The sequence below is a fragment of the Homalodisca vitripennis genome, chromosome 6 (genome assembly GCF_021130785.1).
Source record: "Homalodisca vitripennis isolate AUS2020 chromosome 6, UT_GWSS_2.1, whole genome shotgun sequence".
In the NCBI taxonomy this organism is placed as follows: Eukaryota; Metazoa; Arthropoda; class Insecta; order Hemiptera; family Cicadellidae; genus Homalodisca; species Homalodisca vitripennis.
In genome coordinates this window covers 110,215,958-110,360,136 of record NC_060212.1, presented here as the reverse complement: position 1 = coordinate 110,360,136, position 144,179 = coordinate 110,215,958, and the positions used below count along the sequence as shown (strand labels likewise).

At 34.0% G+C, this 144,179-nt stretch overlaps 3 protein-coding genes across 6 annotated transcripts; 1 reads left to right on the top strand and 2 right to left on the bottom strand.

Annotated features, from left to right (window-relative positions):
* Positions 1-10,069: 10,069 nt before the first annotated feature.
* LOC124364720 lies at positions 10,070-40,245 on the bottom strand. Its single transcript, XM_046820413.1, has 3 exons — positions 39,622-40,245; positions 24,578-24,746; positions 10,070-10,355 (listed from the first exon to the last, which is right to left on the bottom strand). Exons 1-3 carry the CDS (start codon positions 40,113-40,115, stop codon positions 10,113-10,115), a joined length of 906 nt encoding a protein of 301 aa, XP_046676369.1. The 5' UTR covers positions 40,116-40,245; the 3' UTR covers positions 10,070-10,112.
* A 26,752-nt stretch (positions 40,246-66,997) lies between these two features.
* Positions 66,998-101,469, bottom strand: LOC124364718 (sequestosome-1-like). 2 transcript variants are annotated; one of them, XM_046820411.1, is made up of 9 exons: positions 101,320-101,469; positions 92,254-92,488; positions 87,369-87,485; positions 81,865-82,049; positions 80,676-81,072; positions 77,151-77,780; positions 74,884-75,243; positions 73,812-73,940; positions 66,998-67,455 (listed from the first exon to the last, which is right to left on the bottom strand). In XM_046820411.1, exons 2-9 carry the CDS (start codon positions 92,459-92,461, stop codon positions 67,310-67,312), a joined length of 2,172 nt encoding a protein of 723 aa, XP_046676367.1. In that variant the 5' UTR covers positions 92,462-92,488; positions 101,320-101,469; the 3' UTR covers positions 66,998-67,309. The 2 variants fall into 2 exon arrangements, with proteins under 2 accessions (XP_046676367.1, XP_046676368.1); XM_046820412.1 differs by lacking the exon at positions 77,151-77,780 and having other exon boundaries at positions 101,320-101,468.
* Positions 101,470-105,412: 3,943 nt separating this feature from the next.
* On the top strand, positions 105,413-138,749 carry LOC124364717 (transcription factor GAGA-like). 3 transcript variants are annotated; one of them, XM_046820409.1, is made up of 7 exons: positions 105,423-105,692; positions 115,897-116,093; positions 117,950-118,132; positions 122,055-122,364; positions 126,935-127,044; positions 129,963-130,434; positions 135,971-138,749. In XM_046820409.1, the coding sequence occupies exons 2-6, from the start codon at positions 115,908-115,910 to the stop codon at positions 130,368-130,370; spliced, it is 1,197 nt and encodes a 398-aa protein (XP_046676365.1). In that variant the 5' UTR covers positions 105,423-105,692; positions 115,897-115,907; the 3' UTR covers positions 130,371-130,434; positions 135,971-138,749. The 3 variants fall into 3 exon arrangements, with proteins under 3 accessions (XP_046676366.1, XP_046676365.1, XP_046676364.1); XM_046820408.1 differs by having other exon boundaries at positions 105,425-105,692; positions 129,963-130,424; XM_046820410.1 differs by lacking the exon at positions 117,950-118,132 and having other exon boundaries at positions 105,413-105,692; positions 129,963-130,424.
* Positions 138,750-144,179: the final 5,430 nt, after the last annotated feature.

Below are 144,179 nucleotides of genomic sequence, written 5' to 3'. Positions count from 1 at the left end.
AAATTGGTTAGTATCTCACCAAAGCACACTTCCACAAGCAAACATCAAGTTGTGTTATTAATTCCCAAAATGTCTGCCACTTCATAGCAGATATTATCTTGTTCATAAGTGTATGAACAAGCAGAGGTATTGATGCTCTATTTGATTAGCATGAGAAACATCAATTTCCTAAGGTGTGTAAATTAAACCGTTAGAACATGACATAACGTAAACATACGACAATAAACAACGCCAAATTAACGCTTACTCCTATCAAATACACTAAACAGTCGATCTAATTATTATATACGGAATTTGTGTGTTGAATGGAATATATAGGCTATGCTTCGCTAAGGTTGCATGCAAAACTCCAAGTCTATGGAATGGACTAAACCATACTTCATTCATGCGGACAATCATACAAAAATTAAATTTTTACATTCCCCCAGCATACAAAAGAGAAATTGTGCAAGCCTACTGAGTAGTAGACTTCAGTGAAGCTCAGCCGAAACCCATGGATTATACTCATTCTATAGCTCAGAAAATCAGCTTCATACAAAATAAGTCAGTTCGCGCTCGAGATATCTTGAGGACAGACGGGCAGACAAACAAATAACATGTTTCCATCCCCTGGAGTGACAACCTTCGCTGCCACTCAACTAATTGTTTTCTAGCTCAGATTAGATTCAAAGTTTTGTTATGTCATTAGCTTCGCTCATCATATACAGACTGGAGAATATTTATTTTGGCAGAAGTGGCGTTATAATAATTAGCATAAAAGTTTTTGATATTAATAATACCACGAGAAGATGTAGTAAAGTAATAATTTATTTTTCTTAACGGAAATTACTACAATTTTTGGCGTGCATTCATGAATTAAACGAAGGTTTAAAGTTCTATGTGTTGAAGTAGAAGGTATAATAAAGGATTTTTTAAAGGTTTTTAAGGTATAGTTCCAATGTAACTACTGTAATAGAGGTAAACGTTACAAAACGTTTTTGAAGGGAAATGGTTCAGCATATGTTATATGCTTTTAAGTTAAGTTTTTTACTTATACTTACAAAACAATAACAAAGTCTGCCTCCTAATTTCGATTGGAGATAGAAAAAGACATTTTACACCATTCCTTCGTCAAATGTATCGACATTTACATATTTGAATACGCATCATGCCTTCAGACATCTGATATCGTAATATATGACACACAATCCGGCAAAAATACGATTCGAAATTTGATACCTGTATTCTTCATCACGTGTCAAAACAATTTTAATGCATACTTTATCTCTTATCCACAATACCTTTGTCTATCCATCGCTATATTTGGTCGATTTGTTGTTTTTCGTGCATACGTAAACTTCAATGTGTTATAAGAAAAGAACATATATCAACTGTTAGAACATAGTAGCGGTTTTCGTAACATATAGCGATGGAAAATGATCGAAATCCTAATTTATTTTTCAGTCATTATCTGTCACAATCTGTATCTAAAACGTTTTGGATATATTGAGTGCATGTAAATACAATTAATTAGAGTTGCAGTTCCTAGAAGAAGAAGAATAATTAATTACAATTAATCAGTTGTGTGTGTAACATCCTCGCACAGGTGAGTGAAGCAGGGGACGGACAAAATAAGGCTAGAAAGGGCATCGGACTCTTCTTATTTTCATAAAAGTTCTGTTTCTTCTAAAGATCACATTTACATTTTGTTGGAAAATTACTTTCTAATTTATGCATTCTCGACATTTATCATTAGGCAACTATGTACACTACTAACTAAAAAACGTATCCTCTTCATTTTCAGTCATCTTCCTGAGTTAATCTTAAGAGTAATATTATTATTCGAATAATTGAAATTATTAAATTCTCCTCAGACCAAATAATATGTAAGCATAGAGAGTATTTACACTCGTATCCTCATGCCAAGCATGTGTCAATTTCAGGACTTTTATACTGTATTTAGTTGTTGATAAAATAAGAATTTGTACTCCTGATTAAAAACATTAACAACACTTAGAGGAGAAATGCTTGAGTGGCTGAGCGCTAGCGAAGCTTATTAATCGAAAGGTTAGAAAAAATGTTGTTTCTGCTTGTTTACATGTCTGTCCGCAAAACATCTTGAGAACGAACTGACGTATAAAGTTGCCTTTTTGCATGAAGCTTCATTTCTATATAAGCAAACATGGAGTTCGATTATGGTTCATATTACCCCACGGGATGGAGCTGAGCGTCAGCGAACATTTTTATATTGGCCTTATAAATAATTATGATGACAACGCCGAATAAATAGGTTTGTAAAACAACTGAGTACAATGATATAATATGTAATATGTCGCAAAACCCTAGTAGCATATTTGGCTTAATGAAATGAGCTTTAGAGTTGAAATTTGGCATCCAACCTCAGCGAACCCTGATATTGCTATTTTGTAAATATTTAAATTCAGGTTCTTATAATGAGTACTACTTTCAACAATGAGTACTTAATGAAAAAAATAGCACCAATTAAAGATCATTGGAACTAGCTTTGTTAAATATTGACTCTATAATCTCTCTTTCAATTTCCATTTAAAACCCTAAAAGAGTTTGCTGAAATAATCACAATACATTCTGTTCATTTCCCCAATATTTTGCAGTACCATCAAAACTATAGAAATAATTTTAATCGTATTACAAAAACATGACATTTTAATTACTAATGATGTTTGCTTATATTGCCCTTATTAGTTTCACTAACGAGCTGAAGGCAGTAATGATGAACTGCTATTAACTCACAACGCTCTCCCCAAAACCCTACACTTTGTTCTTTCATCTAATTGGGTAGAGGTTGAAAAGTTTTAATAACGTTAGCGGGACGAATCCTTTAAAAGCCTTTTGAAGTATTACCACTACCACAAAACAAAGTAACCCTGACGTTTTATGAAAGAACTACAATGTAACCTCTACAATGTAATAATAATAGTAGTCGATGAGGTATTTGGGGGGGGGGGGGGGTGGGGGGGGGGGGGGGTGGGGGGGGGGGGGGGTGGGGGGGGGGGGGGGTGGGGGGGGGGGGGGGTGGGGGGGGGGGGGGGTGGACTTCGATGAGAACACTGTGAAATACCACCAACCGAATCTACCCTTTTTCCAACCAATGAGTACCATATCGATGTCAGTCAATAGGGGGATCAGTGCGACTTTTGTAATTTTCAGCATTGCGTTCCAAGCCAACCCAGGTGCTTTCATGGTGAGAATACCATGCAGGATCTAATTTGTATGTATTGAGACATACCATCCCTGAAGTTTTTCCATAACTCTGCAAGTAGCAAGACGATCGGTTGTCGTTAAATAGCATTGTGTTATTTCTTTCATGTTCGGACATGCTTTAAAGGCGGTCCATACATCACACGCATGTTTTGTAAATCTTCAATTTGTTATGTGTTGTTTATCTCATCTATTGTGACAAAATTCTTCTTGACTAGGTAGTGATGTTTCACTATATTTATTCTATACTGTCCATGTAGTCCGTAAGGGTACAAAACTCCTATTTTTCGTAGCAATAAATTGAGGATCCTATACCATTGTAATATGTTGAGATGTATTTGAATTGAGATCTAGTCAGAATTTCTTTGCCAACCTATATCGAGACTTTGTGACATGAACTTGAATGAATCGATGAATCGTAGTTCAATATCCACCCTTCCACACTGACCGTAAAGGAAATGTACCGCTCCTCCCCCCCCCCCTCCCCCCCCCCCACCCCCAAAAACCCCCCCCCGGACCCCCCCCCCCCCCCCCCGTTGTTGGGTATCAAGTGATATGCGATTTTCGAACTTACCAAACTCTTTAATTGAATAGGATGAGTGTCCGTAACCTGCTAAAATTATGAATGAAAACAGGAATGAACCTAGGTTTTTTTTTGAACTTGATGTTACACTTGTTTGTGAGCTGCACTCCTCTAAACAAAACCCGTCAATTGGTTATGGTTTCCTTCTAACACGATCATCACCAAGATAATTTCCACAGATATGACATGTAGTAGTAGATTCAAACATTTCCTGTTGCTCTTTTGTCATCAACTGCATGGGGACTATTGCTTCACTCTTGTAAAGTCCATTAATCCTTATCGACTCCTCAATCAATGATTTTACAAATACATGTGCAGCATCGTCTCCAAAGTATTTAAATCGGTGGTTTGGAAAAGCCGTCCTCTGACACCCCATACATACAGAAGGAAATGGCATTATGTTTCTGATATTTAATAGTGAACGACTGATGATTACCATTACAATCCACTTTACACGGTTGACATGTTGAAATAGGTGCTAGACAGCATTCAAAGTCTGCGTAATACACAAAGGGCACTCTAATTGAGCAATTGAAATCTTTAAATCTAATTACAGTTCCTGGCTCTGGTAGTTCCAATTTCACAGCATCGTGTGTGTTACAGTCTTCTCTATGCCTGATGAGTAAATCCTCTCTCGTAAAGTGTTGCAAACACCTATTGCATATCCACATCTTATGTCCATTTCGTGAGATCTGTGAACTAACCAAACGGGACATATCTTTGATCCAACAGTAGTGAGTGTTTGTTTTTTCTCTGATAAACAGTAGATTAAACATGTTTTTCCATCTCGTTATCAGTTATTCTCAGCGGAATATATCGAACTTGTCATCATAAGCATAGACATTAACAGAAATTCCACTACGTCTTTCAAACTTTGCTATATCATCAAGTTTCATGGGGCATTCGCAAGTTGCTAGTGCATGAAGCAGCTCTCGTTTGAAAGGTTCGTAATTGCTGATTCTTTCTGGATGATGAACCTTAACTGGATGTAAAGCTGCCAGAATAGACCACATAAAACATTTCTGATCTTCGTTTTTTACATTAATAACAGCCTTTTTGGATTGAATCTGTTTTTGGTAGAACCACATAGCTGGATCCGTGAAAAGGAACGTATCGGTTGACTCTGATCTCCAAGTCTTTCAAACTTTTTAGTGACCATTGAGACACCGTTTGCCTCAAACTCCTCCATCTCAACCAACATCTTAAGTTTTGCTGAGTTTATAATAGTCAGACAGAGACGTTGTCGAGTAAAGAATTTCATTTTTTGTTTTTAAAGTTCATGAACTTGAGTCACCTCCACATCGTTTATTATTTTCTTGAATTCAGCATGATAAACCATGTTTACCTTAAGATTTTTTTCATTTACAGCTTTCTGAAGTTTTCAACAACGAGTGGTTTGCATGTCTCAAGAAACATTTTTGGATCTTTGATCCCACGTTTGTTCATAATCACATACGTTTTCAATCTTCCCGTGAATGCCGACTGGACTTCTGATATTTCATCAAGTATTGTCTGTGACTCCTCTGGAGTACGTACCGGAACCAGATGAGGTGTTGAAGGTGATTCTGTTTCAGACAGAAGCTGTCTCTCTTCCATGATAGGGCTAATAGAATTCTCACTATTAATTGTACTAGTCGGTGTCTCACTAATAATCTTTTCACACTTGTAGGAATCTTTTTGTGGTCTAGTCGGTTTTTCGGATCATCGCTTCAAGAGCTATGTCGTTTGTATTGACCTTCGGTACTTGTTTGACTTCCCTTGGTCGTTTTGGGTATTTCTTTACCAGCATGTTGATGTCTGGAGTAGGTGCCGGCAGTCTTGTGTCAGACTCGTAATGGGTAATATTTCACTCCTGTATCGAGGACCTTCATGAAGTGCTGACAAACGGATATGGCGTTTCGATTGTTTGTGACGGTTCCAGTTGGATGACTCTATTGGTGTTTCACAAATCCAACACATTTTACTTTTAGGAGCTTGGTTTGATTTCCATCTTTTTCAGACGTTCGTTATGTGTCATACCACGCTGGTTGCTGGCACATTTCTGAGATTTTTGGTGCCGAGCCATGTTGGAAACCGTTATTTCCTTACTGCATTTTGGACATGGTTTCTTCTGGGGTTTTATTTGAGCACGTACATCGGTCGGACTAAGCACGTTGTATGTTGGACTCTCTGGGATATGTAGTGGTGAATGGTATACAGGACTATATGGTATATGCAGTGAATAGTCTGACTTATCCGGAACTTCAAATGGTGGTGGACCAAGTATCGATTTAATTTTCAATGAATCGGGGTGTATCCTTTTTACTGGTGGTTCAAACTTTGGAGCGTCAGCTGTAGATGGACCAATTATAGTTCTAATTTTGGAATAGAAATCTGGAGTGTCTAACTTAGACAAATCAAAATCAGCAATCGCGTCTTGTTCTTCAGGTCTGAGATTTGAATAGGACTCTGGCAACATAGACATATCAAAATCAGCAATCGCGTCTTGTTCTTCAGGTCTGAGATTTGAATAGGACTCTGGCAACATAGACATATCAAAATCAGCAATCACGTTCTGGAATTGATTGTCACTCACAGCATCAGCGTAGTTTTCCAACATAGACATATCAAAATCCGGAGTTTGTCTGTCTAACGTGGACATGCATTTCTTTGTTTTTTTATGGCGGGACATGGAGGAGTTCCTGACTTCAGCACCACACCTTGAACATACTTGTTTCAACGAAGGAGGTTTTTCATTGAATCCGTTGGAAGAAGCATAAGCTGGTGGATTTGACGCTGACATACACTTCTTTGTTTTTTGGTGGTGGGATAGGTTAGATGCAGTAACCTCTGCTCCACAATTCGGACATTTCTTGACTGATGATCTTCGAAGACCGTCCGTAGCATTGAGAAATGCTGTTTGCTTGCTAGCAGGAGAAAACGCCATTATTATAGAGCTGGCTACTCTCTTACTGTATGGGCAATTGACGATGGAAAAGGATGAGGTATGGATGCACTTCTTTGTTTTTTGGTGGCGGGATAGGTTAGATGCAGTAACCTCTTCTCCACAATTCGGACATTTCTTGACTGATGATCTTAGAAGACCATCCGTAGCATTGAGAAATGCTGTTTGCTTGCTAGCAGGAGAAAACGCCATTATTATAGAGCTGGCTACTCTCTTATTGTATGGGCGATTGACGATGGAAAAGGATGAGGTATGGATGGATGAGAATAGGAAGAGGAGTAGGAAGAGGGTGGGTGTGTGGGATGAGTGGAAGGAAGGATGAGAGCATTATTAATATATTTGACTCTGAACTAGAACATAGTTTTTTGTAACTCTTTTTCATAAAACGATCCTATTATTTCCTCACCAGACTGGTCTGCGATTTTGTAGGTAACGGGGCAAGTTTTGTTGACAGCCACAATCCGAAAAATTTCTCTTGTCCAATTTCTGCGGTATTTATTTCCAAATACATCTTTCTTTATAGTAATTCTTACACGGTCTCCAACCGAAAGTCTGGGTCTGAATACTAGACATCGTCCAGTGTTTGCGTACATGTTTCTTAAAGTTTGTTCATTGCTTGAATTCACTTCTGATGGGCTCATCTTTATAGTGCTATGAAATTTACTGTTATATTGACGTAGAAGCTTCTGTAAATGTGACACCCATCTAAACGAGTTTTGAATTTCAAAGTGCACTTTCATTTTTTCATTGAGAGTTCTATGGAAACGCTCTATAATGGCACTTTTTTCCTCATTTTCAGTATGGTATAACTTTATTTGATTTTTGTGTAAAAACTCTCTAAATTCCTTATTAACAAATTCTCGTCCTTTATCCGTGTGAAGAAGGTTCGGGGGTTTGTGACCAACCAATTTCGCTCTTCTTAATATTTTACCAAACGATTTAGTAACCTCTTGTGAGCTTTTAGTTTTTAATGGTTCTGACCACGCATATTTTGAAAACGTATCAATTACATTAAGTATGTATCTGAATCCATCATTTTCCTTTGAAAACCTAATCATTACAACAAGGTCTGCAGCCCACAAATCATCAATACCCAAAGTTACAATTTTTTCTCTTAGGGAATCGCTTAACCACAGGTTTATGAACCTCTAATGCTCGAAGCAGGATTTATTTCCGACTTTTCTGCTTCATTAATTCCTGATACTATCCACAATACACTTACAGTATACCAAACTAGTAATTTATAAGGTGCGGTGTCTCGCGGGCGCGCGGCGGTGACTGGATAGTGACGAGGCGCGTAACGATTGTTTGTATACTTATAGAAACAACACGCGGTGTCTCACACAGCGCGGTGGTGGTGACAGTTCAGCAGTTGCGCGGCGCGCGGTGATGACAAGGCGCGTGCCAATTGCTTGGGGGTGACGGTTCAGCAGTCGCGCGGCGCGGTGCTGACGAGGCGTGTGCCGATTGCTTGCATACTTACAGTAACAACGCGTGGTGTCTGCGCGGTGGCGGGACAGCGATGACATGCGTGGTGATTCGCGCGGCGCGGTTCTGACCACCCGTACTCACACTCTTAGTCGCTCTCTAAAAAATTCTGTCCCAGATTCGGTCTCACACGGTTTTGTCCCAGATCCGGTCTCGGGTGCGTTGTCCCAGGAACGGCCAAAGTATACTACTAACATTGTTTTGTCACAAACATTGACACAGAGTCCACATTGACAGCAATGCAGGATTGTTGATGAGAATTCAAATACAGATCTACTGCATATTTCAGGTAACAAATCACAAGATGTCAAGTTAAATATTAATAAAAATACACCAGTATATTTGCATTGCAGCACTGCCATGGCACAGCCATTACACCACCTTGTAATAATATTGTGACACACCATAGACATGTTACATATCAACCACCATAAGTGGAACACATCAGTGTATAATAAGATATTATAAAACTGGAAAATTAAAAGTAAAATAAACTGTGAAAATGTCTTATACTGCTTCTATTGCTGTCACTGTATTGTTTGCAAATATATTTTTTTAGTACATTACAGGATTTATAAAAAGCTGACACAAATTAGAAAAAAAGAAAATTATGCAGTAGTGTTCTACAACTTAATTCTTATTCAAATAGTTTTCTACTACTATACGCAGCTGTATAAGATTAGAAATGCCTGTGTATACCAAGACACTGTATTACAACATATATGCAGTCAAGTGTGACCGACAGACAGAACCTAGCTCAGTTCTAAAAACTGGCATACAGAGCCCTACTACATGTAGAACTCAGCTCAGTTTATGGTCTATAATAACACCTAAATAAATAGCTAAACAAGCCTATTCTCATATTAATACAACAGCCACAGGCTTTAGACTGTGGATCAATACACTAGTCAATACATAAACACATAACACATTTTTTTGAGATACTGACAGTAATTTGAGTATTATAATGAAGCAAATTTTCATTAGATCCTAAGATGTCGGGTTGAATATCTCATCCGTCCCCAGTACACAATATGGCATCTCAACTGTCATCCGTCCATGAAAAGAATTTCTTTACTTTTAATGTTGATCTTCTTGAAAACTTCTCATATTAGGAGAGAAAATACCAATTAACAGAGCTATATTTAATAAGACTACATTTTGAAATCCTTTCCTCAGGTGGAAGACTAATCCAACACATAACTACAATCTAGGTCAAAATAAACAAATCATACCAGATTGTTGTGACATGTCAAGGATCACAACAACCATGTTGTGTGTCAACTCCATGCACACTACCTCGAAAACATACACTTAATAAACACAAAACACTAATCACTACAACTGGATTAAAGAATATAGATCACAACAGATCTACACTGAACTACCAACCACAAAGAACTAACCAGAGGTCAATCGTAAAAGACTGTCACAGCAAAAAAGGAAACGGGAGTGAGTCTTTTTTCATTATTAGTTCATTCTAGATGAACCTCTCAAAACCATACCGTGGAAGGAAAATCATTTCTTCCATATGTTAATAACAGATCAATTTTGCACTATCTGATTGAATTAAATTTTATTTGAACTCGTGGACTTAACTGCACTCTGAGAATAACACAGAGAGCCGATGGCCGAACAGTCTGTTGTTGGACTTTGAGTCTGAGTTAGAGATAACGGAGGTTCAAATCCTGCCTGTCACTGTAGCATTTGTTATCAGTACCATTGACATTGTACTGTATTGACAATCCTTCTTGTTCCGTTTGATAAGATCCTTGCACAGGCAAGTGGCCCATGAGGATGGACAGAATAAGGCTTAAAAGGGTATCGGCCTTTCCTTTTATGTATAAAAAAAAAATCAATAAATGATTTTGATTATAATCAACTCACCCTAGACAGTATGTCAAGGACATCTCCCGCTACTGCGAGGTTAGGTGTGCCTACGCCATCCATGGAGTACTTGATTACATCAATAACATTGAACATGAGGCCCACAAATTCTAGGAGCAGACTGGCGGTGAACAGCCGAGTGACTGGGTGGCGCTGTCTTGTCACTGCGTACATTTGCAGTGGTACCAACACGAGGTAACACATGAAGAATAACAGATACAACAGCAGCGTGTTCTGAAACATTGAACCAAGATCTTAAATTGGTTTCCTTCAAATTCAAAACTTCTTTATTCATAAGACAGTACAGGTATTGTACATAGAATAGTGTCAAAATTATTGTGTCACATAATGTACAGATTTATAGAATAATACAAAATATAGTGTCAGTTATCTAATATAAAAGTAGTCTTAATATATGGTAATAATGTATTAACTGTAGATAATGCATTTTTAAATTGTTAGTTAGCTTTTTATTTGGTTAATATTGTCTTATTTATTTATATGTTAAGTGTATCAAAATATCAAAGTTGTTTATTTTTAGCTAGTGTAACTATATTAAATGTGACTAATTAAGTTAAAGAAAGTTAAGTAAGTATTATACATGGCTCAAAAAACTCTTCCAGGCTATAGAGGGATATTTTCCTATTCCAGGCTCTTTTTATTAGATAATGCTTCAGAAGGCCTTTAAATTTATTTAGATGTGGCTCTGATTGAATACTAGAAGGCAGATTATTATAAAATTTTGGACCCATGTATGAGGGTTTTTTGCAATAAAATTGTATATTATGTTTGTCTAAGCACAACTTGTTTTTGTTTCTTGTTGAATATTGATGATGGTGTCCTAGTTTTAAATGGTTATGAAATGTTTCTTTTATGCTTACAACAGTTTCAAAAACGTAAAGACTATACACAGTTAGTATTCCTAATGTAGAAAAATGCTGTTAACTGAATAACTATGACCCAATCTTAAAATGATTCTTAATCATTTTGCGTAGGGCATACAAACCAAATGATATTCTTGGCAATATCATTGTTATATGATAGGTCCAACTTAGGTGTTGGTCTATTACCAGACCTAAAAAGTTTGAGCCACTGACCTGTGATATGGTTTGGTCATCTAATTTTATTATTGGGTTATATGATTTTCCTTGTTGAGTAGAGAAAGTGATAAAATTAGTTTTATTTGTGTTAATATGAAGATTGTTCTTTTTAAAGTAACTATTCATGGTGGAAATATTTAAACTAGATAGAATTTCAATTTCTTCTTTGGAGCTGGCCGATATTTTTAAATTTGCATCATCTGCATAGAAAACCACTTGACTGTTTCCCTCTAGTTGTGGTACACCTTTAAGGTAACAGATGGTAAAAAAATTGGACCCAAGATTGAGCCCTGGGGCACACCAAATTTAGTAGTCTTGACTGTTGAATTATGTATACTTTTGAAGTTCTTTTTATTTAAATGTGTAATTTGAACAAATTGTTTCCTATTTAGCAGATATGATTCAAACCAATTATACGCAACATTTTTTACTCCCAAATTATGAAGACATTTTAGCAGTATTTCATGTGAAATGCTGTCAAATGCTTTGCTAAGATCCAAAAATATCCCAAGAGCTTTTTCTGAATTATCAATGGAATCTATTACTGATTCTATGAAAAGAGTCCAGTAACTGGTTTTTCAAGGTAATCAAGTAATGGATCTGACATACCGCATTCATAAATTTTTGAAAATGCTGGCAGTAAGGCAATTGGACAGAATAGAAAAAAGGAAAAATGTACAACGCATGAAATGTTGTAAACAACACAATTTATAAATGATAAAAAAGTTTTAGGATATTTGTACACCTCTTGTCGGACATGACCAATGAGTTATTTGAAGGATCTATTTTCTGTATTCTTTAAATCTTAAATTGAAAGCCCCTTTCCAAGAAAAGGCAGTGCAGATAGTAAAAAGTACTGACTTTTCCACTATTTATATTATCCCTAAAAAAACATTACTGATAACTCAAACAGAATTTATAGTTGTTTCATAAATAGCAATTTGTTCTTTAACAGGAATTTTAGTTTCCAGGAAAACTTTAACCACTATAAATATTGACAGTGAAAGGGTTCATTTAATTATTACTAAAATGTATCAACATCACACTTACTGTAACAAATTAAATGAATCAAAATTCAGCAAAACATAATGAAACCCTCCAATTATAATTAGAATGTAAGTGACACAATCAAAAATATCATATTTAAAAAAGAGGTGATAATCAAACAACAATATTCTGATTCAATATATCTTTATCTGATCTTTATGTACAAAACATTGCATAGCAATAGAATCAAACGACTTGGTAAACCTTCCTGATACCTAACTCAACCTAATTGTATTGATTATGATTGATAACTCCCTCTTGAGTTAACAATAAAGCTTTGTTCTTATGTATTTATAACTTCTGATTAGAATAAGTGTGTTATATTATAAAATTCTTAACCATGTTAACCAATTTTTATTTTAAATCGGGTATTATAATTATGGCTTTTTTAGGTATTAAAGGTATAGTCAATAGGATAGCATGGTTTGTAATTTCAATATATAGAAATTATATACAGTAAAAATTCTTGTTTCTAATTCTAACCTTAACTTTACTGATTTCGAAAATACTAATAATCATTTAGTAATTAGATGTGTAAGTACTTTAGAAATTCAAAGCAGAGTCCTTAAATTTACTGGTTGAAATATAACCATAGCCTCATGAAAATTCTATTTAAACTTACATAACAATTTTCTTAGCTAATGTCCATTTAACTGGTTCAAAAGAACTCTACATGTAAACTTAAACAGTAAAGAAAAAATCCAAGATTAGAATTAAATATTAATATCAAATTTTAATTTAGATTCAATAAGTTAGTAATTGTATCAAAAAAAATTTACTGCTTTTGATATAATGATTGTATTTCTTAAAACTATGCCGAACTTCAAATAAAATGTTCTCTTTTTCTAAATATAAAATAAATCTTTATTCATAAACTTGAGATTGTAGGTAAAAGGGTAATTAACCAATAGTTGCAAACTAATACATCATTGACTTTATACAGTGATATGACTTTTACAGTTTTTAAGTGATAAGTAAATTACCATTATGCATTATTGAGATTTGACACCATTTTACTAATTTGCTGATAAACTCTCTATTAGGTAGTATAAGATTATCAATGGGTGTAACAGTGAAACTATTGAGAATGTTACTAAGATCCACAGGATTAGATAAGACATCACCTCTAGTTAACAACAGATATAATACAAATACTGGAATTTGGCTGATTATTTTACTATTTTATATATATAAAGGATTTAAGCTGCAATCGCATTTATATTTCGTGAAAAATGCCGAGAAAATGCGACGCTGTTGAAGAAAAGCTCTTGCAGAATTGCGATGAAAGCGAGAGAGAACAACTAACTGCGAAAAGTTTATCATATTCTGAGAATAAGTTTACAGCATTGAAATATTATTTTTCAATGATACTATAAGATCATATATTTTGTCATCACATTTAATTTCATATATAAAAATCTAAGACACCATGCCGTACCACCAGCCGAAGAACTGTCTGGTTGGAAATCGCCTACCTACACTCAGATTATAAAGTATAGATACTCAAATTTGAACATTAACTACAAAATAACTAATAGAGCTAAAATTTCGGGTGTTTTTTTCATTCTTAGAGATACAAAACTTGGTTATTGTTTGTTAATAATTTGCTTGATAAGTCTAGATGCAAAAATAAACAAACTATTTTTAATGTAACTACTGTAGTTTTCGTTCAATTAGTTAATTTGTGGTTAACACATTCAAACTAGGTTATCTATACTTTTTGATGTGAGAGTAGTATCCAATGAATGGCCATGCTTGTTGCTATGACAGCAATGCTGATGCGCCATGGCTGACAAACATACAAACTAAAACGAATGTTGTACACTTCTAAACATCTTGTCTTGGCGTCAGTAACTAATACTGGAGATTTTTAAGTTATGTTATAGTCAGATTTTATTTTGAAATGACAGACATTCGTAAAAGGTATAACGGATTTAAGCAATTTGTAAATGATTTCTATTGAAGGTATTAATAGAAAAGACTCCATTTCAATGAGGTTTAAACGTTGATGTTTACAAAACAAAGAAGGCTACAGATTTAACGATGTTGGTAGGGCCTAATTAGTTTTATTTTAACCCTCCATCGGGCGCGCTAAACGGAGTTTTCCTCCGTGTATGTTTTATTATTAAAAGTAGTACTACTTTTCTGATGTCGGCAGTCGTTTCCCGCAGTGTACTTCACGAGCATCTTTCGGGGAAACGAAACAATAGCCTCCCGCTTTTATTTATCAAAATGTGTCAGTATGAGGTCTACTTCCGTGCGTGACTGGACGATTCCTCCGTGAGCGCCCGATGGTGTGTTTGTAGTGCTTGGACGAAATCACCGTGAGCGCCTTATTGTGTTTAGTTTTTATGTTGTAATAATCCGTGTGCGCCTAAATGTGTGACCTGTGATGGTTTCTTTTTAAATTTTACTATATATTTTATTTGAATTTTGTGAAATGGAGAATGAAGACGAGAGACTTGTTAGTACAGTACCAGTGTGCTAGGGAACATTTCAGTAATGATTATGAAGTGAACATTGTCGCTATAACAACCAGAAGGAAAATGTTTTGAAATTTTGTGCAGTGTGTAAAAAAATTTTTAGTAAAGAATAAATTTTTATTTCAGAGCAATAATTGACATTACAATTGTATAATATCTCAAGAATTGAAGTAAGTTGTTTTTGTAAGAAGTTAAAAACTAAGTTAATTTCCATACATATTTACAGTAGGTTAAACATTTTTACAATTAATTGCATTATTCCTTAAAATTAATCATGTTGTTATTATACAATAACATTTTTTAAGATTTTGAATTTCTTATTTGGAAAATTCATTACATAAGAGTGTAATTTTTATTAAATTTCTAAAAATGAATATATTACATTGTAATTAAATCAGTATGAATATTTAAACAAATAAAAACAGTTTAAACGACTATGATATCCATTATTCGCCAACCTGGAGGAAACCTCCGTGAGCGCCTGATGGTGTTTCTAATTTTAAGCGCCCGATGGAGGGTTAACAAACTGTTGATAAAAGTAACTTGTTTTATAAAAATTAAAATCACTGTACTATTTAATTTAATTTTGTATTGTTTATTGAGAGAATGCTTTTAATTTTTGTTGTTTATTTTTACAATAAATTTATAATTTTATTTTCTAACTAAACGGTTTTTTAATCAAATCTCGTCACAAACATCTGTTCATTATTGAAGTTTTAAATATTTGGACAACAATTTATTTATTAATGTAAATACTGGTTCTAGGTTTTAGAAAAAACTATAAAAGAACTCACTTCCAAATCGGAGTCAATAAAATCAGTAATCCCTCAAGCTACCAATCGGGACGTTGGTATTCAAACATGCTCACATACAGGAGAGACTCTCTTACCATTGATAACAATTACCGAATTGACTGCCCTTAAAAGAAGGCAATATGAAACTGAGTGTGAAATACAAAAATTAAAAGAACAAGTTGGGAAAACTTGCTCTCAAACCCCAAATCCCCAACAAAATGACATCACATCTAAGTCAGAAAAATAACTGCTCTAAATTTAATGTATCAAAAAAAAAAAATCTCCAAAAACAAAAAGATGACTCAGTACAGTGTAGCATTGCCAAGTTGCCAAATGCAAGGAGGCTGCAACACTCCAAGGACAGGACTCAAGAAAACAACCAGGGCGACAAGCCTCTGAAAGGAGTCCTCTGACGACACCAAACATCAGCAATGCCTGGCCTTAAAATAATTTCAGCTTCCACATCTTCCCATAAGATCTCAAGATCACCACCAGCTTTAGCAAAAATCAGAAAAAGAAGGAGAAAGTATCGAGGAGTTCTTCAACCGTCACATTGATGAGTACAAGGACAATATTAACATTTATAAAGACAAGGTAAAAAAAATACGGCAAACCCTCTGCATTATGTGAAACTGCCACCTCATATATGCCTAACCAGTCTCCTACACAACCAGGACCTCAGACTCAAACCTCTTCACAGGATGCGACCCACCAACTTGACACTTTTTTAGACAAAACCAAAATCAAGTCCACAAGGACATAGCTGAGAGCCGAAATTAGCAACAGCACAAGAACCAAAAATAAATCAAAATCCCCAAAATATAAATTCTTCCAAACCTAGAAATAAGCACCAGAAACTTATGATTGCACACCAAAAATATTGACGGCCTTCAGAAACAAAACCGACAGACTTGCTCATTTTCTCCACAACAACAAACCAGACTTACTAATACTTACTGAGCATGGCTTAAACAACGAAAAGCTGGAGAGCACTAGAATCCTTGGCTACAGACTTATAGGCCAGCTTTAATAGACAACAACACAGAAAAGGTGGAGTGGCTGTCTTTGCAAACTTAAACCTTAAAAATAAAATTACAGTAATATCCTTATCAGGAACCACATCAGAACTTATATGTGAAACCATCCTTCTAAAAATTGAGATGAAACAAGGATTCTTGCACCTTTTAGGTTTTATACAGGCCACCTAAGTAGCAACTTGGAAGAAGCATTAGATATTTTATCATCTGAATTGGACAAAATAACATCTTTTAAAAACCCGGTACTCGTAATAGGGGATGTCAATGTAGACAACCTGGTGGCAAGCAACGACAGAAGAAACTTGGACGATATGATTCACGGCTATGGACTGAGCAGACTTCACCTACCCCCTACAAGAATAACCAGTCACAGCAAGACTTCTATAGATTTCATATGCACCAACATTAACGAAACTGAAATATCAACCAGAGTGCTAAAAACAGGCCTCTAAGATCACACTGCCCAGTTATGCTTTATCTCTACAAACATGACAAGCCCCACGCAGACACAATCATACAGAAGACAATTTAACACAAGAACCGTAGAAGAACTGAGGTATAATCTACAAGCACAGGACTGGTCACAAGTTATGCTCACAGACAATGTGGATGCTGCTTATAAAGCGTTTCATGGGATTCCTCCAATCTGCAATGAACATAGCCTGCCCTCTCAAAATAGTAAAACATAAAAGAAATCCCACCAAGAATATATGGGATGATGAAAAGCCAGGCGCTAAAAAACGCATACTTAGAGGCACTAAATCGAGAACACATTACGGGCCATCCTGACGACAAAAAAAGAAACAGCCCAAAGGAAAAAATCCTACGACTTAAAACTAAAAACCCTAAGAAAACAGCTTAACTCCTCCTACAATTGAAAGATCTGACAACAAATCAAAAGCCATGTGAAAGTGATTAATAATGAAAGAAAAGAGAGATTAGAAAAAACTCAACTTGAACGCTTAAACATACAGGACTATACGCATCAGACTCTCCAATAGACATTGCCAATTACTTAAATAGCTTCTTTGCTACAATTGCTGACAGAACACTTGATACCAAAGGAAATGAACAACGAACAACACACACAATAGAACCAAATTACATACCCCAAATACCAAGACTAATTTTCCAGGAGACAAATGAAATAGAAGTCGGAAACATCATAGACACCTTAAAATCAAAAACATTCAACAGGAGACGATGAAATATCTTCTAAATTGGTCAAACAATGCAAACATGAAATTATCACTCCACTAACAACTATTATAAACAAATCACTTTTACATAGGGACTTTTTCCCCAGCGGGTTGAAACTCGCAAAAATTTATCCAAAATATAAGACTGGAGCAACTGACAAGCCACCAGTTATCGGCCAATCTCACTTATCTCCACTTTTTTTTCCAAAATCCTGGAGCGAGTAGTGCTAACTAGACTACTACTGGACCATCTCAAACAGCACCACCTTCTTACTCCGAGACAACATGGTTTTGTAAAAGACAGATCTACAGCAACAGCACTGGTCCAACTAATTGAAACCATCATTGATAAATTGGAAGCAGGATATATAGCCACAAGTATACTTTTGGACTTTACCAAGGCCTTCGATTGTCTAGACCACAAGCTCATTACAAAAAAACTGCAAACTCTGGGAATCATTGACAAAGAAATAGACTGGTTCAAGAGCTACCTCAGCAATAGGACACAGATTGTGGAAATTACTTACACTACACACAACACGGTCAAAAAAGTAAAATCTGAACCACTACCAGTAAGCAGAGGAGTGCCGCAAGGCTCTGTTCTTGGACCCGTCTTGTATATCCTTCTGACTAGCGACTTTCCAGAATACCTTCAAAACCATTGTGAAATGGTAATGTACGCCGATGATACAGCCCTTTTATTGTAGCAAACAAAAACAAAGATCAACTAGACATTGACTCCTTTGTAGCTTTTAATATGGCTAAACAATATTGCAACCTAAATGATTTGGTTTTAAATGAATCAAAAACCCAACAACTAATTTTTACAGCTACTCAAAATAACTATCATGGTCTCCCAGAAGTAACTACAATAGAATTCGGAAAATATTTAGACTCACCTTGGACCGAAATTTATCTTGGGAACCACACATCAACCAGCTCTGTCAAAAACTAAATAGCAGTCTTTACGCAATAAGGAGAATTGCACAAATCAGCAACACTGATGTAGCTATGACAGCATACTACTCGTTGTTTGAATCTCACTTGAGATACGGCCTGATAGCCTGGGGAGGCACGACAATCTCAAATCTCCAAAGGGTACTGGTTCTACAAAAAAGGACAATTAGAGCTCTAAAAGGACTAGGACCACTTGACACATGCCGAACAGCCTTCAAAGAACTGAGAATTCTGACTGTAGTAGGACTCTACATCCAAGAGACAATCCTCTATACAATCAAATCAGGGCAAGCAAGGACTGGAGACGGACACTCCTATAACACCAGACACAGGAGCAACTTTCTCCTAAATCAACATCATCTCAGCTTATTTGAGAGGAAACCTTCTTATCGAGGAGCAATGTTCTTCAACATTCTACCTGAATCCCTAAGAAGACTGCCAGAAAAGAACTTCAAAGCCTCCTTGAGAAACTGGCTACTGGAGCGACCAATTTACACAATCCAAGAATTTGTTCAATGTAGAACACACAATTTTTGACAAACACTAACTTATACACCAATTGTAACATAAACATGACTTTTGCCCTGTTCTCCAAGAATATGTGCAATAAAGAATATTCTATTCTATTCTATTCTATTCTAGAGGCTGTATATGAGGGCTATCCAGAAAGTAACATATGTTTTAAATAAAAAATATTTGTCCTGAAGTACTTTCTTAAAGTGTGTAAAGCTACACTCCTAGGCTATTTTTCAATGTAATCTCTGTTCAAATTGAGACATTTATCTTAATGTGAAACAAGTTTTTTGATTCCAGTTTTGTAGAAATCTTAATCTTACAGCCTGAGATCTTAATCACTGGTTAACGCCAGCGTGAAGTTCAGCATCACTATCGAAGCGCTGCATTTAGAGCCAGGTCTTCATTGCTGAAAAGAGATGGTAGTCGCTTGGTGCCAGATCTGGGATATAGGGCGGATGATCAAACACTTCCCAAAGAAAACCATTCAAGACTTGTCTTGTACAAATGGCTGTATGGGGACGTGCATTGTTGTGGAAAAACAAAATTTGTTATCTCAATTTTCCCCAGTGCTTGTTTTGTATTGCTCGCCATAGCTTCTGCAATATTTCACAGTACCTCTCTGCATTGATTGTTGATCCTTGTTCAAGGAAATAAAAAAACACACCCTTAGCATCCCAAAAAACAACTTTGGAGACATTTTCTTTGTTTGTTTTTTTCGAGAATGTGTGTGCTCCCATTCCATAGGCTGCAGTTTTGTTTCACAATTGATATGCTTCACCCATGTTTCATCACCAGGAACGATACGATCGAGAAGTTTGTTGTCATGTTTGTCGTATTCATCAAGGGAAGTTAACAATGTAGCAAATCTTTGATTTTTGTGATCTTCCGTAAGGATTTTTGTGCCACAAAATTTGTCATATCCAAGCTTCCCTATAAAAAATTCGTGAAATTTGTGGGAAATGTTCCGAGAGTTCAGTCATTGTGAACCGGCGATTTTCACGAACTTTGTCATCGATTTTCAACATCCAATCTTCAATCACTAGGCTAGGCCGACCGCTATGACTATCGTCGTGAACATTGGTGCGACCATTTTTAAAGTCAATACACCATTGCCTTACTCTGCTTTCACTTATTATTCTATTTCCATAAACTTCACACGCTGATAGACTTCAATAGGTTTATGGTTGTTTGCCAACAAAAACCTCATCATTGAACGCATTTCACAAGTGGCAGGATTTAAAATTGCAGCATTCATTTTAACTAGTCACAGTGAGAAAAGTAAAAGAGATAAAGACCGTGCACGACTACAGCTCGATGCTTACTGAATAGAGCTGTTTTGACACCAAGATGGAGGATATAGCCCTGCCCACTGCTGCACCATTAAAAAATGTCTGTTACTTCTGGATAGACTTTTGTGTATATAAGTTACCTTTTCAACAACATACAAGAGATAATACTTGAATTATAATTTCTTTTTAAGGAAATATAAATAGATAGAGAAGTGGCAAACTATACAAAATAGGACTACATGATATATCACATTTCTTGTATATTTTGGACTAAGAAATTGTATGATGAAGTTTGAGTGAGTACTTCTGGACAGTGATTCAGTTCCCTTTTTTCTGATGCAAGAGGGAAAAATCTCTTTAGATGCCGAACTAATGATCTCTTGATGAAAAAACATCTTTACTGTGTTTTGCACTAAAAACATATTTTCCCTCACCATCTCAAACTGAACTACAACTACAAATGCTGTATTATATTTGCTCAGCGAGGAACTCTAGCAAATGTATCTTCCATATTCTATTTTTATTTTTCTTATAACTTCTTTTTTTCTCATCTTGGTATTAAAGAAGATATGACCACCCACTTGCTTTCATGCATTGCAGATACAATATAGTCACTTGACCTACTTCTGCTTTAATCTTGACACACTTCTTTTTTTCTATTTAATGACAAACACTACATTTAAAATTAAAAATATTGTCACACTGTTACCACAAAGTAAAATATTAGTCTATAACTTGCATATTGCAGAAAACATTATTACTTTAAATGACACGTGAAAATATATATTATAACTCATTAATCAGAATTATTGTGATATACAGTGTTTCAAAACTCTTGGCCTACATTTTATAACATTGTATTATGAATTTTTAAAGAAGTTGTTTAAACAAGATCATATAACTTGTGAAAAATTCATCATTTGCATTTTAACTTTTTCGTAACTCTCTTGTTTTAACCCAACAAAAGTTGGCATGACTAATAAATAATATTCTTTTATAGGAAAAATTTCTTTGTAGATTTCATCTTAAAAAGGTTGTGTTCCATAAAGTCTGACCTCCCTGATAATATGTAATATCAACATAATATTAGAGAGTATTGGAGGAATTGGAATAGTAAAAACAATGTTGAAGTTTGTGTTTGCTGTGTTGTGTTTGTTTACTTTATATTCAAAAGACTATTGACTAAATTTTAAATTGATGTACTGTAAAGTAGCACATAACTCTTTGTCAGTACCATGCAAATGATGTTAAATAGCAATAAAATATTATTGATTCTTTGTATGCATTAAGTAAAATGTATATTCCTAAGACATAAAAATGGCAATGAGTTACAAAGATAGTCTCAGACACTCCCTGGGATGACTCATGAATGACATAATGTGTAACAGCACAACGAGGTTTAGTGTTATACCGTATCACTTGCCTACTTACATACAGAAGCCAGCAAGTAAATATACTGACACGACACAAGAGTAACTCGGGTAATTGGTTTGTGATAAATCAGAAACATACTTTAAAAAAACATGAAAAAAATACATTTCTTTACAATTCTTCTTTGTTAAATGAATATACATTTTAAAATGAATACAAAATTGTTTCAAGACTATTGTAACAAACAACCTGTACCTTATCTAACATTACATTAATATTATCTATTATAAAAATAAATAAACACCTTATAAATACAAATTGTGTTACCTTACTCTTTAAATATTCATCCAAAGTAGATTATTATATTTACTAAATATTGATTGCAATTTTTTCAAATACTGTTACATTATAATTGTTTTCAAGTTAAAAGTTCAATCTGAACATTTTCCAATTGAGATATGTTTCCATTATCAGGTCATATGGCTTCAGTATCTTGCAAAATAATTACAGTTTGTTCCTAATTTTGGCAAAAGAAGCGTCTTTCACAGTTCTAACAAAAATTTCTTAATTTGGGAAATTCTTTTACAGAATCTGTTAATTTAGCTGTTTTATGGTTTTTGTAATGTTTTTATAACAATTGAGTTTTCAGTTTTATTTATTGGTTTCTCCATACAAAACAATTTCAAATAATACCCTATGTCAAAATGAATGTGAGCATGACAAATTAGTTTTAAATTTGAGGTAAAACAAATAAATTTTAGCACATTCATAAAGTGTAGAATGTTTATTCCTTAATATACATTTTGAATGTGACAGGCTCAAAAGAAGTTTTAATTTTTAAACCTTAAACTTAATTATATCTTAAGATTGTATTGTTTTTACTGTCAATTGAAATCATCTGTTATGTGTTACTTGTTTAAGTTTAGTGTGGGAAAAAATATAATCAATTGATTGAGATTGAGTACTAAGATCTTTCTATTAATAAACCTGGATCTGCCAATTGAAAAGTCCTATAACAAATAATTGGATAAAGGTGGTTTGGGTTCTGTGTGCTGTGGTTGGAGAAAATGCAAAAAAATCTCCTGAAATTTGTTCACCCATCATAAAGGTGATTGCAATAGGCAGATTTCTATGATATCTACCTAAAAAGATTGACATATTTTTTTAATTAGTAAAAAGAGTAGTACAATTCAAATAAATAAGCAACTTATTACTTGCTAGAATATCACTAATTTGTCTTTAAAACAAAAATGAAATAAACCTGTATAGATGAGTAATTACAATAAAATAACAATTTCCAAGTGAGTTCACTGACAACTATTTCAATATACAAACACAAAAAAAGAATATGACAGCACATCATTTTCATTTTCACATCCACTCTCACTCCAAGTTTTAAACCACAAAGTAAAAAAATCATGTATTTTATATTCCTATATTCAGTGGTGTTGGAATCATTGATTTTTGTACAGAAAATTTTAAAAACTAAGCTCATTGAGAAGTGTACTGAATATATAGTAACAATTAAAAATATGTACATTATATGAAATGGTTATAAATCACATAGAATCTAATTATTTTATTTCAAACTAAAAGTTATTCATTATGGAAATAAGCATATGAAAAATAAAAAACATTAATATATCAACAAAAATAGAAAATCCATTTTAAATCAGTGATAGTTCACAATTCCTAAGATTCGAGGAATGTATGAAATTCTCAAGATATGAGCAGTCCATCATTGGCCCAGTTGAAAGTCAGTTCATCAGACTGTGAGGAAAATTGTCCTCTTGAGCAATTTTGTATTAATGCTGCTTAACCCTTTGAGTGCCAAGTATTTTTTGAGTGGGTATACTGAAAAGTGCCAGGTATTTTTCTAGTGGGTGTACCTAAAAGTGCCAGCCCTTTTTCAGACATTTTGCAAGGTTTTAGTAAAAAATTCACAGTTCGATTATTTAATAAGCTATCAACATGATTCTTTTTTTTATTTTTCTCTGAAAACTCTGTTTAATTAACATAAAATAACAAAGTTACCATAACACTAAATTTAGGAATACCAAAAATGGACTTATCTAAAAAAAATTCAAAAATATTTTTTAATTTCATTTTTCAACCAAATTACTATGACCAAAAAATTCATATCCTTTTCTTACTCCATATCACTGAAAAGTGTATGCAATTGTCTGTAAATCTTGAAAAATTTATATTATTATCTTCAATAATGAATAAGTTATACAACTTTTAAGAAACTATTGTCACATTGTTTCTTGTAGCTATGGCAACCAAAAATGTTTATATGTGAGTTTCATAATAATTTAAAGTTTGACCGGAAGTGTACTATAACAATTTATTTTGAAAAGAACGATTCTTCACAAACATTTCAATATGATATTATTTAAAAATATTAAAGGTTACAATTTTTAGTGACTTTTTCCCGAACGTCAGGTAAAATCGGACGTCGGCACTTTTCGGCCAACTTTTGACGTCCGGTAAAATCGGACGTTGGCACTTTTCGGCCAACTTTTGTCGTCCGGTAAAATCGGACGTTGGCACTCAAAGGGTTAATGCTTGTAACACTTAATGAAACCACTGTAGTTTGTAGTTACTATTGTATTGTAATTAATCATAGAGTTGTAAACCATGATCATCAAGTTATTCCTCACCTGCCTGTCGAAAGAGAATTGGTAGACAAGAGGGTTGAAACTGGTGGCATTGGGGTTACCATTAACCAACCAGATGTCATACTCCAGCTCTGCTTCCTCGGTGATGTGGTGGAAGTCACAGTCCACTGAATTGTTACGATAACATGCCACCAGACTCACGTACCAGAACCTGTGTTAATACAAGTCCGTTATGTGTCAAATTCTTAAACTGAGAGCTAAATACATTTAGTTGGACTCTGATGTAGGTGAAACATATTAAAATAGGTAAATTGTTATAAGTTTTCTAGTTTATGTAATCGTGATTACCTCTAATAAAAGGTAGGAGTACACCACACCACATGTTGCGTACCAGGCTTCCTCGAGATTGTGTGCAAAATTTCAAGTCTATTGCTCTTTAATTAGGTCACATGTTATGTCATATGATCGTACTCAGTTTGGTAACATTTATTCTGTGTTTTTATCGTTATCATCACAGATACGAATAAATAAATGTATGAATGAATGTTCGCTAACGCTAAACCAAATCCCATGGAATGACATGAATTGATGTTGTTTACAATGAAGCTTCAAACAAAATTTCAAGTCCATACATCAAATCATTTTCAATATATCATGCGGACAAACAGAAAAGTTTTTTCCAGTCCCTTGAGTGATAAGCTTCGTTAACACTCAGCCAATGATAGCCTGCATCCTACATAATGTAGTGTAAAGTGAAGCAAAGATGTCTTATTTACCAGGCAAAGTTAGGGCTAAGAAGCCCTCTCTAACACTTAACCTGGGGACCAATGGCTTAAAGGTTATTTCCGAACCATCACCAACGGCCGAGGAGGATGGGTGCTTGCAAGGACAGGTTTGCTCAGTGGTCACCCATCCAAGCCATGCTTGACTTTGCTTGATCCGGTTATCTTGCGATAACCGTTGTACCAGCTGAGTGTTTAGTTTGTTTCAAGCTAGAAATTTATACTGCAAATATATATGACAAAATCAGATTCACATGACACGAGAAATCTGGACTGAGAAAAATTAGAATAAAAAAACTTTTTCTTATACAATGTAGATAATTGTAGGGTAATACAAGTTTGCAAGAGAATGATTGAAGATGGAACAAGATGTAAAATGTTAGATCTGAGAGTTCTAAAAATAGTTTGAAAACCACAAAATAAATACAATGAAAGTGTCAAAAATACTGTTTGATTAAGAGACATATCTTTTTGGAAAGTATTTGAATGGAAACTGCTAATGAAATTGAAAGTATAACTGGAGGTAAGTTTAATGTTTTCGGCTATGTAAGAGCTAATACAACTCTTGGTCAAGTGGTTGATTCGGCAATGACTCAAGAAAAATATCCAGTTGTAATCACTGGTGGAAGTAATAACAGTCTTCAGGGTAACTGTTCCGAGATATACAAGGATTTGGAGTCTAAACTCAGTCAACAACTTAGTAAATCTAGGCCTGCCTTTATAACAACAATCCCAACCAGATACGACTACCCTCTTAAGCACCCAGTAAACATTCGACTGAGAGAAGTAAACAACTACATTGCTGAACTAGCTTACAGAGTAGAGAATGCACATTTGTTATGTCTGGATGACTTCAAGAGAATCCATTTCACAAAACAAGGTCTCCACCTCAACCAACAAGGAAAAGTGAAGTTGGCACATCTCATCATTCGTACAATTTGTATCTGGCATGGTAAACTTAAAGTATACCAGGACTCTAGCCCAAAACGAACAGTTAAGAGCCCTTCAATCGAATCAAACAAATATGGAGTGTATAATTGAAGAACACTACAAGGACCAGAGAGTTGGATTTGCACACAGCATTTCGTCAGATTTTGAAAACCCTAGACAGATGAGTGCTGGCGTAGCGGTGGTTTTCAGAAGACACTTTGGGAGACCTGCAACGGTTCATCGTGTGGAAGACCATCTCGCTCAGCAGAAAGCAACCGATGGAGCTACAATCTTCAGTTTGATTACAAAGGACCACTTCTTCGATAAACCTACGGTCACCAACTATAACAAGGCTTTTCAACTTATGACAAAATACTTTTTGGCCAACAATTTGAAAAAACTCATTTGCTCCCCAATAGGATGTGTGAGGGACAGGATTCAGCTAGAACACTTTGCAAAGAACCTTCTTGAGTTCCGAAAGCAAACTGGAGCTCAAATAATCATTTCATCCTACTTTCAAAAATCTTACAGGGTACTAAGGAACGGTTTAAGTCATGATGAGTTCAACATCAAGCTAAAAGAGTTAATATCTAGTAAAAAGGACCCATCTCTGGAATCAGAGGAACATAGAAAATCGGCTAGTGATCTTTGCGGCCAAACACAAGCCAAAACAATGCCAGGGGAGGACAGCTATGCTGAAGCCACAAAAAATCAGAAAAGTCCAGCTGTGGATGCAAACAAACGGACTCAAGCACCTCCTTCACCCTCCAGCCAAAATCTTTTTTTAGAGGAACACCATTAAGCCATGTAAACAATGAAGTTAACTTTCAAGACCATGTCAAAACTGTTAGCTTAGAAATTAGTTCTAGTAATGGTGGACCCATATGTATGGAGGATCCATATGTAGAAATCTGTGAAAGCATTGTGCACAATGCTTCATTTAATGATAATTTCAATAGTAGGGATGTTACTAGGGTAATGAATAATGTTGAGAACACTCCTATTGGTATAACAATATTTCACCAAAACATAAATTCTTCAATTCCCAAAATTGATTCATTAGAAATTACAATTGACGAAATAAAACCAAACATTACAGAAAGATGTCATTACATTCTGTTATTACAGAACACAAAATGAAAATAGATGAAATTAACAGACTTAATGTCCTTAACTATAACATTTATGCTCACTATTCTAGAGATAGTATGACGGGAGGAGGTGTAATTATTTTAGCAAAAAACATTATGAAGGTAAAAAAAATTATGTTTCCGGCTATTAAATCCCTTTTAAATGATCAAATCTTTGAATTGTGTCTGGCTGAAATTCAGTTTGGAAAAATAAAAATATTGTTGGGGGGAATTTATAGGTCTCCAATCAGTGCAAACATAAATATATTTATGGAAAAGTTGAACTACCTCTTAAGCATCCTAATTAATAAGTATAAATACATAATAATATCTGGAGACATTAATATCAATACCTTAGAAAAAAATAATTCTCAGAAAAAATTTGGAGCAAATTCTAAAACAGTATGATATGAAATACTTGGTTGACTTTCCCACCAGGATCACCAGAAATACACAATCAACTATTGACAATGTATTAACAAATTTTAAACAATCACAGATACAAGTCGAGTGCTTGAATACGTTGTTGTCGGATCACGATGGTCAGCTCATTAGGGTATACGATCATACCTTTAGTATAAAAAAGCCACCAAACTATGAATTCAAATACTCTACGATTTTCTCTGATGAAAATATGAAAAATTTTAAACATGCATTAAGCTTAGAGAAATGGTTACAACTATATACAGCTAATGATAATTTGAAATATGACATATTTATTTGTATATTTTTACAATATTTTAATATTTTTTTTCCAATAGTAAAAGTTCGTAAACACTTAGATAAAAAAAAACCCTGGTTTACTGAAGATTTAAAAATAGAAAAAAGGAATTTAATCCATGAAAGTAATCTGGCCAGAACAAATAAATCACAAAGAAATATTGAGCTCATCAAACATAAATACAACCTTTTTAAAAAGAAAATTATACAGGAAAAACAAAGTTACTATGATACAAGAATTAAAAAAATCCAAGAATTGTCAAAAGGATACCTGGAAAATTATTAATTCTGAAATTGGTCAGCCTAAATTAAACATAAAAAACATACAATTAAGGCACAACAATATTACAATAACACATCCTAAAAAGTTTGTGAAGTTTTTAACGAGTATTATATTAACATAATTAGGGACAAAGTAAATTTAAACATTAATTTAACCACTTCAAGCTTTAATATACAAGAATAAACAAATCAGTTCAAATGTAGATTACTTGATAGAAAAGATATGGTAAAAATTATTAGCAGTTTAAATAACAGTTATAGCACTGGATATGATGATTTACCAGTACCTGTAATTATAAGTGTAATGGAATTTCTAATTGATCCCTTACTTCATATAGTTAATTCTTCCTTATTATCTGGAATTTTTCCAGAAAAACTTAAAATAACAAAAATTAAACCTCTTTTCAAAAAAGGCGATCAGATGGATGCTGCAAATTATCGGCCACTTGCTTTGCTACCAGTTATATCAAAAATATTTGAGCGGGCAATTGCTGATCAGTTATCTAGAAGAAAATGATTTAATTGATAACATACAACACGGCTTCAGAAAAAGGAAATCTGTTGTCACAGCTGCCACTGAGTTTCTAGAAGGCGTGATTGATTCTATTGATAGAGGAGATAAAGTGATAGGAGTGTTCATGGACTTACATAAGGCTTTTGATAGTGTTTGTCACACCACATTACTGTCTAAATTAGCATTACTAGGTATTAAAGAGAATGAATACAATTGGTTTAAATCATACTTACAAAATAGGCAACAATTTGTGGAAATAGCTCACCAAAACACTAAAAATAATTTTAGTATCAACTACAAATCAAATTTAAAACAATCATTTTTGGGGTTCCTCAAGGTTCCATATTGGGACCTCTGCTATTTCTCTGCTACCTAAAAGGTCTTCCTGAATTGGAAAAATTGTGTTTGTATGCTGATGATGCCACTCTGCGAATAAGCGCACCATCTAAGTATGACATTGAAATGGATGCGTTTCTTAGTCTATCCAATTTAAATCAATTTTTCCAAGAAAATAATTTAATTCTAAATCCAACCAAAATAAACTATATTGAATTTAATACTAATCGGTGTAGAAACAAAATTAATCCTAGTACGAGGGGGTACCCAAAAGTAACCGGAATTTTATTGCTGGCAGCCGGCAGCGTGTAGTACACATTCCTGCCGCTAGGCGTGTGTCGCGCAACCCATTGCGAGCTCAGTGACCCCAGTTCCGTTGTCCTAGTGCATTCTGTTCGTTCGTAGTGACTGTTTTCACTAACCCTGTTTTGTTCTTGTTTCGTTTTTTGTCATGGCAAGTTTAAGTGAACAACGTGCAGCTGTGAAATTTTGTTTTTTACTTGGTAAAAATGCTGCAGAATCTATTTTAATGTTGAATACAGCTTACAAAGATGATGCTATGGGGAAAACTCAGGTCTACGAGTGGTTCGCTCGATTTAAAAATGGCGACATGTCGATTGAAGACAAACCTCGTTCTGGACGTCCATCAACCTCTCGAACAGACGAAAATGTTGAGAAAATTCGTGAACTTGTGCTCACCGACCGTCGACAGACTATTGAGGAACTATCAGAGAGCAGTGGGTTAACTTGGAGCTCGGTTCCGCGAATTTTAATAGGAGATTTAGGACTGAAAAGGGTTGCTGCCAAATTTGTTCCTCGACTTCTGACTGACCATCAAAAGGCACATCGAGTTGAAACTTGCCGCCTTCTGAAAGAACATCTCGAAAATGATCCCGATTTTCTGGAAAAGGTAATTACTGGTGATGAGTCATGGTGCTATGGTTATGACCCAGAAACGAAGCAACAGTCAAGCCAATGGAAGTCGCCATCTTCACCTCGTCCAAAAAAATATCGGCAAGTCAAATCAAACATCAAAACCATGTTGATTTGCTTTTTTGATGCTAAAGGCATTGTTCATTCTGAGTTTGTTCCTCCAGGTCAGACTGTCAACCAAACATTTTATTTGGAGATTTTAAGAAGATTGCGCAACAGTGTTCACCAGAAAAGACCCGATTTGTGGCAGACTGGAGACTGGTTCTTCCACCATGACAACGCACCGGCACACACAGCCATCTCAGTTAGGCAGTTTTTAGCCAAAAACGGCATGGTTCCGCTGCCCCACGCACCTTACTCACCTGACCTCGCTCCATGCGACTTTTTTTTATTTCCACACATGAAAAGAGGCTTGAAAGGTCAACGATTTGACAGCGTTGAAGAGGTTAAGAAAAAAACGAAGCTCGAGCTTGCAGCCATTTCTAAAGATGACTACAAAAAATGTTTTGATCAATGGGAATACCGTTGGGGACAAGTGTATTAGTTGTAATGGAGATTATTTTGAAGGAGATAAGGTCGTATTGTAAAAAATTTGATAATATATAATTTTTATAAAATAATTCCGGTTTTTTTTTGGGTACCCCCTCGTATACGAATGGATCAAATTTCTATAGCAAAAGTCGAGGAGGTAAAATTTCTGGGATTAACATTGGATGGCTCATTGTCATGGAATAAACACATAGACAATGTACTTTCAAAAATGGGTTCTGGTCTTTATGCTCTTCGAAGAATATCAAAATTATGTACAAACTACTTTGAAGTCAGTATACTTTTCTCATATTCATTCACATATTGTTTTTGGTATTGCCCTATATGGATCAACTTTAATTAGAAATTTAAATTCAATCCTAACTGTACAAAAAAAGGCAATTCGTATTATGCTCGGCTTACAATGGAATGAATCCGTAAAAAACCACTTTCCTCAATTAGAAATCATGACTGTCTATAGTGCATACATATATGACACTATACTGTCAGTGAAAAATCGAATAAATGATATTGAAATATGTGGTGAAAACCACTCATATAATACAAGAAATAGAAATAATATCGCAGTTATCCGACATAATTTGGAATTTTTTTGTAAAAAACCAAAATACATGGGAGCTAAATTCTTCAACTTGTTGCCAAACTACATTAAATTACTGGAAAATAATAATTTATTCAATGTTAAACTAAAAAAAATTTTTTAACTAACCTTCCCCTGTATTCGTTTTCTGAATTTTTTGAAATCCATGGTGGAAAACATGGATAAAAACAGTTTTATTAAATTTTTTTTCTTTAACTTTAATTTTTAAATTTTCATTTGTAATTTTAGTATGAAGCTATTGTATTATATAATGAATTGTGACCTGTTACTATTGTTAACAATGATGTTAATGTTAATAATGTTATTATTATAGTATTATATTGGATTGACACCATTCTTATGTACACCATGTGTATTAATATGAATAAAGATGTTTCTGATTCTGATTCTGATTGTAACTAAAGCAGATTGTAGTTTGGTGACCAGTGGCGTAGCGAAGGGGGGGATCCAGGGGGTCCGGATCCCCCCCCCCAACTTTTTAGACATATTAAAAAATAAAGCACGGAGCAGGAGAAAAAAGGACGGTTATCATTAATCTTGTCTAAAAACATTAAATTGATTGATTTAATTGATTGAAGTGACCGTTGTTAAAAATATAATTGTCCTTTCGTTTAAATCATAAAGTATCAAACGATACTTTTGGGCTCGGCCTTTCGGATAGTGTAGTGTAATCACGGTATTTCTATAAGGCGCGGTCACGTGACGTCGCAAAGTAACCTGAACCGTAACACGGTGAACAGTTTAAATTAGCGACCACTTAAAAAATTTAAAAAATCACTTTTGGTCGGACTTAAAATACTTCGTTCAAATTCGTCTTTGGGACGTAAAATGACTGCTTAGAATTAAGTTACGACGTTGATTTTAGGTGTCATTAAACTGTAAACGTGTATATAATTAGCGAAAAAAATCACTTTTGGTCGGAAAATACACTTGAAAAACTCTACTGATTAGAACTTCAACTAATTTGGACTTCAGTGATTGAGGTAAACGTGGTGTTTTCGATTGACTTAGGACGACGATTTTGTTATCATTAAACTGTACACTGTACCTATATAATTATTGAGAAAAAAATAACTTCCGGTCAGTAAATACCGAAGAAAAAGCTCTCTACAGATTCAAGTTTTGACGATTTTGGATTTCATTGGTTGAGGTAAAAGTGGTACTTAGGATTATGTTAGGACGGTGATTTTAGGTATTAATTTAACGCCGACTAATACATATATAAGTTTTAATTATCGAGAAAAAAACATTTAAATCACTTCCGGTCGGAAAATACCGAGGAAAAGCTCTACTGATTCAGATTTTGACGATTTTGGATTTCACTGGTTGAGCCGTTGAGATAAAAGTGGTACATAGAATTATGTTAGAACATTGTTTTTAGGTATCAATTGAACGCCGACTAATAACTATATAATTATAAAAGAATAATTGAACAAATCACTTCCGGTCGGATAATACACCGGAAAAACTGTACTGATAAGAAGTTCCGACTACTTTGGATTTCACTGACTAAGGTATTATTTCATTTTCCTTAGTATACTCCGATCGGAAGTGATTATTTTTGTTTTTTTTTTCTCAATAATTATATATTTATTAGTAGGCATTGAATTAATCTCTAAAATCAATCTCCTAACATAATTATAAGTACTACTTTTACCTCAACCACTCAACCAATGAAATCCAAAATCGTCGAAATGAATCAGTAGAGAACTTTTCTTCGGTATTTACCGACAGGAAGTGATTTTTTTCTCGATTTAATTATATAGGTAGTCGAGTAAAGTTTAATGATAACAAAAAATCGTCGTCCTAACTCAATCAAAAATACCACGTTTACCTCAATAACCGAAGTCCGAAGTAGTTGAAGTTCTAATCATTAGAGTTTTTCAAGTGTATTTTCCGACCGAAAGTGATTTTTTTCGATAATTATATACACGTTTACAGTTTAATGACACCTAAAATCAATGTCGTAACTTAATTCTAAGCAGTCATTTTACGTCCCAAAGACGAATTTGAACGAAGTATTTTAAGTCCGACCAAAAGTGATTTTTTTAATTTTTCCGATAATTATATACTTGTCTACAGTGTAATGATACAAAAAATCGTCATTATAACTCATTCATAAATACCTCAATCAGTGAAATCCATAGTAACCGAACTTCTAATCAGTAGAGTTTTTCCGGTGCATTTTCCGACCGTTAGTTTGATCTGTACCCGAGCAACGCTCGAAAATTGCCCTCCTTTTCTAAAGGGTTTTCGGCCGTCAGTGGCCCAATGTCCCCGAAGGGGTATTTCATTTTCTCCACAGAATATAGTTGTGTCAATTATACACTTGAGTGAAGCTCTGTTTTATTCTTTTTCTTTCTTATCCAGTGAATCCAACATCACTTTGGTGCCTTCTACTCGGCCAGAATCGAACTTCGTAAAGTTTCTGTCGCTATACAAGAAAATTTGTGGTACTAGAGTTGCTGTGAGAGTTGAATTTGCCTATTACATCTTTCCACTTTCTATAAGGCGTAGTTACTAAATCTCCATATTTTTGGTATTTACCTTTTACCAGTGAATTCATAGGCAAATAACTCAAAAAACGTCCCCCGGATCCCCCGGTTTCGGACACCCCCCCCTCGAACGAAATTTCTGGCTACGCTACTGTTGGTGACTAAAGCATAAACAACTTGACTGTGAAAATTAAATTGTGATTGTTCTAAGTGCTGTAATTAGCAATGCAATGCATCAAGAGACTAAAATGATATAACTTTATGTTGTGCCACTAAATGCAACATGGAGAGAGTCCTCAAACAGCAAAAGCGAGCAATAAGATGCCTAGCAGGACTCCAGTTTCAAGAAAGCTGCCGTGTAGCATTCAAATAACTGAAGATCCTCACCATAGTAAACCTCTATATTCAAGAAGTGATCCTGCATGCTGTCAACTCAGGACAAACCAGAAACAGAGACTTCCACCAGCATCATACTTGTAATGCTTTAAACTTAACTCTTCCAGTCTACCACCTGAGTCTCTCTGAAAAGAAGCTGTCATACAAAGGAGCTCTTTACTTAAATAAACTTCCAGAACCTCTAAGAAAAGAACCACCTTAAAAATGCACTGACTAACTGGTTACAAGAAGTACATTTGACAACAGAATAAAGTGTATGTTAAAAATTCAATTAAATTGAACAGATTACCCCAATTTTTTGTTGAATTCTATATAAATTACACAATGCCCAAAACACTAAACTGTGTCATTGGTGATAACTTCAAACATACAACTAACACAAGGCGAATTATCCTATACGTTACAATCCCAGAAACTCGTACCATACTTGCATTAAGTACTTCAAAAATCCAAATTTTAAGTCATATTAATTATTGGAAGATAAACCTATTAGAGTTGTTACTTGTGGACTGCATCCATCAGTAGCTACCATGAAGCTCTAGCAGATGAAATAAAAGGTCATCAAGTCAAGATTCATTACAAATGCATTCCATGAACCAAGAATTTACCTTCGTTTTTCTTTGATCTTGAAATCGTCAAAAATAATGTACAGTGTCGCTAGAAAGTTTAGGGACACCTGTCTGAAAGAGAAATGTTACAGTTGGCCCTAAACTAACTAATTTCTCAATGCTATTGATTGTTGGCTGTTTTAAGGACATCAATTCAAGTTTTTATTCAAAATTTCAATATTTTATCTCCAAAAATGTGGAAGAAGCATGCATTAATGTATTTTAAGGAACTGCCAAAAAAAACCTTGTTTTTTAGATATTTTATTTTTATAACTTCTTAACGGCTTGCCATATTGTAATGAAACTTGCACAGTACTTTTATTATAATATGATGATCATTTAAAAAAATATGTCATGTTACAAATAAATTTTGTACTCAACTGGTCAGGGTACAAATAAAATTTTATTTTCGAACATTTTATAACAAAAAATGTGAGTTTTAATTTCGCTTCTACAAGTAGACGCCTTCATTTACAGACATGCGGTCTGCACGTCATTGTTCCTCTGGCGGTTGTTTTGTGAAACAAGCCTGCGCGCGCGCATTCCACACTGCCATTGTGACAGTTGTACTGCAATCTTCTTTGTGATTTGTTTATTTCGCTGTTTTGTGAAAGTTAAAGCTGTGATTATGGGCCGCTCATCTGTGTCCGAGGACATTAAATGGCAAGTTATCGGTATGTATAAAACCGGTAGTTCATACCGAACAATTGCATCCAAGTTACATGTGTCTAAAACATGTGTTGAAAATACAGTGCGACGTTTTAACCTAGCCGGTACCGTGATGATGATGCCCCGCGGAGTGGTAGGCCACGTAAAACCACGCCTCGGCAGGATCGTAAGCTACTCGTGATGAGCAAAAAGGACCGAAATGCAAGTGCACCTGATTTACTAAGCAGCATGAAACAAGATGATGATCGTTACAATGTGAGTGTAACAACTGTGAGTTCCAGACTTAGAGATGCAGGTATGAAATCATTTTACGCTATCCGCAAACCTTTGTTAAATGACAAGGCCAAAAAGACACGCCAAGTTTGGTGCAAGGCTCGATTAGGGTGGACAAAAGAAGCTTGGCGGCGTGTTTTGTTTTCTGATGAAAGCCGTTTTGAACTATTTCCAAGGCGCAGAGTTAGGGTACGACGTACCAATACTGAAAAATTTCTACTACCAGCATGTGTAGCGCCTGCAGTTCAGGCCGGTGGCGAAGCAGTAATGATATGGGGTTGCATTTCAAGTGAGGGTCCTGGGGAGCTTCAGTTCGTTGAAGGCACAATGAACAGTATTAAATATTGTCAAACTCTAGAAGAATTCATGTTACCATCTGCCAATAAATTGCTTGGTGAAAATTACATCTTTCAACAAGACAATGCACCGTGCCACAAATCAAGACACACACAAGAATGGTTCAGTAATCATGATGTTGAGGTTCTGAAGTGGCCACCACGAAGCCCGGATCTTAATCCGATAGAAAATTTATGGAATACCATGGCCAGTCGTCTAGCGAAGAACAAACCCAAGAACAAAGCTGAACTGAAGTTCATGTTGGCACAGATATGGCGGAGTATCAAGAAGGAAGACTGTCTGACACTCATTGATTCGATGCCAAAACGGATCAAAGAATGTTATAAAGCTAATGGAGGACCTATTGATTACTGATTTGTATGTATTCATGTCCATTTTACTATTTTGTATAATTTAAATATTTGTTTCCATTAAAAACAAACTTTTGTCAGAAATTTGTGTTTTTTTTAAGCCTGTCCCTAAACTTTTTAGCGACACTGTAGATAAATTTTATTTAAAAACATTAATGTTAAATACAAAGCTCCTATTCCACAAAAATAAATAATTTTAACAATAGGTTTCCTTATTACTTTCAAATGAAAATGGATAACTTAAATATTTAGGTAAACTAGAGTATACATTACATTCAAACACATTGGCATCACCCTAATGACACAAACTCATCTAAAACATACAGTTTTCAAATATACAAGTTGTAGTGTTATTAACAGTAGCCAAGAAGTTCTGCTGTACTTGTCAAATTCGCTATCCAGTACCATGTTAGCACTATATTATCCTCCCTTCAAATTATATCCAAATGGCAGGAATTACAATTTACATGTTATTGTAGGTATATTAGTTTAGTGTCCTCAAAGGTTAAGCCTTACCCATCACAAATTTAACATACTTTTCTCATCTTTTGTAGTTGGAGGTGATTATAACGGAAACACATCAGTCGGAATCTGGAAGTTGACAAACATTATCACTAACACCACAGATCACTCACCTGTTTTGTCCCCTCAAATTTCCCCAACCATCTCTTTTTAAATCTAACTAGACCATACATTTAATTATTAGGGTCTTTTTCTGAGAAATTAAAAAATAACCTATTGGTAAAATATTGGGCTTAAGGACATCCCCTCTAAAACCACCTTTGTAACAATTCCTAACTAAGTAAATTGTCCTTGAATGTATTAAGGAAAGAATGAAAAAGTACTAAAAAAACAATAATAGTAACCCGAATTCAACGTAATACCTACTAAAAATAAACAAACTAATAGAATCAGATTCTGGGTGTGTATTTAAAGGATAGGAGAAGAAGAGATATCAGGATGACCAACATGAAAGGGCTACTAACAAACAAACAAAATCACCTAACCTAACTGCATGGCTGTAGGACCTACTGGAGGATCAACCATCTTACCCATTCAAGCCAACCTGTCTACCCGAGCCAACCGCATAACTTTCAATCATGTTTAATCACCCTACATGTTTACATGTTCCACATTAGTACACATTAAAGCATTAGTACACATTAAAGAAGAGTTCTATAACACTTCTTTAAGTGTTAAAAATAGGTAACCTACAACTACGACTACACACACTAGAATTCCTGAAAAAATTGAAGTGCAAAATATTGGGTAACCCTAAACTGAATAGATATCAAAATATTAACATATAATTGCTCCTAAAAGTTGACAACTACTCGATTGGCTGGGTAGAAAGTTTTAAATATTTGGGTGTAACAGTAAACAGCAAAAACGTGGAGGATATAGAGATACAAAGCAAATTAGCTAATGCAAATAGGTGTCTTGGGGCGTGTACAAAACTCTTTACGTCAAGAGTGTTGTCACAATGCTCCAAAATAAGAATTTATAAAACAATCATTCAACCAGTCCTAATGTATGGAAGTGAAACATGGACATTAACGAAGAAAAATGAGGGGCGGTTGATTGTTTTTGAGAATAAAGTTCTCCGAAAAATATTTGGACCAATATGTGATGAAGGGGTGTGGCGAATAAGGAAAAATAGAGAATTACGCAATGTATACCAAGATCCTGATATTGTGGCTTTGGTGAAGGCAAAGAGAATTAGCTGGCTAGGACATGTACATCGGAGACAGGAGGGCACAAGGTTAAAAGAGGTCTACCAGGCGCGGTACCGGCAGGAAGGCGCCCTTTGGGTAGGCCAAAGATAAGATGGTGCGATCAAGTGGTCGAAGATGTGACCCGGTGTGGAGGGTCTGTGGATCTGGTGGAAGACAGGGGAGGCGTGGAAGAGGCTCATAGACGAGGCAAAGAATCGACTGAGATTTGTTACGCCCCGGCAGTAAGTAAGTAATTGCTCCTAAAATCTCCTTCAGATATAAAACACTTTTCCACTGTCATTCATTGAGCAGCTTGACAATCATTATAACTTACAAAACTGTTTTAATTAATTATTATCTCATACTCATCACTGGGATCTCTTATCTCCCTGTTACAGAAAGATTAAGAGAAACAAAGAAAAAAAAACTAGTGAAACCGTTGTCAAGAGATGACAAACAAGTTCTAAATTGACTATAGAACAGACTAAAAAAGAAATAAGCCAGCATATAAAAGGTAAGTACTATAGATACTTACAAATTTACCTAAGGCCTACTGGTCTATCTAAAAGCATTTTTTTATAATTTCAATTTTGTTATTTGAGGTTTAAACTAATTGAAACTTACTACCTGAACTGCTGAATTTACTAGAGGTCAAACCACCACAATCGCCTTTATGATTCCTCACTGTGATGGTTTCTTTTCTGCATGAGTACACTTATAGTACGACTTCTGAACATTTCTTTGTGTAAAAAATAGGTAACCCAAAAACAAATACAATTTTAGTATATAACTAGATAAACTTAGCTTTTAAATATGTACTCAACTTACTTTAAAAAATAAAATGGTATGATGAAGAGAAAACTTTTTATTATGTGATGAGTGTAACTTACATTAATATTTGTTTGCATACCTGAGTAATAGGTGGCCTACACTCATTATTCAATGTTATTATCAAACGATTTTATATATATATATATATATATATATATATTATCCCGTATGCAACAAGAATCATACATAAACAAGAATTTTTAATAAAATAAATTTAACAATAACATTACAAAATAACAAAACCTACTATCGCCTAGACCTACAAATAAAAAAACCACTACAACATTTATAGCTTGCTTGCTAGCAGTGAGCAACCGCTTTTGTGAAATGGTGGAAAGGATTCTCTGTATGGCTTACTAGAAGCAGAACCTATATGTATGATATATCTAGAAATATCTCACATTATCACCTCAATTTATAAACTCTCAAAACATTTGTTACTTCTTGACGTTTATTGTTAACATTGAAAATAGCTGGAACTAAGTTAATAAGTTGGAAACATATGTTAAGTTAAATAAATTGTAACATTGAATTATTTATTTGGATAAAACAATGAAATCATTCGATAAAAATAACGGATTAAAGAGTGTAGGCGGCTTGATAAGCATACCTTACCTGGGTTCTTTAAGATCTTCAACTTTATAAGTAAACTGTGAGCCTTTAACACCTTTGTAAGATTTATCTTCATCATAACAGAGTTCATATTTTGGGCATGGTACTTTCCTCAAAAAATCTTCACGTTTACCATCAACAGTTTCACACACAGGATCATATGTTATGCTCTTAATTTTATTAAACATCCTTCTACAAGCTTCTTCTTTATCCTCAACTGTTCTGTTACCATAATATTCCAAAAAATATGCTCTATCCAACACTGCTAGAGTAGCTTCGTGTTTAAAATTACTCTTCAGGGTAATATTTCCAAAAATGTATCCCAAAGTATCCTCCTTAAAACGAAGGTCTGTTTTTTGAACTCCAAATTTCACTAAAAATTTGAAAAACTCGCTGGTTTTCCATGTTCCAGTGATGTGAGTACAATCTGAGTAAACGAATAAAAGTGAATAAAACACATAAGCAAAAGTCACAAACATTACATATTTTCTACCCATATTATCCTCTCAGAGACAATCAATTACTTAGCTAGGAACATAACCTACAATATTAAACAAAGCTTCACGTCACAAGAACAACGTTAAAATGCATAAGCAGACAGGACACTAAATTTCTGCTACTACAAAGTACCACTACCAAAGCTATGCAGCTGTTTCTTGTCAATTTGGAATGTCACATCACACACAGCCTCTACAATAATATTCGGTGACTAAAAAACAACTCGAATACAAAATTATAGTACATAATCGGTTTGTAATATTTATTTATTTATTTACATACGGTATACACCATTTCACAAATATTCTTGGAAACATAAGTAAAACATAATAAGAAATAATTTATGTTTTTAATTTTGTTACCGATACTTCGTATTATAATACATTCTATTGTGCAACCGTTCAAATTATAAATAAATATATATCAAAGTCTAGTACAGTGAAAATAATCGTTTCATTAATTATCAAAGTTTATAAACAAAAACCCTCAAACCAATATAACCTTTGCAATAAAAAACATTGAATTACTCGTATAATATAGCCTATACTATATATAAATACTATTTCTCGTCGGATTTTGCGATCCAATTTTTCAACCATTACGGTAACTAGAGACAGAACCTCATGAAATGGATCACCTAAACTCACTGATATCTGAGCTGAGTAGAAGGGTTTCGGGTAGCGAAGAGAACCTAACAATTATATTTATTAATAAAGTTCCCGGAAAGGCTCTGTGCCTTCTTTCAAGATATAAAAAAACGTGTAACTTCCAACAGTACACAAAGGAAACTTTATTGTTATTTTCAAAATGTAAATGGTATTATAAACAAGTTGGTGAAGTTGAGTAAGGCATTGGCCACGTCTTCATGTCATGTTATTGCCCTGGCGAAAACTAACTTAAATCCTGAGTTCCGGATCATTCTAAATTGGGTTTCGTAAACCACAAGATATTCAGATGCGATAGATTCCCGCTGACAAGTAGCAAGTATATAATGGTTGCAGAGTGCTTGTTGCCGTACACAATTCTTTACAATGCTAGAGGAGGTTGTCTGGAGATTGCAACACCAAAAATGTTTTTGTTAAATGTTCCTCATCTATACATCGTACACAAACTGGCTGTGAGTGTATCCTGCCAAATGAGGCTGCTCCTACATACTTGAATTTCTGCACGGCCGTTGACGAGATTCTTAGTTCTGGAGTAGTAATTATCTTGTGATGGGTCACTTCAACCTACCTGATGTTGGTTGGCATGACGATTCCGGATATATTGATAGGTCCTCGCGAAAAATCATGAATATGACTGCCCTCCATGATCTGACACAATTTAATTGCTTAAGAAATCAGCGAGAGGTTGTTTAGGATATGGGTTTTCATCTCTTCTTTCTACGGAAGTCACCCATGCTATAGAGGTTCTTCTTCCTGAAGATTCGCATCATCCTGCATTGGATATCACCCACTCGTTGGAATCGCACCCGTTATGTTCCAACACTAGATTAGTCCCAGATTACAGGAATTATAATGTTGATAATTTCTTCTACCAATTAATTGCAAGCTCTTAGTATTCACTTTATTGATGCGGAACACCACTTTACATTGTTTAATCAGATTATTTCGTCAATCATCAAGCAGAACACTCCCTCGAGGAGAATTATGGTTTCTAATTTCCTAAAATGTTCAAGAGTACTTATAAACCTGAAAAGACTACATAAGAGAATTAAAACTACTGGGAACTGCTAATACTGTTATACCTTCGTGAGACATAGGCGGGATTGTAAGGTATCACAATTGGTCTCTTGGCCTCATACTGTTACAGGAACTACATTGCAAAAGAGGACAGTTTTCTACACAATATTAAATCCTTCTGGTCGCATATTAACAACCTGAAAAGCAACTCTTCCCTTCCAATTTAAATGACATTGGATGGATCTGTGGCTGATGACTTTCTGGGTATATGTAAACTGTTTGATAGGCATTTGCTTTATTCTTCTCGAACTCTGCTTTGGATATCCCTTTATTTGATATTGGATGGAGTGAATTCTTTTCACGGATAACATTATCTGCTACTGATGTTTAGAAGAAACTTGAGGTTCTTGATCACAACAATAGTGTGGGTGCTAATGAGATTCCTCCGGCCATACTAAGGTACTGCGTACCTATACTTGTTGCACACTTGTCAATATTATTTAACTAACTTAGGACTGATGGGATTTTCCCTGCCTGTGTGAAGAGTGGATATGTAGTCCCAACTTTTACGAAGGGTGACCGTTCTGTCATAAGTAATTACAGACCTTTAGTCATTCAGTATGCATCGGCAAAGATCTGTAAGGCATTGGTTCTTGGGCAACTTTACTTTTACCTGAAACACTCTTTACACGAGAGAGAACATTTTTGCTGGTTACGAAGCTTGCCGGATGTGGGGTGAGTGATGGACAGCTATGGTCAGGACTGATGAGCTACCTTGGCGACCTTACATTATCTGTAAAGTGTAATGGTTCTGTTTCTTCACCTTTGCCAGTTCTATCTGGCGTTCCTCTGGGTTCTCACAAAGTTCCCATATTGTTTATCATATTTATCAATGATATTTTAACAATTATTCCAATTAACTTTCTTCTGTTCGCAGATGATACGAATATCTATACTAGAATCCTCTCATCATCTGACCATGAGAATCTTCAGTGGTCGCGCTCCAATATTGTGGAGTGGTGTGAGGCAAATGCTATGGTCCTTAACATATCAAAACGTCAAATGATCTCTTTTTCACGTGCTGTTCTATGTTTCAACTTCAACTACCATGGTGGAGGTGAGATCCTTGATAGAGTTGGTCGGTTAAGGGATCTTGGAGCTGTTATGACCAGTACTCTAAGTCCTGCTGATCATATTGCTATTATCACCTCCAAGGCATATTCTCTGTTGGGTTTTATTGGTAGATCAATAAGGGGTTTTAGATCACAGCATGCCTTGCTTGTCTTGTACAGATCATTAGTGCGCCCATTGCTCGAATATGGCAGTATGATGTGGTCTCCTTACCAAGTGGGCCACATATATAGTTGAACTGAGTATAGGCTTGCTTTACGATGATGCTTAGTATTCGTCTGGGTTTCACCTACTTAGAAACACCAATACCACATCTGAAACAGCTTTACTCTTTACAACCTCTCCATCATCAACGTGTTATTTTTAATATAATATTTCTCTTCAAGCTAATTAATGGAGTGGTGGATTGCTCTGATCTCCTACAGTTGATAGATTTGAGTGTACCGAGATCCGAGTCAGTCTTCGGTCGGATATTCATCCTTGGATTTATTCCTACAACTGTGGAGTGGCAAGGCTTCAAAGGCTTGGTGGCAAAATGTCTGTGAGTGTTAACTTTGTCCGTGGCTCTGTGCCTTCTCTCAAGCCGAGTGTTATGAAGCTTGTTAATCAGTTATTATATATATATATATATATATATATATATATATATATATATATATATATATATATATATATATATACATATATATAATTTTTATTTTCTGTTGTCTATCTTTTCTTATATTATTGTTTTGTTATTAAATTATTATTAATACTATTTATTTTTATTGTTACAATTTACAATTCTATAGGTTTACTTACTTTTATTGTTTGTTGCTATTATTGCAGTTTGTTATCGTACTTTGTTGTGGCTTGTTACTTGTTAATTTTGTTACTTTAATTAATTTAGCTTTTTACGAGCTTACTGTTTACTACTGATGCATATGTACTATCTACACTTCGCCATCTAACTTGAAACTCATTGTAAAAGATGTTCTGTACCGTCTGATTAAATAAATAAAATAAAAATAAACTATTTACAGAAGAAAAAACTAAGAACATTAAATTTGACAAAACACAACTATACTTTTCTGCATACTTAGTTATAGTAATATTGCGCTTGTGCAGGTTACGGTAATCCTGTAACTCAGCTAATAAAGAATACCATAGACTGGCATTTGGTAATCGTTGAAAAGTGTTGAGGATTTAGAAAATGCACTAGATTACTTTATTGATAGTTTGCAATGTTCTGCCAAAGAATCTACACCCTTACACCGTTATTCAAAGGTTGACAAGATAGGATTATATTACCCTAACTACATCAAAAGAAAAGAAGATTAAGAAGAATATGGCAAAACAGTAGAAATCCAAATGATAAGGCAAATTTTAGCAGGGCAGCTCATCATCTGAAACATTATTGTTTAATATTAAAAACCAGTGATTTGAAGAGGGTACCCAGTCTCTCTCAACAACCGAAGCTACCGAATATTCGTTATGGAAAGTAACTAAAAGAAGTAAGCAGCCTAACATATCCATTTCTCCTATTTTAAAAACTGATGGAAACTGGGCGGAAAGTAATATTGAAATATCTACGGCATTTGCAAAGATATTTCACAAATGTTTTAAAATCAAAGACGTCCTTGGACACAACGAAGAGGAAATACACGAGTATTTAAATTCCCCACTTCAACTCGATTTCCCGTTACGAAAATTCAAAACATCCGTAGTTCGCTCAGTTGTAACGTCTCAAGTCTCCTGGCTATGACTCTATTACTGGAAAAATACTGAAAGAACGTCCAAGAAAAACGAATATATTCTTGACGGGTTTATTTAACGACATACTGAGACTAGAATACATACCCGTCCAGTTTAAAAGTGCCCACCTACATGAAAATCCCACATTTGGACAAAGAGACAACAGCTAAATTTCAAAACAAATAAAATGAATTGGCTACTCGGATCTAAATCAAAACTCAGTTTGAAGAACAAGATACTATTATATAAAACTATCCTAAAACCTGTAAGGATGGTGTGCATTTATGGGGTACAGCAAGTAACTCTAATCTGAAGACACTCCAACGGTATCAATTGAAATTGTTAAGAACAATTACAAAAGTGCCATGGTATGTAACCAATAAAACGTTAGTTCAACATTTGAACATCCCAACAGTCAAAAAATAAATTACTAAATTCAGTCGCAATTATCTTTCAAGATTAGAAGATCACACAAACTTCCTTGCGGTATATCTACTGGATAATTCTAAAAATGTGTACATATTCCACCGAACTGCTATCCTGGATCTACCTTTTAGACTCTTTTATTTATTTATTATTATTTCAACGGCATCCGCCAATATACAATAATTTCACAACATTTTCATGCAACTTAAATATAACATCAACAAAATAAATAACAACTAATTAAATTACAGAAAGTAGTGATTATGCAGTGGAATAATAAATAAGTATTAAGATTTGTGAAATAATGAAATAACTCTTGAATTAATTATGTTAGAGTTAACAATGTTTAACATATAACTCAATTTTAAATTGTTAATGTTGTTTCCGTATATAATATTTACTTATTGCTCTTCTCAAACTGAACCGATTGTAAATAAATAAAATGTTGTTAAAAAAAGTAAATTTACACAAATAAACATTTGAAGATTGCGTTTTATTTCTAATTTTATCTTTAATTTTAAATATTAAACTCATCGTGATTCCGTGATCATTCGTGATTTCAAGCCCATGCTGTTACAACACATGAATAAAAGTAATTAAAAAAAGACAGTTATATGTATAATGAGGGATTAATGTTATTCATTATTGTTTACTCTTTGGAAAATTTGTAAAATGTCAACACCGGTGTAGCCAAGCCAACTATTGCATTCTTCAAGTCATATGTTAATGTTGTGTTGTTCGTTATCCTATTGTTAAGGTGCATACATTGGCGAAGTGATCACAGTTAGGTTATGTTATGATTAGGAAGGTTAATTTAATTTTGTTGTTTCCGTTACTTATTTTTAAAAATTATTGGTGTCTATATTTTACATGATTTTCAATTCTTTGTAGAATCTGTAGATATGTCAAGTATAACAGAATCTCCCCAAAATCAGCTTGTTGATTTTGACTGGCGTATCAAGGTAAGAATGTTTTTGTGGTAGCATAAATGTAACCTAAAATGTGTCATAAATAACATACATCGCCATTGTACTTGTGACCATACTAAAATATCATGAAAATGATTTTACTATGTTTGAATTAATTTCAAACAATAATGTTATTCAATAAATTATAAGGAATTAGTGATAATTAATTGTAAATAACTATAGCCTAACTAGAATATCTTTTGTATTCAAAATTTTAAATATATTTAATTGATAATTTGGTACCCTGATTGATTGTTGTGGCTGCTTACTATACTGCAGCCAAAAGTAAGTTTATACCTCTTTGTTTGTTACATTTAATTAATATACGTTGATAGTTTTGGGTAGGGTACGATAAGCGGACCCGGTTTTTTATATCGAAATTTACAACCGATATTAGATATTACTTAATCATAACCATCGATATAATCAATCGATACTGATTCATTATTTTGAACAATTAACTTAATAATCTATATCAACAGCTGTAAACACTTTCAAATAATACAGTAAAGTAATATTTCAATTTTAGATAAGTTAAGTAACATTTTTGATTATTAAAAATGGCAGTCAATTTTAGAAAACTACACGAAGTTGCTTTGAAAGATAAGACATGTGTTTCGTGGCTTCAACATGTTGAACTCGTACTGAAAACCCCATTATGTGAAATTGTGGGAAGGAAACAACTGTAACTGTGAGAGGAGCAAATATGGTCGTCTTCAGTTTTCCTAACTTTGGTTATAATAATTTGTTCGATCACTGTAAATATTAAATTCAGGTACTTTGGGATTATACCGACCACACCCAGACATGAATCGTTATTTCACATTTCGTTTCTACTGATTACTAGATTAGCGTAGAACAATATTTCGTCAATATAAAACAGGAATTGTCTTATCGCAAACACCTCCCCATCCTCAGACAGAGGTCAAAGTCGAGCGTCTAGTAGATAACGTGATTGCAGAGTCTCGCCGCCCGTTCAGCTGGTGCATCGCTTTGTTGTACTTCCGTGTTTTACCTCTACATTTCTCCAAACACAAAAATTCAACAAAAACAAACATTTACCAAACTAAACTTTTTATTAAAAAAACACTCAAAACTTGTTTTTATTCTTGATCACATTCCGCCACCCAAAATGCGAGTGCCTCCGGCCATCAGCGCGGGCTTCGGCAGCACCTTTGGTGCTGCCGAAGCCCGCGCTGATGTCGACGAAAGAAAAACATCCCTCGAGATAGTACCTATCAGTAAAATATCAAATTCTAGAGGGGCTAATCAGAAATATAAATTGAATTGTAATGGAAAGGCAATGATGTACCGTGCAAATCACGTGATGCCGCGCGGCCTGCCGTAATTAGGATTCTCGAGAAAGATAAGATAACAGCGATCACAATACCTGGAAATGCTTGTAAGTTTGTAATTTTGTAATTGAAGAGTTGTTTTTTCGTTCTATCATGTTTGTTTCTATAAATTTATATTTTTGTGTTCTTCATACTAGTGTGGTCGGTATAATCCCAAAGTACCTAAATTCATATTTTAATTTAAAACATATGATTGCTATTGAGGACTATATACTTTTATATCGGTTGATAGTCTAGGATTTGAGATGCGTATATTAGGTATCGATGATTACATTCTTCGATATAAATAACCGGGTCCGCTTATCGTACCCTACCCATAGTTTTTAACATAATTACTTTTTAGATACGATACAAACATACCTGAACTATAGCATAATATGAAATACCTGTACTGTAATTTAGTTTGTAACTTTGCTTTGTTATTGTGTGGAGGTTTAGATAAGAAATATTGATTGTCGTGGTCCCTGCTTATAATATTACAGCTCTTATTTTACTTCCTTAGATCATTGAAGGTCGTGACCTGTGCCGGTTGCTGGCCAATTTTCCTCTCAAGTATTATCTCAATTAATCAGTGAAACTTTAAATTTGTACAAAGATTTTTGCATCAAAATCATTTTATAATAGTTTTGTCTTCAAGTAATTTCAAAGAATTAGTAAAATTTTGTTTTTTGCATACATGAAAACGTGTCCCCAAAATATTGAGGTTACTATGTCGATCTGATTCATTTAGGCTAACGTTTTCTATTATCTAGAAGAAACAACATAGAAAACATCAACTTAAACTTCAGGAACGACCATCAACAGCGGAAACTTCGAAAACTGCCCTCCTATTTATGTAAATCTGTAACAATTAACCAATACACATCCCACAGCACCAGCACCCGAATCAACCTAGCCTGGAGCTCATTTTTTCCAAATTAAAAACGTAATTGGTCAGGAAAACCTCAAAACTATTTAATAATAAAATTGCATCACATTCAAAAGAAACGTTTAAAATTTTGGTAATTCTAAGCAATATATGGGTCAACCTCGATTTTTTCTCATATTGCAATATAATGTTCCAATACTCAATTAGAAAATGAAATGACTAGAATTTCTTGCCGGAAAGCAGTTATAGGGAGCAGGCAACCGCCAGACGGTCATATATTGCTTAGAGTTACCTATTAGTGATCAGGGACACTGACGTGATCTGGGCTTCAAATTTGGAACTACTCGAGTTAATCTTTTTTCCAAAAGAGCAAGCAGCGCGAATCGCTGCGCAGCGGGCAGGCATCGTGCGTGATCCTTTTTTTATTATTAAAAATTTCTGATAAATTGTTATTACATATTACAATATAATGTAGGTAATGTATGTAAAACAATTTTAAACACATAATTACATGCTGGAAAGCAAAGTAAACCAATATAATCCGCCCAATACAAAATCTCCGTAAAAATCTGGTAAAGGAATCTGTATCATTCCTTTGGCCTGAATCAATTCAGTATATACGAAGATCACGCACGATGCTTGCCCGCTGCGCAGCGCTTCGCGCTGCTTGCTCTTTTAGAAAAAAAATTAACTCGAGTAGTTCCAAATTTGAAGCCCAGATCACGTCAGTGCCCCTGATCACTAATAGGTAATTCTCGCGGTTGCCTGCTCCCTATAACTGCTTTCCAGGAAGAAATTCTAGCCATTTCCTTTTCTAATTGACTATTGTAACATTATATTGTAATATGAGTTGCCTGCTCCCTATAACTGCTTTCCGGCAAGAAATTCTAGTCATTTCCTTTTCTAATTGACTATTGGGACATTATATTGTAATATGAGAAAAATCTAGGTTGACCCATATATTGCTTAGAATTACCAAAATTTTATCTCATTCTTGAATCTTTCTTTTTTAGACTATTCATGACCAATGTTTTAGGCTATGCATGACAAATGTACTAGGCTAGACATAGCATTTTACTTTTAGTAAGTAGTGACTAAGCTTCAATAAGTAGCTGTTTTTATTTTATTTTTTGAACTGCTGTACAAATTAGGCAGCAACTCAAAATGATAGTTGAAAAATGTTGAAAGTGTGATGAGACAATAGATGATAAAAATAAAACTCCATTGTATGCTATATTTGTTGTAAATGGTTTCATGCGGCTAAACCTTGTAGCAATCTCAAAAAAACACTTTTCGCTAACATTAAGAGCTAATGATCAATGGGCTTGTCCCCTGTGTATTGAGTATTACCATAGTTTAAGTAGTAAAAATGTTGACTCACTTCTAAACAAGTATAAGGAGAAAATTAAGGATTTAACGGCTCAAAATGAAATCTTGTGTTTAAAAAATCAGGACTTAATGGAAATTGTAAAAAAGACTGAGAATGAGTTGGCTAGCTTAAGAGTGTCGATCACGGACTTAACGATGGATGGGGCCAGGGATGGTAATGTTGACTGGAGGGTTGTGAGGGGGCGTGGTGGCAGTGGGGTTCGCCGTCGTGCAGGTGGGGGAGTGGGGCGCTCGCTACCTCAAACTCTTTTGAGGTTCTTGATGAGAGGCTGAATGTGAGGAGCCTAAAGGACTTCCCCCCTCTTACTGGTAAGATGAAGGGAAGTCCTAATGTAAATGTGAAGGGGGGATGCGTGTGTGGCGGGGGTTCGGCGTGTGGTGGGGGGGGGGGTGCGTGCTGAGGATGGTGTCGGACAGTCATGGTAGAGGTTGGGGGGTCAGACTGAGAGGGTCGGAGGTGGGGAAAAGTCTTTTAATTGAGGATCTGATGAAGTCTGGTGATCCTTTTATGTCCATGATTGACAGAGCAGGGGTGGTGGCCAACAGGGCTGAAACCTCAGATTTTCTTTTGGTGGTGGGAGGGACAAATTGTGTCATGGAAGATAGCAATGATAGGCTGGGCCCTAGGCTTGATGCGTTGGCGAAGGGGATTGCAGGGAGAGTTATCTGGGTGGAAACACCATACAGATATGATAAACCAAACGAGAATATTTTTGTAAAGAAACAGAGTGAAGTGTTGAAAGAGAAGTGCAAAAAGCACAAGTGGGCTTTTTTAGGTTTAAACTCCTTATTGGATAGGTCATGCTACACAGCACATGGCATACACTTGAACTGGAGAGGCAAGGACGTCCTTTGTAGCTTAATAACTAACTACATAGCATGTACCGACTCGGTTTTGTTTGACAAAATAGTAGCAGCATCTACGGAAAGGGAGCCCTCTATTGAAAAAAACTTAAAGGTAAGCACAAAAAAGACCTGACCTAATTGAAAATGATATAAGGACTCAAAAAACAAACAAGTCTATCACTAGTAGAGGGAGGGTTAGGAATGAAATTGCCAGTTTCACAGTTATTCGTCTAAATGTCAGAGGACTTTGTAGTAAAATACCTCAGTTAAAAAATATTTTTAAGTGAAGAAAAACCGGACTTTTTTTTAGTTTCAGAACACGGACTTGAAAATGATAAACTTCAAATGATTAAAATTCAAAATTACACACTCTTAAATAGTTTTTGCAGACAGGGCATGAAAATGGGTGGTGTTGCTATATTAAAAAAAAAAATCAAACCAATGTAGAAGTTCTTAAAATATTGAAAAATAATGATAAATTATAAGAAAATAAAAAATTTGAGTTTTGCAGAATCAAAACACTTGTGGATGGCAAAACCATTATTATAGGGGCCCTGTACAGAAGTCCGGATGGAGACATGGAAATTTTCCAAAGCAATCTCAGTAACTTTTTAAGAGACCTAAATCTGGAGAGCGGTAAAATTAATGTCATCATGGGTGGTGACTTGAATATAAACCTACTGGAGCCAAATAATAACACAATTGAATTAAATAATATCATAAAAAGTTTTGGCTTGAGTACCAAAATATCTGAGGCTATTAGAGAAACTGAATACTCAGCAACATGTATTGATAATTTTATCACTGACCTTGATAGCTGCAAATGTACTGTTATTGAACCATTAATATTTGACCATCACGCAATTATTTAAAAAAAATGAATGTTAACGATCAAAAAATATAAAAAATCAGAAAGACTATTAGGAAGCTTGATCAAAACAATTTATTGGAACCAAAAGCCAGACAAAGGGAAACAGTCCCGGTACCCAACCGAGTGTTACTCTGTTATTCATTGCCAGCTCTGCTAGAGCATTCTTACTTTCTCAGACCGCTTTCGAATCAAACGAACAGGTATCAAGTGCCTTCAATGCAGCCTGACTATCAGAAAGTATTAGGTATTTTAATCCTTTTGTCTTCATTTGTATATGAGTCTTCTGGAACATGAGTCTATTGCCATGACCTCCGCCTGAAAAACGGTGGCATGTCTTCCTAGGGACACAGCCATGTCGACTCCTGGTCCGTGTATTCCGTATCCTGCCCTAGAGTCAAGGCGTGAACCATCTGTGTAAAACTTCAGGACTCCTTTTGTAGGGTAGGCCTTCTTTTTAATCCATTTCTCCCTATTTCCAATAGAGACCATATATGGGTTGTCAAAGGAGTATTTCTTAACCATTGCGTCTGGCACTTTGGTTAGAATTTCAGCTTCAGGAAATACTTGCAATATGTGGCCTTCTAAGGAGGTAGCATTTATTACCTTTGTTCCTAGAAGCTTCATTGCACTTAGAGCGCCTGTTCTCACCACCTCCTGCCCCAGAGAAGTGTATCCAACTTACTTGCTGTTATTTGTTCCATTGTTGAACTGTTATCTTACAGCGAAGAAAACAGTCCGGATATTCACGGTTGGATTAAAACTTACAATAAGTCAGTTATTTGTTATAAGATTTTTAAGGGTAAAGTTTTATAAGCGACCACGATATTCTGTTGTTTTTATTGAATGGGTCGATGTTTTTATCCGAAGGAATAATCCGATATTACAATTTATTTAACTTAGCATATGACTTCAACTTATTAGTTATAGTAATTTTAATGTAAACAATAAACAGCAAGGAGTAATTAATATTTTGAGACTTTGAAAGTGACGAGATTTGTTTAAGTGGCTTCAACATTGTGAGTTTGGCTCCTGGTAACCCATGGAGAGAATTATTTCCTCCATTTCACAAAAGCTGTTACTCATTGATATCAAGTTGGGCAAGTTATAAATATTGTAAGGTTTCTTTGTTATTTAAGTCTAGGCCATAGTTGGTTTTGTTGTTTTGTAATGTTAGTATTAAATTTGTTATTAAAATTGTAATGAACGATTTTTCTTGTTTCAGTAATTCATTATAACTCTTATCGTATACGATTTTTACATATCGAAGTCGGGTAATATATAGAATTTTTTGATAAAAACAACCGAATAACAAGTGTAGGCTGCTTATTAAAGTCTCCCTGATTCTAAACCCAAAAATGCAATTCTATTTGTTATAAAATTTTTGACTAAAAGTTTGTCTATAGCTTTTAGGAAATTGTGAGGTTTTTTTGAAAGTAAGTTGCTTTAACACATTCAACATTACATGTAGCTTTTAACAGTTTTTTTCAATTATATACATTTCTAAGAACAACTATTAAACTATTTTTCAACATAGTTGATATTTACATTTAAGCACATAAATCGTATCTAGATACAAGGTTTTCAGTACCTATTAAATAAAATTCTGCTACCTACATATGTAACCGATCGTTGCAGTTTTCACAGAGATAAAGTGTGACCCCACTCCATTAAATGTCAATTTTTTTGGAAATTGACATAAGAGACTCATTCATCACCAGAATGAAGAGATTTCTCACTTTCCGACTGATTTCTTACATAAAAGTAGAATAATAAGGCTTACTTACTTACTTACTTGATACTTGTAGTTCCGCAGGAGTTGGCCCAGTAGTGGGCTTCTGCAGGTCAAACAGGGAAGGGTCAGGATTGGTTTAATTTGGTTGGGAGCTTGAACAATATAAAGTTAATAACAATATAAAGATAATATAACAATAATGACTATACCAGTATATTTGAACAAATATCTAAAAAATAAAAAGAATAACATTGCCGAAATCATATTATGCATACTTTTAATAGAACTCAAAATAAGTATTTAAAACTTATTAATAATCAATGAATATATTAAATTAGATATCTCAGGATATGTATCAATTGTGATGAGTCCTATAAATTCATTGTTTTAATACATTTTTGTACTTAATTAGCGATCTACACAATTTTTAAAGTTGGTATTTCATTAAATATTTTCGCAAAAAAAATAAAAGATTTCCTTTGTTTGAAGGTTATTTTTGACGATAGAAGGATTGTGAAGGAAACAGAATTTTTCTGGACATTTGCCATTGTTCAGTTAAACAAGAAATCAGTAACACAGTAAAAGATCTCGTCGTTAAGGATTTTGAAACTTTTGGTTTTCTTAATAAATTGGCTGATTTACTGCGTGTATCATGGTTGTGCATTATGAGCTTGGTTTCATTATTTCCACTACGAATAAAGGAAATTTGGAAAACTTTGAACATACGTAGGGGAGGGCTTTTGAAATGAGCAAAATATAAACACGATAAATTTTTAATATTATTGCACCTGTGGCTTGCTAACAATTGTAGTTAGACAGTGCGCAAGTGTGGGACACAGCAATGCTGCAGCTGTGGTATTTCAAAACGGTACTTAATTTAAAAAACACACCACCTCCTACTTACCTCCATCCAAATTTTGTAGTGTGGCTACTTATGTATGTTTTGATGTTAGAAGAAAACACAGAAAACATTTTTAAATTGATAGGCCTATCATGTTGTAATGGTTACAAGAACCACACTAGGTTAATATTCATGGCAGAAGTCAGTAGTCAACTGGATGAAAGAGATCTCATCTGCTATCACTGATAAGCAACTGATTGTGGGTCAGGAAGCTTCAATTTGTGCTGGAGGGAAGTGTCCAATAAACAGTTGTAACTGTTCTCGAGCTTTTCATTGAGAACATTGTTTTCATGTCTTCATTTAAGAATAATTTTAAAATTTAGAATTCCTCCAATGTATAAAGTTCATTGTCATTATGACATGTACGCTACATCCAGGCCATTTTTAAAGTCGTTTAAATTGTGACAATTGTCAACTAGGTATTAAGCAAAGGTCAATTTTTGCTTATCAGATTAAAGAAGTTGAAACAGTAAGTATAGAAAATTACAGACAATTTCAAGGATTTTGGCAACTGTGCCGTATAATGGATGGTGCAGTAGACTGAATTGGCCAAATAACTGTTGTATCTGGTGAAAAAATTGTGTTTCAAGACAATATTAATAAAACAATAACTTTCGTTTTTCCTTCTTGAGGGAAAAGGACAGTTTGTCCGCGCTTAGTCCTTTACGCCTCCCTTACTTTAATTTTGTGTCCTCAAAGTCCGAGGCTTTTGCAAAAACCAATCAGATTTGAGGGCTCCTTCTCTGATATCCTTGGGGCTGAGGAGATTTGCTCCCAGGTATCTTTTCCGATTTTCTAAGATGGCAGAACAATCTAACCAAATGTGTTCTGCTGATTCCTCCTCTTCTCCACAGAGTCTACCTTCATAAGATGCTTCCTTAGGTGGTCATGTCCTGTCAACATTCCTAATATTAGTTTTATATCCTCCTCATTCTGATCTAAGAGAGCTGTCCACCCTTTAACGTAAGGAGAGGTAAACAATTTGGATAGTCTTATATGTTGGAGAAGGCTATCCCGCAACCTGGCTCAGGTCCCACCATTGTGGAATCCGTAATGGTATTTCTAAAGTATTTCTGGTGCTATATTTTAATTTGCTTTATTATCCCGATCAAGAAAGTATATAAATATGTAGGCTTTTTGGTCAAAAAGCATCTCGCTTGTCGGAACTTCTGGTATTGTTATCTACTTTTGGTATAAGGAAAAGAGTGGAAGCCCTTACTAAGTTCATGCATGATGTCAATGTAATAATTTATAATAGGTTTTGCATGATAAAAATACTGTTGTTTATCAAACTATCCTAGGAAAGAATGGTTCAGTGAGATATGTTATTTTCCATTAGCTTTATCACTTAGCAAAACATTTAGCAATTCATTTTTATTTATAAAATGCTAATGATATGAGCTTAATAGTCACTGTAAAAAATCAGCAAGAGCTTGAAATCAACCCATTAATTAATTTGGCTATGATGAACCAATTTCTTTGGAACATGATCTTATGTCAACCCTAAGAAAACAAATTTTCATAGTTTTATTACAAAACAGCACATGACATCAAAACTTTAAACTCTAACAATACACACAACTTCTAGATTTATTAATTGATACAAATTTCAACTGATATTTTCATGTACAGTTTGTGGATTGTTTATTTTCATGTACAGTTTGTGGATTATTTTTGTTCTATTTTATCGTTTCCAAATGTTTAAATCAATTTGATAACCATCAATTTGATTGATGACCATGACGGTTTGATAATAAGTGTGCCCATTAAAACCAGGAATAACTCCAGGCTGGAGCAACCAACTAATGCTGGTTTAACCCCACAGTTGGTTCTTACGGACAAAAGTGTCCAGTTGCTCGAGGAACACTTAGCCACATACGATTGGGAGCTATATCTCAGTAATAACTTAAATGCTTGTCAAAACTTTAAAGTATTTTTTGAAATCTTTTTAGACAGTTTAAATAGTAGCCTTAAAATAAAAAACAGTAAACAAAGAAATACAAAAAATCAAAATAAACATCAGTGGTACACGGGTGAACTGGCCTCGATGAAAAATAAACTGTTATTCTATAACAGCCTTATTAAAAATAGTCTAAGTCCTAATGATGATTTGGTAAACCAAATGAAAAATCTTAAATACCAATATCGAACAGCTCTTAAGAGTGCAAAATTAGCATCGAATGCTCAGTATATTGAAAATAGTAGCAACAAGTGCAAAGCTGCCTGGAATTTGATTAAACAGAATAACAATTCAACTCCCAGTCATTCCAAGTCTAATCTCTCACCAGATGATTTTAATAACTTTTTTATTGAATCTGTTAATGGTATTCAGAGAAAACTTGTTAAGACTCCCGTGACATTCGATGATCTTCTAAGTAGGAAACAAATAAGTAAAGCTAACTTTAATTGGAACTACATTACCCCCCAAGATATTATAAAAAAGCAGCAAAGAGACTTAACAACTCCAACAGTAAAGACATTTATAACCTTTCTAACAGCGTTTTAAAAAAGATAATTCAGACAGTTTCCGTTCCTCTAGCATTCTGCATAAACAAATTATTGGAAGAAGGTGTATTTCCTTACCAGCTCAAAATATCTCGGATATGTCCAATATACAAAAAAGGGCCAGTAAGTACACCACAAAGTTACCGCCCTGTATCAATACTACCAATAATATCCAAAATTGTTGAAATAATAGTATATGACCAGCTTAGTATGCATCTTGAAGTAAATAACTACCTTAATGTAACACAATTCGGTTTTAGAAGGGGGATGTCAACTGTAGATGCAATAGATAAATTAGTACAAGAAGCCTTTCAGGCATTTGAAAACAAGGCCTATGCTCAGGCCACACTCTGTGACCTGAGCAAGGCCTTTGATTGTGTCAATCATGACTACCTCTTAAATAAACTTAAGTTTTATGGTGTAGAAAACTCCCCCTTTAAGTTTTTTGAATCATACTTACAAAATAGAAGTCAAAAAGTTCTAATTGATGGTATTTGGTCCCAAGAACTAAAAGTCAACTTCGGTGTACCTCAGGGATCAGTCCTAGGACCTCTCCTCTTTTTAATATCAATAAATGACCTCCCTGATTTTATAAAAGCCAGAACTATATTATATGCTGACGACACAACTCTGGTGAATTCCACTGCAGACATTAATGCTTTGGAAGAATTAACTGAAAACGCTCTTCAGGGTGCCACCACATGGTTCAATGCCAATGGATTTCTTCTAAATCAAGATAAAACCCAAAAAATTATATTTAGTTTAAAAAATAATATCCCTGAGAATCCTGATTACCTTAATGCAGTCAAGTTTTTGGGAGTGTTTATTGATAACCATTTAACATGGAGCCAACACATTGACTCGATTAATCCAAGACTAAATAGAATCATTTATCTCTTGAGGAGTCTCACTAATAAAATCCCGGAATCGTATAACAGAACAGCATATTTTGCATATTTTCAGTCAATAATGCGTTATGGGCTCATACTCTGGGGAAATTGTAGCAGAATAGGAGAAATATTAATACTCCAAAAAAGAGCCTTAAGGGCTTTAACAAATTCACAAGAATATGAACATTGTCAACCCTTATTTATTAAAATGAAAATACAAACAGTAATTAATCTCTATATTTATGACTTAACCCTATATGCAATTAAAAATTAAAGTAGTTATAAATATAATTATGATATTCATAACTATAATACAAGGAATAAGGATAGAGCCCTCATAGCGTTTTCTAGACTGAGTAAATGCCAAAGTAGCCATACCATTATATCTATGAAAATTTACAATAAATTAAAGGTACTTATGGATAAATATCCAATCCTGCAATTTAAAAACAAGTTTTATAACTGGCTATTAGATCATCCCCTTTATAAACTAGATGACTTTTTTGTCATTGATCCAATAGACTTTTAGAACTTTGCACGAGGCCTGTTACAAATCATCATTTTTGTTAATCATGTTTTGCTGGTCCTTGCTTGAAGGATGTATACTTAGCTGATGCGGAGAGAGGCTGTTGTTGACGGAGTATTTGATGGGTACTGTTTGGTATTTATATTGGATAGTATCAGTTAAATGGAGGGTTATTATGTTAAAATCATTATGTTGATTTATGCAGGGAATTTTATGATTTGGATTTTCACAAGGTGTAATCTTACATTGTATTAGTTATGTAAATATTTTTAGGTTGTAGTTAACATATAATATTTGTAATTTGTAATCCTTTTTAATATTGTGTTTGATTGATTATAAAATACTGATTGACCATGTTTGAATATGTGATGGACTCATGACTAAGCTTACTTAGCAGCTAAATGACATTGTCAATGATCTTTTGTGATTCTTATGGCAAATAAATATTATTATTATTAATTAATGCAGTCTCATACCAGTTTGGGATTTATATATCTAATTAAAGCCACTTTCAAATTTAACCTTGACAAAATACTTTTAAAAAAGGCCTGCCATTTACCAATTATTTCAAAATGTAACACTATCTATAATGGAATGTGAAATTGGATGCATTGTACTTGATGGTGTATTGATTTAATCTTGTGATAGATTATAATATTAGTATGTAATCCTCTGGCTATCTCTGTAAATTACTGTTATATCCAGGTATCAATTAACCTGTATGAAACAAAATAAGTCTATTTCAAATTTTAGATATAAAAACATTTGTATGATTGTATTATTTTGAGTCAGCACATAAAGTGGAATTTAATTCTTTAAATATATGTATAAAAGTTTAGTAAATATAAAGAAAAAGATTTTAAATTAATGGCACATAAATTTTTACTCTCATGCCAATTATTTTTATGAAAATATAATTGAGCCGAGACTTGAATGTTGGTGATAGGTAGGAGGTAACCTCAAGTGTGAACCATATTTATTAGTTATTATCGCATATCCTATTAATGTTTCAAACCATTTGTTGGGGTTAAATTATGACTTACTTGTAGTCTACCTGTGAAATATAATGTTCTCTGTTTCAGGCAATATTTGGTACCAGCAGTATTGTTGCCCATCCTCCTCCTCCTGTAGTAGAGATCGATTTTCATCTCTGTAACAAGTCTGTGTTTGATGAGAAGCTTGGAAATGTTACAGAAATAATGAAATTAGAAATGAACAGTCAAGAATTGAAACTTCTTACAAACGCTTTAGAGAAAAGTGGCAATGTCTCATAACTACAGTGAAGTGTAACTTTTTATTGTTGTCAATGAAAATGTGCTTTTTTATAATATACATTTGTATTCCTTGTGTTATTGCTTTATTTGTTGAATAAAGAATACCTTTTATGTATAATAAAGTGGAGGTACATATATAAATATATCTAGTAAACAAGGCCCATCATGATCTACTAGCATAAATAGTTTCAATTTCAAAGGTCAAGAGTTTGAGTCTGGCCTGTAGCAATCTCAGATAAACCATGGTTTGGTAGCCATATTACAAAGGTTGGTCCACTTATTTTACTAAATCAGAATGGGTATTGCTTTTATAGCCCAGTCAATGAATGGTTCTAGGAAGAAAATCAATAAGTGGAAAAAACTAACATCCAAGTGATGGGGTGTTGTTCAAGGTACTTGGTAGTATAAAATCCCAAAAGTTTTCAACCCTAGGGATGATGGAAGAGGGAGAAGGTGATTTCAAAAGTCCCCTTTTATGTTTTTCGCCTATATTTCAATAGGTGTTGGTCCTACAGAAAATTTACACATATACAAAATGAAAGCTGATAAATTTTCAAAGTCTTTTGTCCTTATAGTTTTATTTTGTCTGTTACCCTTAATGACATATAAACTCTCATAAATTGGCAATTAAAAAAAAAAAACTTCTTATGGCAACACATGTTTTGCCAAACATCTCTCTCCAGTGTTTTAAATCTTCATTCCACATAAAATTTGTCAATCCCTATTTATTGTCAACTCCCCTGAGCCGTAGAGAATTAAATTTAAATTTATTTAAACATGACTTATTGTTTTATCATATTATATGCATTTAATCGAAGGATAGAGAGTTTAGGATGTTTTGGGCAGGAGGTACTTTGTTCTGAATCTCGTGGGTATCCCATTTGGTTGTATTTCTTTGCTATCTTCATCAAGCACATCTTGGCTGTGCTTTTAATGCTTAGTTTGTCCAATATGTAATATGAGTTCATGGGCTCAGGCAATCAAATGCCTTGCTCAGTTCTAGGATGAGACATGTAACCAGTTTTCCTTCTTCTAGATTGTCAATTATGTAGTCTGCAAAGTCAAATCAGGGCTGTTGTGGTTAATGTTTTCCATGGCGAAACTACGTTGTCTGACATTTAATAAACTGAACTTCAATGATGGTCCAAAAGCCTTCTCAGAACAATCGTTTCCAGGAATTTAGAGATAGTTGACATTATTGATATTTGTCTATAGTTATAAACTACTGTTTTACTGTCTTTTATATTTTGGGTAAATTTTTGCAAGTTTTTAAAGGTTGTGGGAAATTAGCCTTGACTGAATGATTTGCTAATAGGGATGTCTGTTGCTGCAGAAGTTTCTTGTTTGATATTTTTAATAATATGCATTTCTATTTGGTTTGTGTATTGGAAATGGTGTAAAATATGACGTGTAGGTTTAGGGTTGTTAAGGTGTTCTTTCAGCGATACTGGTGAAGAAGTGATTCATATAATTTGAAATCCTGAATGTGTCCATCAATTTATTTATTGCATACTATACATGTTTGCCAGTCTTTCATAATTTATTCTCTTCCACAGGGCTTTAGATTAATTTTCTGCTCTATTTATGACATTGCCTGAACCTTCTTGTCCTAATTTTCTAAGCCTCGTGTTCTGTTGTTTTTTCCGTCTTAAAAGTATCTGAAGGAAACTTTTTTTGAACAGACTTGCTTTATAGTCTATAAAATGTTCATTTTTTTACCTCTTTTTTGTTTTCATTTGCTTTATAAAGGGCAAGCTTGATCAAGGGCCATGGTAATTATTGAGATCACTTGGTATAGGCTTCTTCTACAGTATTGGCATTATGTACTTTATTCCAATTTTCCTGTACTAGTAAGATATTTAGAGCACTAAGGTTGTTCTGGTAGTAATTTCAGTTCATTCCCTTCTTGTGTGTAGTGATTTCCTGACGAATTTGTATCTGTGACGTACAGAGTTTTGTAGTAATGTTAGACAGGCAACTGTGAAATGCTTGTATGTGATTGTAAGCAAGATTTATACAAATGAAGTCAATTGAGGAGCTTAGATTCGGAGTAATCCTAGTTGGAGGTAAACTTAATCTATGCACGTTGTGACTAATCAAAATGTTGTTTGTTAATTTCATTGTCAGTCTTTAAACAGTCAACACAAATAGGATAAGGTGATTTCTGCTTTTGTGTCTTTATCATATCTGAGGTTAAACTAAGTGCTTGAGGAACACTGCTAGATGGAAGTCTATAAATTCATGCGATTTATAACTGTTATGGCAGTATTTTGTAACAGGGATTGTCTGTCATGTGGATAAAGTTTTCTTCAACATATATTGCAACTCTGCCTTTAGTATGGTTAGTTCTACTAAAGTAAGAGGCCAGTATGTAGCCATAAATTTTGATATTTTTTAACATTTCTCCTTCAAGTCCATGCTATGTAAGTAGAACTATCTTTGGCTATACTTCTTCAAGAAGGTGGGTTAGTCTGTTTAATTCTTTCCTGGGTCCCTGGATATTTTGATTTAGAAGAGTTATTTTTAGGTTAGCCTGTTTGTGGGATAAAGGGAGTTTACAAAGTTTCTGGTTTTGAATTTCTGTATTGTCCTTCGGTGTTTGACTAAAATATGAACTTCAGGATGAATATGGTTAGCAATTTTTTGTCTTGGTGGCAAATAATTATCCTTGTGATTCCACCTTGAGTACTGTAGAGTTTAGTTTTTGTAACAGGATTTCCCACTCTTAGTGTAGGCTGGTCAGTTATCGTGACAGGACCCTGTGTCACAAGAGAGCAGGTCGTTTTTGTGACAATACCTTTACATAATCTTGTCACTTCTACAAAAGTTTGACACTAAAATTAATTTCGCTTATCTGAAATATAAGTTTAGTGTATGATTATTATGTAAATATGGTAAAGCAATATTTAAATAGAGACAACTTGCAATACTTTAATAGATTTATTTTGGTTTCATTATAAAATGGCAGTTAACACGGCTTCACATGCAATTTTATGTTTTGTACCGTATGAGCACTTCTGGTTCGAATGAATTATATTTCCAATGCTTAAGTTAAATTTGCTTCCTTTCCATGATCAAGAAAATATTTTAAAAAGTGAATGTTTATGGTTATTGTAATTTACTATGTAGTATTTTTTGTTCTATAGCTGATTTTGCCTCTTTACCGATCAAGAAAATATTTTTCACATACACAGCTCTGAGAAGCCTACTTTTGTCAAAATACAACTAAGATACATTTCATAAGTCTTTAAATATATAGAAAAATTTAGACTGCATTGTCTCATACTCCGCTATATCTTCAGCTATAATCAATAAATTCAGAATAAATTTTGATTTTAGTACTTGAACTTGAATAAGACGAAGCATAGCTACTGGCCATTCCTACTAGCTGCAAATCTGAGGTTCTGCTTTTAGCATGGGGATATAACGCAACACAGTTTTAAAGTTAATAACGGCGTTATAAATAGAAATGAATTTCAAATCCTTTACACAATAGATTTTTCTATAAAAATCTATATTAAATATACATTACATTAGCATTAATAGATAATCACATTTAACTTACCTTGAGAAACTATAATCTTAAGTTTATGAAGTGAAGATTTACGATGAACTTCATAATGGTGAAGATTTCCATGTTAAAATTGGAACCTTAGATATTGCTGTCTCTCAAATGTGTAAATTAATATTTCTGAACACATATTGCACCTCTTTTAAGAATCATTATTTCTTAAGTCTCACTGTTTACTGGTGTCTTATGAAGGATCTTCAATTTTACCCCAGAAAAACGTTTAATCTTAATCACTCTTGCACCCTCTCATTTTTTATCTTGAAACTATGGTAAAGTCTCATTTTAAACAGCATGCATCTAAACACAATTTTATTGTAAAATTTAATTGGTTGAATTTTTTCAGAATAACAAATAAAAACATGCAAAAGAGTTTGGTTGAATAATAATCACCTAAAAAAATTTCCAATAATACTACAACTAAAGATAAGGTTTTAAAAGTTGTTTTATGGTTCCAGTTATGAATTCCAGCCAAAGCCTGAAATTTTATTCTTAACTGAGCATAAATGCTCTGAAAGTGATTTTGCTTACCTAAAAATTCCAAATTATGAAATAAGCAGCTATTAATGTAGAAAAACCACAGTTGGTGGGGGAACAATGATACCAACTCGTAGTAACAGTAATATTAAAGTAAAACCAATAATGTACCCTCAAATTAAGTCTCTGCTTAAAGACAAAGAATTTGAATGTTGTCTTTCTCAACTCTTTTTTGGTGATGACTCCTACTTACTAGTATGTATTTATAGATCTCCATGCAAAAAGTATGATGATTCCTTCCTAACTAAGTTTGATTCTCTCTTAGGCACAGTAGCAAAAAGACATGGTAAAAGTAATATTGTAGTGGGAGGCGATTTCAATATAAATGTATTAGAGCATAGCAACACATATATAGAATTTGTAAATATTCTGAAAGCTTTTAACCTTTATTATTTAGTTGACTTTCCTACTCGAGTTACTGATCACTCCAGAACTGCCATTGACAATTTTGTAACAAATATAGATAAAAAACTTACATAGTAACTGGCATAGTAACTGAAATTTCTGACCATGATGGACAATTGTTGGAATTACACAATGTAAAAACAAAAAGTACATCCAATAGCTTTTATAAATTTAGTTGAAACATTTCTGAAAGCAGTGTTAATGGATTTGTGAAAGTTTTGGAGAGAGAAAACTGGTTGGATATGTATTGTGCTCCTGTGGAAGAAAAATTCAATTCAATGTTTTTTATACCACATTTATGTATCATTTTAATGTACATTTCCCTTTAACCAAAGTCAAAATTAATGCAAATTGTAAATCTTGGATAACTGACAGTATTAGGAATAAAAAGGCTACATTAGTTAATTTAAGTGCACAGGCTAGGAGTACTAAAGATAGTGATACCAAAGAAATGTTAAAACACATAAGGAAAGAACTAAAACAGAATGTCATTTTAGAAAATAAAAAGTTTTTTGACAGAAAGATTGAATGCTCTTCTAACTTGATAAAATCAACCTGGCAAATAATTAATAATGAATTGGGTAGAAAGTTAACTGGTTGTAACTCAGAATTACTTCTGAATGTAGATGGTAGACAAATTTCTGATCCTTTATGTATAGCCGAAAGTTTTAATAGTTTTTTTCTCATCAACTGTAGAAAATTTAATTTTACCAAACTTGCCTAATAACCTTGTTCTAAATGAGAATTCCCAAACTATAAATGTTCAAATGAATAAGTCCTTTTACTTTCAACCAGTAAATTCAGATGTAGTTAGCACCATAATTGCCTCTCTCAATAATAAATTCTCATCAGGCCATGATGATGTGTCTGTGGCTGTCTTAAAACAATGTGGCAGAGTTATCAGTGGCCCTCTGGCTCATCTCATTAATTCCTCTTTCGTCACAGGTATATTTCCTGATCAAATGAAAATTGCCAAAGTTGTCCCAGTTTTCAAGAAGGGTGACCCTCATGATGTATCTTGCTACCGTCCTATTTCTCAGTTATCATGTTTTTCAAAAGTCTATGAGCGAGTAGTGTACAACCAATTTGCCTCTTATCTAGAATCTAATAGTTTATTTGACAAGGAACAGCATGGTTTCCGATCTGGCAAGTCTGTGATTACAGCTGCAACTGATTTTGTGCAGTCAATAATTGAAAATATTGATAAAAAGAAAAAAGTGGCTGCCATTTTCCTTGACCTGAGCCGAGCATTTGACAGTGTCTCACATCCTAAATTACTACAGATTTTGGAAAACCTCAATATTGATAGAAAAACAGCTGCTTGGTTCAAATCTTATTTAACAAACCGCAGGCAATATGTTGAGATAACAAAGCAAAATGGAAAACAAATCAACAAAATTCAATCAAGACAACAGTTCATAAAATATGGCGTCCCCCAAGGTTCCATTTTAGGCCCTTTGCTGTTTGTATGCTATTTGAAGGGATTGCCCAGTGTGGTCATGGGAAAGGGAAAATTTGTTTATATGCAGATGACACTAATCTTCTTGTAACAGAGGACAATATAAAACAGCTTGAATTCATCTTTTCTTAATATTTCCAATCTTATTCAAAATATGGCCCAAAAAAAATTTATTAGTCAAAATTATGAAAAAACACACCTTCATAATTTGGCGTTCACAAAACAAGGTTCCATTTTAGGCCAACCTTAAAATGCTAATAGAGAATCATGAACTGGATCAAACAGACAGAAAAATTTGTTTATATGCAGATGACACTAATCTTCTTGTAACAGAGGACAATATAAATAGAATTTCATCCAAAATATCATCTGGATTATTTGCTCTGAGAAGAATTTCAATCAATCTCAAAACATATGGCCCAAAAAAATTTATTAGTCAATTATGAAAAAACACACCTTATGCAATTTTTCACAAAACAAAATTCAAATAAAGAGACCAACCTTAAAATCCTAATAGAGAATCATGAACTGGATCAAACAGACAGCACAAAATTTCTAGGGTTGACGATTGACAAAAATTTAGACTGGACAAACCACATAAATAGAATTTCATCCAAAATATCATCTGGATTATTTGCTCTGAGAAGAATGTCAAAGCTGAGCAATCTCAAAACATTGAAAACAATCTAATAGTTTATTTGACAAGGAACAGCATGGTTTCCGATCTGGCAAGTCTGTGATTACAGCTGCAACTGATTTTGTGCAGTCAATAATTGAAAATATTGATAAAAAGAAAAAAGTGGCTGCCATTTTCCTTGACCTGAGCCGAGCATTTGACAGTGTCTCACATCCTAAATTACTACAGATTTTGGAAAAACCTCAATATTGATAGAAAAACAGCTGCTTGGTTCAAATCTTATTTAACAAACCGCAGGCAATATGTTGAGATAACAAAGCAAAATGGAAAACAAATCACTCATTCTCATTATTATTCACTCATTCATTCTCACATCAACTTTGGAATTAGCCTATACGGGGGGACAGTCAAAGCAAATCTCAATAGAATTCTGAAATTACAAAAACAGGCTGTCAGGATCATGTTAAATCTTAGATGGAGAGACTCAGTTAAAATTTATTTTGCTCAGCTACAAATTCCAACAGTATTTGCCTTATATATTACTGCCACAATCTTAACTGCAAAAGAATGTATTGAAATATCAGATTATCCTACTCAAAAATACAATACCAGGAATTCCAGATATAGAATAATTGGGCATCATAATCTTGAGTTCTATAAAAAAAGCCCAACCTACGTGGGACTAAAATTTCTTCAAAGATTACCTTGCCACATTAGATCGGAACAAACCTTGCCAAAATTTAAGAAAAAATTAACAAGTTACCTGACAGCAAAGGCACTTTACTCAATAGAGGAATTTTATTAATCAGATGGCCCATTAGTTAGTTCATTAATTTGAAGCTTATTTTTAATAATTTAAAGTTCTCTTTAATTTATAATATGAACTTGCAGAAATATAATGTTTATAGATTAACCATTATATATTATGTATGGCTATTTTAAATTGGAAAATATACCCAGAATTCTAATTTGTTAATGTAAAGATTAGTCAACTATATTGTATATACAATGCTGACACTATTCATGTATAAAATGTATACAACTATGAATAAAGAGATTCTTATCTTATCTTATCTTATCTTATGGGCTATACAATAGACACTAATACAGCTTGCTTTTAAAAAGTTACTTTTTAATCAATTCAAAATTGGAAAGGGTAAATGATAGTAACAAGACATTGGTTTACAACATTATTATATTTGTAAATATCATAAAATTAACACTATCTCAATGATGAAAATCTATAGCCAATAAGGCAGCTAATGATAAGAAATAAAATAACTATGTAAGGAAATCAAAACTCAAATTGATATTCACAGCACATCAAGAAGGTCAAAAGTAAGTAGGAATCCACAAAAAAGTATATATATTCTAAAACTATTTCTACTATTTTTCACAGTACTTGATATATCACCACATATAAAATAGGAGTAAAAATAAGGAGAAACAATAACCAGAAGAAAAGCTTGCTAGATCAAGTAAGTGCAGTTTATTTTCTTCCGGGATTGCTGAGGATCAGCTCCAGGACGGAGGCGATGTTACAATTCTCCTGGCGCAAAAGATTCCTCAGAAGTGTGGAGTCAAATTGAAAGCCCATAGAGTTGATTTGGTCCATAGCGTCCTGTATGCGGTTACCTGAAAACAATACATTTATTAGTCACATAATCAATAGGAATCTTTCTCTCTTACTGTCTTAACAGGTTAAGTAGGAAAGAGCTCATTTGTCTTTCGCCTCTAAATAAATTTTTGTTTCATTTGGCATGTACAAGTTACTATATATGGTCTCTCAGTAATAGTAACAAGTTGGTATGAAAGTGTGGAGCCAATTTATTATTTCCAAGAGAAATGTTTGTTTATGATATAGGTATGTTCCAAAATCTATGCTCTCATTCAGTGTGGTTTTCTTGACAATGAAAGAGGCCATGGGCCGGGGCCGAAGCGCAAATCAAAACAATCAATCTAGTATGCCTCTGAGAACGTACTAGCAAAAGCACAAAGCTATGTGTACATATTCAAGACTCCAAATGCGTTGGGTGTAGCAACTGAGACACTATAAATTGTAATAGTATCAATGTAAAGAGTGAATAAAGATAGTAACTGTTAAAAGTTAAATAAGTTAAAGATTTTGTAGTTAAAAAAGAAAATAGGCTCACTGAGTACTGATAAAAAATGGGAACACAATGAGCATTAAAAAAAATATACTACAGCCTTAATATGTATTTTGTACATAGAGAATGATAAACAAAATGGCTAAATTTATGTATATGATAAACACTATGGAAAAATTTAAATCAAACAAGATATATAATACAATATTGCTTTTTATGCCAAGAGAGTGGTTGAGTTTTTATAACAAGATTAAAGATAAATATTTGATTTTCAGGTAGACATTGCAAGCATCAAGAATGTGAATAAAATAAAGTTAACAATTCTAGGTATATATTATTTAGTGATTTGTGTTATTTGAGATATTTATACGCAAAGTCCAACATACTGTATAAATAGGATTTCGGACATTTGCCATTGTTATATGTTACAAAGTGTGTTTGTACTTTTTGTGACATGTAGCAAATATCTAAAATCTTATTATACTTTGAAACCTTCCTTCGTCAATAACAAACTTCACGCAAAGAATACTGTATAAATTACAACAAACAGCCTAATTTATCAGAAATAAGATAGTTACAACTCTTATGAGGGGGGGGAGGAGTAGAAGCACAGATTTGTTTGACTGGTGTTCCTGAAGTTAGCGTAGAAGTTCTGTAGGTTTAAATTGTAAACATTTTTTTTTGTGAACCTTAAATTTTATAACAGAGAGTAAGAGTTAGATTTTATTAACTTTGGCAGACAGGCCTGATCAACCTGGAAAAATCCATATCAGCTGGCTATTAAACAGCTGCAGCTCCAGCTGGCCAAACAACAATTGACTCCTACTTCCTGTTGGACTTTGTTACTGACCATCAGGCTTCACGAGGCTTATCCTCTCTCTCTCATGGCGATAGTTTGAAGATTGTTCAGTTGGAAATTGAGTCTCCACGAGGTTATCTATAATGTTCCTTTACCTACATTGCTCCCCTTCCTGGCCCATTACTGGATTGTTGCCAAGGTGAGGTATTTTAATATTCTTTTAAGTCAAATAATGTGTGCTACCAAGAAAATTATAAATACTTTTGAATACAGATACTTGGAAATTAATTTTTCTTTTCTCAACCAACCAGAGTAAATATATAAGTGAAATTAAGAAGCAGAAATTACTTGAGCCTTTATTAATTTGTAAGTTTGTACTCATAAAATATAAATCCTTTCATATTGTAAATATTATCATAGTGTTTTAATGGTTCATATTTTCTTAGATCCAAACATATGTTGTTGCAATGGTTAGAACTTTTATTTTAAATAATGCATTTGAAATAACAACAAAATGTACTTTAGGTAATAAATAGTGTTGTGTGGCCTATAAGTTAAAAAATTATCTGTTAGTCTGTTTTATTTTTGCTGTTGTTTGTAAATTCAGGATAATAAATGTTGGTAATTTATGCTAACGTGCTTTGTCAAAATGTAAGTAAAAAAAGGCATTTGTAGAATAGGAAACAAATATGAAAAAGATGTTTTCAAGTGAATTCTATTTAAAGCTTATTTTAGTTAATAATTTATTTTTGGAATTTAATTAACTGTATCTCATTATATTGACTTACTGTAGATTGAGTAATTGACTAATAGTTAATTTTTGGGGTTATGTACATTACAAACCGATTATATATCTCTCAAAATACTTCATGTTAAGATTATTTCACGGAATATTTAGGTTCATTGTTATTATTGTTAACATAAAAATTTTACGTGCTATTCTGAAGCAACTATTATACATCTTTTAGTGTCAAATATTTTTGTAGATTCTATTGTCTGAATTGTGCTCAGGGATTTGTTCGGGAGCGGTTTGTGTGCCTCCACATAGGTCTGCGTACCACTACCTACCCAGTGCCCGTGCTATACCTGCTACTGTGCCTTCCTCCCTGACCGTGAGCCCTTACGGAGGCGTATGGGTTGTGATCTACGTAGTTGAATAATTACTTATAAATATCTTTCTTTATTGGATACATATTGATGTTTTAATGTGCTTTGTGTAAATATGTGTCTAGTTTATGTAAGTATTGTTTGATTGATATCTATGGGTAAAATACCAGAAGTACTAGTGGCCGGCCAAGGTAATGTTGTTTAGTGTATAATTACTGGTGTTTAGGGTATTTGTATTGATAAATCTAAGGGTTACCTGTACCCTCAGACTGTTGAGATCCAAATACAGAAATGGTAATCAAACCTTTTTCCATGATATGAAATGTAAAATTACATAATTTTAATAAATATTTCATTTGATAAATGTTTCTTGTGCAATAAAAAAAAAACAGGCTCTTAGAATTTTTCTAAACTTAATGATTACATTGAATGAGTTTTAGCTTTCTTACATGTATTTCCTTTTCTTAAATTTAACTTGTATTTAACTCACTCTTACTTTTGGTTGGTTATAAGGTCATTAATTTTACAACATCATTCAGTAACGGGTCTTTTCCTTGTTCTGACTCCGTTCTCCTACCGCACTACTACTGGAAACAAGGTGGCGCCCTCGGATAGTACCGTTAACAGTTAACTCTACTACGCCGTTAACTTGTGAAAACCCCACCTACCCTTCCCACCCCCTAGACTGAGCAAACTGGGACCGCTACAAAATACGGTACCCTGTTTGCTACGGATGTTACCAAAGTGTGGTAAAAGTCGGTACCAACCATAATTACCAAAATTAATTTGAAAACAAACACTTCAACAATACTCTTTTTATTTTTGTTGTATTTGTTTTTCAAATTAATTAAGAACTCCAAAAGGAAAAGAACTTCTAGAATGTATGTACTTACCAAAGTCGCTCCCAGAATGCGACAGTAATTTACATAACCGATGATTGACCTAAATATTTTACATTTGCTTAACCCTTTCCGGGCCAGGCGGCAAAATATTGCCGCCACAGATCACGTCTGAAAAGTGCCAGGCGGCAATATATTGTCTCCTTGATATTTGTCGTTTTCTTAAATAAATATATCGTCAGATGATTAAAGATTTATGTTTTTTTATTCCCTGGTATATTTGTAGATAGTTAATATGAATATAATTTTTATTTTGGAGGTCTATGCATTTTTATTTTGTAATTGTCACGTGACATTATCAGCTGACTCGATCTTTTGTTGTTAATTCTTTATGCTTTCGTGTAATCGTATTACTGTATGCTGGATTCTTCTTCATCATTTTATTTTGTGGTTGTAAATGTTAGCAGTGTTAGTTGTTACGTGCTTAGCTATTGTGTGTAGTAGTTACAATGACTGACAATTTGCGATCTCACGGGAGTAAAATTGTAAATAGCACATTTGTAAATAGAAAAAGTGTAAATAAATTTCAATTAAAATTGTGTAAATATTTCTTGGTAAATAGTGTTTTTTAACTGTATTGAAACTGTTTATGGATCCTACAATCATCTGTTTAGCGGTACATCCATAATGTGAATATTTATTTTAACACTTTGTACCCTGGGCCCTTAATACATGTTTAGGTGTGGCTCTCTGGGGGTTTTATGATGCTTTTAAAAAATTCTGTGTTATTACACTAATTATGTTATAAACTCATACTATATATCTTTTTAAAGATAGAGATACATACTTTTTTTAAATGTATACAAATATAAAGTTTATTTTTAAAATAAAATTATTACATAATATTGAATGTTATGTAAAAAATACAAAAAAAGTTTTTGCTACATAGCTTGTTAGTTCAGGTAGTTCGCCTTAGTGTGGTAATTTTTAAAGCACAATGGTCTGAATCAAATACAGGATCTCACACATTTTCGTTTAGATCGTTCATAAAATCAATATTTGGTCCTAGGTGTGTATCAAAATCATCGTCACTTTCCGACTCGGAGTCACAAAAGATCGCGAATTGCATCACTTTTGATTTTATCACCCATATTATTTAAACTCGAAAATAATAAGTAAAGAATATAAAAGAAAATCAACGGAAAGTCGAGAAGAAAGAACAAAACGAGTGTAAATACAAAAAAAAAAACACACGGATAACCACACATAGCTTGCATTTGCCTTTACTCATTCAGTAAGAAACTAATGTTCTGATTATTTATAAACAGTTAAATTCACATTTAGAATACATTATAATAACATTTGCTTCAGGTATTTGTCGGCAAGATATGTAGAAACTTAGTAAGACATCACTAAGACTCACAACAACACACAACGTGTAACACTACAAAGGAAACTGACAGTACCGACGATCAGCCGCGGCGCCTACAATCAGCTGTCTAAACTCGCTTATAGTACGACGAAAAATATACGTATTTCATTACTAAAACGTGACCCAGGGATCTCAAAACCAACAAATACGAACTTAGACAACCAATGAACATAATCAAAATGTTTGAATCCAAAAATAAGATGACTGAGCTAAATAATACAATTAAATAACACGACCCGAGGTATACTCGGGCGCCGGTAGCAGGCGCTGCCGACGCGGCCCGACCTTTACTCGGGCTCTGGGTACAAAGTGTTAAGTTTCTTGCAATGTAAGAGTCAGTTGCTTTAACACTTATAAAATCTTGTGAAGTACAATTATGCGTATTTATACAAAATGTGTCATAAAAAATTTATTTATGAGAGAAATAACACAAAATATTGTATGGTTGTTCCTTTCTAAATGTATAATATAATAAAATAGCTTTCCACAGTAAAATTATTTTTCCTTTTTTTAGTTATTTGCAAAAAAAATATATAAAAAAATGTTTTATGTAATCAATTAAATTATATTTGTAATTAATTATATTTTTAATTTTAAAAGACTTAAAACTACATCTATATATTTTTTTGTTGATAGTATATAGTATCTATACGAGTAATTTGGTGCAACTTTTAGGTTATTCTCTAATTTTTATGAAAAATTATAAATTTTAACCCAAGAGAAATCGCCAATTTTAGTCTGGCACTTTTGACTAGTCACAAGGGGATATGAGATGTGAAAAAATTTTGCAACATCTCATATTTCCTCCTGGCCCTGAAAGGGTTAAACATGTCTCACGACTTATTACAGATTGGATTTTGGATTGAACAAGATCACCTCCACAACACTAGCTGAGTCAACTTGGATTAACCGGCACTACAGGTGTTATCATCGACGTACACTACACATTGTCACAATCACATTGAGTATGTCTATGTTAACACACTCTGTAAACAATTCAATCACTGAGAAATAAATCATTGTTCTTGAGATTTTTCTGGTTCTACGAGATTCACATTTTGTTCCTGTGTGTTAAATTATCGGCTTATTCCTGGTTGGTGGCCACTTTGTTAGAATTTACAAATTATTTTGTCTGTTTTATTGATAGAAAAGATGCCTTAAATATTAAAACTGTATAACAAAACAAATTTTGAAGATACATTTTGAAAACCTTGCCTTGGATTTTCCTGAGGGGGAGTCAGGTTCATAAAATTATGGAAACAATAGTTTGAAGTAATCGTTATTTATATTAAAATTATAGAAATGAAAGAAGTTACTAATTTTGCAAAAACAGTTGTAAAACAAATTTGGCCATGTTAGATTTTACAAAAAAGATGTTTCAGATAATTATAAAACCGATAATATATATATAATCAGCTACGGAATATGTAGATATGCTGCTTGAGGTACCATTCAAAACATATTAAAGCAAAATATTGTGGAGAAATTTTTGTAGCACTATTACTCCTTTAATGTACTGTACAGTTATTGAAAAATTCCTGATAGATTAGGAGAAATGTTGTGGGTAAAAACATATTCTGTACTCCTACTAAAAACTGTATGTTAAAGTTCTACAATTTAGAGGTCATATTAATGTTTATGAAGTAAAAGGTTGTACTATAACCCTAATGAAATCTAAGTAATGTTCCGGAACTGTGGAGACTTACGCTCGACATCAGTGAAACCTCCACTTGCTTGTGGGGGAGCAGAGGGAGCCTCTCTGGGTAGCACGGGATAGACTACTGGAGGTTTGGGCCCTCGGCTTTCTTCCACATCCATAGCCATCTCAAGACGAACTGTCACAGACAAACATGCATGCTGAATTTTTATTTAAAGTAAACTTAAAAAGAGATTAACCCTTTGATGATCAATAGTCAATAATCAACCTAGCGAAAAACTGTGGACAATATAACAATAATCCAGTGGTATAGTTGATGTACTGGTATCAGACTGCACAAATTTTTAATAATGCGTCAAGCATATTTTAGGTGATTAGGCTTAAAAAGCACTTGCACTCAAAAGTAATTGTCATGCTGATTGCAATGCAGCACTGAATTGAAAAGAGTATTTAATATTCAACAATTTCAAATTACATCCTTGCACTCTATTTTAATCTATCATGGTCAATAGTACATCAAGTAACAGGTGTGGCACAGAAATGTCAAACAATTCATCGGACCTACAAATTTTACCGTAATTGTGCACTGGTAAGATTATACATAAGAAAAAATTAACATGTAGAACTTTACCATTTAGACATTTTACTTGTATCGTATGAATTGTAAATACAATTAAAATATTATTAGAAGTTCTGATCAGTTAAAAGAATTTAAATGCTTTGTTTTCACTCAAATTACAATAATTTAACAATGCAAATGAACTAACTGTTTTCCCTCACCAAAATTGAATTGTTTTAACCCATTTACATATTTTGCTAAAACATCTGTTGCAAGATTATGTACACTCGTTCTACCAAAATATTTAGGATACCTTCATTTAAAAAAAATCAAATGAATTTATGACAGGTGAAATGTATAAATACCTATTTTAGGAGAATGAAGCTTCATGCTGATGCATGAATACACAAAAAAGTTATGTTGATAGGAGGTGAACTAGGAGACTTGTGTTTATGAAAAAACTAATCATTTTGTATAAATTCAAACAATTGAAAAGGTGTTGGATTTAGAACATATTTGTTATTGATCCGAGCATCAAGAAGTATCCTATAATTTTTATTACCTGGAGATTCTCGGTTGAGCAAAGTCCAATCATCAGAGTTCCTGCGAGCACCAGAGGGAGTGGGAGAACCCTCTCGGACTGTCTCAGAGTGGGCAGGGGAGCTCACCGGGACAGTGGGATTGACTGCGACAGGATCGGGATTGACTGCGACAAGAGTGGGATTGACTGTGACAAGAATGGGATTGACTGCGGCAGGAGTGGCAGGGGCAGCTTCAGAGTTGGAGCTGGCAGAAGGAGAAGAGCCTGCTGGTTGCTGTTGAGTTGCAGGAGTACTCGGGGACTGAGAGCCTTGGGTGGAGGCTCCAGACGGTTCCTGTGTTCCAGGAGTCTTGCATCGCACATCGAAAGTCACATCCACCCCTAGAAGACAAAAATTAAAATCAAAATTCATGTTATCAACTTCTAACCTTTTCTACTTAAATGTAACAAACAAGGAGCAAATTAACTAATTTTAAAAATTATTAAAATAGAACTAGAAACCTCTTTTCATGGAAGCAACACAAGTGATCTTGGAGTAGGAGAAAAGTCAAGAAACTGAAGTTCAAATTAAGGGTAAATATTTACTCCAATCACTTTACGTTCACTGTTTTTCCAATGAAAAAGCTTAGAAATTGAAAAGAAAAGTTGAAAAGCCCTAAAAAAAAAAAAATTTAAAAAGGAACTAGAAGCTGGGCTGACACTAATGCCCCCAACTATCTAGGGTGCTGCCAGAGCCAGCTTTGGCACGGAATGTGAAACATCCCACGAGATGGTACCTATCAATAATAAGATTAAAGTTCTAGAGGATATGATTACCAAAGAGGGCAACAAATATAACAAACTCATCTAATGATAACATGCCCTATAAGAAACTCTCTAAATATGTTTGTGCAATATATTTGTTGCAAGATGATATACATTTAATTGGACAACTGGAAACCGATTAATCAGGCAATTAAATGTAGAAGGTTAGTAATGAATACAAATTTAACCATCAAAGAGAAAGTACAGGAAGGAAGAAAAAAGGAGGAAACTAAGTTAAACTATAACTAAATGTTCACATTTTAAAGATGTGTATCAACTACAACAAAATGAAATAATCTGTTTACACATTTTCCATGTTCTTAGTTGGAAACTAAACATTTATGAATTATCATCTATATACATTCTTTATTTTTTTTAGTTGAACTATGTTCAAACGATACATTTAAACAATTTAAAAGTTAAGATATATCAACTTATTAGTTTAAGCTGTTAATTTGTAATTCTAATTAAAAAAACCAATAATTCAAAATACCTAATAGCCAATGGAAGGAATAAAAATAAACTTAGCAGTAGTTAATACACTTTTATTTTACAACACTTTATTTATAAAAATACTTATGAACTAACAAATGGAATGGACTGGATTTACACTATGACCTTAGACTTAAACTAAGCCATAACCATAATTTTAAGTCCAGAGATAAAAACAAGATATTTTGAATTTGTAGTTATTCCTTTTTAATGCCAGAATTCTTGAAACACATTAGAACTGTACATTACCAGACCAATAAATATGAAGTCCACAAGATTCATTTTTAACAACCTTATGAGTATGTATTTAAAATATCTTCACTGTCTGCTTTTCAATTAGTGTTTTTTTTTTCTTTAATTTTGCTGTTGCAACTTCATTTTTTTAACTCATTTTAATGAGCTGTAATGCTAAACCATGACTCCCTCTCCTCAAATGTTTGCTGAAAAATAAACAAAAGTTCTGTAAATTATGAGTCCTACAATCATAAGCATGCAATATATATCGGAGAACACTACAGGTTCAGTGGTGTTAATGTAAGCAATAGTTGTAAAAGAATTAGAATTCTAATTAAGACATTTATTAAAACCAATAACAAATTTGAATATCTTGGAATACCTTGACAGATGTTTATTGAGTTTACTGCAGTAAATAAATATTAAGAAAAATAATAATTAAAGAAAATCAATAACTATATTATAAAACAAAATTTTCTTGTGCTTTCAAGTAATTTGTAATGGAATAACCATTCAAAATGACATTTGAATGACAACACAAGGTTAATTTATTTATACTTTGTGCAGAATAACAAGGTATCTAGTTTTCATGGTACAACGATATGAAATTAAGGTTTACTCTTAATTTACTAATGTTAGCAAGACAGTTACATTTATCATGCACATCCAATGTTTACACATAAACTACTTTTAGTCACTTAAAAATATATAAAAACAAAGTTAAAAAAGAATGCAAAATAGATTTCCAGCTCACTCACCATTGCAATTCTCAATATTAGGCTCATCATCAACGATAGTCACTGTTTCAACTGCATCATCGTGTGGAAGACCAACTCTCAGAGAGCTACATCCTCCTAACTCCATTCTTGGTGCGAGTCTAACACGACAAATGCCACTGTCAAGTCTTGGTCCATGTACATGTACTAGACCAATATGATGACTGTATTTTGGTCTGTATACACCTATCAGTCTAGGTCCACAAAGGCGGTGTTTCAGACCATGAGTCACCTTAAAATGTCTAAGAGCATGTAGTCCATGACCTTGTTTTGAATGGAATGGACCATGCCCAGGTTTTGGGCCGTGTCCAAGATTTGAATCGAGGGGACCGTGACCAGGTTTTGGACCATGACCATGTTTTGAATTGAATGGACCGTGACCAGGTTTTGGACCATGACCATGTTTTGAATCAAGTGGACCGTGTCCAGGTTTTGGGCCATGACCATGCTTTGAATCGAATGGACCGTGACTAGGTTTTGGGCCATGACCATGTTTTGAATGAAAGGGACCGTGTTCAGATTTTGGACCATGTCCATATCTTGGGCAATGTGGCTCAAGCACATGCTTTTTGATAATCATGGTGATTTTATTTTTCTTCTTGGCAGGCATATCTGAAAAGAATAGAAAATAATTAATACATTAAAAGTAATAAACTCATTTTTTTTTTTTAATGAGTAAAGGTATGAATTATTCTAAATGAACTAATAAACAAGTAATAAAAGTATTTTTTAACCTATTTTAATATTACATTTTAACCCTTTGATTGCCGGAGCATCACTGTCAGCGATCCCGCATTATATGCAAGAAATGCCAGAATCGCTGTTAGCGACTTCTGCAGTAACGCTTATATTTGATATAGTATTTATCTAAATTGGCTCAATGACTATACATACGCATTCCAAAGGCTTCAACGTAACTTTTGATGTAGGTTTTGTTGCATTTTGGTTAGATTTTTATTTTTACGGCGGTTGTAAATTGAGCGCGTCAGTCACGTTTAGAATCGGTTGCTATGCGGACGAGCCGTCAAGTGTTTTGTTTGCGCTGATGTTTATTTCACAAATGATATTGAAAGTTTATACGTGTAAATGGGTTTGTAGTGTTAAATCTTCAAATTATTTTGTTCGTGTATGTTGTTCTAGTCTGTGTGTAAGTAGAACAATGACGGCCGCGAGTTACGGCGATAGTAAGCATCTAGTACTTTACTAAATACGTTTATAAAGTCTATGTTTTTGTGTTTGTTCAGTGATATTTATAAACAATGAGTTGTACAAACATTGCTGACAATGAAAACCTAGTATTGCAGGCATTAGATTTAAAGCATTATCAGTGTAGACAATACACAGAGTGTTAGGTTTGGTTAGAAAATTTCTAGTTTTGTAGTGGTTCATATTTTCATATTTATTTTCCAAACTTTATTTATAAGTATAAAAAAAATGTTTCTATGTCTTTTTGTAAAGAACTAAATGGAGTATAAGATAGAATAACTAAAAGTGAAAAAAATAAAATATTTCAATAACACCAAGTTGTATCAAAATAAAAAACTAAATGTTTTAGCTCATAAAGTTTTTGTTAATGATTTTTTTTATTTGTATAAAAACGTTAAATAAGTAATAAATGTATTATATGTATAAAGAAAATATATTTCTCTAAAAAAAACAAAAACCCAAGACATTAAACCAATAAATAAATTGGTTATGAATTTTTAACCAGACCCTTGCAGAACCAGGCATTTTCGCTCGGCATTATATGCATACCATATAGCAAAACGCTGCGGCACTCAAAGGGTTAAATAATATAAACATTAATTATGTAATGTTTAAAATTTAACACAATTGGTCTAAAATAACTACTTTACTTCTTAGTTACAAGCACCAATTTGACAAACCAGTCTACTGGAAATTTGTTTTTAATCAACTTTAAATAGACAATGACTTGTTTGGCATTTCACCATGTTTTATTAGCACACAATATGTAAACAGTATATATTAGTATGATAGTCATGCTCAACCACTCATAGGTGTGATAACTTGTCTAAGTATATGTTAGATGATTAATCAATTATTGTTTTATGTACTGTTACTTGATTCATACATACACAAACTCAAAGTTTTAATTTGTTAGGAATTCGCATGCCATTTAAAAAATTTAATTAAATATATTGAATTAAAAGCGTTGAAGGCTTTATTAGGATTATTACTAATTGAAAGGAAAATCAGCAGGTTTATCTTAAAAGCTTTCCTTCTAGAGCTTACTGATGAAAAAAAACAAGTGTAAAAATACACAAAAGTACACATAATTAGAAATTTTCTCTTTGTTAGGATTGAGAAAGAATGCAGTGCAATAAAATAGTCCAAATACGTGTGTTTTTATGAGTCTTTGTGCTTTTCAAATCAGTAAACCCTAGAAGGAAGCTTTCAAGAAAAAAAACCTGCTTGATTTTCCTAGCAATTAGCAATAATTCAATGTAGTTTTTACGTTTTTATACTTCAATACTGTCTATACAAACTTTCGAGAAACGCAAATTCCTTTGGTAATTTCTTACCAAAGGAATCACACTAAAATTTAGTAAAAATAACGAAAAATTAAAATTATTCAACTAGACTATATATAAAACTTACCATACATCAAGAATCTTCTTTTCTTCTTGTAGTGAACTTAACGATTACTATTATTGTTTAATTTTTTTTTTAATGCAAAAACTATTTATTTGCTGATCTCGTGTTTATATATTTTGTAACAATAACACGCTTCTTTTCTTTCCTCGAATCGCTATGCAGCAAAAAAAAATACAAATTAAGAAATGAAATTATCAACTATAATGATGAAAGTTCAAAATTTCCAACCAATGGCAAATGCTGAAAAACATGTAATTCAGGTTTGAAATTGACTATACTATCTTTGATGAACTTGGTAGCTGTAAAACATTTCCTTACAAATCTAGACATGAAATTAATATCTTCAATTTTTATTTCTCTCTCTCACAAATTAAAACATAAAATAAAAACTGTTGCCAGCCTTAAATAAAATAATAATTGTAGTGCTGAATGAGGGGAAATAGATAAGCATAATAAGCCAGGATTGTGCCCATAAAGTGGGGATGTATGAAAGAATATTTAAAAACAGTTAAAGTAAATTAACAATCACAGTCTAGTTTAAGAAGGGACTTACCTTTTTGGAGTATAGAAAAATTTCAACACCTTATCTAAGTTTTAACTCTTTCATTGAAACATGAATATTTGATTTCCTAAGTAGAATACACTATTAAAAAATGTAAGTATGTTGAAAAATTAATTAAAATTGGACTACACCAAAATTATTTCTTCTTGCTGTGTATTTTTATTCAATTCATAGTTACATCACTTATACAATAAACAGAATTATTTTAATTGGAGCACTACACAATAAAATTACTAATAACAAATTCTGATGAGAGTAAACTTGATTAGAATCTCACAAAATTTTAACGTATCCAATCTCAAAATAAGAAAATCTAGGCTAACACTCACCAAATGGATCAAGGAATGCAGCAATAGCTTGGCCGATGCCATTCAGATAAGCGTTAGGGTTGGACGTGGTTTGGCGAGACTCTTGGGGTTGTGGGCGATTAGGCTGAGCCTGGGAGCTTGCAGTAGGCTGAGCATTGGAGCTCGCAGTAGACTGAGCTTGGGAGCTCGCAGTAGCTTCAGCACCTCCTGCTGTGGTAGCCACACCCAGACTATTGATGAATTTCATCAGTTCACTGAAGTCGAACATGTCCGGCACCTCTGCCGCAGCGTTTTCATGCTGGGTGAAGGGGCAACGATTGGGTCCCTGTGACTCGCCTTGCATAAAACTGCGCTCCCAGCCATGGCGCCTGTGGAATTTGTGTGGCCGTCCAAACAGCTTGCGAAACACTTTCGGGTGCTGTAATAAAATGTTTAATCATATTAAATAGGTTGGTTATTAAGATAGTTCTTCTGGTTCATTTACATTAAGTGGGTAGATTTTGATAACTAAAATATTGACAATTGATTTCTTACGGCATTTACATGTAATCAATATTTAAAAACACATTCCAGATATAAAGTTCTAATAATTAAAACAAGTTTAGAAAATGTTATAAGCATTCTAAAACACTTTTATTTTTTCTGTTTGTATACAAATAATTGAGATATATACATTTTTTTAAGTTTTAACAGCTGTTTTGTTGAAATGAATTAGCATACTAAGCTGACCAACGACTGTGAGAGATATATTTATAAAATAATTATTGTACCAAGTTGGAACTTGTTTCAGCTTTTTACTTTTGCCGATTGTTGGTTGTTGAAAAATTCTTATGGGATTTCCATGTAATCAGTATCTCAAAAACCATTTGGGATATTAAAAAAATCGTTAATCAGAAAAATAAAAGGAAATGTTATAAATATTCCAGAACACTTAATATATTTACCTTAGGTCCATAAGTTATGAATTTCTTGAAGTTTAATTGGTTTTCATATTGGAACAAATGGTGTACGAAGTGACCAATGATTTAAGTTGAGATATTTATTACACATACAACTTTCAAACATGGATAGTTCTCGGCTTAGGAGGTCATGTTTAGTGATGTTATATAGTAACTTTCCATCATGCTACCATGAGGACAATTGCAATATCAGATGGAACGTTGGGAACCAAACAACACTGTAACTAGATTAATGAAATCGTTCAACTTACACTTGAGAGGTTAATAGGACTGGCCATGCGTAACATGAAGTGCTCAGAGTGTTTGCCACTGCCCTCGCATTTAGCACACAGGTCAAAGTCTGGACAAGTGACACACTTGTATCTGTAGCCAAATACCCCACCTTCACAGCCATCACAAAACACACCAGGATGTTGGACCCCCTGGCTATTGCTTCCTGAAACAAAATAATTACATGTCACAGAGTTTTAAATAAAGTTTAACTGGGTAGCTAATTTTTACAAACTAACCAGAGACTTCCAACACGATACCACTCTAATAATAATGTACTTCTTCCAAATAGTCGGCAAACCGTGAAAATATAAACTGTTTTCCTTAATCAATCCAATCTTCCAGAGATTTCTTCACTGGGTGGCTTGGTCAATCATCACCAGTTAACACTCTTGTTTGTGACTACAACATCCCCCAACAAGCCCCTTGTTTGAGTTCAACTCTTTCAATTATCTACCCGCTCCTTTAGCATTCTTGAACAATGGTGCACATTTGAGAGGAAATGCACTGTTTTATTTACCAAAAACACGATTAAATTTAACCACCAAACTGGATGGGAAACCAAATCTAATTCTAACAAAAATATGATTACAGAATTGACAGTACATATGTTAAGCATCCAACTTCCTGCATCAGCTTGTTATTAGGTGTTTTAACACATGAGAAATCATGTTTGGTCTCTTGAGTTACATGCTTACTCGTGCACCAGCTTGTTATTAGGTGTTTTAACACATGAGAAATCATGTTTGGTCTCTTGAGTTACATGTTTACTCGTTAATTTATAGGCTCTGTTATACCAAGAATTGTCATTATCAAAAACAATTTTGTAATTAATACAGCCATCTTTTAAAATAAAATAAATTAAGTTAACTACGTATTATTTAATTCAAAACAATACCAGATATGATAATCTTTAGGGAATTAATCTTTATCTTTTATACATAACTTCTTAACTGGTATAAGTTGAGAGACCTAAATAATGTAATTGGCTGAGATTTAGTGAAGCCCATCACTGAAGGGGCTGGAAAAATTAAATTTCTTTCTGTCTATCCAGATGATATCGGGAAAATAAAATGACCTATAGACTTGAAATTTTGCACAAAACTTCATTTATATATGAGCAACATTAAACTCAATTGTGCATGTCTTTTCGATGAATAATTTTATTCATGGAGTAAAAATTTTTACTCAGCCTAATAATGATTTTGTAATTTAGTTTCTTCATATACGTACTTATAGTATATTATATTGTAAATAATTATTATTAACTTGTATTTTCAATATAGCTGTTTTGGGATAATGTTCCTGTAGCTATTGTACAAAAAAATAAATAAAAAACGAAAAAAATAATAGAATGGAAAGTCAATGTAAAAAGTTGGTTACAAGATTTGATTTCAGCACACTCTTGCGTTGTGATAATCCCAGCACACCAGAACTCTTATTATTTGAAATACTAATAAACCTAATTAAAAAAAAAAAAAAAAAAAAAAAAAAAAAAAAAAATGGAACGTATCGTGTGGCAATCAATATATCTCAAGAAAAATTTCATTCGAAATTTGAGATTTTGTACAAAACTACATTTCACATAGATAAGAGTTGTTCTATGGTAGTGCATGCCCATCCATGAAATTTGGCTGAGTGTAATTTTTGTGTCAATTTATTTTCGTATACCCGAGGGACATTACGAGAATTAGATACGTTATAGTTTAGAAATTTTGTACTACAACCTCAATTAAGGCTGTTACGTGGCATTTAGTGTGGCATACTCCTAACTTGTTCCTAGCAAACAAATCCTTTGAATTATAGTTGATAACTCTTTCAATCTCAGCATATTGTACATATGGGTATTAGAATCCCACCCATATTTTACTGATAATGTACCTACCTTAATGTAATAACCTAATGTAATAACCTTATCTAAAAATTTGCATAGCATTTTCAACTACTACAGTAGGAGTCCCGCCGATCCGAACCCCGCCAATCCGAAAATCCGCCTAATCCGAACACGGCTAGGAGAAAAATATAAAATTGCTAAAAAGGCAGGAAAATAAATTAAAACCAGTTATTATATAGTAAAACGTAAGTTTTAAAAACGTAAGTTTTATTTCTCAAAGCATTTACTTACTGACATATAGAAACTGAAATTACATTTGAAACGTTAGATGATACATACATTGTACGGAATTCATACTGTTAATAAATGAAACATAGTACTGTACTGTACTGTATTTATAAATGTACAAACCCCTACGCAAGGCTTAGCAAATAATTTGTACTTTAACTTGGACACAATAAGGGATAAAAACGTAAAACAAAACACTGCAAAACCCAACACTTTCTTAAGACCTAAAGTCAGTGATCTTCTTTTGACGCAACACACTAAAAAACGACTGGACGATGCAATGTTTCGCCAACGCCGAATGAACATTACGTCATTGGGAGTAGCAGCGGCATGTTGCTCGACGTAGCGTAGAGCGAGGTCAAAGGCACTTGCAGCTGCGCTGTGTGGAACAATATCGGTAGTTTTGGGCGTCTCCCTCATCCTCAGTCATCAGCTGGGACTCCTCCTTGCACCTGTGCCACGATGTCTTCGTCTGTGTACTCCTCGAAGCCTTTGTCATCTACAGCCGTTCCCACTCATCAACACACTCCTCTTCTCTACATTTTCGCATCCCGGTATTTTTTTTTACAAAGAGGAAGAAGTTCCGCATTCATTTACCGGTGGAACAACCTCTTCAACAAACTGCAGATCAGGCCAAAGATTTTTTCCAAGATTTCTGCAGAGCTCCTACGCTTGTGTTCTCACAAGCCTCTGCCACCCAGAAAAATTACATCTTTGATCGTGATTTTCTTAAGCTTTTGGAGAATTGTGAAGTCTTCATTTTCCTCAAGCAGGCTTCGGAGCAGCTTTTTTTCCGATAATTTTTGCTTCAACGCTTGTAGAACTCCTTGGTCCATTGGTTGTATGATCGAAGTAACGTTCGGTGGTAGAAAAATGGCTTTTATATCACCAATAACCAGCTTCTAAGTCATCCGATGGGACGGAGCGTTATCTATGAGTAACAACGCTCTATCAGGCAGTCCATTTTCTTCATTGTAGGCTCTCACGTTGGGCACAAATTGTTTCTCAAACCATTCTTGAAACAAAGCACGATCCATCCAAGCTTTCTTTTGGTTTTTATAGTAAACCGTAGAGCATTCATATTCATGTTTTTAAAACATCGAGGTTTTTTGGATTTACCGATAACCATCAAAGGTATGTTATTGGTGGCGGAAGCGTTTTTGCTGCATGCTAATACGGTTAGTCGTTGCTTATCCATTTTAAATCCTGGAGCGGACTTTTCTTCTCTTGAAGCTAGGCTCTTTGTTGGCAACGCTTTGAAATTTAGCCCCGTTTCATCAGCGTTGTACACTTGCTGGGGTGAGTAGGAGGATGTAATTTCTTTTGAACTCCTGAAGATACTCTGCGGCTGCGTTGCTGTCTGCAGACATCTTTTCGCCAGTTACAGTCAGTTGCCTGATACCGTGCCTTTTTTTTTTTCCACCGATCTAAAAAACCGCAACTAGCCGAAAATGACGGATCGCCTCCCATAAGGATGTTTAGTAGAAGCGCCTTTTCTTTAATAAGAGGGCCGGTAATGGGAATGCCTTTTTGTCTCCTCTTGAGAAAAACCACAAGTAAAGTGCTTCATCGATTTTGTCATACGATGACACAGTAGTAGTTTGACGTTTTTCTAGAGTGTTTTCACTTGTAACAGAGCAAAATTGTTCGATTTTTGCCCGCTTCTTTTTCCAGTCACTGATCGTCGCTTTACCGACACCAAAATTCCAATTGGAAAGTTGAGTAGCACTTTCACCATTGTCTAGTCTTTTGAGAACTTCGAGTTTTTCCTTTTAACGTACACGAGTTGTGTGTTTACGTTTACTAGCCATAATGATATCGGATATACGCACAGAGCAGAGCAAAGAACAAAACAAAACTGCAAACCACAAACTACAGAATACACAGTAAGAGCACGTGCTGCGTGTATGGAAGATTGCACTAAACTGTCGTCTCGCCACTCGTCACCGGGGTGGGTGGTGGAGGGGATAGGGGTGAGGTAGTGGCAGTCCAATAGTTTTTGCGCGCCCACACTGTTTCAAGGTCACCGACACAACTCGCCCCGCCCACCACAGACAGGTGGCTTCTACTAGATTCATTACGCACCAAAACAATGGCACTCAGTTTCGACCACGCGATGTTTACCCGTACAAAGACAGGAAGCTGTAATATTATTATTACGTTTAATACGTACTTACTATTGTTTATTGTATTTGATTATTGTATGCATTTAATTGTTTTAAAAACCACGTAAATTGCACTTGAAAGTTGATAAATGGTACTATTTAACAAAAATCCGCCTAGTCCGAATTTCCCGTCAATCCGAACAAGGTTCGGTCCCAATTAGTTTGGATTGGCGGGACTCTACTGTATTAGTAATTCATCATTCTTTTTTATTACTTCATAAGTCAGCACCAAGATAAAAATCAAACTTAACTTTCTAATCATGACACAAAATTTAAAATTTTGGCCTTATTTAATCTTTTACGGTTTCTCATGGCTTTTGTAAAATTTTTTTGTACACATCTTTTGAACATCGGCAAACACCTATCACCAGTCTTATAATATTTTATTTAGTAGGAAATGTGTCTGTTTCATTTAGTTTTGGTATTAAAATATAAAGTAACCAAAGTATTACATAAGAAACTGCTTAGGTAACAGACTACTTGGCTGGTGCAGTATTTTCAACGGAAAGGTGAAATCCTTCTAAAGAATCTATGGTTTAAAATTCAACTGTGAAAATAATGACAATAGTTATAATTTTGTAAAAGTGTTCATTGTGTGTACTGTAACAAACACTTACACATACACATATTGGATATGTTTCTATTTATATTTTGTGATTGTTCTAAATAAGATATTGGGATCAAAGCGTTAATACACCTGACTAGTTACGATTTGAAAGTGGATAATAGGATTTCAGACATTCATCATAGTGGCATGCAAATAAAACAGTATTTTTAGAAGTGATAGCCTACACGTTTTCTTCCTTTGTTGTCAAAAAATATGACAAAGTTAAACATGTATGAAAATAAAACAACATGGGTAGAAACTCCACTAAGAAGAAACATACCGAGATTAAATATAGTGTTTAGTATACACTTATCTACTTGGTATGAGTACCACGTGTTAGTGTTGTGTAGTTATATGGTTGATCCTGGCACCAAGGTGTATGGTTGACTTTTGTAAGTACATTTAATACAACTTACGCATATTCAATGCAGAGTTTATCTATCTGTTTATTTTTGTGTGTGATTTACCTTAATGTTTTACTACACCTGAAGAAGAAAAAAATTTCAGAAGTTGTGTTCAATGCTTGCTTTACTTAACAAATAGATTTCTAACAGAGTATATGAACCAGCTTTATAAAAGAGTAGAACGTACCTTGTGCATTGTTTGACTTGAGATGGATGTACAACTTGATAGGCTGTGAGGCGGCTGTTGTCAAAGCTACTATCAGTTCCTCATCAGAGCTCAGAGTGATATAGTCATTGTCAGCATCTGCAACACAACACAAGAAAACTAGTAGATGTAGAGTTTTAGCTATAGTATTAGCAAATAATGACTGCGGCTCATGTCAAAACTACTGTGAACAAGAATGTAAAAAAAATTATTACAGCAAATGTTCAAAATTTCTCCATTCTTTGTCACTGCAAAGCTGAGCTCTTCGTAACATCGACTGTCTTACATTTTGAAGGAGTGGAGGTTTTTCTCCCATTTCTGCTGCTTAATAGTATTAATACTGTTCTGTTTTGTATCTCATCGATCTATATGTTGACGACCATTGAAGTTGTCTATTGCATGTATGCATGTTATGTTTTTTTGCTTACAGACAATAAAGGTTTATGACTTATGACTATAACTTTGGCTATTTTCATTACACTCTTTATTTGTATGAAGTGGTTTTTTTTATTTGTAATAAAGAAGAAAAATACATTTAGTTTCAGTAGCTTTGCGTTTTTCTGGCCGAATCTCAAAGCGAACACTACGTGTTGCATACAAGGCAGCTTATCACAAATTCTCAATTTTTCCTGAAACCCCAAGTGTATTGAACATAAAATGTTTGTATTCACACCCACTATCAACCCTGAAAAAATGCCCACTTTTATAATAATAACCTTGTATAATTATAAAGAAGCTTCTTGAATTTTTTTAAAAAACTAATTTTATTTTTTTACAAGATATTTTACAACACACTAAGGTAGTCTGCAGTATCCCCACCATATCAAAGCTAAACTACCCCTTTGGACAACATTCCTATTTATTGAAAATTATAGGTACCTACACACTACACTAACCACACTCGGGTGTTTTTTGTATGTTATGTCCCCTCTCAAAATCAAGGACCCTAGAGGGAAGCCAAAACTCAAGTTCCAATATGACCCTGAAGTAAAACACACTTAACCCTTTTAACCCCAGCCATTTTTCCATGGACTTGCCAGAAAGCCCATGGCGATAAGGGACCATAGTGCAGAATTGAGGGAAAATTCATCTAGTTTTCTTATTTTTGAAGATAATGTTTTAGGTTTTTGTTTTAAATTGTTCACAAATAAGTGTACTCTTAGATGTAATAGTTAAAAAGTACTTTTACAGAATGATTTGTTTTTTTTTAGCGTATTTATACATAAAATTTATTTTAATTTTTTTTATTTTTTATAGTTTGGACATACATAAACGGTAGAAAAAAAAATTGTAGCCCCTGAAAAATGAAGCAATTTTGTTGTACACATATTTCTTACTACACACACAAAATTTTAAGAACTTTCCTTGATAAATGCAGGAGATATATCCAATTAATTGTATTGCTGCATAAGCACTTCTTCATATATTTCCACATACACGTCAGTAGAAGAATACAGATATGTTTACTTGTTTTTGCACTTTTGAAATAATAACAATTGTAAAATAACACAAACTAATTAATTGTAATGGTTTGTAAGACTAAAACTTGTTTAATTTTTCAAAAAAGTAAAAGAAATAATATTTACAATATATACATTTTATGGTACTTTGGGAATGGGGTCAGATTCCGTTATATGCCCCCAACGCTTTAAACCTTTTTCAATGAACTTACAACGTTGTAAACGATGTAGTTGAGTAACAGAACTAACATTCCATTAATCAACAAGCATTTCCAGGTATTGTGATCGGTATTTTTGTCGCTGTTATCTTATCTTTCTCGAGAATGGGCGGCGGGACTCTGCAATCACTTATCTACTAGACCGCTCGACTTTGACCTCTGTCTGAGGATGGGGAGGGGTTTGCGATAAAGACAAATTCCTGTTTTATATTAACGAAATATTGTTCTACGCTAATCTAGTAATCAGTAGAAGCAAAATGTCAAATAACGATTCATGTATGGGTGTGGTCGGTATAAATCCCAAAGTGTTTATCAAAGTGTTTTTCACTCACTGGTAACTTTTCTCTACGACGTTTAGTCATGTTTTTTTACTAATAATACAATAAATCACACGAAAAACAACCGCTTTCAATCACGCAAACTAATTGAGGTTATAAGTCAGCATACAACAACAATGCAAACTGAAGTCGTCTGACAAACTGACATCGACAAATAAACTACGCTCAATGACGACGAATACGATGCCAATTGGAAGGTTTATTGTTTTTGCATGTAGGCCCGTTTCTTCACCGACTACTATACCGAAACTGATGGCATTTGGACATATTATTAGCCAGCTACATTAAAATTCTCGAGACGTCCGGTATATCGGACGTTGGGCATTTTAGCTAGACCACCTCTGTCCGATATATCGGACGCCGGGGCTAAAAGGGTTTAAAGAAGATTTCCTCAAGTGCTTGAACAGATATGAACTGACAGGAAGTGAACTTGATAAGGACACAATGAAACAAAAAAAGAAAACTTATGACCTAAAACTTAGAGAACTCAGGCGAGCAGCAGCTGCAAATGAGCACATAGCCAGCTCTGACAATAAATCTAAGGCACTCTGGAGCATCATCAGGGGAGAAAAAACAGCAAAAAAAGTCTGATGAGACACTTAGACAGCTAGAAATTGATGGAAAAATAGAAGACAGCCCGATGGCAATTGCAGAGCACTTAAACAGCTATTTCTGCCGGGTAGCAGATATCACTCTTAATCAAAATCGCAGTGCCTCTCCAAATTAATACTGTTTCCACCACAGCCCACTGCAAATATCCAACAGAACCCACAATAAAACCATGGCCCCCACCACACATAATGAGGTACTGTCTGTAATACAGACATTAAAACCTAAACTGTCATGTGGCATTGATGAAGTCCCATCAAAGGCAGTCAAGCATTGTGCAAACCAATTAGCAGCTCCACTCGTCACAATAATTAACAAATCCTTTGATAATGGTCACTTCCCTTCAAAACTAAAACTCTCAAAAGTCTACCCCAAAGCACAAGAAGGGATCAAAAACCAAACTTGAAAAATTATCGACCAATCCCTTTAATCTCTCCTTTCTCAAAAATTATAGAAAAAATTGCACTAAAAAGGATGGTACAACACTTGCAAGAACAAGAACTGCTATCAAATTGCCAACATGGATTCTTGAAGGGAAGATCCACCATCACTGCAATGACAAGCTTAGTAGAACATATCACAGACCAACTAGAAGATAATAAATTTGTCTCAGCCATCCTTTTAGACTACAGCAAAGCATTCGATTGCTTAGGGCATGATTTGATTGTGAAGAAGAAACTATCAAATTCTAGGCTTCCAAGGCAAATCAAGGCATGGGGTGGCAAGCTATCTAGCAGGATCGCAGCCAGATTGTGGAAATCCATAGAACCATAAATAATAAATCGTGTACTTTTTAGGTCCCAAATTCAGCCAATAACTAGAGGGGTGCCCCAGGGTTCAGTCTTGGGTTCCTTTCTTGTTTGTGCTGTTTACCAATGACTTTTAATGACTACATTAACCACAACAACATCCTCCCCATTATGTACGCAGATGACACTACACTTCTTCTTCAACATGACACAGCGCAGGGACTACACTCAACAATCACTACATCAACTGGAAAAGCTTTACAATACTGTCTACAAAATGACTTGGCAATCAATCCGTCAAAAACCACTCAGCTAAATTTCAGTAGAAGACATGAACAGATCCCCAGAAGTTCCCAACATCTTGGTAGAAAATCATTCTAAATTATTGGGCATGACAATAGACACCAATCTTTTCCTGGACTGAACATGCTGATACATTGAGCAAAAAACTTGGACCTGGAATTTTTGTTGTGAGAAGAATAAAGTGGATAGCTGGACAAGAGGCTGCAAAAGCAGCATACCATGCGCTGGTAGAATCACACATAAGATATGGCCTGATTATATGGGGAGGAACTTCACAACAGAACCTTGACAGAATACTGGTGCAAACAGAAAAAAAAGCTATAAGAGCACTCGCCAACCTCACTCCAACAGAGAGTTGTAGAGATGCCTTCAAATCACTGAGGATTATGACTGTCATTGCCCTTTACATTTACTCAGTAGTTGTCTACACAGGACCAGGCAGAGCTTACCACAGGAGAAAACATTCACTCCTACAACACAAGGAGAGCAGCAGACTATCATCTTCCAGCGCACCGCACCACACAATACAGCAGAAAACCATCATATATCGGACGGAAAGTTTTCAACTCACTTCCAACAAATCAGAAAATCCTCAACGGCCAACAACTGAAACGCCATCTGCAAGACTGGCTGATGGAGCGACCATTTTATTCAATTGAAGGAATATTTTGAAACAAGATGACTGAAGCAAGACCGAAACTTGAAAGGACCTATTTTCTTTGTATATAAACTTGTATCTCTTGACGAATGTACATTTCTTAAGCAAATTGTAATAAAGATTTTGATTGATTGATTGATTGTAGGAACATTACTGCATGTGTAAAACCCCTAACTACTTTAGAATACCCAATCTTAAACTCCAGGGCAAATAAATTGGCATAGAGAAGAAAGTACAAAACCTTACCTAACTACTTTTCAAGTACATGCTTCAATCTACTTTTTTTCCCCCTTGGGGCGGCCTAAGGACTAACCATTCAACCCAAAGACCTTATCCTCGGATAGTGTGGTTGGCCCACAGGGAGCAAGTGGGTGACAACCAAGTTAGGTAGGTTGTTAATATATTTAACCGAAAACACACAAGAAATGAGTCGTTGGTATACTGCGTAATTACGAAAATGATTCCAGTTAAGTGGATAGGGTGATACGACATCAAAACCAAATTTGTTACGCTGAATGTAGACTAAACTCACCTTGCCAAAAAATTACAAAATTATCATTCTGGATTGATGGAAACATTGCTTGTATTTTGCCTGTGAGGTAGACGTAACTCGTAATTGCACCTCCATCAATGCCAAATCGCCGTACTTCCACGTCTTGGCCATCTCTTTTCAAATATGCCTTAAATGACACTGATTCGGTCATGTTTGGTGGGTATGCTTGTCTAGCTGGCGGAGCCATGATATCCAGTCTACTCACTCGTTTAGTCTGCAAAATACAAAGCATGTTAAATTTTGCAAGCAACAAATAAATTTTACTAGCAATACAACAATGAAAAAGAAACATATGTAAGTTTTAGATTAACTTGTAATATTTAGATTTTACTCCTTCACACACAAAAATGTCAAAGTTTATTAAAAATTATTTACAAAGTAACACTTAGGTTAGGTTATACTAATATAAATTACTCTAGATTTAACAGCTATCATTGATAACATTGCTGTTAATTTAAACGGATTTCACAATGTAGTTGGTATTCACTGTAAATATAAAATGTTCATGTTTTTAAAACTGACGGAATTATATGTATTGCATTTTAATCCAACTTGACAAGAATAATGCACTGATAACAGCTATCAATGACAATATTGCGGTTAATTTAAAGAGATTTCAAACTCTATATTATACAACATCAACAGAGTGTATTACTAATTGTAAAGTAAGGACATTTACTTGAAAATATATTTTCACAAGTATGTGCATCCCATGGGTACATCCAATTGTATGTGCAGCCTAGTGCTTTTGGAACTTACCACACCTTCTAGTTAAATTGAAGAATGATATCTTCCAAATATAGTTTTGTTCAAAATAAAGTGTTCTTCAACACGATTCATTTTATTTTGTGCATTGCATAGAAAATACATTTTTTAGGAAAATAAACTTCTTTATAAATTGATTGATTTAAATAATATATATATCATATATATATATATATATATATATATATATATATATATATATATATAAAGATAAGCTTTGGTAGGTACTTTGGTATTATTCGGAGGTCACTAGTTTTGAGTTTTCTTATTGGGGACCTACAAAAGCTACATTATTATAAAAAATACAGACAGATGAAAGAACAACCTGTTCTTGTTTTCTACCTCCAAAAAGAAAGAGATGCCGGCGAAAAGAACACATCTCTGTCTCTATCTATTATTTGCTAGATGATATAAATAGTAGATTTTGGTCTTCGACATTAACCTACTTATATAGCCTATAACAAATAGTAGATAGGGATAGAGTGATCTTCATCTCGCTGACATCGCTTCCTTTTGGGAGGCAGAAAACAACAACCGATCATGACATGTAATCTATATATATAAAAATGAATGTTTGTATGTTTGTCCTTTATGGAATCGTGAACTATTGGACCGATCATGATGAAAATTTGTACGTATATGTATTTTTCCACGGAGAAGGTTTATAAGCTATGCCCATCCCTTTCCCGATTCAGGATTCCGCCCCACTGGTTACAGAAATACCCATAAGAAATGCATTGCAGCAAACATATGTTAACGTCTTTTCAAATTTTTAATCAGCTGTTCTTTGTAAACATATATTACACTTATAGTTTTAAAGCATAGAGTAAGCTTAAGAGAAACGACAAATTTTGTTTAAACTGTTTTTGCAATCACTGTTAAACATAGACTTTACTATCCAGATAATACAATTCAAATTTGACGTAAAAATTCACCTTTAACTGCAATATTTATTTAATATAAACCATGCTCATGCTTGATCAGAAGAGTAATGCAGATATCATAATTACTATCTTACGTTGGCTACAAATATAAAGAATGTTATAAAAATCAACCTTAGTTGTTTTTTTTTGACAGAAGTATGGTTCTCAAAACTCCGTGTGTACATATTCTCTCGATCGAGACAACAAAGCAAGCTCAATCGTGGCATCGGAGATATAACTAATTTAATCTAAAATTTATTATAGTAAAACAAAAAATTTACTAAGTAATATAAGTACTTCGGTTCTTAAGATTTGCGTGCGAAGCCGTGGGTAACAGCTAGATAGAGGCAGGAATATGGTACATATCTTCATAATACGCCCAAGAGGCTCACGATGGAACGACTATCAATTATCTCAGCAATGTTTAGAATGTGATAGAAAAAGAATAAGTGAATATAGTGTACTGTTTTCAACGGGAAATTGCGTGCGAAGCCGCGGGCAACTTTTGCAAAAAATTATTGAAATGCGCAGCAAAGCGCGCCGGGCCCGCTAGTCTACACAATAAATCATATAAGTCTGTTCTTTTTAATAATGTAGTTTTTGTAGGTCCCCAATAAGAATAACTGTTCCAAAAATAGTGTCTTCCAAATAATACCATGTGTAGTATCCATGTGAGCGCTCATAAAGGTTAACTAACTTTTTCTATTTCAGGGTGGCCACTCAAAATCTCTTTTCAAATTCCCAGTTTTCCCAATGGAAAATTTCTGATTATCTAGTCTATTTTCAAACCAAATAGACAACTGTAGTACTGTATTTAACCCTTATGCCACGTGCAACAATGACGTTTTTATCGTCACTAGCAGTATTTGCAAGAAATGCCACAAAGCTGCGGTGCTCTTCGTCGCTAGTGGTGACGATTTATCGCTATCACCTATTTTAAGCCCCTTAGTTTTTTATCTCTGTATCTTTCGATGTGTCAACACAACATTATGTATACCTAATAACTTTCCTTTTTGTGATGTTTAGAAAAAACAAGTATCGAATTCGGAAATACAAAGATAACAAATAAATACCAACACAAAGCTACCGTGGGGCAGACTGCAGCCCGGGTTAAGAAGTCTAGCGGTGGACGAATTTTCGGTACGAGACAATGATTTCGCCGGTACACAAGGTCGGTTCAGTACAATCAACAAACAAACTAAATACTTTCATCTGAACTATACTTAGTTAATTTAACTTTTGTGGGGTAGGGGGAAGCCTAAGAATACCACGTTACTTCAAAGGAAATTTACAGAGATTCAGGGAAATGAATATATTTAAAATTCCAAGACATTTTTCCTTTTTAAGTAATAGAAATGGTAGGTTATAAAATGAGCTTCCAGAATATATTACCTTTATGTAAAAATGTATGGATGTATATTTATAGAGAATATTATATTTATTTACAACTACCCAAAGCACGACGTACGGATAAAATACGAATTAGCAAAGTACGACGTACGGATAAAATACAAATTAGCGATCGTCTGTTTACTATAGAGGAGCTTAAGTCTGCGCATAGAACTATACACGCTAGTGTTGACAAATATAGACACAAAAAACCAAACTTCAATTAAAATATATTATATATAAATCACGTTATTCTGTTGCTATATATTGCTAAAAAGTTTCATACAAAAAGAACTACAAAAACATGTTTCACCATTCAGTAATTTGAGTACTGCCGACAGTTTTTGTCCATGTTGAGTGCAGACTCTCGAGGATGCACCAAAATAAATATAAAAAGAGCTAAATTGTTACTTTGGTTAACTATTTACATTTTTCAGACGGAAAGTACAAAAATGTTTTAGCAAGACTTATTTTTGGATTCGAGATTTAGCTTCTCCATATCAGTAATGTTGTGAAATCGTGATCTTTCAAGCACAGTTAAGCACTTCTGTTGGTATCAGAATCGAGTGTAAAAAGCCACAGTATCGAGTATTAGAAACGATCCATCCACAGTAAAAGTTCCAGAGACATTATAAATATTATTCACGCATATCCACGTATGTTTCCCAGAGTCCAAAATTCATGAATAATGCACACTTTTCCAGATGCTCATCATTGGTGCTAGCCCTGGTTAGAGTCCTATGAATGTATCGTGGCTCTGAATATATCCCACTAATAACGGCCAATACATAAAGAATGCATCAGTATCGTTAGATTACAGTCAAGGACTACGAAAGAAAATGACATTAACGATCCTAATGCACGTTGGACTATTTGGCTTAAACAGTTGGAATTGTCTGAACAATCGTGACATGTGCGTAGAAGTCGTTCCAGTAAATAGTTGACCGGAGAACTCACGAGATTTTCAGCCGTCGTTTAACCAATGCTACTCTGTCAAAGAAAATTGATGAACGTGGTTGATTCGATCAGCTGGCCGTCTACCGTTTGTAGACTGGCAACAACATTAAGTTACGTTTACACTGGCAAGTAAAGTTGCTAGAGAATTTGCACAACTACTGTAGCATAAAGCGAACAAGATGAGCAATTTTACTCACGAAAACTGTCGCAAGTACTTGCTACAGTTGTATCGCTGGTTGTTCCGGGAGTCAAGACAAAGTCTGTTCACACACGGCAGTGATGTCTCTCTCGGCAATATTTATAATTGAAATTTTAATAGCCGACACTGTTCCCCCGTTTCTTGTAACCAACTGCCCGACACTGGTTGCGGCAGGCGCTTATCCCCTGCCAATTCTAGACATTAAATGTTTCTCCTCACCCCTCAGCTCATTCTGTCATTACTGTGCAATAGGACGCAAACGCCCCCTTCTCGACGTTACTTGTTGTAACTAACCCACTATTTTCTTTTCCAAAAGGTATCTTATCAAGCTTTGTAAAAATCCATCTGACATTCTGGTGTACTCAAAAACCAGGCTTCACCTCTTATCAAACTTTCAGACATTATATTATTCAACGAACCGAACTATTAACCCTTTTACTGCCGACGTGCGCAATTGCGCACGTTGCGATTTGTGCGAAAATCGCCGACGTGCGCTATAAAAGCCGTCTCGTATTTGTTTTATACTGGTTTTCAATGTTGTCCAAATGCATCGAAATTCAGCTGTGTTATTCATTACCATATGGACAATACACAGAAAACAGGTTTTTATAATCTATGGAAGCCATTTTTGTTACTGAACGTCTTTGGTTATAACTCGAGTTTTGGTTTGATGAGGTTATGGTCGATCTCGTTAGTCGTGAGTTCCACTTGTGTTGTTTTCGTGTATTACACTTTATTTGACATTTAAATTTGTAAATCTACATATTTTTACGATTAATAAAATGAGTAAGAGAAGAAGATCACCTGTCAGTGAAGGGACATTGTTCAATAATCTTGTTGAAAGTGGTGTTTGCCGTGAGAGATGACTCCGATCTTAGTGATACATTTTAGGCCTATGAACCTAAAAAATGTATATACAGGGTGGAGCGCGGTAATTTGCTGATTTGGAAATGGAATAAAAAAATTATGAACCTTAGAAAAAAATTATTTTTTATTTTAATTATATAGAACAGTAAGGAATTTTTTAAATTACATGGTTTTAAATAATGTATCTGGTAAATGTAGACCTTCGGCATCCACACACTGCTGCATACGTTTTCTGAAGTTTTCATTAAACTCTAACAAGCATGTCGACTGGTATTCTGCCAATTTCAGCCTCAATATTGTTCCTTAGGTCTTCCAAGGTGTTGGGACCTTCGACTTCAGGTAACCCCAAAGGAAAAACTCGCATGGGGCTAAGTCTGGTGAGCGTGCTGGCCAGTTCACATCACCCCTCAAAGAGATAAGCCGTCCAGGAAACATTTGCCTCTAACAATTCATGGTAACCCTCGCTGTGTGTGCAGTGGCACCATGCTGTTGGAACCATGTATCCTCTAATTGCATTGCCTGAAGAGCCGCTGAAAAAATCCTGTATCATAGTTCAAGTACCGTTCGGAGTTCACAGTTATGGCACGACGGTTATCCTGAAAAAAGTAAGGGCCAATGGTGCCTACTCGTGACATGTCGCACCACACAGTGACGCGGTCCGAATGCAGAGGTCTCTGGTGGACTTCTCTGGGGTTTTGTTTCACTCCAGTAGCGCATGTTTTTGCTTGTTGACACACCCACTTGGGTGAAAATGTGCCTCATCAGAAAAGAAAACAATTGCGTCACGCGGTCGGTATAGTTGCAAGCATGTCTTCACAAGAAGTAACGCCGTGTCAAATAGTCCCGTGCTGACAATTGATGGGCCACGCACATTTTATACGGGTTAAATCTCAGTTCATCATGAAGAATCCGGTGGAGAGAACGTCTTGAAATGCCCAAGAGCAAGTGATTGCTTCCGAGCAGAGCGTTTTTTGGAGATTGCAGTACTGCTGCTCTAACTCTATCGATGTTTTTCCGGTGTTTGTAATCCTTCTCTGAAGTCCCCTTCATACACATGACACATTCCCTGCTGTTCTGAATGCAGTTACCCAATTTACAACTGATTGCCGACCAGGAACCACGTCCGCGTGGGAGAACAGCAAATCGTAAACGAAAAGCACGCCGCACTGCAATGATCGAGTGGGCATTTGAAAAATACGCTTCAACACAAAACGACCTCTCCTCTCATGTCCACTGCATGATGGCAACTGGAACGCGGAGGAATACGAATCTCCCATCACCACTATAAGCCACGCTTGCTCTCCCTTCTCTTCGACCAACAGTGCCGCCACAGCCTGCAGTGCAAAAAAAAAGCAAATTACCACACGCTCCACCCTGTATATATTTTTGTAAATATTGATCAAAGTGCCTTTTAACTTTAATTTTCTATTATATATTATATTTTCATATCAATGGACAGTGATTTATGTATTATAAAGTGATTTATGTATTATAAAGTGATATAGTGTTATCAATAAGTGTTAGCCTATCTTGAAATTCGAGGATATTGCACCAATTTCAAAAATTCATCACAGCTTCAGTATTTTTCAAGGTATGTTCCTAAAACTTTTTGGGAATGTTTATATATAATTACTATACAATAAAAAATTATAATTATTGGTGGTGGTTTAATATTTAAATATAGTTGTTAAAGTGCAAACTCAAAAAAATAATTTTTATTTATTTAAAATTTTTGTTTCATGACATAATATATATATTTTTTAATGACAGAAAAATGTTTAAATTAATTTTTTTGTAGCAAATTACAACTTATAAGGAAAAAAAAACAAGATAAAGGTTATCAATTTATGATAAAAAAAATAATTAAATCCATGATTTTTTAAAAAAATCATTACATTTTAGTCAATTTCAGCCCCGGCCATTTTTCAACGAACTAAAAAAAAAGTGTCCGGCAGTAAAAGGGTTAAGCCTGTTTATAACACTGTATTTTAGGCCTGTGCTATCTAATCTAACACGTATGTCTTTTCAACACACGATTTTCACTCAAGAATAGAGTTGGACAACTTCGTTCGGAGACCCCACTTCAACGACTGAATAATACTTAAGTACAAAGAACCCGTTTGTATAGCGGTTACTACTGCTGTGCTGCTTAAAGCGTACCACTGGTTTAGTGCAGAAGTCCAAAACGATCGGTCGGCTGATTTTAATTGTCCAATGCATTGTTACGTTATTTTTTTGGGAAGGGGGAGGGCGGAGTCTTGCCGTGGCACAGTAGAACTAACCACGATAAACTCACTACACTAGTGGAGATAACTTTAGATCAACCGACGGCGTCAGATGTAGCTTACGAAAATATAACGATCATAATTCATAATCCCCGTCGTGTAAATTACAATGTTTCAAGATTAACCAGTTAGGCTATTGATTCAAAAAGCTGTCAAATGTATTGATTTTATAAGTCCTTGGAGACGGAAAAATTATTTTTTTTAATTTACCCGGTTCTTACAAAAATTCCCAGCTTAACCCAGGTTTCCCGGTCGGGTGGTCACCCTGTATTTATAATGTACGTGTATTTACCTACTTATATTAAGTGTAATACAAGTAGTAGATAGGAACAGAGTGGCCTTCGAATACCACTAAAGTACCCAAATTATTAATTAGAAATACCCAAAGTATCAGATATAAAAACATTTTAACTATAGCTATTTACAATTAATTATTGCCACCTTTTTTAATACACACATATAAAATAACAAATTTTTTTATTTACTCAAAGCAAAATTATTTGTGTGATATTTGATTAATGGCTGGCAAAGTGAGAACATGTGTTATTTCAATCACAAGTTGCCAGGCACGTAAATTTTATCCTTCATAATAGTAACAAGTAAGTTGTTCATTGCTTTTTTAATACATTTAATAAATAGGTAGGCTACACATTAGATATTTTTTTTAAGCTTAATTAATCATTAAATTATTACTTTTTATTTATAAAAGCAGCTGAATTCACCTAAAGCATTCCAATTTAATCCGAAATATTGATAATTTATTGTCATAGTAGCCAACAATAATACAGCCCAGACAACAGTTAAGGGGCAGGAAACCCTAAAAATGTTTTGGACTAACAATAAACTCTCTGACCATTAGCAGAGATGGTTTTTATGCTGCTCCATGCTGATGGCAACAAAATCATCCTGCATGATGGTACATCATCAGTAATAAATAAGAATTCTAAAGGGGCTCAGCAGGAATAGCTGAGAGCTATTATAATAATACTAGTGTAACTATACATTATACTAACAATATAACAAACTCACCATATCGATCATAAAGTAGGTACATATACTCTCTCAACTGTCATTTATGTTTTACAATATATTGTTTCTAAGCTAAAAATTCATTGTGAAAATGAAAGAGTACTACTACAGGAAATTGTTCAAACTGCTATCAAGATTGTTTTATGTACCTAAGAAGATAAAGTAAGTAAATATCACTTAATGATTAGGTTACACAGTTTTGTGTATTATATGTGTTGGGGACTATGCCCCTTAAAAGAAAATGAACTCAATATCAAACTTTGTAAAAAGCACCCAAAAAAATGTTAGTAAACTAGACGTACATTTATATGATAAAAGTAGAACTGGTATTGAAAATGGCACAAGTTAATGCTTTGTTGCATGCCCCCACATATGGAACGTTAAATATGTTGCCATTTCATCTTAATTGTTCATAAATATTCAATATTATACTACAAACTAATTGAGATTTAATTATAGCCACAGACCATATAATAATTATTATTACAAGACTACTTTCGCTTTTGAAAGTTATTGCGCAATATTCTTAGTTGCACCACTGTCTTGTCTTTGACAACCAAGCAATTTTATATTAGATATAAAAAGTTCATTTCAAACCAGTTGTTTAGAAAAATCAAAAGTAAATACTTACGATTCTGAATTAGCCTAAATAAATACCACAATAAACAGTAACTCGTCAACAAACAGAAAATAACACCAACATCCAGTCTTCACCAAGTAGCAAGCAGCAACTGCGGCGGACGTCACCTGTGACGGGCTATATATTTGACGATGGAAGGGGAATCATGTGACTTGCAATTTTGATGACTCACCTTCCAGAACAAGCGGCGGTACCTTCAAAATGCCTCAATCATGGTGTTTTGGCCGTAACGGTTACATCCTATGTCGTCAGAAAAACCATCGAGATTGTTCTAGAAAGCATGAGTGTATATGTTGACAATGGTTTTATTTGTTTATCATTTGATTGAATGACTCGTCAATTGTACAATATAATGTACGTAATAATTACAACAAATATTAGAATTCTGAACCGTTAATAATTATTATTCTAGAGCACGACTTTCAATATGATAAATTGGTTAATTGTTATAATTTAGGAGCCGAGAGTCAAGCACACAACTTGACTTTTTTTTAAATCGATAGAGGAATTTTATTGAAACATAAATCAATCATCAACCACGCTTGATGGAGATCGTAATGGAAATATCGAAAGAATTAAATATACGAAACTATAATTGTTTTTAAGAATTCAAGATTATATTTTTCATAGCTTGGTACACAACCGACCGTTAGACACACAAATAATAGTTATATCACTATCAGATAGCATGGTTAGCTGACGCTAATGTATTTGAATTAACGTGTCTGACCATTGGTTTTTAGGTGTATAAAACTTTTGTAAAGCTAAGAAAAATATGGTCTGGAAAAAATGATCGTTATATTTTTAACTTTTTAATAACCTCCCATATCGACCTTTATCAAAACTATCACGGCTGACGACTATTTTCTTCTTTAAAGGTAAATTTCTATATAGATAAAAGACTAGATTGTGTGCTTAAACAATGCAAATTTACTCCTTGAGTTTAAGTTATATTTTTAACTACTGATACAACTGTATTACTTATTAAATTTAGCATATGTTTTGAAAACTAAGTTCACCAATAAAAACAAAATACTAAAATATGTATATACATACTGAAGTCGTAAATATACTGTAAACCCGTCATATTATAGATTGAATTATGGTTTCAAAATAAACATTTCATTCAAACTAATTGAGTTACAACAAATCATAAGTATATTACATAATATTTTATTAAATAGTTGTCACACATATAAAATTTTGGATATATATATATATATATATATATATATATATATATATATATATATATATATATCAGTTCACACTCCAAAATTAATCATATTTTTTTTATTTTTTATGCAAAAATTGAGACAACTGCTTGTTTGTTTGTTTGAGTAATAGGTTTTAAATCTCATATTTAATTATCAGCAACGTTCTTTATGTAATGCTTAATAATTTTACGTAATGCACGTTTTAAAACAATTTGCCGATATAAATTTATGTAAACATAAATGAAATATTTATAGCAATGTTGTAAATAATAATAAGAGGAGAAATATACCACAATCCTCAATCATGTTCAAATAAATATAGAATACAAATATTTTATATATATATATATATATATATATATATATATTATATATATATATATATATATATATATATATATATATATATATAGACCCGGCAAGTGAGAGATCCGGGTTCGAGTTCTGGCGGAGCAAGTACTTTTTGTGATTCAATGTTTATTGAAATTAAATTAGGCTATTGCCACTTATACAAATTTAACACACACACACACACACACACACACACACACACACACACACACACACACACACACACACACACACACACACACACACACACACACACACACACACACACACACACACACACACACACATATATATATATATATATATATATATATATATATATATATTGTTCATTGTTACAAAGTAAAATGTTACAATGTTGGATTGTATTAATATTTAGATTTAGTGTATAATTTGTTAGTTCAATTAAACAATCAAAAGTAGTGAGAGTAGGTAGGAATGCATTAAGTAAATGTACAATCGCTGTAAAATATTTGTTTCATAAGGATACTAACAAAAAGTTGTTACCGCATAAGCAAAACGGCTAGTTTAATAAACAATTCCTAGTACAGTAAGCGTACTATTTGCGTAAGTAAAACATTGTAGCTTCTGGTAGGGTAGCATCAATTACTAAGTTGGGCGTGCACTTAATATACAATCTGATGTAAAGTGATAAACAAATGTAGTAGTTGCAAGGAATAGGCAAGCGAGAGTTATTGCAATATATTATAATTATTCTATATATTTTAAACTGATGGAAATATTAACACTTTTCACTTAGTTGCAATCTTGTGCCAATAACAGTCGGACTGTAATATATAGTAGTATAGCAAGGGTAAGATTCGACTTGTAGTTGTAATTCAAGCCCTTTTTCATTGATTGGAATATTAAAACCTCTTAATTAGTAGTAGCTTTGTGTGTTACTACATAATATATTATAAATTGAACGTTCCATTCCAAGTCATCATATAAACTGTCACCTATTTATTTTATTTTCATTTCTGTTTACATCAAATAGACATGCCTCCACAAAGTTGGGGCTGGATGTATTCCAGGTCACAGAGGCCGGATGAGGGACACCATTTATTTATCTTATTTTATATTATAATTAAATTAAAACTAGAAATGGATGTAAAATATTCGTATGGATACAATTAGGCTTACTTTAACTATTTACGACTTGAAATGTAATGCGTAATAACAAAGAATGGTTAATTATAATGTCGTCAGTGGTTTGTGTTATGTCGTGTGTGTGTGTGTGTGTGTGTGTGTGTGTGTGCCCGAATTCAAAAACTTTACCGAAAAAACGGGCAATGAGCGATGAAATACTGTCTATATTGGAAACGTTTTAACTGCTAATTACTTGTCATGCTCAGGACTATGACAATGGCTCCAATATACCGGGCTACACTAGTGGAAACAATATTTCTAAAAGCGAGCCTACTTTTCTCCATATTGAATTTATTTTATGAACGGATTCGATGCCATTGAACTGAATTATGATGTTAAATTATTTTGGAAACATTTAATGTAGTAAACTCTTTATACCTTAGCAGTTCTGGCATTTAACGATTTTGAAACATATCACGTTGTCTTTCATAGGCTTCTATGGAACTTATTTTTTTATTTATACTATATGCTATGGTACTGATTGTAGCAATAGACTCCAAGCTGTACTTCCAATCGTGAAGTACTATTCTTCAATCTCCAAAGTCTTAGACAAGTTCGTGGAAGAAAAGGCACCTGCATTAATTCCATCAGCAAGAAATACTGTTTCGGGAATCAAGAAGTAATTCAGATACTTCAAAGGTTTTTGATGTGATCATTATAGCACAAGATATTGGCTTCTATTGATCGAAACGCCATAATACAGAAGAAATTAATGTTCTTCAACCTTGAGACTCAACTAATAATGACTTCCTTATAAGATACAGGTTGTACTATATTCGTAGAAAATCTTATATGAAATAATGTAGTTGGAATTACACTTAAATTTGTTGTCAAAGGGAAAACTAACTGAAAATCGCCTTTGCAAGTAATTTAAAGAAATCAAATGAATTCAAATCTTCTGTTCTACTTTTTTGTTTCGTTTTTGGGTTACCCGCTCTGAACGTATGGAACAGAATTTCTACTACACAATTTCCAATCCCCATATGGGCACAAATTTGTATTTTTGCAAGATCTATCATTTTCTTTACCAAACGGGAAACCTAGAAATGATGCTAAAAATATCAAAGAACTAGTAAATGCTACATTTTTTTAAAAGATTAAATGTACATTTTAAGATTTAACTTCTACGTATATTAATTTTCTAAAAGTAAATAGATTTTGACAATTGTGTTCTTTTCCATGTTTATGTCCAGATATCTCATCCAAAACTCTTATTATCTTAATATATCTGGAAAATAAAGAATATTAAATGGAATATGAATAAATAAATGATAACAACAAAAATCTTAACCGGTGTGTAATTTGTTATTTTGCCGAAAGTCTATACGTAAACCAGTAGGTTTTCTTTTTGTTATGACGAAAGATGTTTTCTTAGCAACTACCAAGTGTTTTTTACTCCGGAAAGAAATAACAGTGTTTTGTTTTTTTTATTATACTTCACAATTATCACATTGTCAAGTGTCAGTACTGTCAATGTCGGTATATCCGCATCGTCTGAAATCAGTTTTTTTCACTAAACATTGTGGATTGTCTCAGGTTAAATTTTGTCTGTGTTGGTCGGTTTCGTATGAATTGTTAGTTTTACTACTGAACTAACATAAATAGTGATATCTCTGATATAGTACATCTTTGTTTAATTTACGTCAGGTAAATAAAAGTTATGCATTTATTTCGAAACCAAATAAGATTATTTGATTTATTGTAAGCTCAGACTAGGGTTTCTTACAATGAGTAAACACTGTAGCCTACTGTTGGCTTATCACTCTCTTAAGTGACATTTACAAATATTGAAAACAGCGTTTAAAGTTAGTTACAATGGTTACTAATTGAACAACTTATTAATATTTTATTACCTTCTTAGCTCTGGTAATTTTCAACAAGCTTGTGGCTTAAATTATTGGAAAGAAGTAACTTTTGAATGTAACAAACTTGAGCCTGTTTTCTTTAACTTAGCTTAGGATTTTTAATATAAGTTTATAATTTTCTTTATTATGGTATAAATTATAATAAGGTTATGTAAAATAAACCTATTCAAAGAATGCTGTTTTGTTATTGAACACATTTACTACCACACAATAGGTGAAAAATGATTCTAATAGCTTAGCTTATCAAGACAAAACACACAACCACATCTGTTTGGTTGTGGTTTTTACTTTTGCCACATTATATAAAACAATCTAAATTCACTTTTAATGCCACTTATGGGAGGCATTATTATTTTCATTAGTTTTTTGGAATTTTTAGGTTCTCACAAAACATAGGCTATAACTGTACAAACATTGATATAGTCCCGGGTAGGGTACGATAAGCGGACACGGTTTTTTATATCGAAATTGGCAAACGATATTACTTAATCACAACCACCGATATAATCAATTGATACTGATTAATTATTTTGAACAATTAACTTAAATAATCTATATCAACAGCTGTAAACACTTTAGGTAATATTTCAATTAATTTACATAAGTAACATTTTATTATTAAAATGGCAGTCAATTTTAGAAAACTACACGACATTGCTTTGAAAGACGATAAGACATGTTTTACGTGGCTTTTAACATGTACCGCTCCGATCGCCGTAATTTTTTGCATACTAACACAGGTTAACGTAATTTCACCGAAAAAAATAATCCCGATTATCGCCATAGCCGTTTACTCCCCCCCCTAAAAAAAATTTGGAAAAAATAAAATTAAAAAAAAACCTGACTGACATTGCATTTATTCGTTTTTTTGGTCTTATTAGTTCGTAGGGCAGTAGTCCAGGTAATAGTTCTAGTATAAACTCGTCTTATCTTATCAGTGATAAACGCGCGCCGCTTACCTTTTGCCTGTAATGAAACCTGCGTTAGTTCTGTCTGAGTTTTGTGTGTGTAAGCAGTCATGGCGTGATCTGGGCTTGGACTTTGCAAGCTCGAGTTAATTTTTTTTTCTAAAAGAGCAAGCAGCGCGAAGCGCTGCGCAGCGGGCAAGCATCGCGTGATCTGAATTTTGAATAGGCAAGCTAGGATCTTTTTAGCGTGTGACAAGAACCATCGCACGCCATGTCAATAACTTCACTAATTATTCCTTGTCCATGTGGGTTTGTTTGTTTACGTCTGGCGGTCAATCGAAGCCGTCCTATAGGTCACGTGACCCGCCCGGCCAATCGGAAACTTTCCTGTTTGTCACGTGACTACTGTCAACTCATCAAAACGACCATGGTCGGCCATTGTTTTTAGTTTGATAGTCGAAAATCTTGTTATTTATGTGTTTTGTATTGCCAACATTTTACTGCTGAAAAACTGGTTTTTATATGTTAGCGATAATCGGGACTATTTTTTTCGGTGAAATTACGTTAACCTGTGTTAGTATGCAAAAAATTACGGCGATTGGAGCGGTAGTCGCTGATCTTAAGATTTACCTACATAAGTAACATTTTATTATTAAAATGGCAGTCAATTTTAGAAAACTACACGACATTGCTTTGAAAGACGATAAGACATGTTTTACGTGGCTTCAACATGTTGGACTCGTACCGAAAAATCCATCACGTGAAATTTGTGGAAAAGAAACAACTGTAACTGTGAGAGGAGCAAATATGGCCGTCTTCAGTTTTCCTAATTTTGGTTATAATAATTTGTTTCAACACTCTAAATATTAAATTCATATTTTAAATTTAAAACATATAATTGTTATTGAGGACTATAGATACTTTTATATCGATTGATAGTCTAAGATTTGAGATGCGAATATTACGTATCGATGATTACATTCTTCAATATAAAAAACCGGGTCCGCTTATCGTACCCTACCCATAGTCCCTATAGCAACTACAAATTGTAATTATTATCATAAAAGTAGACTTTGTTTATTTAAAATCTGTATTTGTAGTATTTATCTTCACATTATTAAATTTTTGTTTATTTTGTTTGGTTTAAGTTGATGAACTAGGTTAGGATTCAGTTTAAACTAGGTTTGGGTACTTGTTCTTTCTATGGATGGAATCTATGGCCAGTTTCACTTTGGTGATGATTTGAAATTTAGGTTACATATTCCAAATAGATCATTGATCTAGGTGACTCTTCAGTGATCATGGATAAGTGGCCTACACTTGATATTCGGTTGTTTTTATCGAATGATTTGATTGTTTCTATCAGAAGGAATAATTCTATATTACAATTTATGTAACTTAGCATAATAATTTCAAGTTATTAGTTACAGTAATTTTTGTAAACAATAAACAGCAAGAAGTAACTAATATTTTGAGACTTAGAAAATGGCAATGCATATAAGGAAACTATGTGAGATATTTCTCAGGAGTGACAAGATTTGTTTAAGTGGCCTCAAAACATGTGGGTTTGGCTCCTGGTAACCCATGGGGAGAATTCTTTCCTCCATTTCAAAATCAGTTACTCATTACTATCAAGCTGGACAAGTTATACATATTGTAAGGTTTCTCTGACATATAAGTCTAGGCTATAGTTGGTTTTGTTGTTTTGTAATGTTATTGTAAAATTTATGTTATTAAAATTGTAATGTACAAAATTATGGTTTTTACGGTAATGTATTATAACTCTTATTGTGTAGGCCTATGATTATATAATATCGAAGTTTAATAATATATCAAAGTGTTCGATAATAACAATTTAATAACGAGTGTAGGCCCCTTATTAATATCCCTATGATCAGACTCCTTACAATTTTTAAATTTTACCGTTAGGTACTATTTTGACTCTTGAGAGTTGTTTTTCAATCGTTTCTATCAGTACGGGGTAGCACTGGTGCTGCTGCAGCCCATACTTAAAGCCAAAGGCATTACTGTCAGTCCATTCAATTACTAGTTCTTTAAAAATTTTTTTGTACTTTCCTCACCATAATTGATTTAGCATTTTTTTGAAATTCACTTTCAAAGCATTTTCCTTTTGAAGACAACAAGCAATTGCAAAATAAATATTTATCTAAAATTGCTTTTGGCGAAATTGTTAACATAGTATTATTTAGCTGTAGTGTTTGTTTACATTTAACATGTAGCCTACATTATCATACCTTAAGATATCTGACTAATACTACAATTTTAATAATATAAACTGGCCTACACCCCATTGCTGATTTGTCTAATGGGGCTGATATAAAACACTTAAAAAGCCAGATGATTTAATTTTTTTTAAATAATTGTCAACTTTCTTTTATAGTGTAATTCAGTGGTTCTCAACCTTTTCAACGCTGCGACCCCCTTTTTAGGTTGAGAATTTTGGCGACCCCCTTCTTGTAACATCGTAAAGTAAGCCTTTGTATGCAAAAAGAGCAATAATTAGTTTTAAAAAACATAAAAAAACACTATTCAAAACTATATTAAAACGTTAGTGAGCACTAATTTCTAATAACTAATAAACGATCCGGTAATAAATGTAACGAAATTAATTTTAATCATTTTCAATTCTTCAATATCAAAGCAGGCAAAGACTGTGCGCAGTGTATTTACAGAACTGAAGCGTGGTGTATTTAAAGCCGCGGAAACAGCCTGACAAGGAGCTGCGCGCTGCAGCCATCGCACGGCGCAATTCGTCCTCCGACAGGCCACTGTGCCAGTGTGCCAGTCGACTGCCTGACGTCTTGAGAAATAGTGCGTACTTTGATCACTCAATTTTTAGTATTAATAGTGGATAAGTTTTTAAAAGAGAAGCTTCATGTAGCAAAAGTAAGTTCCGAAGTCTCAAAACCAAAATGCCGAAAGTATGATAATGCATATCTACAATTTGGTTTTACTGAACTTGAAAACAAACCTCAGTGTGTTATTTTGTAGTGAAGTTTTATCAGTTGAAAAGCATTAAACCTTCAAAAATGAAGCGTCATCTTGAAACTAAGCATCCTGCGCTGAAAAACAAACCAGTCCAGTTTTTCCAGAGAAAACTGCTGTCCCTTCGCAGTCAACAGGTAAATATTAAAAGTCATACTGATGTTAGGAAAAATGCCCTCAAAGCTTCGTACGAGGTAGCACTAAAGATTGCTAAAGTGGGGAAGCCACATACCATTGCTGAGGAATTAATTCTTCCTGCCGCAATCGATATGGTTTCAAATATGATTAATCCTCTGAAGAAGCTGACAAGCTAAAAAAAAATCCCACTATCAAATGACACTGTGTCACGACGAATATCAGACATGATGAAAGAACCAGCTAAAGATGCAAAAAAAGAAAGCACGTTTTTTTTCGATTCAATGCGACGAATCAACTGACATTGCTAACTGTGCTTAGTTTTTGTGTTTTATTAGGTATGATTGCGGTCACTCTATTAAGGAAAATGTATTTATTTTGCAAATCTTTGCCAGACCATGCCACAGGTTAAAGTCTTTTTAAAGTGTTCATTGAGGCAACTGAACCATTTGAAATTGATTGGAACAAATGTGTTTCAATTTGTAGTGATGGTGCAAGAGCCCTTTCGGGTAAAAACAGCGGATTGATTGCCAGTTGAAAACGTTAATGCCAAATGCAAACTGGGTGCATTGTTTTTTTACATAGACAAGCTTTGGGAGCTGAAGAAATGCTGGATGACTTGCGTCAAGTTTTGGCTAAGGCTATCAAAGTTGTTAACTACGTCAAGAGTCGACCATTGCAGAGATAAATTAAATTGAAAACTTGTGTGAAGAGGTAGGAGCCCTGCACAAACATTTGCTAATTCCACACCGAAGTGAGATGTCTGTCTGTCCCGGGGTAACGTGTTGAGTAGGCTGTTTTCATTGAGATCAGAAATGTGGCTTTTTAATGGACAGTAAACATGAACTTTCCCATTTTTTCAGCGATGAAAAATGGTTAATAAAGCTTGCTTAATTAGCTGATATTTTTTCTCATCTCAACATTTTGAAATCATCCCTACAAGGACCAGAAACAACTATTTTGTTTGCTCAAGACCGAGTAAATGCATTTGTAAGAAAATTTACTCTTTGGAATACAAGAATAAAAAATGAAGACTTTGAAAATTTCAAACTTACACAAGAATTCAAGGAGTATGTCTCAAGTATTGGTGACACATCCATTGACACATCATCTCTCCCATTATTACTCATAACATCACACCTTGAAGCCTTGATAAAGCAATTGAATGATTATATTCCTGTTAAAGATACAAGTGGATCTGTGTGGATAACAAAACCATTTTCCGAAAAAGCTGTTCAAAAAGCTGAATTCAATGCTGGCCTCCACGATGAACTGATAGATTATATCAAGTGATCAGTCATTGAAACTAACTTTTTGACGATGTTTGTCCCGACAAGTTTTTTGGCTAAGTATAAAGAAGGAACACCCAGAATTGACCAAAGTAGCATTGAAGATTTTGATACCTTTTTCTACTTCTTACAATTGTGAAGAAGGATTTTTCCACAATGGTGAATTTTAAAACCAAATCAAGAAATCGTTTGGCACTGGAAAATGATATTATTTTGTGTTTTGACAAAAATCAACCCAGGCATTCTACAGTTAGTTAATTCAAAGCAAGCTCAAGTTTCTCATTAAGTCATTCTGCTGGACTTAAAAAAAAAATGTATTTTGTGTAGTGTGCCTTTTTTAGAATAAACAAATTTTTGTCTCACAACAATAAGGCCTACGTTACGATACAAGCGGCGCGGCATCAGGCACCATCATTTTTAGCAGCGATGTTGAGTCATTTAGAGCTCCATTTGATCCTTTTTGTTTAATTATAGTTGTATTTTAAAATAGTATTGATTAATTGTAAATTGATTAAATATACTTATTGTATATATATATATATATATAGTAGAGCGGACTCTACTCAGTTTTCTAAATAAGTACATGTCACTTCATTTGATATTCACCGCTCATATGGTATATATGGGCCTGAGTTTTTTAGTTTTTTTTTTCATTTATCACCAATCTCGCGACCCCCCCAGACCCGTCCCGCGACCCCCCCTGGGGGTCGCGACCCACCGGTTGAGAACCCTTGGTGTAATTAATTGTCCTTAACAAATAATAATTTGTAAGAAAGCAGCCGGGAAACAAGACATCAATTTAAGAAAAGTTACAGTTTAATGCGGCCCTTTAACACTATCGGATCATGAATATTTATGGTTAACTACCTTTATGAATAATATTATGAATAACATGTGTTCATCGCCATTGCGGTTGGAGGCCTCTACTCAAATAATTAGTGCACAAATGATTTTAATTTTTACCAAAAAACAATATTTTAAAATTTATGGTTTTTTATGATTTTTTTAAAATTACATTTTGGAACAATATTGTGATTTAATATGTTAATAAGAACCGGCTATTATAAATTGCAATTAACTACAATTGGAATGTCTTAGTATTTGGTAGTTTAGGTATTTGTAATTAATAATTTGGTTCCCTGATTTGATTGTGGTAGTGGTCGCTACTGTACTGCAGCCTAAGAGAATACAGTAACATTTTGAGTGCACAGTCTATTGTATGCCTACACTTTCCCTGTGTCAATCAGTTGACTTAGTGAACTAAGAAGTTGGTGAGGGGTACCTTAGTTTGTTTTGCTTCAACGATTTCACACAGGAAAGAAAATTTGTATTGTACGTGACCAGCCAGAGCATATCAATGACGTATCATTGTCCTAATCATTGTTATGTCAACTGTATACGCTGTGATCACTGCTGATTTGGCTAATGGGAGTTCTTTCTGGAAGATAAATTGGGCCAGTGAAATTGGGAAATTGCAAATTTTCTTATATAATACGTAAAATATTATTGTTAAAGCAGCCGAGTTCTAGTTGTTACTTTTTTAAATTACTTGCTGAAAATTTTAATATTCTTTGTTTAAAATTTACTATTGAGAATGGATGATCTGAAAGGAATATAACAGGATTTTGGATATTTACCATTGTTAAATGAATACCATGTTTGAAGGAATAAAATCCATCCTCTTTAGGTGTCAAAAAAGAGACATAGGGAAGAAAAAACAAATCAATCAACCTAGCAATGGACCCGTTAAAGTAAAAAAATTTACAACAGAGCAAGTTGTACTTGAAACAAATTCAAGCACATACCTAAGATTCATAATTTTGTGAAAAATCACTGACCATAAATACCATGAATAAAACTTCAAAATACAACTTTAATACCTCAAACAACAACTACACAAAACAAGCGAAGTAGTTGATAGGTTGTAGAAAAAATATTAGCCTACCGGCACATTCTTTAGCTTATGGTATATCTGAAACAATATTCCCTTCCCCCCCATTCCATTGTCTATTGAATATACAAAGACCTTTTTCTCAGTTTAAAATATGGACAATCTATAAACTAAGGTTTTAATCTCAACATTAGATATTGTAAAGGCACAGACTGAAATTGTTCATATAAAATACACTCACAGGAAGGTTCTTGTTAGTGTTTAAATAATTAATTGTGCTGAAGACAGTTAATTAGAAGTGATTATTTTTGAGTTGTCAAATTAGCATTTAATTGAACTGAAACCTATTTCAATTCAATTTATTAAATTAATAATTTTTCTTGAGGATTGAAAATATAGGGTGTCCACAATTATTCCATGAAATTTCACCATTTGATTTGTCAAGTCAAAATAAGTAAGAAATATCATATGTAGTTCTATCTTGGTTAGTTTACTGTCTGTCAGTCTGTTTGTGTTTTTTAAGAAAAAAGTTATTTTTATAGTGAACAAGGTTTATAACTTTACAAAATGTTTAGTCAAATTTATACCTGTTTAAAAAATACTTTAAAACAATATCAGGTACTTTGGGATTATACCGACCACACCCAGACATGAATCGTTATTTAACATTTTGCTTCTACTGATTACTAGATTAGCGTAGAAGACTATTTCGTCAGTATAAAACAGGAATTGTCTTATCGCAAACCCCTCCCCATCCTCAGACAGAGGTCAAAGTCGAGCGTCTAGTAGATAACGTGATTGCAGAGCCTCGCCGCCCGTTCAGCTGGTGCATCGCTTTGTTGTACTTTTGTGTTTTACCTCTACATTTCTCCAAACACAAAAATTTAACAAAAACAAACATTTACCAAACTAAACTCTTTATTAAAAAAACACTCAAAACTTGTTTTTATTCTTGATCACATTCCGCCACCCAAAATGCGAGTGCCTCCGGCCATCAGCGCGGGCTTCGACAGCACCTTCGGTGCTGCCCCGCGCTGATGTCGACGAAAGAAAAACATCCCTCGAGATAGTACCTATCAGTAAAATATCAAATTCTAGAGGGGCTAATCAGAAATATAAATTGAATTGAAATGGAAAGGCAATTATGTACCGTGCAAATCACGTGATGCCGCGCGGCCTGCCGTAATCAGGATTCTCGAGAAAGATAAGATAACAGCGACAACAATACCGATCACAATACCTGGAAATGCTTGTAAGTTTGTAATTTTGTAATTGAAGAGTTGTTTTTTCGTTCTATCATGTTTGTTTCTATAAATTTCTATTTTTGTGTTCTTCATACTGGTGTGGTCGGTATAATCCCAAAGTACCCAATATCATATCCGGTTTAAAAATGGCGCCATACACAATTTTGAAACTGTAATAACTCAAAAATAGAGAGTTTATGAAAAATATAAAAGTATAGTGAAATATGGGTTACTTTCACATGAACATTCATGTACCAGGCTTATTTCGCTACAAGTAATAACGGAATAGTAAAAGTTTTACTGAACACCATCCCTTATTTCGTAAATCACCTTTAGGTGTGTAATTCAAAGTCTGAGCTTTTAACTATGTGGTTGTGAAAATATTGGGTGGGGTCTATATACATTATGTGTATACATGCTGATGCGTACTTTAGACAAGACGTGTTGCGTTCTCATTGCATTTTTACTTTTTGCAATGTGATTGAGGGTTAATGCTATGACCTACCAGCAGAGAGCACTGAATTTGTTCTTATCATGTTAAAAATACTTCCAAGTGGCCTGTGTTTCTTAATATCAGAAAACGCAACAGTACATTTTGTATTTAAATTTTTATCAAATGTCGGTTATCACAGTTGTAAACATTTTGAGACGGACATGACTAAAAAAAACCACACTTTCAGGAATTTTAAAGGTATAATGAAAAGAAGTTTGCCATACAAAATAAATATGGAACTAAATAACTTAAATTCTAAGTTGTGGTTAAAATATAACTGATTTAGCCACTATGCAACAGCCGATATCCACATAGTGATGTGAGTGCTCACTCAGATGTTTGGGCGAACTCGTAGTAGACACATTTCGGCAGCTGCATGGGCACGTGTGAATTACTGGTGGAAAACTGTGGGGTCATCTTGGAGACAATGTACATCCAAAATTCGCATCTGCAGAAGACCGATAGTGTAAATTTAGCCTTAGAGAGAAACAGATCACTCTAGTTTATAGATCTGGATAACATATTATTGATCTACTGCGTAACCACAAAGCATAGGTTCTGGCCATACGTTACCCTAATCGTGTACAGTATAGATTATTATTAATATCAGAATACTTTCTGACTTTAATTCTACAAATAAATTGGGATATGTTTAGCCTAGTTTTGATTTTAATATCAGTTTTATCTGTTTGTCTTATCGGGCTTCACTATTACTTACAAAACTGATCCTATTAGATCAGAGTTACTTGTCAGTCCATTGTTAAATTTGTAGTAAAGCTACTCAATAGATTTATAATAATGTTATGTTGTTTTTCTTGCCTTTGTCAGATACATTGTTATGCTATCTATAGATTTATAATTATGTTATGTGTTATTGTGGTTTTTGTTGAATATATATTGGTAAGCAGTGTATAGTATATTGATAATTAAATTGTTATTATAAGATTTGCAACTATGTTAAGTTGTTACACAATCACATATGAGTAATGTAACTGGAATTGTGTCAACGTTTGTTTGTAGGTATTATAACAATGGGTAGTCAGCAGTTGTACAGCCTCTCCTGGGGAGAGTTTGGAACCTCTCTGACATCGACTGTTCAGGTGTTGCGAGGTCACGGGGAGATGGTGGATGTGACGCTAGCGGCTGGTGGGCGGATATTCCCAGCTCACAAACTTGTCCTCAGTGCGGCCAGCCCTCTGCTCATGGAGCTACTCAAGGTTTCTTACCACCATTTATTTGTATAAATAAGGCAACTTTGGTTGGTTATCTTGGAAAAGTTTATAATTTATACTTAGTACAGATTCTTACAATATCACTAATTGAAATATTAAGATAAAAGAAACCTTATTACGGCCTGTGAAGGTTGACATGCTAAAATTGACTTTATAAAATTTATACAATACATACAGGTTGTACGTAAATTACTCTATAAGACTTATTTCAAATAAAATCCCTTAAAGTTATGATTATTTAAAGAATTTATCTGTCCACCATTTTCTAACAAAATGAGCAAAATTAAGTTTATTTTGTTCCATTTTAGAAAAACATACCTAAAGTAAGTGTACCAAATTTCAACTCGTTATCTCTTGTAGTTTCTTATTTATGATGGTTTACAAGAAAAACACAAACAGACAGACAGACAGTAAACGGTACGTTCCGGACCCATGTGCAATGGAGTTTTTTCCTTGTTTTGATGACCTGTATCAAGTCCTGAAATATTGCACACCTTTTATGAATCACCCTGTATAGTGCAGGATCGCAAATAGCAATGCTCCGGCACTCAAAGGGTTAATATAATTTTAGCTATTTAAAAATTGTTCCATTTATCATATTTATTGTTATTTGATTTAAAATTATATTTTAAAGATTTTAATATAGTTTAGTTTTTTGTTTCATTACAAATAACCTGTCATAAAATTATGATGTAATGTGATGCTTAAGAATAAATATAACAAGTAACATATATTAATTAACATTAACATGCTATAAAAATACAACATCACTAGCTCATTGCTGTCATATTCGCCACTTGCTTTGAGATTTGCTAAGTGTTCTGAACCACTGTATACATTGATGTAAATCTTAAACTACGTATAATTTAGATAGCTACCTATAGATTACATAGCTTTCACCAATGTTTAAACATTTGCCATAGCAGGTGGTTGGATTTTCTTTATCTTCTTTATAGAAATTTGCCGTCAGTGACGGTAGCCATGATACCACAGAAATTGTCACCTCATCATCACATCCAAAGCACTTTTATCCTAGCTCCATTATGGCCTCCACAATACTCAAACAACTAAAATACAAGAGCCCATAATGAATGAATGAATGAATGAATGAATGAATGAATGAATGAATGAATGAACATTTACTGTCATAATACATCTTACAAGTTCCAGCTATGTTGGTAAGACAGATGACATAGTCAGAAATGTATAATAATAAATATTGTCACTGCTACATAATATAACCTAATATTATATGATATTAAAAATTAAACACCATTAATCTGCACATAAATGCTCTCCGAAGATGTCAGACATTAACAGAATAAACAATGAAATTTGTCAAACTTTGACATCAGTAATACCACTAATAAATGGAAACATATACATCCAACAATTCCCTTTCTTTGGTTAGTAGTAATAAATTTAACAAGATTCCAGCTTGAAAGATTTCCTAACAAATAAATAAGCTCTAATATAAATAACAGTATTACAATCATTAGCTATGAATAAATTAATTATAAACTAATTAACAGTATTAAAACCTATGTCAAAAATTTATTTTGTAAAACATTGCTGAGTCAGATAATGTTAAAATTGTAGCACTAGAACATAATAACAATCAATCAATTAACCAATTGAACAAATAAAACAATAAAATTAGTTAAACTATTAACAAATAAAACAATAAAATTAGTAAAACTATTAACCTATATGATTGGTTCTAAAAAATTGTTAATTTTTATCCTAGAAATGATAATTGGAATAACTGGAAAATAATAACCAAATAAATAAATTATAATAGTCTGTGTCCCTTAAAGTGAAACTGCCTGGTGTTTGTGTAGAGTACACACTGCCACCATCCTGTAGTGATGTTGGCAGGTATCACTGCACCAGACCTAGAGGCTCTACTGCAGTTTGTATACCAGGGAGAGGTGAGTGTGGACCCCACACAACTGCCTTCACTGCTGCAGGCAGCTCACTGTCTCGACATCCAGGCTCTGTCTCCTCAAACTCTCACTACTGAGGTGAGTGCACAATAAACTGAGTGACTGCCTTCACTGCTGCAGGCAGCTCACTGTCTCGACATCCAGGCTCTGTCTCCTCAAACTCTCACTACTGAGGTGAGTGCACAGTAAACTGAGTAACTGCCTTCACTGCTGCAGACAGCTCACTGTCTCGACATCCAGGCTCTGTCTCCTCAAACTCTCACTACTGAGGTGAGTGCACAGTAAACTGAGTAACTGCCTTCACTGCTGCAGGCAACTCACTGTCTCAACATCCAGGCTCTGTCTCCTCAAACTCTCACTACTGAGGTGAGTGCACAGTAAACTGAGTAACTGCCTTCACTGCTGCAGACAGCTCACTGTCTCGACATCCAGGCTCTGTCGCCTCAAACTCTCACTACTGAGGTGAGTGCACAGTAAACTAAGTAACTGCCTTCACTGCTGCAGACAGCTCACTGTTTCGACATCCAGGCTCTGTCTCCTCAAACTCTCACTACTGAGGTGAGTGCACAGTAAACTGAGTAACTGCCTTCACTGCTGCAGGCAGCTCACTGTCTCGACATCCAGGCTCTGTCTCCTCAAACTCTCACTACTGAGGTGAGTGCACAGTAAACTGAGTAACTGCCTTCACTGCTGCAGGCAGCTCACTGTCTCGACATCCAGGCTCTGTCTCCTCAAACTCTCACTACTGAGGTGAGTGCACAGTAAACTGAGTAACTGCCTTCACTGCTGCAGACAGCTCACTGTCTCGACATCCAGGCTCTGTCTCCTCAAACTCTCACTACTGAGGTGAGTGCACAGTAAACTGAGTAACTGCCTTCACTGCTGCAGGCAGCTCACTGTCTCGACATCCAGGCTCTGTCTCCTCAAACTCTCACTACTGAGGTGAGTGCACAGTAAACTGAGTAACTGCCTTCACTGCTGCAGACAGCTCACTGTCTCGACATCCAGGCTCTGTCTCCTCAAACTCTCACTACTGAGGTGAGTGCACAGTAAACTGAGTAACTGCCTTCACTGCTGCAGGCAGCTCACTGTCTCGACATCCAGGCTCTGTCTCCTCAAACTCTCACTACTGAGGTGAGTGCACAGTAAACTGAGTAACTGCCTTCACTGCTGCAGACAGCTCACTGTCTCGACATCCAGGCTCTGTCTCCTCAAACTCTCACTACTGAGGTGAGTGCACAGTAAACTGAGTAACTGCCTTCACTGCTGCAGACAGCTCACTGTCTCGACATCCAGGCTCTGTCTCCTCAAACTCTCACTACTGAGGTGAGTGCACAGTAAACTGAGTAACTGCCTTCACTGCTGCAGGCAGCTCACTGTCTCGACATCCAGGCTCTGTCTCCTCAAACTCTCACTACTGAGGTGAGTGCACAGTAAACTGAGTAACTGCCTTCACTGCTGCAGACAGCTCACTGTCTCGACATCCAGGCTCTGTCTCCTCAAACTCTCACTACTGAGGTGAGTGCACAGTAAACTGAGTAACTGCCTTCACTGCTGCAGGCAGCTCACTGTCTCGACATCCAGGCTCTGTCTCCTCAAACTCTCACTACTGAGGTGAGTGCACAGTAAACTGAGTAACTGCCTTCACTGCTGCAGACAGCTCACTGTCTCGACATCCAGGCTCTGTCTCCTCAAACTCTCACTACTGAGGTGAGTGCACAGTAAACTGAGTAACTGCCTTCACTGCTGCAGGCAGCTCACTGTCTCGACATCCAGGCTCTGTCGCCTCAAATTCTCACTATTGAGGTGAGTGCACAGTAAACTGAGTGACTGCCTTCACTGCTGCAGGCAGCTCACTGTCTCGACATCCAGGCTCTGTCTCCTCAAACTCTCACTACTGAGGTGAGTGCACAGTAAACTGAGTAACTGCCTTCACTGCTGCAGACAGCTCACTGTCTCGACATCCAGGCTCTGTCTCCTCAAACTCTTACTACTGAGGTGAGTGCACAGTAAACTGAGTAACTGCCTTCAATGCTGCAGACAGCTCACTGTCTCGACATCCAGGCTCTGTATCCTCAAACTCTCACTACTGAGGTGAGTGCACAGTAAACTAAGTATCTGAGAGGAATTAAGATTCACTACGATACTAATAAACAATAGCGGACTCTCTGCGTTTATTACAGTACAGGACAGAGTTATTAGACACTCTGTACAGTACTGGAAAACTCTTTAACAACCATGTTATTAACTGACTTGAAGGTCTTTGAGTTTGTACCTTGTAAAAACATTCTTGAGACATTAATTTACACAAGTCAGTAAACGCGTTAGACACACAAAACATCAAGTTTTGAAAAATCTGCCTCGGCAAAATACTATTTCAAAACTGAACATGCAATAGAATTTAATTTAACAATAGTACTTGCAAAAATTCCCCATTATTGTTAAAGTACAATAAGAGAATCCTTAGAAATAATCAAGGAGGAAAATAAGAGAAACCTTAGAAATAATCAAAGAAGAAAATAACAATGGAGATAGCATGATATTGTCAAAAATTTGGCAACCTGAACCCATACATAATAAATGCATGTTGGTTGGTTAAGCTACAGCCACACTATAAAGCTCTGTCCCCACAACTTTACAGATGAGTGGTTATTGTTAGCAGTTTCGGTTTAACATCGGTTGACTGAGATAACTCTCCAGAGAGAAAGGCTAAAATATTTTAATACTTTAATTGTGTAAGTTATAGTTCAATGAGAAAGGGAAGACTTTGATGTTACTTATGACATCGTCCATGTAAACCTAAAAATTGAGATAACCATTTTATCACCCTGTGTTACTCTTTAGCTATTCTGGAATGACATATGGAACCCCAAAAAGTTGTCTTATCGATTATATTACCCTGGATGGAAGGATTAAGTTAAGAAAATTTCTGGTGGTTTGTCGTACTGGCCCATGAAGTAGACTTTGGTAAGCATAACTGGTGCTGCATCTGTTATTAATCCATTGCTTTTTGCTAATAAATTTCAATTCATATTTTACTAAGACAGTATTCCTCCATCAGCATTCTTGGGAACTGCATCCATTGTCTACACTTTATCTTAGCTTACTTTTATCTTTACCCTTTACACAATATTCTATACCAATAATGGTCTTACGGTTTTACTATTTGTGGAATGTATCTACAAGTATCAATATTGAAAAAATGTAAAATCTGTTTATATTTAAGCAATTTAAAATCTATGATAAATGTTCAGAAACTTTTAATTTTAATTTAATATATATGAATCTGTTAAAACCTAATGACATACCAAAGTAACTAGTTCTGTAGTTTAGCAGGATTGGGATACTTCTGATTCTTTAAGTCCCCTTTTCTGTACTATAGTCTTTCAACCTTGAATTAATTACAATTTCCGTTTCCTGAATGTATCTACTCTGTAATATGGTAAATATCCTTTTGCTGATAAATCTAATAACTCAGGCAGTGAAAAGTGCCATTCACTTTTATTAATTCCTGAAAATAATTTAAAATCATATTTTACAAATGTTTTAATAATTTATACAATACAAAATTCCTAACTAGAGGGGAAACCCCCTTATTTTGTTACTTATCCTCTGTCTCACTCTGTACACCAATCCATGCTCTTATACTAAACAACAGTGTTATCTTAGTTGGAAAATATATAAAATATACATACTTGTTTAAAACATATTATTGACAATGGATAATTTGAAAGAATAACAGAATTTTATACATTTGCCATGGTTGTTTGTTACAAAATGAAACACTTTTCGACGTGGGAAATTTCTTATTCTTCAGGTGTCTAAGAAGCCTGATGCATAAGCTTGAGCAAGCACAAATCAATGTAAGTTTAGTTCTTTAACGATTGAATGAAGAGTTCCGTACCATCCAATAACTCCTAAGTGTCACTTCTTATTTGATGATTCTGATTAAGAATTATTATTAGACAAACCACTATTGAACTGTCGTATTCTTTTGTAGAAAACAATGACGCAGATCACAGTACCCGTGGTAATGAACGATGGCATGAGAGAGATGAACCACGGACAGAACAATGTGCCTATGAGAGACATGAACAGTCCACTGCTGCCGGTGCGTAAACGTAAACGCAAACAGCGGCACAGCTCGGAGACGGACGGTGTCAAGTGGGGGGTGACTGAAGGGTTAGGGGTAGGAGGCGTAGGGGTGGGAGTCGCAGTGGAGCCACGTCCCTTGGAACATGTCGAAATTCCCGTTGACGAGCATATGAAAGATGAGCTTGTGGATGAGCAACACTGTAATGGAGAACCACGTGAGTTCATATTTTGTCTCTTCAAACAGTACTGTAAGCAAAGTAACAAAAATACCATATTATTACATGAACCAAGTACCAACAAAAATATGTTTGAGGTACAGACACAGATGTTAGAGGAGCCTGCACCAAAATAGTCTGACGGTGAGTGGTGAAATTGAATTCCCTCTATACATCAATCAATCAATTTATTGTTTTAAGACTTTACAAGTATTAACGTTAGTATTGCAGCACAACGCCAAGTCTAGATATAAATATAGATATACTATAAATTACAAATAAACTATTTCATTTCTAATTCATACTTTTTTATAATTTGATAATTTCTGTATGTTAAGGTGTAAAAAGAGTTGTTAAAATAACGCCATCAATTAGTTAAAATAAATTAATTCAATTAGACGACAATTAAAAGATTTAAAACAATGGAATTAATCAACAAATCTAAAACTCAACAATTAATAAAATATATATACTGAGGGACAAAAAAAGTGGGACACTCAATATTTTTCAATCTTTTAATGTTATAATTGATGTAAAACCAAAAACCAAATTGAAAAGTGTTCTTTACACATTTTTGCAACAAACGAAGAACAATGTACAAAGATTTATTCGTAATTACAAGTTAACTCCTAAAAATACTTAAAATTCAAAAAAGGAGAAAGAAATTAAATGGTTAGAATGATTTTTTTCTTGAACTTGGAGTAGTCCAAAGGCGTTTTAGTATCTTGTGTTCCCACCTCGGGCTCTGATGACTGCCTTTAGTCTGCGACCGATTCTGTCAATCAAGCCCCGTATTACCTCCTGGTCCAAGTTATTCCACTCCTCCTGCAGGGCCTGGCCAAGCTATTGCAAAGAGTGTAACTCATCTCGATGATTTCTAATTGCTCTTCCCATGACATCCCAGATGTGTTCTAATGGATTAAGATCCGGGCTGTGTGTGGGCCATTCCATGACTTCGATTCCAACTTCACGTAAGTAATTTTGCACCACCCTTGCAGTGTGTGGACAAGCATTATCTTGCATCAGCATGAATCTAGGACCCACAAATCCCGCAAAGACCACTACATGTTCTGACAAAACCTCTTTAACATACCTTTCAGCATTTAATGTTCCTCTATTAACAATTACAAGCTCAGTGTGAGCCTCTCTTGAAATTCCTCCTCAAACCATTATGGACCCACCATCAAAACTGTCTCTTTGCGATATTGCACATTGAGCAAACCTCTCTCAAGCCCGTCTCCACACTCTTTCACGACCGTCTGGTGATCTCAGGGAGAATCGAGACTCATTGGTCCACAGCACTGGGCTCCACTGCTCTGAGGTCCAATTTACGTGAGTTCGAGCAAACTCCAAACGAGCTCTTCGGTGGCGCGGGAGCAGCCTAGGACCTGTAGCTGGGCGATAAGCTCCAAGTCCCACCTCCTGTAACCTTCTTCTAATTGTTCGTGTGGAAACATTCACTCCACGGGCTCTCATAAGCTCATTACGAACTTCAACAGAAGTTCGAAACTGATTTCGCAAAATTACTGACACAACAAAACGATCATCTCTGGCACTTGTTGTTCTGTTACGGCCTGATCCCTGCCTCCTTTCATAACTTCCTGTTAATCTAAAGCGAATCACAGCTCTGCTTATGCTGGATTGATGTTTTCTACTTCTCGCAATGTTAAGCCACTATCAACTAGAGCAACGACTCTGGCACAATCTGTTGGTGACAGAGGCATTTTATGTTGTTGTCTAAGCTGGGAATGACCTGCAGTAATGGATAGATACACAGACTGAGGCAGGCAATGATCACAAATGGGTTGAAAGTTCTCTTCTGAGCTGATAAGGAAGACATTAGTTAGACTCATGATAAGATTAGCATTAATAAAGTAAAGATGTTTCAGGATAGATTTGAAGCAATCATGTGAGGAATCAGCTACAGATAAGAAAAATGTAGAAATATTGTTAAATCAATTTATAAGCTTGTCCCACTTTTTTTGTCCCTCAGTGTATATATATATATATATATATATATATATATATATATATATATATATATATATATATATATATATAAACTAACAATAACAACAAGAGGTTATAGACTAATTAAAAATAACAAGAAAAAAAGCAACTGTAAAGAGTTGAGACAAAAACATCAAAGAGTAAACAATTCTCAAAAAGCAATTTGTGTAACTCTAAAACACTCCTGAAGGCTGTAAAAATGATTATCCAGTAACCACCTATAAAGCTTCTTTCTGAAAATTGAGTCCGGATATTTATCAACCAATGGTATTAATTTATTGATAACTTTTAGTGGAATTATTTTGTGACTGTTCATGGTTTTACCAAGACGGTTAAATTCAATTTCCAAATTATTCCTGGTATTTTAATTATGAATATTGGATCTGAAGTCTAATTTATCTGGGTTATTCATAATGTGCACTACCAAATTGAAAATATACAAATTGATTACTATAGGTATTTCCTGAGCTATGAAAAGGGGTCTACAGTGGTCTAAAGAGTTTGATCCTGAAATAATTCTTATAGCTTTCTTTTGAGCAGTTAAAATTTCATTTATCCTACTGCAATTACCCCATGGTATGAAACTGTACCTTAGAATGGACATCCCGTGCCAAATAGTAGGAAAAATTACTGATCACTCTCATCATCTGTTGTAATGAGCAAACATCATTAGTTGTTATTGTAAACAAATATATGTACATTTGTTTCCATTCATCTGGTTTGCAGATATACTGTAAATCAAACAAACAGAAGTGACCGTAGCCATGTCACATCTATGGTACTCAGCAGTGATATGGCAACACTGCCTCAAATGTCATCGAACTATTTTGGTGCAGGCTGCTCTAGGAGATTATGTATAACTTAAGTGAATGTTTTATACCTCAACACAATTTTATTGAGTAGTTGTAGATACTATCTCAGAGACACCTTAGTTTTAAAATTGAAAAGTGTACCCAAGTATAGATACATAGTTTTTGTGTGTGTTTAAAAACTATGTCTGATTTTGATAGTGTTTTAACTGATTGTCTTAAAAATTGGCACATATTTTCTTTTTAGAATTAGTTGTGGATGAGTGCATTATCCGCAAAAAAACTGATGAAAGTAAGGGGTTTTGTGGATTTTAAGTAGATTTTGTATTAAAATCAGATCATTGTAATTTATCCTAGCACTTGAGGAAAATTTCCACATAACTTCACCAAACATGCCCCCCAGAGCCCAAAACCACCTCCCATTCCAAAGTTTATATATACCTCTGTGATATATAACACAGCTCTTGCAAATGATAACTGCCCTATAAAAAAACCTAATAAGTTGAAACTTGGCACAATAAATATCTTCGTCAAGTTCATCGACCAGCTAGGAACACCATTCATTCTAGTATAGCGGCAATTATAATAAAAAATAAACACAACTCAAGTTATTTATGGATTCAGAGAAAAAGTAAAAAACAATCAGGAATGCTAATGAAAACTCATAAACTTTTTGCAATAACTACTTTTTGTACCTCAGACAGTTTTTAAGATGTTAATTACATTTAAATCCCCTAAGAAATATATTACTTATATTTCTTCCATCACAAAATCTACCTACTTCTTCCGACTGAGTCAGAAGATAATTTTGTGAAAATTACTCTTCTCGATAATCATTTGGAAAAAATATCTGCTAATTTGCTGGTATAAGTAGAGATGTACACCATTATATATTTTTTAAGTCTCTGCCTGGATATGTTTCGCTTTTTGATTTTTGAAAATAGAACTTAAAATTCAAACTGTTGTTTCAATGATGAGTACGTGGATATGCTCAATATATAGAGGTATACTGAGACATTTGTAAAGATTTAAACCTTTTAAAGCAATATCACTATTTATTGCTATCAAATTCAAAATTAGTTATTTTACTTGTAGTTCATCGTTCATCATAAAAATAATTGTGAGATGTAATAATTATTGTAATTTTTTACATAATTTCAAATATAATTTATGTGTAATACTGTGCAGAAGTATACCAAAAGTTAACACTTTACAAGTATTTTCTTGTATTGCCACACAAATCGAGTGAGTGTCAATGTATTGTGACATTTTGTTTATTTTTTTATCTTCTATTATGACTAGTCTTTTATATTTAAAGTTAAAAAATTACTGAAACCACTAAATATAACAAATAAATTACTGAAAACTTAGCTCTGAAATTCCTGCTCCCTTTTTCAGTTTTCTATACATACAAGTGCTGAGCATCACAAACTGTCAAATGCTACTACTACTGTAATCTTGAGAACCACTCAATCAGATATCATGGAATTTTACATAAACATTTGTGTTATAGCAAAGGTTTTGCATCCCAGTTTCAAGGCTCCAACCTAATGGCTGTTAAACAATGATATGGATGTGGTTCTGAAAATAGCAAATTTTCCAGTCAACATCACATATCAGAAATATTTAAGATATCATTCCAAACCTAATATACTGTTGCATTCTGCGAATAAATATCTACAGTTAACAGGAGCCTAGATATTCATAAATCTGATCATATTACGTATAAATTAACTGAATTTTCATTACAGCTGCTACCAAGAAGCTTGTGTCAGACCTGCCGGTTGAATGTACTGTCTGTGGAGTGACATTGCGGCAGTCTCGTAACCTGCGTCGTCACATGGAACTCATTCATCTCAAGGTTAGAGTACTCTCCATATGTGTATATACACATGTGGTCGAACATGACTACATAAACAACAAGTCAATGAATTGATTAGGTATATCAAAACTGGGATGAACTCGGTTACGTTACTGAATTTAAAGTCTAGTGTTGGACGCTTCATGGATATGTTTTCTTCCAAATATATCCATGTAACAGTATTACAATTAAGAAATTCAACAGTTATTAATTGAAACAATATTAAAAGTATGGATTCAGAGAATGCATCTTTACTGTATGAAATTACACCATACGCTAGAGTTAAATATTAGTGTCTCCAAAACACAACTTTGAGGAACTCCAAACATTAAGCATACTACTCTGGCTAAGAGATATCTCCCTGAAATTTCTACCCGATTCTCAAAATATTATTGTTTAGCGAATAATACTCTGAATCCATACTTTTAATAAACAAGAATATTGCCAGAGTAGTATTCTTGATGTTTGGAGTTCCTCAAAGTTGTATTTTGGAGCCACTAATATTTAACTCTAGTCTACAATGATTACTTATACTTTTATCCACTGACATTTATTTCTAAAACAGCTTATTGTGTATGCTTTAGTGTATACTTGTTAACCCATTTAGAACTCAATCCCTAAATATGATCTTCAATAAATATCTTAGTATTTACATTTTTTAAATTTCTTTTGTCTTAATTTATTTATATAACACTTCTGAAAAGTTAAACACTTTAAGTAATTTAAATATAAATAAAATTTGCTTATAGTTTGCTGCGAGCCCCACGTTGCTGTGTGCCAATTTGCTGCGTATCGGTTTTCAATGTTGTTGAGGACCCACGTTGTTGTGCGCCATTTTGCTGCGGATCGCGTTGGTCGCCATCTTGCTCAAGATCTGCCCAAAGCTAGCTGTGTCCTTTTGCTACGGTCCCCTCGTTTGTTTGAAACTCTGCCACGTTCCAGACCCACGTTTGTTGTCCCAATTTTTCTCCCAATTGGTATTCAAAATGTGCTTCCTCTTATTGGTTATGTAAATTACTTTGTGTTGGCTAACTCATATTATTCCAAGTTGATACCAAATAACTATCAAAATTCAATGTCTGTGTGTTGTTGATATCACCAACAACAAGTCTATATCTATGTCAGGTTTTTAAATAGATTGAATAATGGTTAAAAAAACTCAATATCACTCCATTAAAGTTCCTATCACACTTCTTTATAGATGGAATACTCAAATAAAAATCAAAGCAAACGACCCTGATGTCAATTTATTTTATATTACACTGTCCATACATATATAATTCCACTCACCTTGCTTTGATAACTTGAGAATCTAACATAACATCCCATCCCTTATAAAAACTTCAATACACCATAATACAGTTTCCTATTAATTTTATTACTACTGTCCCAGGAGGATCCACATGAGCACAACCTCCTTGCTTCAAGTCTAGAAAGAGAAGAAGGATTCTCCGTATAAAACTACGCATACCGACTCAAAACAATACTCATCCCCTCTCCCGTTCAAATCAGCGTCTTCACGATTAAATATAATTTGATTCTTTTCTTATAATTGTCGAAATTTATCATGTTCACTATAATTAATCAATTTAAGTCTTTCTAATTTCTTTTATTATTTTTCCAAAGCTTTTTATTTAAATTTTTAGCAACATGTACTTTATGACGTCATCAATATGCAAGTCATTTTATCCCACAATTGGCTTTTCTGCGTAATTTTATTTAGTACTTTTGTAAAACACGAATTTTGGTTATGTTTAATTCATTTTAATTAATTAAATTTGTTCCCGTATAAAGTTTTAATATATTTCTCCGTTATTAATTGAATAAATCTCAATTCCGACAACATGTGATTCACTGACGTCACAGTCTGCCGATTCACTGACGTCACAGTCTGCCAATTCCCCGCGAATATTCAAATGTCGTAATTTGACCTGTTACAAGTTCTGATTATTGTAATGCATGTAATTTATCATTTCCTTTCTTTAGAGTTTTACAGACTTACTGAAATAAGGTGTAGCACTTTGATATAGACGTGGTGTAGAAACTTTTCTGCAAGGTCTGTTAGTTTAGCTTTATATTGTGTATAATTTACATACTATTTAGTTTGAAATTATTTTGATTCATTATGTTAATCAAAAGTTATGAACCGAAACAACACAAATTTTAATATATCAACAATAGTGTGAGAATTTTGGGACATTAGTTAGTTACAACATTTTTAAAACAGTTTGCTAACAAATACAGAAAAAATAGGAACAAAACTAAAAGAGAAAAAACTCATTGTAAAATAAAACACTCATTGTAAAATAAAACACTGTTAACATTAGGTATTATTAACTTTTAATATAAATTACAATCTATTTTAGTTTCTTTTTTATTTAATGTTTTTTTGCACAGCAATTTGGATCAGCATCAGCTATTTTCCACAATTAACATTTCCCACCATGAATAGTTGCCTATGAAATAATTTCTACATTTTTAAGATTGTGGAATTGAATGTTAAATCACAACTCACACTTCTCTGCTAGTTTGGAGAACTCTAAAATATTTTGAAACAAGCTGAAGTTTTTTTTTACATTTGTACACTTAGTTCAATAATGAAAAGGATTCATGAGGCAACTGTACACAAATTTAGGGTGTCTTAATGTTTTTGTTTTTGAAACCTACTTCTCTTCTTGGATAGAGTTTATTAATAATGTGAAGAGTTGTATATTGTATTTAAAGTGCAACTTGGCCTTCAGATATAATATAATTTACCTTTCAAGCCAAAGTTTGCTGGTAAAGTATTGCACCAGGTTCCAAAGTAAATTTGGTACCTAGTATTTATGTAACATCCTCATCATGCATTTTTTCACCACTGAATTACATTGTATATTCATATTTATAAGTAAAACTGATAAATTTCTTCTTTGTAAAAGGTGGAGAATGGCGGGAAACAACGAAAGATACAAACGGTCAAAGACGAAACAAAGAAACCGGAGGAGGAAAACATTCAAAATGTACCAAATGTTCAAGGTGTACAAAGTGTTCAAAATGTGCAAAACATACAAAGTGTGCAAAGCGTACAGAATGTCCAGAGTGTACAAACATTGACAGAGGTGGTGGAGGGGGGAGTAGAGGCAGGGCCATCTCGCCTCCCTCCGCCTGCCCCACCCTCACACTTGCTCTCCCCTCCCTTGTATCACAGTAGCACCCAGTGTGACCCCTACAGCCACACGATGGCACAACAGTTCACACACGACAGTGTGTTCCGGCAACACCAGACCGAGTTGCTGCGCGGTGCAGGACTCTACGCAGACACCAGAGAGCACTGCGCCACCGAGTGAAACATGATCATACTAATTTCCCGCCCTAGCCAGTACAACAGGATCTTGTAATTGGTATTTAAACGTAAAACACATTTTTACACTGTATTTGACATTGAGAGATAGATTGCTATTGTATTATAACGATTCAAACCAATTTTGCAATTAAAAAGTTTTACTTAACCCTCTGACTGATAATAAGAAACTCCCAGAATGATACACTGATTTTTATCTTTGTGTAGCATATTTATCAGATATATATATAAAAAAAATGCTAAATGCTAAGTATTAAGTGTTATATATACATTTTTTGTTAGAAACCAGAGAGAAATGTAAAATAATTAAAATCTGCATTTAATAGGGTATCGTTTTTTATTGTACACAAATTGAAAAATGTGTATTATAAATTTTTTTTCTAAATTTCATTCAATGTAACTTTCACATGACGAGCTAGTAAGATACTGTAAATGTACAAAATATACACAGTTTTGTAGTGAATAAAATTATTAAAATATATATACATTTATTTACATCACAAAAAAGTTTTTTGATAAAAATGTATTGTATGTACTACTTTTTTTTGGCAGTACGTGTATCCATATTGGTGTTTGATGAATTCTTTGCACAAGACGCATATCAGATAATGATGAATTGTTGTCACTGCCACTATTAATTTGTTTATAACCCAACTCACATTCCACTGGTTTATAATCATCCAAACTACCTGTCAACAAATCTGACAAAGAAATATCATCATGCACTTAATTTGCTGATATGTCACTTTTATCATCAGAACTAATATTTTCATCATCCAATGGTTCACGTACATCATTTGAACAACAAGGATCGTCCATTTCTCAAGATAACAATCAACCATACACAACTAGCCTGCATAATAACCTAGCAATAGTAGCAGTAAAGAACGTTAAGGCCGTGCAGCGCGTCACCAGCTGCATAGTCCATCAGCTGTATGCTGTGCGGCCTTTGGATCGATATCAGCTGACAACAAGTAATATTACGAATATAAACTATATAAAATGGATTGGTATTTATGAGTAGAAGATTCAAATGGTGCTAATATGTCTTTATAACTTAAACGGTTTCTGCGTAGTAATAGCGGAAAGTTGACCAATGGCTGTGCCGTCTTTTATCAATTCACAAGCAGTATTGATGAATGACTGTGCTGTCGGTCATCAGTCGGAGGGTTAAGACCTCAATAATAAAAAAGCGACAATTTAAATGCTTATGTTAAGATATTTCCTTTAATTAGATTTATACAGGGTGTCAATAAGTCTGGAACCTCTTTTTTAATTTTTGAACCATAATAGAAAGAAATACCAAAGTTCACACGTCCTTACTGGTGTGAACGTACACATCTGCCCAATTACCGAGCGGATAATCCCTTTGGGGGACGGTCCACAAGGAGTCAGACAAAATTCTTAAATAGCAGCATAGGTCAAGTTTGGTATCAAATTAAAGGTCTTATTTAGCAGAGTACAATGCCGCAAACCGAACTTAAAAAGGTGGATTCATTCAGTAGTTATAGCTATTTGAATTTTAAAACAATTGAACAATGTAAATTATTAAGTATTACAAGTAAACACCAATTTTTAAGTACCTGTGATCAAAGTAAGTGTTCAAAATGTTCCCGTCCCATCATCTGACAATGTAGTAATCGAAGCCAGGAATCAATAATTATTACCAATAACACAACTACTGTTAAAATGTGAAAGTGGCAGATTGAGTCATACACAGCATCCACAGAAACTTAACGTTTGGGCAGGTATTATAAGAAATCAAATTATGGGCCCATTATTTATCAATGGTAATTTAAATGGTGACTCGTATCAGCAATGCTCCAAAATGAGATAATTCCTGCACTACAAGCTGCTCTTGGTCGACAATTTCAAAGAATTTATTTCCAACAAGATGGCGCGCCATCACACTTTGCTCTCCTTGTTAGAGAATACTTGGATACATTATTCCTTCACAGATGGATTGGAAGACGTGGTGCAGTAGAGTGGCCTGCTCGTTCCCCTGATTTATCTCCGCTGGATTTTTTTCTTTGGGGATACCTCAAAGATAAAGTTTATCGTACCAAGCCTCGAGATTTGGCGCACCCAAGAAATCTCATAGTCCAAGAAGCTCAAGATATTTCTCGTGACTACCTTCAAAATGCAGTACGGATGGCTTTTACAACCGCCTAAGACATTGCCAGACGATGGTAGGGGAACATTTTGAACACTTACTTTGATCACAGGTACTTAAAAATTGGTGTTTACTTGTAATACTTAATAATTTACATTGTTCAATTGTTTTAAAACTCAAATAGCTATAACTACTGAATGAATCCACCTTTTTAAGTTCGGTTTGCGGCATTGTACTCTGCTAAGTAAGACCTTTAATTTGATACCAAACTTGACCTATGCTGCTATTTAAGAATTTTGCCTGACTCCTTGTGGACCGTCCCCCAAAGGGATTATCTGGTCGGTAATTGGGCAGATATGTGCGTTACTATCACCAGTAAGCACGTGTGAACTTTGGTATTTTTTTATATTGTGGTTTAAAAATTAAAAAAGAGGTTCCAGACTTAATTGACACCCTGTATATTAATTACATACTTGTAGATTGCATAAATAGAAGAGTGGATCTAATCTTAAAACTTGAAGATTTCTGTTTTGGAATAAATTAGTTAATTGTTAATACACTATAAAATAATGTGTAGGAAAATTCATGTCTATATTTGTGTCCTATTTGCTTATGAACCTCATTTTGCCACACCTGGAAACTCACAAGATTGATTGCAGTTTATCGGATTGGTTCGAGGAAAGTAAGAAATAATTGATTGTGTATTGAGCCTGCTCAGGATTTTTGTTTCTGATTAACCACTCTTGGCGGACCTCCATTATGTCACCAACATGTTTCACCTCTCTGTCTTTCTTGGTTGTGTAGTATAGGTACTCCTTTGTTTGTGTCCATGTCAATCAATAATTCTAATGATTGTGAAATTCTCCGTTATCCGGTTCTAAACACTAAAGTTTGTCATACTGAAATTCATCAGCACAGCAGCTTTGAAACTTATAGTAATCATGGAAATGTGTGGAAGACTGTGTTTAAACTAGCGAGTAAAAATACAAGAGAACTTGTGCACCTACTGTCATATAATGTGAACGAGTATACAAAATTTTAAGTGCTTCGCTGCTTGTGCAGGAGTCTGTTTACACATCTTGGCAATGTTTAGAATGGAAATACAAGTTACTGTCAGACACTAGTCACAACTCCGTTTGTGTACAGATCTGTTTATAATAGACAGTCCAATACTGCTCTCTAAATCTTGTACAACTGCTTGATACGGGTTGTGACAACTCTTGTTGTACAGATCTGTTTACACTAGACAGTTCACAGTCCGAAACTGCTCTCCAATTCAACTCTCTTTGTACAGATCTGTTTACACTAGACAGTTCACAGTCCGACACTGCTCTCCAATTCAACTCTCTTTGTACAGATCTGTTTACACTAGACAGTTCACAGTCCGACACTGCTCTCCAATTCAACTCTCTTCGTACAGATCTGTATACACTAGACAGTTCACAGTCCGACACTGCTCTCCAATTCAATTCTCTTTGTACAGATCTGTTTACACTAGACAGTTCACAGTCCAATACTATTTTCCAATTCAACTCTCTGATCAGGGTGTGGCCTACTGTCATGGGTTATAAACTTTCGGCAAAAACAAAGATGCATTTCAACAATTTACAGTGGCATTGACATACAGACCAGACTCAGTAACATTAAACTTAAGGAGTTCCTTGGTCAAAAGCAATTATAAAGTAGTGATATGTCGAAACACACTGAACATTGCTAACTGGTGAAATGGTCAACTGTTTGGCTTAATTTCTAATTTATTAATAGCTCAATAGCAGTGCAATTTTTGTGGATTCTCTTTCTCTATGTGCATGCTAATTGACAAGTAATATTGAGTTACTGAGTATCTCTCTCATTCATGCCCATTCATTACTTTTCTATTGTTTCAATAAAAGCCGGAAAAAACTTATCAGCTGATAGGGTTTTGGCAGAGATTCTTCATTATTGGAAGGTGGTGCTTTTCCAGATCTACATGAGTATTTCCATTATTTTTTCTAGAAACTTTTTCTTCTCTAACTAATAATAATTAATAATTATAATAAAATATCTAATTTATTAAATTTAAACTGCCTGTGTTATTAATTGTTAATGCTTTCGTATTTCAGTGGGTTTTTCTTTTTATTGGTCTGGCCAAAAATTTATGACTGGATACTTCAAATTTTTGCTAAATGTAATAATGACCCATGATCCACATATTAATAATGTTAGTTCTATTTAAACTGAGTTAAAAGCTCATTGTTAATATTTGCTGCCCATATTGGTTTGACCCTTATCAGTGGTTGTGGATAATGTGCATCAGGATTCATCTCAGTTTTACCAAATCTTTACCCAGAGATTTTTGATGCCAGTTGTGATTGCTATTCATGGAAGGTTTGATGGCGGTTGATAGTGTTTTAGAATCATGGATGGACATATTCTGCTTGTGTTTCTCGTGAAAGTCATGTTTTATGTTTGAGGCTCAACTTTGATCTACAGCATCCATGTGAATCTCATTACTCTTGCGAAGAATGTAATTGTCATAAAGTGATCAACTTATTCTTATCCTATTCAGACGATGACATTAAATGCTTTAAATTAATGCATTAATTTATGTTACTTTCTAAATCTTTGTCGTCAACGGTACTGGATTATGTACAATGTAAGCAATGTAGTAAGATATATAAAAAATATGACTAACTTGTGTTTGAGGTGTGGCACAATGAAAATGGGCATTTACATGTAAAGATTGTAATTGTAAAAATAACTTCACTATTAATAAAAGAGCAATAGTTTATGATATTTCTATGATCCTATAAAATGAACAATTCTCAATATTAAGTCCAATATTAACACTCACCATCGTTAACAAAGCTCAGCTTAGTTTTTATTTTATTTCACAAAGGACTTGTAGCTACAGATGGGGCCAATGAACCAAATTAAGTATTCTCAAATAAATGTTCTCTTGCTTAATGTTTATGCTTCGTTTGAAGTAATATTACGAAAGTTCTATTGTAGCCTAGATAAATAAGTATCAATGTATATAGTAGTGTCTAATGCTGGGAGAAGAAATAGCAACTAATGTTTCAACAGTTGTACTTCGAAACAGGTTTTATATTTGCAGTTTTCGTTTATAAAAGGTCAATTTGCAGACCATGAATTAGTTAAGTTTTGTGGTGTTTATACTGGGCGAGTAAAAAATCCTCCCCTTTTGTGTTAATAATTAAAAAAATGGTTTGCAGGAAAAAACAAGGAAACTTAAGTAGTGCTTTCATCTGGAGTTGGTACGTACTTCATTTTCTAGATATACCCCAAACTCTCCAGGGTTGAATAAGCTCATTATTCAAGCTCCATGCTGAAAACATTCCATATAGTGAATGCAATAGGTCTGAGAGAAGCAAGTATAGATAGTAATTAAAATTTTTTTGACTACATTAGTTTAACTTTTACGCTTTAACTATTTGTTTAGGATGTACTTAGAAGTTTTGTTCTGTTCACAGGCTAAAGAACAACACCCTTGTATCTAATGTTTTAATTGGATCCAGAACACTGATGTGTTAAATTTGTTGGACCCTTACCTGACTTGTCTTCCTTAATTATACTAGTATTAGTAATAAGTACGACATTTTGGTGTTATTGTTACATCCTGATAGTTAACACATTGCGGATTACTGATAAAATATTTCATATCTCTTAATGAAATGGCTGGGACTAGCGATAACGAGCTCTAGTTGCAAAGGTGATCTGCTTTTAATTTTACCTCCTAATAGTTGTAATAACTTCTTCTAGAATGTGAGCGCCATTATTAATCTACTGAATGTTATTAGCAACAACTTTTTCTTTAGTTTTCACAAACAAGTTTGTAAATATTTTATAGATCGCAATTGTATGGAGAAGTTGAAAAATCAGCTGAATTCCTCTACGTTATGTAGTGTTACTGATCTATTGTTTTCTCACGTTGTTTTTACAAATCTATTGTTTAGTTTTGAATTTTTTACGATAATTGTTGCATGTATTATGCACTAATAAAAATGAAAATTGTGATCGCCTGAAATGGATCAGTATTTATTAAAGAGTGCTAGTGAGTGTAATATAAAGTGTTACAATAGTTCATGGAATGGTGTATTGTATATCATTCTAATTCTAGAGACGAAAATATGTCTAACTTATATACTAGAATCCAGTTTAAAGTACAAGTAAATTGAGTATAAACACTGGATGGTTCATTCCAAATTACTGTTCTGCTGCCGATGAGCAACTGATTTGAGCCTTTCCCAGCCAAACAAATTGGATTCGCGCCAGTCCCAGCCAAATAAATTGACCCGCAATGGGTTAAACGGTGCACATTTAGGAAGTACATAGTTTTTTACAAGTAACTGTTAGTGGTTCCAATAGTGTCGTTTGTATAGTTTTTATGGACGTTTCTGAGTTTATTGTAAATAAATCAAATTATAAATGTTGTCAGAGAAATTTAACCTGAAAGCAGATTTCAAATATAGAGTTTACATGAAATGAAGGAAAATATGTTATGGGATTCTTGTTAGTAGTCAAGACTTTTCTCAGTAAATGTCACTAAGGAACATATTCAACTAGTTTTAACACAGTATTAAAAAAGGCTTTGCAACTCCAAAGTTAAGGAACTGTTCAAGGTCATATGATAGGCCATTACATATTTTTTGGAACACAACAAAGAATTTTTCCATATTGTAAAAAGTGGCATATTGTATTAATCTGTTATTCTAAAGTTGTAGTATGTATTTAAATATACACTTTTGTGCTCGTATTTGTTGTGAACTCCCTTAGTTTAAACACTTTTTTTGGGGGGAAAATGGTATTGTACACATTGAGAATGCAATTTGTCATTGAAAAGTTGATTTGGGTGTCCACAGATATTATCAGAGCTCATTTTTGGAAACTGAATCTCTACGTATGATTGTTTTTGATACTGTCACCAGACTTCAGTCCCATAACGAATTAAAGGTTCAAACATAGAATTATGATACTAGTTGGAATACTCGCTTCAAAAAAACAAACATCTTTTGTACTTATTAAACATTGGTCATTAATTTCAAATATTGTCCAGAAATAGATAAGTTGCCATAGAAAATTTTTAGAAATTTGAGACTGAATGAAACTTGAATTAAAGATTCAGAAATAGAACCAAACTTATCCTTATTCGAACATAGAAAAATGATGCTAGCTGGAATACTCAAATACTGAAAATTTATCACATGAAAATATTTAACATCATGCACCTTTAAAAAATGTGCATAGTTAGTTTTATACTCCTAATAACGTATATTATTTCTGACAGTTGTACTCTTTTTGTACATGTGACCTTCATTTGTGTGAACGGCTGGTGAACTGTCATATAACGTTTCTCATGCATCAAGTACAGAAACTAGAGCTGGGGCAGATTGAGCTTAGGACTTCAGAGTTAGCTACTAGAGTGAGCTATAGTAAAGTCTCATGTGAGAAATCTTTTTAGTCCGCTTTAAATTTCTGTTTTGTCTTTATTTAAGGCATTACTTTAGTGATCATTTAAATGGAAAGTCCCTCTCTAATTAGCTTTAGAAATTTCAGTAAGAAATGAAAATGTTATATTATTTAAAATATATATTACTGTTATATTACATTAAAATATGTTATTTATATACAGTTTGTTTTAGAAATATTTTTTACCCACATAAAATGTATTACATAAAATAATATTTTGTACAGTAAGTTTTTGTTCATTAGTACATTATTTTTAATGTATTTTTGTTTTGTTTTACCACATATAAGATCATGTATAGTACCGTATCGATAGTATGGTGTCGTAATGAAAATATTGACAGATAATATGTGAACATGTTCTAGTTAAATTACATTAACTAATAAATAACAAGTTTTGGGATTTATTATTAATAAACAATAATAAAATAACATAAACTATATGTGTTGTATATAGTGTCTACACAATGTGTACGTGTTTGTTGAAGTTAAACAGAATTCTTAATGAGAAACATCATTGTACAACTTTTTATACAATGTTTACACGCTTATACAGTTAGTACATAGCAATATAAAAGTCTTGAAACTGAGGAATAGAATAGGTTAATACTTGATGTTATTTTTTCGTTATTGTTTAAAACTTGATATTGTTATGTTTATATGACTTGTATTTTTATACATTTGTTTTTTGTAATAGCAAAAGTATGTAATGTATCTAGCCCTATTTATAAATGTTGTATTAATTTTAGTGCTAAGATAATTTGAAATGTAAAATTTTCTTGAGCACCATGACTTTTACTTTTCCACCAGTGTTCTTAAACTTTATTATAAGTCCTAATTTAATTGAGATTCAGCAAGCCCATAAAATTGATCTCGAATGTGAAGTGGACAGGATATTATAGGAAATATATCATTTAAGGAGAGCAGACAAGGCTCTAGGATAGGTAAGTTCAAACTTTACAAGAAAACGGAACATTACATCAAAGCTTATATCCAGCTAAATGTAGAAGTCCAGCTTAATTATTAATCTACCTGAACACAATGTTTATGCTTAAAACATGTTAGAATTTCTGGGTTATTGGCTAAGCGTTAGCAATGCCTATCAGTCAGGAACTTAAAACATTTTATTTTTGTTGGTTTGCTCATCTGTATGTCTGACCACATGACATATTGAAAACAAACTGATGTATAACATAGAAATTTTCCATGAAACCTCATTTCTATATAGACAACTACGAGCTCGATGATGGCACATGTCATAGATGACTATTTGTAATATACAAGGGCTATCCAGAAAGTAGATTACGTTTCGCTCTGTTTCTCCGTTCAGTGGCTATCCAGCCATGCTAGTGAGAGGTTACTGTCGCTCTGTGTATTACAATAGTAGTTTGAAATGTGTGACGCAATTGAAAATCCCGTGAGTAGTGAAGTGCGGTAATACATTTTTTGTTGGCCAGGCATAATAAACCAATTGAAATTATTATCGCCAACTATGTGAAATTTATGGGAAAGATGTAATTACTGAAGTTGGAGTGCATCAAGTTTAAAAATAGCCGAACAAGTGTACATGATGACGAAAAAAGTGGACAGCAAATCATTGTGACTGATGAAATTGTCTCTAAAGTTGATGAGAATATTAAAGAAGACCGCCTATTCACAGTACTAGAAGTCTCACATAGTTGGCCGCAAATTTCAAGGAGTTTGTTACACAAAATTGTTAAGCGGGACAATTGTTTGTCCAACTGTTAATTGAAACTGCGGAAGGGTGTGATTACTTGGTTGAAGTCTCAGGTGGCAGAATTTTATAACGCTTTAATTTCAAAACTAGTTCATGATAAGTGTCTGAATTTGTTTGATAACTGTGTTGAAAAATAGTATTTTAGTGTCAATTTTTTTCTTGTACTTATATCAAAACATAATGAATTTTTTGAATAGCCCTAGTATATGTCGTAGTCATTTTTATTGAACAATATAGTAATATTTGAACAAGTGCATTGTCAAAACTTAAAACCATACTAATGCAAAAGAGATTTTATTTTATATTTACAAGAAGTTAAAAACTTACAAACTAATCTTAACATAATTAAAAGTATTTTTTGTCTAGAGCAATAAAAAAATATTCTCCATGCTAGGCCAAACCAAATGTTTGTAGAGACAATACTGTTGATCCTGAAGGAAAGTCTAGATTTTTCAGCACACTATAGACACAGTGAAATGAAATGAAATTATTTATTGGCCAAATAAAACATTACAGTGCTATAAGGCTTGTAAAAATTATAAATTTAAGTTTGAAGTATATATTCTTCAATAGTTTTTTTGAAAAACTAATGTAAGAATCTTCATACAGCTAAAGGTAATTTAATAAAAAGAAATGCTGGCTATTATGAGAAAAAGATGTTTGAAATGGGTTGTTCCCTGTATAGGCACAGGTAGAGAATAGTTGTTATGTGTTATGAAGTTTTAATGGGAGATAAAGGAATTAGATTGTATTCTTTTGTAAGTTTGAGTTGAAACTTCCATTATGTAAATACTCCTTGAAATAAAATTTGAAGATTCAAAATAAGGCCTTTACACGATTGATTAAATTTCCTAGTGACCAAAAAGGAAAGTTATTTACTAAAAGGAACTGTTTAAAGGCCGGGACACACAAATGCCCGCACCGTGCCCGACACGTAAGTTGGCCGTGCCCCCAAGTCGGCCGATTGTTGGCCGTCATACGGTGAAAGAATATTGCAGAGCAGTATTCAACCTGCAAGTTCAGACATGTCCGCACTGCAGAGTATAATGAGAATGTTTGGAAGAAGATTACGGAAAATGAGGAGTTGAAAAAGCATAAATTTGAATAGAGTTTTGAAATATAATTCTATGTTGGTTACTGTTGCATTCTTCTTCTTTTTAAAACTTTCAGTAGTCTAAAAGTTCTACTTCATTGAATTATTTAGTATAGCCTACTAACTTTACACCCTGCGTTCGCGTAGAAAATCATATTTATTGATAAAAGTATTAATATTTTTTACATTTAGAGTAAACTAGTCATATTTTCTTATTATGCTCAAATTACAACAAATTAAAAAACTATGTAGTACTATTGTTGTAGTGATTTTAAACGACTAAATTCGAATTATGTAAAATCTATAAAAAGTTTTCATTAATTAAGAAATAACAAGGGTATACTTATTTGCGCAAAATTCTATATATATAATTATCTTGGATGTATTGAAGTTACTTGATAAATTTATTCAGGTATTTTGTATGGACCATATTTAGAATGTTACTACGACATTTTTATTTTTTTCACTACAATAAAGTTAAAATAAAAATATTTTATTTGCAATAAGATTTTCATGCAAGAAAGAAACATGTTCTCTAGTATATATTTTACAAATATTTATTATTTTTTACAAACTATTATAAAAAGGCTTGTAACATGGCAAACTCTTGCATCACACTATAAGCTCTTGGGTTTTATACAATAAATACCAAATATATAGTGTATTTGACCGAAATTCACTACAATGAAAACACAATGAACAAGAATAAAAGGGATAAAAAATATAACCAAGATAATGGTATTTATAAATTTTTACATATTAGCTGATTGTACTAAGCTTCACTGTAGCGTTGCAATGTCTCATTCACCACAGCGATTAATAAAAATTACAACAATAAAATTAACATTCTTCATCACAAGCAATACTTAATCTTCTGAATATTTTTTTAAGTATCTGTCACTTAGAAATCCAATAGAAACATGCTCTTGTCTAAACAGTAAGATTGTTGCGCTCGGACTACGCACGGACATGTGTGGCCTCGCGGTAACCGAGCCGAGCCCGCACCAACACTCGGTCGATTCACGTACGGTGCGGTGTGTGTCCCGACCTTATTAAGAGATGTTTGATTTTTTATATTGGCTGGGAAATGGCTACAAATATTTATATAAACATTGAGTGGAGATTTTTCGAAGAAGATAGTTTTGTGTAGTGAATATTGAAGTACAAAAGAGTTTCTGGTAAAGTGAGAATGCCCGTGGTTTCTACTGTAAAATCGATCCAAGTTTTATTTAACAAAAAGCACACTCTGAAATATAAACATCGAAGGAGGCGGTAAAATTTGAAGGTATTGAAGATTTGCTTACAAGACTGAAGCCAGTACTGGGCATAATTCGTACCACTCTTTTCTGCTTCTCGAAGAATCTATAAGGATCACAGGAATTACCCTAGAAAATCAATCCATAGGAAATTAAGGAAATATGCAGAGTACACTTGTCTAAGAACATGAACTTATTTGACATAAGTTTAAGATTGAATAGAAGACTTTGCTTAATTTTGAAAGTAAAGAGGCATTTCATTGATTACGAAGCCTAAGATACAAGTTACAGAATTGAAGCCAGATGGGAAAAAACAATGTGTCAGGTTGAGGAGTTATGCCATGGTTTAGATGAAAGTGAATACACTGAGTTTTATAAAGGTTAAGTTTCAAAGTTTTTACATGAAACCAGGAATTTAGTTGCTAAGTATTTGAACTAAGATATTTGAAAGGATATTTTTGTGTTCAAAGGCCACTATAGAAATGTCATCAGCATACATAAGAATTTGGGCTTTTGAAGTTCTGGAAGACCATTGCAGCGGATGAGGTACAGAAGAGGTCCTAGAATGTATCCTTGAGGAACTGCAGTGATGAATTCTCTGTAAACTTTGCACATATAATCTGATGATTTTTCAGGAAAGACTCAAGGCAATTAGGGCAACTACAACAATAGGTTTTCCCACCATTACCTTGTAATTGACTCAGTAACATGTCCTGGATAAGTCACAGAAAACACCAACAGTAAACTGTGACTTCCCACAGCACCTGCGATCCTGTCCACTAATTAAAAAATGACATCAGTTGTGCTTTTCCGTGTTGGAAGCCCAATTGGAAAGGGATAACATGTCACTCTATAAGATTTGGCTGAGCGTTAGTGAACACTTTTAAATTGGTTTTATAAGTAATCACGATGGCAATGGAAAATCACAAAATAAATAAGTGAATAAACTGAGTACAACCGTATGACATTTTAACATGTTGTGACATAGTAACGCATACAGCTATAAACTTGAAATTTTCCATACCGTCTCAGTGAAGCCTGTTACGCAGTATGTGGTGTGGTTCACTCCCAAAACATGTAACCAATGGTTATGATGCAAACTGTACTTATGATGTTTGTATCACTATCTCAAAAGTGTTTTGTTCAAGAAAACAAAATAAATGGTACTAAATAACTGCTACACGTTTTGTTCAATTTCATGTACAATACCATGTAATGTTCTTAGAAAAGTGTTTGGCAATGTCTATTATAGCCAACTATAAGATTGCACAGTACTCTATCAGTGTTGCCAACTTCAGTGTTAATATGCATACACAATGATTTTTTTCAATAATTGTCTTGCAAGCTTTGGAGTTATATTAACTGTTCCAGCAACCTTATCTCACTAGGTTTTTTGAGATACACATATTTCTCTGGCAACTCTTCCACGCATGCCTCAGACTGGTTTTGAAAGCGTATAAGATTTTCTGCACCATCCCAATGATTATGGATTTGGCCAACAGCCATATCTCCAGCCTGAATATAGTATTGAATATATACATAACGTAGCTATGGAAGGAAGGCATCCCTAACTCAACCAGTCTTGGAAAACAGATTTAGGTCTAGGTGAAAAGGTGATAGCTGCACTAGCAATAGCTTACAAAACTAGTTTTGTGCATTATTATAGTTTATCCACAACAATTTTGAGACAAACAAATTGTACTAAAAGGAATATGTTTGGGATGCCTTTCATCTCTTGCTTTCTGATTTTTGAGACTGAAATTAAGATTAGAGATTTTTTATTTGCTAATATATTTAAAGAGTATTAGATTTTTGATCATGAAAAATATTAAATCTACACACACATACATGTTAGGCAGATGTTTTATATGATCTGAAAAAGTTACATTACATTTGAAATATAAATTTTAGCTTTTGTGATGTTTTTGTTTTGTTTCATGCTATAACCTGAAACCATTTATAACATTACTTCAGACATATATTTGTTAACATGAAAATGCCATACCCAAACCAGGATTTAAGCTCGACTCCCCGAGGTGATAAGCTGAAATATTAACCACGCATACCAGAGATTTTGGAATAATCAGAACTATTAATGGTATACTACTATTGGAGTAGTTATATAATTT

What these genes read in the sequence shown, in the direction of transcription:
- LOC124364720 (XM_046820413.1), bottom strand. Translation starts at nt 40,115, where the DNA reads ATGGGTAGAAAATATGTAATGTTTGTGACTTTTGCTTATGTGTTTTAT. An exon ending in GAAGATCTTAAAGAACCCAG is followed by an intron (nt 24,747 to 39,621) that starts GTAAGGTATGCT and finishes GTATTAACACAG; the next exon opens with GTTCTGGTACGTGAGTCTGG. An exon ending in AATTCTCTTTCGACAGGCAG is followed by an intron (nt 10,356 to 24,577) that starts GTGAGGAATAAC and finishes TCAATGTTTCAG; the next exon opens with AACACGCTGCTGTTGTATCT.
- LOC124364718 (XM_046820411.1), bottom strand. Translation starts at nt 92,461, where the DNA reads ATGGCTCCGCCAGCTAGACAAGCATACCCACCAAACATGACCGAATCA. An exon ending in CAAGTCAAACAATGCACAAG is followed by an intron (nt 82,050 to 87,368) that starts GTACGTTCTACT and finishes ATTTTGTTTCAG; the next exon opens with GAAGCAATAGCCAGGGGGTC. An exon ending in TGCATTCCTTGATCCATTTG is followed by an intron (nt 77,781 to 80,675) that starts GTGAGTGTTAGC and finishes TATTCTTTTCAG; the next exon opens with ATATGCCTGCCAAGAAGAAA.
- LOC124364717 (XM_046820409.1), top strand. Translation starts at nt 115,908, where the DNA reads ATGGGTAGTCAGCAGTTGTACAGCCTCTCCTGGGGAGAGTTTGGAACC. An exon ending in TGCTCATGGAGCTACTCAAG is followed by an intron (nt 116,094 to 117,949) that starts GTTTCTTACCAC and finishes GTGTTTGTGTAG; the next exon opens with AGTACACACTGCCACCATCC. An exon ending in TGGAACTCATTCATCTCAAG is followed by an intron (nt 127,045 to 129,962) that starts GTTAGAGTACTC and finishes TCTTTGTAAAAG; the next exon opens with GTGGAGAATGGCGGGAAACA.